Here is a 144,179-nt window from a genome sequence, read left to right on the forward strand (position 1 = left end):
CTGCCCAGCAGTCAGCAAGGGCTAGAGCCACTCTGAGCAAGATGAAGAGCCTGCCTTGGTGGATGGGCACCTATGGTTGTGTTTTGCTGCAACTGTCACACTCACAAAACCTGGGCTCTGCACAGGCTTGAGCTCTGCATCTGCCTACTCTCCAGGCAGCTCCCACTGTCAATTCAAACGTTCATGTGGGTGATGGGATCTCTTAAAGCTAGGATCCCAGAGGTCCATGGTGGGAGTGTGTCACCTGGCAGTTCCTTCACTCTCTCCTTCCTTACCACCTGTTTAGGGCCAGGATCTGGTCCTGGCACTCAGCAACTCTATAGGGTTCCAAGCTTCCTTCCTCTTCCACCTCTGGATCTGAGTCACCTCTCTATTAACTTTCAGTTTTTTCTCTTAAAAAATCTGTTCAAAGTGGGATAGTTTACTCAATATTTTGGTTTCTCTCGGTAGGAGAGGCACTTCTCCCAGCTGTGTCTGGTTGGCTGTCTTATCCCCCACTTTTGACATTTTAACAATATTAATTCTTCCAATTCATGAATGTGAAATATTTTTACATTTATTTGTGTCTCCAATTTCTTCAATGTTTTCAAAGTTTCTGTGAACAGATCTTTTATATCCTTGGTTAAATTATTTCTAAGAATTTTTTGTACCAATTGTAAATAGTTTCTCTTGATTTCTTTTTCAGATTGTTTTATTGTACTGAAATTCTGCTGATTTTTGCATATTGATTTTGTAACCTGCAACTTTACTGAATTTCTTTATTAGTTCTAACAGGTTTATTTGGTGGAATCTTTAGTGTTTTCTTTATACAAGATCATGTGTTCTGAAGCAGAGACCATTAACTTCTTCCTTTCTGATTTGGATGACCTTTCTTTCTTTCTTTTGTCTAATTGCTCTGGCTAAGACTTTCAGAACTATGTTGAAAATAAGTGGTAAGAATGAGTATTCTTGTATTATTCTTGATCTTGGAGGAAAAGCTTTCAACTTTTCACCTTTGAGTATGATATATGTGATCTTGTCATATAAAGCCTTTATTGTGTTGAGGTACATTCTATATTTATTTGTTGAGGATTTTTATCATGAAAAGATGCTGAATTTTGTTAAATGACTTTTTTGCATCTATTGAAATGATCATGTGGTTTTTGTCCTTCATTCTGTTAATGTGGTGCATTGCAGTTATTGACTTACATATGTTGAACCATCCTTGCATACCAGGGACAAGTCCCACTTGACCATAATGAATAATCTTTTTAATGTGCTGCTGAATTCAGTACACTGGTATTTTCTTGAGTATTTCTGCATTTATATTTATCAGGGATATTGGCCAGTAATTTTCTTTTCTTGTAGTATCCTTATCTGGCTTTGGTATCATGGTAATGCTGGCTTTGTAAAATGAGTTTGGAAGTATTCCCTTCTCTTCAATTTTCTGTAAGAGTTTAAGAAGAATTGATATTAGTTCTTTTTTAAGGGTCTGGGATAATCCAGTCATGAAACCATGTGATTTTCGGCCTTTCTTTGATGGTAAACTTTTTATTACTGATTCAACCTCCTTAGTTGTTATCAATCTGTTCAAGTGTTCTGTTTCTTTATGATTCTGTCTTGATGGTTGCGTGTTTCTAGGAGCTCATTCTTTTCTTCTAGGTTATCCAATTTGTTGGTGTACAATTGTTTATTGTAGCCTCTTAAGATCTTTGTATTTCCATGGTACTAGTTGTAATGTGTCCATTTCATTTCTGATTTTATTTGAGTCTTCTCTCTTTTATCTTAGTCTGGCTAAAGGTTTGTCAATTTTACTTATCTTTTTAAAAACTTTAATACTTAATTTGTTGATCTTTTCTACTGTTCTTCTAGTGTTTATTTCATTTATTTCTGTTCTGATCTTTGTTATTTCCTTCCTTCTACTAACTTTGGGCTTAGTTTGTTCTTTTTTTAGTTCCTTGATGTGTAAAGCAGGTTTGTTATTTAGATTTCTTTTTTTTTTTTGGATGAAGGAATTTGTTGGTATAAACTTTCTTCTTAAAACTGCTTTTGCTACACCCCATAAGTTTTGGTATGTTGGGTCTCTATTTTTGTGTGTCTGTGGATAGTTTTAAATTTTCTTTATAATTTATTCTATAATGCATTAGTTGTTCAGGAGAATGTTGTTTAATTTCCACATATATGTAATTTTCACAATATTTCTATAATCATTAATTTCTAGTTTCATACCAATGTGGTCAGAAAAAAATAGTTGATGTGATTTCAGTCTTCTTATTTGTTGAGACTTGTTTTGTGGCCTAACATATGACTTATGCTGGATATTGATTCATGAGCAGTTCAGAAAAACGTGTATTCTGCTGCATTTGGATCTACTGTTCTGTCTGTTAGGTCCATTTGGCCTAAAGTGTAGTTTAACTCCATTGTTCTCTTTCTGATCTTCTGCCTGGACGATCTGTTCGTTGTTGAACATGGCATATTGACGTCCCCTACTATTATTGCATTGCCATCTATTTCTCCCTTCAGATCTATGGATATTTACTTTCTGTATCTAATTGTTCTGATGTTGTATGCATAAATATTTTCAATTGGCATATGTTCTTGATAAATTGACCCCTTGTCGTTATATAACAACCTTCTTTGTATCTTTATGTAATTTGTGGCTTAATATCTATTTTATCTGTTGTAAGTATACCTACCCATGCTCTCTTTTGATGTCCATTTGCATGGAATATTTTTCCATCTCTTCACTTTCAACCTATGTGTGCCCTTCAAGGTGATGTGAGTCTCTTGTAGGAGATATATAGTTGGGTCTTTAAAAAAAATTCATTTAGCCACTCTATGTGATTTTATTGGATAATTTAATCCATTTACATTCAATGTAATTATTGATAGATTAGGACTACTGATGCATTGTTAATTGTTTTCTAGTTGTTTTGTAGATTTTTCATTCCTTTCTTGCTATTTTGCTACCTTCCTTTGTAGTTTGATGATATCCATAGGGCATAATTTAAAGCCTTTTTTTTTTTTTTTTTTGAGATGCAGTTTCACTCTTGTCGCCCAGGCTGGAGTGCAATGGCGCAATCTCAGCTCACTGCAACCTCCACCTCCTGGGTTCAAGCGATTCTCCTGCCTCAGCCTCCCAAATAGCTGGGAATACAGGCACCTGCCACCGTGCCCAGCTAATTTTTGTATTTTTTGGTAGAGACGGGGTTTCACCATGTTGGCCAGACTGGTCTTGGACTCCTGACCTCAGGTGATCCACCTGCCTTGGCCTCCCAAAGTGCTGGGATTTCAGGCATAAGCCACCACGCCTGGCCTAAAACCTTTTTTAAAAAGATCTTTTCTGTATTTGATATAGATTTTGCTTGTGGTTACTATGAGGCTTATATAAAATACACTTATAACAGGCTATTTTAAACTGATAGCAACTTAATTCTGACCACATTAAAGACTCTATACTCTTATTCCACCCCCATTTTTTATGTTTCTGATGTCACAGTTTGCATCTGTTTATATTGTGTATTCCTTAACAAATTATTGTAACTATAATTATTTTTAATAGTTTTATTTTTTAGCCTTCATACTAAGTATATGTGATTTGCATACCACCATTTTAGTATTAGAATATTTTGAATTTGGCTATGTACTTACTCTTACCAATGAGTTTTATACTTTCCTATGTTTTCATGTTAATAATTAGCATCCTGTTCTTTCAGCTTACCATTTCTTGTAAGGCAGGTCTAGTGGTGATGAACTTCCTCTGCTTTTTTTTTTCTGAGAAAATCCTTATTCTCCTTCATTTCTGAAGTATAGCTTTGCCAGGCAATGCATTCTTGATTGGTATTTTTTTTTTTCTTTCAGCACTTTGAATAAAAAAAATGCTACTTTTTCTTGGTCTGCAAGGTTTCTGCTGAGAAATCTAGTAATAACCTTATTTAAATCCCCTTATATTTGATATTTGATATGCTTCTTTCTTCTTGCTGGTTTCAGGAAACTTTTGTCTTTGATTTCTCTTCCCCCTTTGATTTTTGACCGTTTGATTATGTCAGCGTAGTTTGATTGAATCTGAATGGGGACCTTGGATCTTATTGTACCTGAATATTTATATCTTTTCACAGATTTGGAAAGTCTTCTGCTATTATTTTTTAAAATAAGTTTTCTTCTCCTTTATCTGTCTTCTCTTTCTTGAATCTTATAATTTGAGTATTTGCTGTTTTGATGCTGTCCCACAAATTCCATAAGCTTTCTTCATTCCTTTTCATTTTTCCCCTCTGTATATTTTTAATTAAACTGTAAGTTCACAGATTCTTTCTTCTGTTTAAATAAGTCTGCTGTTGATACTCTGTATTGCATTTTCCATTTCATTCATTGTACCCTTCAGCTCAAATATTTCTTCTTTTATGGCTTCAATGTCTCTGTTGAATTTCTAATTTTATTTGATTATTATTTTCCTGATTTTTATTGCATTGTTTGTATTTTCTTGAAGTCACTCGGTTTCTTTGTCATGCCGTTCATATATCTCCATTTCTTTGTGGTCAGCTACTGGTAAATTATTGTAATCTTTTGATGGTGATATGTCTCCTTGTTTTTTTATGTTTCTTGTTTCCTTATGTGATATTTGAGCATTTAATGAAATAATCACCCCTTGCAGATTTTATAGGCTGGATTTGCTTTGGAAAGTCCTTCCTTTGTGGGTGTGAGGTTACTTGCTGGGTGAGGTGCTACAATTCTGACAACAGTGATGGTGCAACTATGTCAGCTGAGTTCAATGTTGATGATAATTGCAAGTGCCCTCAGCAGTCAATACTGTGCATATCTGCGGTGGCAACAAGAGCTGTTTTGAGCCTTCAGTGGTAATGGCTGCTCCTGATCTCTTTCACTCCCACCAGGAAATTGTCCCTGAGGGGTTCTCTCATGGCATTGGTCTAGCTCATGGTAGCAGTGACATCATTGTCTAATAAGTGGTGCTTGTGGAGTAACTTCAGAGCTGAGGCTTGAAGCATGGACACACATGGAAGGGATAAGGCTCTGTATTCCAGAGAAGTAATAGCACTGATGCCTGGGGTGCTGGCATTCTGACTGCTGCACTGGTAATGATATGTGAGGTACAAGTGTTTGTAGTGAAGCCAGGGAACTGAGGATAGCAGCAGAGAATGTGTAGAGTTTCAATGGTTCCAGGGTCTGTAGTGATAGCCACAGTTTCGTTGCTGATATTGGTGAATTGAGAATTTTTCAATATCATTGATTTCTAAAGAACCAGCTTTTTATGTTTTTCTTGTTTTCTTGTTCTTCATTTTATTTGTTTCGCTCTTATATTTATTATTTTATTTCTTCTGCTTGTTTTGGGTTATTTTGCTCTTTTTTTCTAGTTTTGAGATAGGATCTTAGATTATTGGAATATTTCTTTTTTATTATAAGTGTTTAGTGCTATAAATTTTCTTCTAATTACCTCTTTAGCTGTAGCCCACATACTTTGGTAGAGTCTATTTTATTTTTTATTCGGTTCAAACGTATTTTTACTTTCTTTGAGACCTCCTGTTTGTCCCATGGATTATGTAGAAGTGTGTTTTATGATTTCCCAAGAGTTTGGAGAATTCCTGTTTATAGCGTTGTTCAGTTTTTCTGTATTCTTGCTGTGTACTACTTCTATCAACTGTTGAGAGTTGGATGTTAAAATCCTAAGTATAATTGTGGATTTTTTCTATTTCTACTTTCAATTCTGGACATTTTTATCTTGTGATTTTTGTTTTGAGATGGAGTCTTACTTTGTCACTCAGGTTGTAGTGCAGTGGTCTGATCTCAGCTCACTGCAACCTCTGCCCCACGGGTTCAAGCAATTCTCCTGCTTCAGCCTCCCGAGTAGCTGGGACTACAGGCACGTGCTACCTCGCCTGGCTAATTTTTTTGTATTTTTAGTAGAGATGGGGTTTTACCATGTTGGCCATGCTGGTCTCGAACTCCTGACCTCAGGTGATCCACCTGCCTCGGTTTCCCAAAGTGCTGGGATTATAAGCATGAGCCACCATTCCCGGCCTCAATTCTGGACATTTTTCTTCTGTGTTTTTTGCGGCTATAATTTTTGGTAATACTCATTTATGATTATTATGTCTTCCTGGTGGATTAACTTTTTAAAATCATTATGTGAGTCCTTCTGTGCCTCTAATCATGCTCTTTGCTCCAAAATTTATTTATCTTGTATTAATATAGCCACTCCTGATTTTTGTATAAAGTTTGCATGTATCTTTTTTCATCCTGTTACTTTTATTTTTTTAATCCTTTTAATTTACCTAAGTCGTTGTATTTGAAATGAGTTTTTGTAGATAATATGTTTTTGAACCATGTTTTTTTCATTTATTTCAGTGTCTTTCTTAAAATTGGTGAATTTTGGTCATACACATCTGAGGTAATTATTGTTTTTTCAGGGCTTAAACCTGCCAATTTATTATTTGTCTAGACTTAGGCTAGATTTATTTCCATTGATTTTGAGTATATCACTTTGTATAGTTTTTTTAGTGTTAGCTCTAGGTATTATAAGGTACTTATCATCGTCTACTGACATAGACATTTCAGCACTTCAAGTGAACTGTAGAACTTTTCTACAATTATGTCTCTTACCTCTCCACCTTTAAGGTACATTTATTTTAAATATTTCCTGTACACACATTGAACACCTCATTACTTGGTATTATAATTTTTGCCTCAGCCATCAAATGTTATGTAAGAAACTCATAGGAAGTATAGTATATTGTAGTAATTTTATTTTTCCCTATACTGATCTTCTGTCTGAAGGTGTAGACACCTTTGTCTTTATTATTAGCTGTCTTATGAGAGAACTTTATTTACCCATTCTTTAATGATAGATTTGTTGGCAACAAATTCTTCATTTTACTTTGTATAAGAATGTCTTTATTTTTCCTTCATTCCTGAAAGATTCTGTCACCAGATATAGAATTTACAGTTAAGCTTTTGTTTTTTTTTAAACCTTTTATTTTAAGTTCAGTGGTACAAGTGCAGGCTTGTTACATAGGTAAACTTGTGTCATGGGGGTTTGTTGTACAGATTATTTCATCACCCAGGTACTAAGCCTAGTACCCATGAGTTATTTTTCCTGATTCTCTCCCTTTTTCCACCTTCCACCCTCCGAAAGGCCCAGTGTTTGTTGTTTCCTGCTATGTGTCCAAGTTTTCTCATCACTTAGCTGCCACTTATAAATGAGAACATGCAGTATTTCGTTTTCTGTTCCTGTGTTGGCTTGGTAAGAATAATGGCTTCCGGCTCCATCCATGTCCCTGCAAAGGACATGATCTTGTTCTTTTTAATGGCTGCATAGCTTTCCATGGTGTATATGTAACACATTTTCTTTATCCAGTCTATGATTGATGAGCATTTAGATTGATTCCATGTGTTTGCTTTTGTGAATAATGCTGCAATGAACATATGCATGCATGTATCTTTACAATAGAATGATTTATATTCCTTTGGTTATATACCCAGTGATAGGATTGCTGAGTCAAATGGTATTTCTGTATTTAGGTCTTTGAGGAATCACCACACTGTCTTCCACAATGGTTGAAGGAATTTACACTCCCACCAACCAATAATAACCATTCTGACTGGTGTTAGGTGGTATCTCATTGTGGTTTTGATTTTTCATTTCTCTAATGATCAGTGATGTTGAGGTTTTTTCATATGATTGTTGGTCACGTGTATGTCTTCTTTTGAAGTGTCTGTTCATGTATTTTGCCCACTTTTTTATGGGGTTTTTTCTTGTAAATTAGTTTAAGTTCCTTATAGATGCTGAATATTAGACCTTTGTTGGATGCATAGTTTGCAAAAGTTTACTCCCATTCTATAGGTTGTCAGTTTACTCTGTTGATAGTTTCCTTTGCTGTGCAGAAGCTTTTTACTTTAGCTTAATTAGTTTAATTTAGCTTTTCAGTTTAATTAGATCCCATTTGTCCATTTTTGCTTTTGTTGCAGTTGCTTTTGGTGTTTTCATTATGAATCCTTTGCCCATGCCTATGTACTGAATGCTATTGCCTAGGTTGTCTTCCAGGGTTTTTATATTTTTTGGTTTTACATTTAAGTCTTTTAATCCATCTTGAGTTAATATTTGTATATTAAACTGGAAGGGATCCAGTTTCAATATACTGCATACGGCTGGCCAGTTATCCCAGCACCATTTATTGAATAGGGAATCTTTTCTCCATTGCTTCTTTTTGGTCACCTTCATTGAAGATTAGATAGTTGTAGGTGTGTGGTCTTATTTCTGGGTTCTCTATTCTGTTCCATTGGTCTATGCATCTGTTTTTGTACCATTACCATGCTGTTTTGGTTACTGTAGCCCTATAATATAGTTTTAAGTTGGGTAGCACAGTGCCTCCAGCATTGTTCTTTCTGCTTAGGATTGCCTTGGCTATTCGGGCTCTTTTTTGGTTCCATATGAATTTTAAAATAGTTTTTTTCTAGTTCTGTGAAGAATGTCAGTGGTAGTTTAATAGGAATAGCATTGAATCTATAAATTGCTTTGGGCAGTATGGCCATTTTAATGACATTGATTCTAGGAAGAATCAATCCATTCTAGGAAGAATTCATGAGCATGGAATGTTTTTCCATTGGTCTTTGTCATCTCTGATTTTTTTGAGCAGTGGTTTGCAGTTCTCCCTGTAGAGATCTTTCACCTCCCTAGTTAGCTGTATGCCTAGGTATTTTATTCTTTTTGTGGCAATTGTGAATGAGAATTCCTGATTTGGCTCTTGGCTTGACTGTTGGTGTATAGGAATGCTAGTGATTTTCACACTTTGATTTTGTATCCTGAGACTTTGCTGAAGTTGTTTATCAGCTTAAGAAGCTTTTGAGCTGAGACTATGGGGTTTTCTAGATATAGGATCATGTGATCTGCAAACAGGGATAGTTTGACTTCCTCTCTTCTCATTTGGATGCACTTTATTTTTTTCTCTTGTCTGGTTGCCCTGGCCAGAACTTCCAATACTATGTTGAATAAAAGTGATGAATAAGGACATCCTTTTCTTGTGCTGGTTTTCAAGGGGAATGCTTCATCTTTTGCCCATTCAGTATGATGTTGGCTGTGGGTTTGTCATATCTCTAATAACTTGATAAATGTTGTGCCACAATAGTTTTGGTCTATATGGTTTCAGAGGCAAAATCCACTGTCATTTAAATTGGCATTCCCCTATAAGTAATGTGTTGTTTCCCTCTGCTTGCTTTAAAATTTTTTTCTTTGTCTTTAGGTTTCAGTAGTTTATTAGGTTGTGTATTGGCATACATTTATTTGGATTTTCCTATTTGGATTTGATCATCTTCTTGAATCTGTAGGTTTTTGTCTTTTGCCACATTTGGGACTACTTCAGCTGACATTCTTTTCAAATACTTCTTATGCCCAACCCTCTCTATCCCCTCCCCCTGGACTGGGATAATTTCAACTTTTGATATTGTTGCATGGGGTAACAGACACAGAAGGATGCTTCCTTTCTGTTCTGCATTGGAATATTTGTAGCACCTGTCCTGGATATATGCAAGACAATAAGGAAACCCAGAGAACTGAGACCCACGGAGTTCCTTAAGTCTTGAGGACTATAAGTAGTCCACTGTATTCTTTCCACATTTCAGAGTATTCCTATGCTTGTTTATTGTATTATGTTCAGGATTTTTGAGAGGTAAAAGGGAGGACTTAGGAAAAATGCCCTATTTCATCTTAGTGGATCTGGAAGTCAATTTTATTTGCTTTGTTTTTGTTTTTCCTATCACACTCTTAGTGGACAGGTTCAATTTGATAACTCATTTTTTTATTTCTGTAAATTTTTCTTTCTTGTTTAAGGATTTCTTCCACTCCATTCTATCATTTTCCCCTCTTCACTCTCCTATTTAATTGATTTAGAAAGTTCTTGATCTGTTCCTCATACTTCTTAACATTTTTTCATACTTTCTATTCTATTTCCTCCTTTTTAATCTGCATTTTTTCCATCCAGCTTTTCCTAATAAGTTACTCTCTAGCTGGCTTTATTACAAAATTAACATACATATTAAAGTTTATACTTTAACAGTTAAGTTTTTAATCACTAATATCTCAATACTGGTCCTTTTCATGAGCACCTGGTTTATTTCATGGATGTACTATCCTCTTATCCTTTTGAATATATTAATTACATGCCTAATTAATGAGGGAGAGAGTGGGAGCTATTGTTCTCTTATATTCTGCACTATTTTTAGTAAGAGGAAGTTAGAGATAAAGGCTGCTTAGTGATGTTACTTGGGACCTGTTCTGGGCATGTCAGCCATCCAAGCTCCACCACTGCTGCTTTTTGGAGACAGACGCTACTTTCCGTTTCTCTGTTGCAGTGTCTCATGGAAAAGGCTTGATATGCTCATTTCAAACTGCAGCATTCTACTTCAGTATTCCAGTTAATTTCCTGTTGTTGGTCCCGCAGCATCTCCTCCTCCAAACATGTGTCATCTCTGTGGATAGAGCACCTTCTCCACTTCCTACAGTTGCACTCTGTCATAATCCTCCTAGGTTTCAGAATATCTTTTCAATCTGATCTCATCAATGTTATGTTTTCAAAAACATTCTCTGCTTCAATGATATTCCTATCAAATATGTTTAAGCATGGTTTTATATTAATTTACTTGTATTTATGTTTTTTTCTGTTTGTTTTTTATAAAAAGAGACAGGTTCTCGCTATGTTGGCCTGGTGGATCTTGAACTCTTGGCCTCAAGCAATCCTCCTGCCTTGGCCAACAAAAGTGCTAGGATTACAGGCATAAGCCACTGTGCCCAGCCTGTTTTTATGTTTTCATTGTCATTTCTAGAATACTCGAGTGAAAGATAAGACTTCAGTGCATGTACAGTCCACTATTACCCGCCACCTTTTCTAGATTTTTATTAAAGAAAGTGTTTAATTTTTATATTAATGTTACACCCAGAAATCTTACAAAATTATTTTATTCTAAAATCTTCTCATTTATCTTTTGGCTCTTCAACTGCTTTATTATTTACATTTAACTCTTAATCAATCTAAAATTAATTTTGGTAAAAGGATGAAGGAAATTAAAGTGCTGAAACTGAAAGCGGGTGACTATTATAATCTTCTCTTATAAGATCAATAATACATGGAATAAAGAATCACCTAATTTTTCCAGTTTCTTCTAATTTATCATTAATGATGAAGTTTCTTTTATTTATTTTATTCTGACAGAAATAAAACTCGTTCAATTTTAAAAAATACGAAAAGACAGGCAAGCTAAAAGAAATTGAGTAACTTCCCCCAAAGTATTGTTTACACCCTAATATAGAGTATTATGTGTGTGTGTGTGTAAATAATAATGATACATTCATGTTTTTATTGTTTCAACAAGTATTTATTGAGTACCTACTTCTACCTATTCTGGTCAAGGAGCTAGAGACAAAGTAGTCATAAAAACAGAAATAGTTGATGAAGTTTAACACACAAGAAAATAAAACGTCAGATCTGTTACCTCAAGAAATATGCACAAAATAGATTCTAGATATCTAATTTTTGGTTTTAGTTTGTTCTCAAAATTGAAATGATACTCTTTCTAAAGTTATTAAGTTACATTTCTTCACTTAATAATATAACCTTTCATATAAAGGTGCCCTAAAATAATTGATAACCCCTCATATTTAACTGAAGACACTAAAGAAAATGAAAACGAAGAAAGAAAACAACACTTTTATAACTTTAAGAAAAGACCATATTTCTTTTTTTAAGTTCAGGGGTACATGTACAGGTTTGTTACATAGCTAAACTTGTGTCATGGGGGTTTGTTCAGATTATCTCATCACCCAGGTATTAAGCCTAGTACCCATTGTTTATCTTTCCTGATCCTCTATGCACGCGTATGTTCATTGCAGCACTATTCCCAATATAAAAGACAGAATCAACCTAAATACCCATCAATGATAGATTGGAGAAAGGGCTATATTTCTAAATCACATTTGATCTATAACACATAATCTATTCACAAGTACAATAGGCTGAAACATAAAACATGAAAAATGTTGCCTTTTATAAATTAGGGGTTTATTATTCTTATATAACATAAAATCAAGGAATGCTATAATAGCTTCACAATGATATCAAGTATGAGGCAATTTCTAGTCTTTTTTTAAGTACATTCCTAGACTGTGCTTTTGCTGAATGTTTGCAAGATGGCTGCATTGACTCCAACATTTTGACCATGCTTCATGCAGAAGAAAGCAGAAAGGCAAAGGCTAATGGACAATGCCTCTTAACTACTTTTTTCCTTTCTTTTAAGGTTCTTACCAGGTGCCCCACCAAAAATATTATGCTTAGTATCATTGACCATAACTGCATCACATTTCACCACTGTGGATTTGCAAGGTTTGGAAAAGTGGTTTTACATGGACATACTGCTTCACCCAAACTGTCATTCTGACTCCACTGGAGTGGAGTGGAGTGGAGTGGAGTGGAGTGGAATGGAATGGAGAGGAGTGGAATGCAGTGGAGTGGGGTGTAACGGAAAGGAGTGGCATGGAATGGAAAGGAAGGGAATGGAATGGAATGGAGTGGAGAGGAATGGAATGTAGTGGAGTGGAATGGAGTGGATGGGAGCAGAATGGAGTGGAGTCGAATGGAGTGGAGTCCAGAGGAATGGAGGGGATTGGAATGGAATGAAGTGGAATGTAATGGAGTGGAGTTGAGTGGAATGGAATGGTAAGGAGTAGAGTGGAGTGGAGACGAGTGGAATGGAGTGGAGTAGAGTGGAGTGGAATGGAATGGAGTGGAGTGGAATAGAGTGGAGTTTAGTGGAATGGACTGGAATGGAATGGAGTGGAGTTTAATACAGTGGAATAGAGTGGAGTGGAGTGGAAAGGAATGGAGTGGGGTGGAATGGAATTGACTGGAAGAGGATTGGAAAGGAAAGGAGGGGAGCGGAGTGGAATGGAGAAGACAGGAGTGGTAAGGAGTGGAGTGGTATGCAATGGAGTGGAGAGGAGTGGATAGGGATGGAGTGGAGTGGAGTGGAATGGAGTGGAAAGGAGGGGAAATAAGTGGAGTGGAATTGAGTGGAATGGAATGGAGTGATATGGAATGCAATGGAGTGAAATGGAATTTCATGGAATGGAGTGCAGTGGAATGGACTGGAGTGGAATCGAGTGGAGTGGAGTGGAATGGAGTGGAGTGGAATGGATTGGATGGGAATGGAGTGGAATGGAATGGAATGGATTGGAGTGGAGTGGAATGGAGTGGAGTGGAATGGAGTGAGTGGAGTGGAATGGAGTGGAGTGGAGTAGAATGGAGTGGAGAGGAATAGAATGGAGTGGACTGGAGACGAGTGGATTGGAGTGGAATAGAGTGGAATGGCATTGAGTGGAGCGGATTGGAGTGGAGTGGAGTACAGTGGAGTAGAGTGGAATGGAGAGTAGTGGAATGGAGTGTTGGGTAATGGAATGGAATCGACTGGACTTTAATGGAATGGAATGGTGTGGAGTGGAGTGGATAGGAATGGAGTGGGGTCGAATGGAATGGAATTGAATGGAGTTGAATGGAGTGCAGTGGAATGCATTGGAGTTGAATGGAGTGAAGTGGAGTGGAATGGAATGGAATGGAATTTAATGGAATGGAGAGGAATGGAATCGAACTGAAATGTGTGGCATGGAATGGAATGGAGAGGAATGGAATGCCATGGAGAGGAATGGAATTGAGTGGAATGGAGTGGAGTACAGTGGAGAGGATTGGAATGCGGTGAACTGGAATGGAGTGGAGTGGAGTGGAATGGATTGGAGTGGCATTGAAAGGAATCGAATGGATTGTAATGGAATGAAGTGGTGTGGAATGGAATGGACTGGAGTGGAATGGAACGGAATTCAATGGAGAAGACTGGAGTGAAGTAGAGTGTAGTGGAATGGAGTGGAGGGGAGTCGAGTGGAGTGGAGTGGAATATAGTGGAGTGGAAAGGAGTGGAGTGGAGTGGAATAGAATGGAATGGAATGGAGAGGAGTGGTGTGGAGTGGAGTGGAATGGAATGGAGTGGATAGGAGTGAAGTTGAGTGGAGTGGAATGGAATGGTGAGGAATAGAGTGGAATGGAGTTTAGTGGAATGGAATGGAGTGGAATGGAATGGATTCGAATGTAGTGGAGTGGAATGGAGTGGTTTAGAAAGGAGTGCAGTGGAGTGCAGTGGAATTAAAAGGAAAGGAATGGTATGGAATAGTATGAAATGCAATGGAATAGAATGGAGTGGAATGGAATGGAGCGGAGTGGAATAGAAAGGAGTGGAGTGGAATGGAATGGAGTGGAATGGAATGGAGTGGAGTGGAGTGGAATCGAGTGGAGTGTAGTGGAAAGGAATAGAATGTTGTAGAGTGGAGAGAGGTGGAGTCGAGTGGAGTGGAGTGCAGTGGGTGGAATGGAATGGAGGGGTGTGGAGTGGAGTGGAAGGAACTGTAGTGCAATGGAGAGGACTGGAATGCAATGGAGTGGAATGGAATAGAATGGAGTGGAATTGAGTGGAGTGGAGTGAAATGGAATGGAATGGAGTGGAATGTAGTGGGAGGAGTGGAGTGGAAGGGAATGGAGTGGAGTGGAATGGAACGCAGTGGAATGGAATGGAGTGGAGTGGAATGGAATGGAGTGGAATTGAATGGAATGGAGTGGAGAGGAATGGAATGGACTGGAGTGGAAGAGAGTGGCGTGGATTGGAATGGAATGGAGTTGAGTGGAATGGAAAGGAATAGAGTGGAATGGAAGAGTGGAATGGAGAGGAGTCGAGTAGAGTGGATTGGAGTGGAGTGGAGTGGAAGTGAATGGAATGGAGTGGAGTAGATTGTTGTGGAATGGAATGGATTTGAGAGGAGTGGAATGGAATGGAATGGATTGGAATGGAGAGGAATGGAATGGAATGGAATAGAATGGAATGAAGTGGAGTGGAGTGGAGTTTAATGGAATTGAGTGGAATGGAGAGCAGGGGAATGGAACAGAGTGGATTGGAATGCAGTGGAGTGGAATGGAAGGGAATGGAATGAACTTGAGTGGAATGGAGTGGATTGGAATGGAGAGTAGTGGAGTGGAATGGAATGGAATGGAATGGAATAAAATTTAATGGAATGGAATGGAGGGGAATGGAATGGAGTCAAATGAAATGGAGTGGGCGGCAGTGGAGTGGAATAAAATGGAGTTGAGTGGAATGGAATGGACTGGAGTGGAATGGAGAGGAGTGGAGTGGAATGGAGAGGAGTGGAGTGGAATGGAATTGGGTGGAATGGAGTGGAGATGCATGGAACAGAGAGAAATGGAGTGGAATGGATTGGAGCGGAATGGAATAGAGTGGAGTGGAACACAGTGGAGTGGAGTGGTACGGAGTACAGTGGAGTGGAATGTAGTGGAGTCAAATGGAGTGGAGTGGAATGGAAAGGAGTGGAATGGAGTAGAGTAGAATGGATTGGAGAGGAATGGAATGGAGTGGAATGGAATGGAATGGAGTGGAGTGGAGTACAGTGGAGTGGAATGGAGCGGAATGAAGTGGAGAGCAGTGGCGTGGGGTGGAATAGAAAGGATTGGAGTGAAATGGAATGGATTGGAGTGGAATGGAGTGGAGTGGACTGGAGTGGAATGGAATGGAGTCAAGTGTAGTGTAGTGGAATGGAATCAATTTGAGTGGAAGGGACTGGAAAGGAATGGAGTGGACTGGACTGGAATGGAATGGTGTGGATTGGAGAAGAGTGGAGTGGAGAGGAGTGCAGAGGAAAAGAGTGTAGTGGAGTGGAATGGAGTGGAATGGAAAATAATCGAGTGGAGTGGAGTCGAATGGAGTGGAAAGGAGTGCAATCGAATGGAGTGGAGTGTAAGGGGGTGGAGTGAAGTGGAATGAATTCGAGTGGAGTGCAGTGTAATGGACTGGAATGGGATGGAATGGAGTGGAGTGGAATGGAATGGAATGGAATAGAATGGAATTAAGTGGAGTGGAGTGGAGTGAAATGGAATGGAATGGAATTCAGGGTAATGGAGAGCAGGGGAATGGAATGGAGTGGATTGGAATGGAATGGAGTTGAGCGGAATGGAATGGAATGGAATGGAATGGAATGGAGGGGAATGCAATGGAGTCGAATGGAATGTAATGGAGGGGAATGCAATGGAGTCGAATGGAATGGAATGGAGTCAAATGGAATGGAATCGGAGGCAGTGGAGTGGAATAAAATGGAGTGTATGGAATGGAATGGAATGAAGTCAATGGAATGGAGTGGAGTAGATTGGAGTGAAGTGGAATGGAGTGGAATGGAATGGACTGGAACGTAATGGAGTGGAATGGAGTGGAGTGGTGTGGAATGGAATCGAGTGGAGTGGAATGGAGTTGAATGGAAAGGAGTGGAATGGAATCGAGTGGAGTGGAATGGAGTTGAATGGAAAGGAGTGGAGTGGAATCGAATGGAGTGAAATGGAACGGAATGGATTGGAGAGGATTGGTGTGGAGTGTAGTGGAATGGAGACGAGAGGAGTGGAATGGAGTCGAATGCAATGAACTGGAGAGGAATGGAATGGAGTAGAGAGTAAAGGAGAGGAGTGGGGTGGAAGGGAGTGAAATGGAATGGAGTGGAGTGGAGTGGAATGGAATGGAGTGTAGTGGAATGGAGTGGAATGGAATGGAGTGCAGTTGGGTGGAGTCAATGAAAGGAGAGGAGTGGAGTGAAATGGAATGGAATGGAATTTAATGCAATGGATTGGAATGGAATGGAAAGGAATGGAATGTAGTGGAATGGAATGGAGTGGAGTGGAATGGAATGGAGTGGAGCGGATTGGAGTGGAATGGAATGGAGTGGAGTGGAATGGAAAGGAGTGGATAGGAGTGTAGTGGAGAGGAGAGGAGTGTAATGGAATGAAGTGCAATGGAGTGGTGTGGAGAGGAACGGAGTGGAGTGGAAAGGAATGGAGTGGAGTGGAACTTAATGGAGTAGAATAGAATGTAATAGATTGGAGTGGAGAGTAATGGAATGGAGTGGAATGGAATGGCGTGGAGTGGAGTGCAGTGGAATGGAGTGGAATGGAATGGAAATGGAATGGAGTGGAATGAAATGGAGTGGAATGGAGTAGAGTGGAATGAATGAGAGGGGAAAGTAATGGAGTGGAATGGAATGGAATGGAGTGGAGTGGAGTACAGTGGAGTGGAGTGGAATGAAGTGGAGTGCAATGGCATGGGGTGGAATAGAATGAAGTGTAGTGAAATGGAGTGGAGTGGAGTAGAATGCAGTGGAATGGAGTGGAACTGAGTGGAGTGTAGTGGAATGGAATGGAGTGGAGTGGAATGGAATTTAGTGAAGTGGAGTGTAGTGGAATGGAATGGAGTGGAGTGGAATGGACTGCAATAAAGTGGGGTGGACCGGAATGGAATGGTGTGGATTGGAGTAGAGTGGAGTGCATTGGAGAGGACTGGAGAGGAAAAAAGTGTAGTGGAGCGGAGTGGAGTGGAATGTAAAGAAATGGAGTGGAATCAAATGTAGTGGAATAGAGTGCAATGGAATGGAGTGGTGTAAAATGGAGTGGAGTGGAATGGAGTGGAGTGGAGTGGAATGGAGTGGAGTGGAGTGCAGTGCAATGGACTGGAATGGAATGGAGTGGAGTGGAATGGAATGGAATGGAATCAAATCGAGTGGAATGGAATGGAATGGAATGGAAGGGAAGGGAATGGAATGGAATGGAATGGAGTAGAATGGAATGAAGTGGAGTGGAGTCGAGTGGAGTGGAGTTGAGTGGAGGGGAATGGAATTCAGGGAAATGGAGAGCAGGGGAATGGAATGGAGTGGCTTGGAATGGAGTGGCTTGGAATGGAGTGGATTGGAGTGGAATGGAATGGAATGGAATGGAATGGAGGGGAATGGAATGGAGTCGAATGCAATGGAATCGGAGGCAGTGGAGTGGAATACAATGGAGTGTATGGAATGGAATAGAATGGAGTGGAATGGAATGGAGTGGAATGGAGCAGATTGGAGTGCAGTGGAATGGAGTGTAATGGAATGGACTGGAGAGTTATGCAGTGGAATGGAGTGGAGTGGTGTGGAATGGACAGGAAATGTTTTCTTACACCTGTTTTCCTCCTGCTTTTCCTTGGTAGGACTTAGTTCCTTGGCATAGTTCAGTATCAATGGTAGTCATAGAGAAGTGTTACAGAAACCCAGCTTATTCCAACTTGTGAATTATTTGGCACCCAGGAACCAGGTCTTACAATCTTCAGCCCACTTTTTCCTAACATGGCCCCTTTTCTGAAATGTTTATTTATATATGATGTAGGCCTGGGGAAAGGACATGGACTTTCAAAGAAAATATTCTCCAATAGATCTCTCAACTCCAGAGAACCTTCTGACTAAATCTGAAAGAATTCCACTGTGCTCTGATAACATCCTTTAATAATGAAGGAAAAGATATTTTTCCCCCAGGAGGATTTTGTAGTGGAAGAGATGGCATCATTTTTTTAAAAAATGTTGTTTATAATCTCATTTGTTTTTTCATTTGTGGGGTGTGTCTTAAATCCTAAATGGTACATCCTTTTTAAAATACTTCTAGTAATAAAATGTTTCTGAAGTTATGTTGTAAATATCATTGGACTATGTTTAATAATGTTAAGTTGATCCCACTTCCCCTGAAATTATATACATAAATGCTGAAAGTATAAATTTACATATACAACTTCATGGAACATTTTTCTTCCAAGTGTGCATTTGCTAGAATTTGCATTGAAAGGTTTTGGAAGGAGCCTGTTGGTATGAATCCTGTGTGAGCAACACTCAGATTTGTTGCATACTGAACAGCATGCTAAATCTCACTTCACAATCTTAGATTTCTCATCTACCATCTTGAGCTGAATTTAAAATGTAACTGCAGTTTATTATGTCACCTGTTCGTCAAACACTGATGCAAAGCTTAGTTTTCAGTGTGAAGAACCCATGACTAGAGAAGGGAAGAAGAAAGGGTCAAGCAGACCTCATTAAAGAGTGTATGGGCAAGAAAACACATCAGATGTCTTGATAGGTTTTTTAAAGTCCTGTTAGACTTGTCATGACTTCCAAAACACTAAATGCCATCTAGTATTTTGGACCCTCCAAAATTACAGTAGAATATTATTATGGGTCATCTTAATTGGAAATATACAGGAAAATCCTGATGATTAATGTAGACTAGTGATAGCTCTCACACATTTATATAACCTATGTTGAAAAGAAAGAAGAAAGGCAGGAAGGAAAGAAGGAAAAAGAGCGGAGAGAGAGGAACAAGAAAACACGTGGATTTGTGGAAATGAAAATTTTTAAATTACTAATTTGCAAGACTGGGTAAGAAAAATACCGAGTATGAACATAAATGCTTTCAATTCAGTTTGTCTCTTAATCCTTCTCAGTCCGTGGCCAGTTTTGAAACTTGGTGTAACTTCCTTCCTTTATTCCTCCCTCCCTTGCTCCCTCCATCCCTTCTCGCCAGCCTCCTTCCCTTCCTCTCTCCTTGAGTTTCCTTCTTCTTTCTTGTTCCCTCCCTCCCTCCCTCTCTCTTTTTTTCCCTTAGTTTCCCCGGAAGCACGTATACCAGCCATTTGAATGCTTTCTGCTCATAGGTACTGCCAAGCCCCCTCACCCAGACTGCTGACTAGATTTGGTAGAGTGGAATGAGAAACATAGACTTTGTGTCTGTGGCGGCCACCTCTGATGTTGCAGATTTTTGCCGTGATTATGCACTCCAGCCGAGGGACGCTAGAGAGGTTGAAATTTCAACTGTGGGATTTGCCATTTTGGAATTTGCAGAAATGTACTGGATATGCTAACAGCAGCCTGGCTAGCCTCCACTTCACAAGGAAGTATTTAAATATACACGTGTAATATGAAGAAAATTGCATTAGATCATAAGGGATGAATTATTTTGTAAATGACTATACCATCAAATACCATACCTGATATCAATCATCTTCATCAGACAGTATCTGTGTATGTAAGTAGATAAACAAAAAAGCAGGAGTTTATTTCTCTCTAATGTATCCTTGACTCTCTAGCGGTGACCTCTGAAATGTCTCTTCTGATCCAGACTTGTTTGAATCATGTGCAACATTTTAGATTTGTCTTTTCTCTGGAAGTTTTTTTTGTTAAGTACCATAACATATTGAACCAAATAGTTTTGCTTGCTTTCTATTGATGACACATGATTTTGGCTTTTATCTTCAGTGGAAAATCAATGTGTCACATGGCGTTCACTAAGAAAAAGGTATGGGGCCTCTTTGTAATTCTTTGTCAGATGATCGCTTTATCTTGATTTATGCCTTCAAACTTTTTCCAATTCAGCAGAAAATATTGTGTCGCTATCTGTGAGAGCAAAGCGATCTATACCAATTTATGCTCTAAGTGTAGCCTCCTTCCAGAACTGCTTATGGAACATATCAACTCACTATAGATTAGGGACATAATGGATTCTTCTTTCTTAAAAGTGGCAGATTGACAATTTTAGTTCATATACAAGCTTTTATATTAACATTAAAACAATATTTCTATGTAAAATAAAATATTGTAGTTGATTATTATTCGAGGGCCTCCCAGAATTTCAAGGTCTGAAAATAAATTCAATGTTCCTGGTGGTAACAAAATTGCCCCTACTTCCTTGTATCAGGACTGCCATTTGGAACTGCTGGGGAAGCTCTTTTCAGAAATTATTTTCAAAACAGCATTGTTCCCTTTTGCCAAACTGAAATCTGGTTGTAAACTTTTGAAAACTAGTTCCTTGGAATGGAATTCAAGTTGTCTTCTAAGCAATTTTTTTTAACTCAAACATACATTCTATCTTGCTTTATTATGTCACTATTTGTGTAGGAAACATATTTCTATTTTTACCATTTTCAATTTATTTACATTTACATTTACATTTGTGTGTATATATATACACACATACACTTTAAGTTCTGGGATACATATGCAGAACTTGCAGTTTTGTGAAATAGGTATACATGTGCTGTCGTGGTTTGCTGCACCCATCAACCCGTCATCTACATTAAGTATTTCTCCTAATGCTATCCCTCCTCTTTCCTTCCTACCCACTGACAGACCCCAGTGTGTGATGTTCCCCTCCCTGTGTCTATGTGTTCTCATTGTTCAACTCCCACTTATGAGTGAGAACATGTGGTGTTTGGTTTTCTGTTCTTGTGATAGTTTGCTGAGAATGATGGTTTCCAGCTTCATCCATGTCTCTGCAAAAGACATTAATCCATCCTTTTTTATAGCTGCATAGTATTCCATGGTGTATATGTGCCACATATTCTTTATCCAGTCTATCATTGATGGGCATTTGGGTTGGTTCCTAGTCTTTGTTATTGTGAATAGTGCTGCAATAAACATATGTGTGAATGTGTCTTTATAGTAGAATGATTTATAATCCTTTGGATGTGTACCTAGTAATGAGACTGTTAGGTCAAATGGTATTTGTAGTTCTGGATCCTTGAGGAATTGCTACACTGTCTTCCACAATGGTTGAACTAATTTACACTCCCACCAACAGTGTAAAAGCATTCCTATTTCTCCACATCCTCTCTAGCACCTGTTGTTTCCTGACATTTTAATGATTGCCATTCTAACTGGCGAGGGATGGTATCTCATAGGACCAGGAGTGATGAGCTTTTTTATTTTTTCTTCGAGACAGCCTCACTCTGTCACCCAGGGTGGAGTGCAGTGGCACAATTTCGGCTCACTGCAACCTCCACCTAATGGGTTCAAGCAATTCTCCTGCCTTAGCCTCTTGAGTAGCTGGGATTACAGATATATACCACCACGCCTGGCTAAAGTTTTTTTGTGTGTTTTTGGTAGAGACAGAGTTTCACCATAGTGGCCAGGCAAGTCTCAAACTCCCGACCTTGTGATCCACTCGCCTTGGCCTCCCAAAGTGATGGGATTACAGGCGTGAGCCACCACGCCCAGCCTATGATGAGCTTTTTTTTCATGTGTTTATTGGCCGCATAAATGTCTTCTTTTGAGAAGTGTCTGTTCATATCCTTTTCCCACTTTTTGATGGGGTTGTTTTTTTCTTGTAAATTTGTTTAAGTTCCTTGTAGATTCTGGATATTAGCCCTTTGTTAGATGGATAGATTGCAAAAATTTTCTCCCACTCTGTAGGTTGTGTGTTCACTCCGATGATAGTGTCTTTTGCTGTGCAGAAGCTATCTTTAGTTTAATTATATCCCATTTCTCAATTTTGGCTTTTGTTGCCACTGCTTTTGGTGTTTTAGTCATGAAGTCTTTGCCTATGCCTATGTTCTGAATGGTATTGGCTAGGTTTTCTTCTAGAGTTTTTATGGTTTTAGATCTTATGTTTAAGTCTTTAATCCATCTTGAGTTAATTATTTTATAAGGTGTAAGGAAGGGGTCCAGTTTCAGCTTTCTTAATATGGCTAGCCAGTTCATACAGATGGCGGTGTAGACATTTCCATGTTTATAGAGGTGGAGGTGTAAATATTTCAATGTTTATAAAGACAGTGGTGTAGATATTCCCATGTTTGTAGAGATGGTGGTGTAGATATTTCCATGTTCATACAGATGGCGGTGAAGATATTTCCATGTTTATACAGACAGCGGTGCAGATATTTCCATGTTCATACAGATGGTGGTATAGATAATTCCATGTTTATGCAGAAGGCTGTGTAGATATTTCCATGTGTATAGAGATGGCGGTGTTGATATTTCCATGTTTATAGAGATAGCGGTGCAGATATTTCGATGTTAATAGGCATAGCGGTGTAGATATTTCCATGTTTATAGAGATAGAGGTGTAGATATTTGCTTGTTTATACAGATAGCGGTGTAGATATTTCCATGTTTATAGAGATTGCAGTGTAGACATTTCTACTTTTATATAGATAGCGGTGTAGATATTTCCATGTTCATACAGATGGTGGTGTAGATATTTCCATCCTTATACAGATAGCGGTGTAGATATTTCCATGTTTATACAGATGGCGGTGTAGATATTTCCATCTTTATACAGATCGTGGTGTAGTTATTTCCATGTTCATACAGATGGCGGTGTAGATATTTCCATGTTTATAGAGATGGAGGTGTATATATTTCCATGTTTATACAGATAGCAGTTGAGATATTTCCATGTTTATACAGATGGCGGTGTAGATATTTCCATGTTCATACAGATGGCGGTGTAGATATTTCCATGCTTATACAGATAGCGGTGTAGATATTTCCATGTTTATACCTATGGCGGTGTAGATATTTCCATGTTTTTGGAGATGGCGGTGTAGATATTTCCATGTTTATAGAGATAGCGGTGTTCTTATTTCCATGTTAATAGGCATAGCGGTGTAGATATTTCCGTGTCTATAGAGACAGAGGTGTAGATATTTCCTTGTTTATACAGATAGCGGTGTAGATATTTCCATGTTTATAGACATAGTGGTGTAGACATTTCCACGTTTATACAGAGAGCGGTGTTGATATTTCCATGTTCATACAGATGGTGGTGTAGATATTTCCATCCTTATACACATAGCAGTGTAGATATTTCCATGTTTATAAAGATGGCGGTGTAGATATTTCCATCTTTATACAGATGGTGTAGATATTTCCATGTTCATACAGATGGCGGTGTAGATATTTCCATCTTTATACAGATAGCGCTGTAGATATTTCCATGTTCATACGGATGACAGTGTAGATATTTCCATCGTTGTACAGATAGCGATGTAGATATTTCCATGTTTATAGAGATGGCGGTGTAGATATTTCCATGTTACACAGAAGGTGGTGTAGATATTTCCATGTTTATAGAGATGGCGGTATAGACATTTCCACGTTTAGAGATAGCGCTGTAGATATTTCCACGCTCATACAGATGGTGGTATAGGTATTTCCATCTTTATACAGATGGCAGTGTAGATATTTCCATGTTCTTACAGATGGTGGTGTAGATGTTTACATGTTTATACAGATGGCGGTGTAGACATTTCCATGTTTATAGAGATGGCGGTGTAGATATTTCCATCTTTATACAGATGGCAGTGTAGATATTTCCATGTTTATACAGATGTCGGTGTAGGTATTTCCATCTTTATGCAGATGGCAGTGTAAATATTTCCATGTTTATACAGATGGCGGTGTAGATATTTCCTCGTTTATAGAGATGGCGGTGTAGATATTTCCATGTTTATACAGATGGCGGTGTAGATATTTCCACGTTTATAGAGATGGCGGTGTAGATATTTCCATGTTTATACAGATGGCGGTCTAGATATTTTCATGTTTATACAGATAGCTGTGTAGATATTTCCATCTTTATACGGATGGCGGTGTAGATATTTCCATGTTTATACAGATGGCGGTGTAGATAATTCCATGTTTATACAGATGGCGGTGTAGATATTTCCATGTTTATAGAGATGGTGGAGTAGATATTTCCATGTTTATAGAGATAGCGGTTTAGTTATTTCCATGTTAATCGGCATAGCGGTGTAGATATTTCCATGTTTATAGAGATAGAGGTGTAGATATTTCCAAGTTTATACAGATAGCTGAGTAGATATTTCCATCTATATACAGATGGCGGTGTAGATATTTCCATGTTTATACAGATGGCGGTGTAGATATTTCCATGTTTATAGAGATCACGGTGTAGATATTTCCATGTATATACAGATAGCCGTTTAGATATTTCCATGTTCATACAGATGGCGTTGAAGGTATTTCCACGTTCATACAGATGGCGGTGTAGTTATTTCCACGTTCATACAGATGGCGGTGTAGATATTTCCACGTTCACACAGATGGCGGTGTAGATCTTTCCATGTTCATATAGATCGCAGTGTAGATATTTCCATGTTCATACAGATGGTGGTGTAGATATTTCAATGTTTACATAGATGGGGTTGTAGATATTGCCATGTTCATACAGATACCGGTGAAGATATTGCCATGTTGATAGAGATGGCGGTGTAGATATTTCCATGTTTATATAGATAGCGGTGTAGATATTTCCATGTTCGTACAGATGGAGGTGTAGATATTTCCATCTTTATACAGATAGCGGTGGAGATATTTCCATGTTTAAACAGATGGCGGTGTGGATATTTCCATGTTCATGCAGATGGTGGTGTAGATATTTCCATGTTCATACAGATGGCGTTGTAGATATTTCCATGTTTATGGAGATGGCGGTGTAGATATTTCCATCTTTATACAGATGGCAGTGTAGATATTTCCATGTTTATTAAGATAGTGGTGTAGATATTTCAATGTTTATACAGACAGCAGTGTAGATATCTCCATGTTTATAGAGATTGCAGTGTAGATACTTCCCTCTTTTACAGATAGCAATGTAGATATTTCCATGTTTATAAAGAAAGCGGTGTAGATATTTCCATGTTCATACAGATGGCGGTGTAGATATTTCCATCTTTATACAGATAGCGGTACAGATATTTCAATGGTTATGCAGATAGTTGTGTAGATATTTAGATCTTTATAGAGATGGCGGTGTAGATATTTCCATGTTTATACAGATGGCGGTTTAGATATTTTCTTGTTTATAGAGAGGGCGGAGTAGATATTTCCATGTTTATAGGCATGGCGGTGTAGATATTTTCATGTTTATAGAGATGGCGGGGTAGATACTTCCATGTTTATACAGATGGCGGTGTAGATATTTCCACGTTTATAGAGATGGCGGTGTAGATATTTCCATGTTTATACAGATGGTGTAGATATTTCCATGTTTATACAGATGGCGGTGTAGATATTTCCATGTTTATAGAGATGGTGGAGTAGATATTTCCATGTTTATAGAGATAGCGGTTTAGTTGTTTCCATGTTAATCGGCATAGCGGTGTAGATATTTCCATGTTTATATAGAGGTGTAGTTATTTCCAAGTTTATCCTGATAGCTGTGTAGATATTTCCATCTATATACAGATGGCAGTGTAGATACTTCCATGTTTATACAGATGGCGGTGTAGATATTTCCATGTTCATACAGATGGCGATGTAGATATTTCCATGTTTATAGAGATGGCGGTGTAGATATTTCCATGTTTATAGAGATAGCGGTGTAGTTAGTTCCATGTTAATATGCATAGCGGTGTAGATATTTCCATGTTTATAGAGATAGAGGTGTAGATATTTCCTTGTTTATATAGATAGCGAAGATATTTCCATGTTTATAGAGATAGCCGTGTAGATATTTCCATGTATATACAGATAGCCATTTAGAGAATTCCATGTTCATACAGATGGCGGTGGAGATATTTCCATGTTTATAGAGATGGCGGTGTAGATATCTCCATGTTTATACAGATGGCGGTGAAGGTATTTCCATGTTGATACAGATGGCGGTGTAGATATTTCCATGTTTATAGAGATGGCGATGTAGATATTTCCATCTTTATACATATGGCGGTGTAGGTATTTCGATGTTTATACAGATGGCGATGTAGATATTTCCATGTTTATAGAGATGGCGATGTAGATATTTCCAGGTTTATAGAGATAGCGGTGTAGAAATTTCCATGTTCATACAGATGGCGGTCTAGATATTTCCATGTTCATAGAGATAGCTGTGTAGTTATTTCCATGTTTATAGAGATAGCGGTGTTAATATTTCCATGTTCTTACAGATAGCGGTGTAGATATTTCCATGTTCATGGAGATAGCGGTGTAGATATTTCCAAGGTCATACTGACAGCGGTGTAGATATTTCCATGTTCATACAGATGGCGGTGTAGATATTTCCATGTTCATACAGAAGGCGGTGTATATATTTCCATGTTCATACAGATGGCGTTGAAGATATTTCCATGTCCATACAGATGGCGGTGTAGATATTTCCACGTTCAAACAGATGGCAGTATAGATATTTTCATGTTCATATAGATGGCGGTGTAGATATTTCCATGTTCATACAGATGGTGGTGTAGATATTTCCATGTTTACATAGATGGGGTTGTAGATATTGCCATGTTCATTCAGATACCGGTGAAGATATTGCCATGTTGATAGAGATGGTGGTGTAGATATTTCCATGTTTATATAGATAGCGGTGTAGATATTTCCATGTTCCTATAGATGGAGGTGTAGATATTTCCATCTTTATACAGATAGCAGTGGAGATATTTCCATGTTTAAACAGATGGCGGTGTGGAAATTTCCATGTTCATGCAGATGGTGGTGTAGATATTTCCATGTTCAAAGAGACGGCAGTGTACATATTTCCATGTTCATATATATGGCGGTATCGATATTTCCATGTTCATACAGATGGTGGTGTAGATATTTCCATGTTTACATAGATGGGGTTGTAGATATTGCCATGTTCGTTCAGATACCGGTGAAGATATTGCCATGTTGATAGAGATGGCGGTGTAGATATTTCCATGTTTATAGAGATAGCGGTGTATATATTTCCATGTTTAAACAGAAAGCGGTGTAGATATTTCTATCTTCATACAGATGGCGGTGTAGATATTTCCATCTTTATACAGATAGCGGTACAGATATTTCAATGGTTATGCAGATAGTTGTGTAGATATTTAGATCTTTATAGAGATGGCGGTGGAGATACTTCCATCTTTATAGAGATGGCGGTGTAGATATATCCATCTTTACACAGATGGCGGTGTAGATATTTCCATGTTTATACAGATGGCGGTGTAGATATTTCCTCGTTTATAGAGATGGCGGTGTAGATATTTCCATGTTTATACAGATGGTCGTGTAGATATTTCCACGTTTATAGAGATGGCGGTGTAGATATTTCCATGTTTATACAGATTGCGGTCTAGATATTTTCATGTTTATACAGATAGCTGTGTAGATATTTCCATCTTTATACAGAGGGCGGTGTAGATATTTCCATGTTTATACAGATGGCGGTGTAGATATTTCCATGTTTATACAGATGGCGGTGTAGATATTTCCATGTTTATAGAGATGGTGGAGTAGATATTTCCATGTTTATAGAGATAGCGGCTTAGTTATTTTCATGTTAATCGGCTAAGCGGTGTAAATATTTCCATTTTTATAGAGATAGAGGTGTAGATATTTCCTTGTTTATACAAATAGCGGTGAAGATATTTCCATGATTATAGAGATAGCAGTGTACATATTTCCATGTATATACTGATAGGCATTTAGATATTTCCATGTTCATACAGATGGTGGTGTAGATATTTCCATGTTTATAGAGATGGCGGTGCAGATATTTCCATGTTTATACAGATGGCGGTGCAGATATTTCCATGTTTATAGAGATGGCGGTGTAGGTATTTCCATCTTTATACAGATGGCGGTGTAGATATTTCCATGTTTATACAGATGGCGGTGTAGGTATTTCCATGTTTATACAGATGGCGGTGTAGATATTTCCATGTTTATAGAGATGGCGGTGTAGATATTTCCCTCCTTGTATAGGCGGCGGTGTAGATATTTCCATGTTCATACAGATGGCGGTGTTGATATTTCCATGTTTATACAGATGGCGGTTTAGATATTTCCATGTTTATAGAGATGGCGGTGTAGATATTTCCATGTTTATAGGGATGGCGGTGTAGATATTTTCATGTTTATAGAGATAGCGGTGTAGATACTTGCATGTTTATAGAGATGGCGGTGTAGATATTTCCAAGTTCATAGAGATAGTGGTGTAGTTATTTCCATGTTTATAGAGATAGCGGTGTTAATATTTCCATGTTCATACGGAGAGCGGTGTAGTTATTTCCATGTTCATAGAGATAGCGGTGTTGATATTTCCATGTTTATAGAGATAGAGGTGTAGATAATTACATGTTCATACAGATGGCGGTCTAGGTTTTTCCATGTTTATAGAGATGGCGGTGTTGATATTTCCGTGTTTATACAGATAGAAGTGTAGATATTTGCATGTTTATACAGATGGCTGTGTAGATATTTCCATGTTTATAGAGATGGCGGTGTAGATATTTCCATCTTTATGCAGATGGCGGTGTAGTTATTTCCATGTTCATACAGATGGCAGTGTAGATATTTCCATGTTTATAGAGATGGCGGTGTAGATTTTTCCATGTTTATAAAGATGTTGGTGTAGATAATTCCATGCTTATAGAGATGGTGGTGTAATATTTCCATGTTTATACAGATGGCGGTGTAGATATTTCCATGTTTATACAGATAGCTGTGTAGATATTTCCATCTTTATACAGATGGCGGTGTAGATATTTCCATGTTCATACAGATGGCGGTTGAGATATTTCCATGTTCATACAGATGGCGGTGTAGATATTTCCCTGTTTATACAGATGGCGGTGTAGATATTTCCATGTTTATACAGATGGCGGTGTAGTTATTTCCATATTTAGAGATATAGCGGTGTAGTTATTTCCATGTCAATAGGCATAGCGGTGTAGATATTTCCATGTTTATACAGATAGAGGTGTAGATATTTCCTTGTTTATACAGATAGCGATGTAGATATTCACTTGCTTATAGAGATATCCGTGTAGACATTTCCACGTTTATACGGATAGCGGTGTAGATATTTCCATGTTCATACAGATGGTGGTGCAGATATTTCCATCCTTATACAGATAGCGGTGTAGACATTTCCATGTTTATACAGATGGCGGTGTAGATATTTCCTTCCTTATGCAGATGGCGGTGCAGTTATTTCCATGTTCATACAGATGGTGTAGATATTTCCATGTTTATAGAGATGGCGGTGTAGATATTTCCATGTTTATACAGATAGCAGTGTACATATTTCCATGTTTATACAGACAGCTATGTAGATATTTTAATCTTTATACAGATGGCGGTGTAGATATTTCCATGTTTATACAGATGGCGGTGTAGATATTTCCATGTTTATTGGGAGCGCGGTGTAGATATTTCCATGTTTATAGAGATAGCGGTGTTGTCATTTCCATGTTAAAAGGCATAGCAGTGTAGATATTTCCAAGTTTATTGAGATAGCAGTGTAGATATTTCCGTGTTTAAAGAAAGAGCGGTTTAGACATTTTCACGATTATACAGATAGCGGTGTAGATATTTCCATGTTCATAGAGATGGTGGTATAGATATTTCCATCCTTATACAGATAGCGGTGTAGATATTTCCATGTTTATACAGATGGCGGTGTAGATATTTCCATGTTTGTAGAGAAGGCAGTCTATAGATTTCCATGTTTATAGAGATAGCGGTGTAGATTTTCCATGTTCATAGAGATAACGATGTTGATATTACCATGTCCATACAGATAGTGGAGTAGATATTTCCATGTTCATGCAGATAGCGGTGTAGATATTTCCATGTTTATACAGATAGCGGTGTAGATATTTCCATGTTCCTACAGATGGCGGTGTAGATATTTCCATGTTCATATAGATGGCTGTGTAGATATTTCCATGTTCATACAGATGGCAGTGAAGATATTTCCATGTTCATACACATGGCAGTGTAGATATTTCCATGTTCATACAGATGGCAGTCTAGATATTTCCATGTTCATACAAATGGCAGAGTAGATATTTCCATGTTCATACAGATGGCGGTGTACTTATTTCCGTGTTCATACCAATGGCGGTGTAGATACTTCCATGTTTATAGAGAGGGCGGTGTAGATATTTCCATGTTTATACAGATGGCAGTGTGGATATTTGCATGTATGTACAGATAACGGTGTAGATATTTCCATGTTTATACAGATAGTGGTGTAGGTATTTCCATCTTTATTCTGATGGCGGTGTAGATATTTCCATGTTCATACAGATTGCGGTGTAGATACTTCCATGTTTATAGAGATGGCGGTGTATATATTTCCATGTTTATACAGATAGCAGTTGAGATATTTCCATGTTTATAGAGATGGCGGTGTAGATATTTCCATGTTCATAGAGATGGCGGTGTAGATATTTCCATGTTCATACAGATGGTTGTGTAGATATTTCCATCCTTATACAGATAGCGGTGTAGATATTTCCATGTTTATACAGATGGCGGTGTAGATATTTCCATCTTTATACAGATCGTGGTGTAGTTATTTCCATGTTCATACAGATAGCGTTGTAGATATTTCCATGTTCATGCAGATGGAGGTGTAGATATTTCCACCCTTATACAGATAGCCGTGTAAATATTTCCATGTTTATACAGATGGCGGTGTAGATATTTCCATCTTTATACAGATGGTGGTGAAGATATTTCCATCCTTATACAGATTTCAGTTTAGATATTTCCATGTTTATACCTATGGCGGTGTAGATATTTCCATGTTTGTGGAGATGGCGGTGTAGATATTTCCATGTTTATAGAGATAGCGGTGTTCTTATTTCCATGTTAATAGGCATAGCGGTGTAAATATTTCCATGTTTATAGAGACAGAGGTGTAGATATTTCCTTGTTTATACAGATAGCGGTGTAGATATTTCCATGTTTATAGACATAGTGGTGTAGACATTTCCACGTTTATACAGAGAGCAGTGTTCATATTTCCATGTTCATACAGATGGTGGTGTAGATATTTCCATGTTCATAGAGATAGCTTTGTAGATATTTCCATGTTCATAGAGATGGCGGTGTAGATATTTCCATGTTTATACAGATGGCAGTGTAAATATTTCCATGTTTATAGAGATGGCAGTGTAGATATTTCCATGTTCATACAGATGGCGGTGCAGATATTTCATGTTCATACAGATGGCGGTGTAGATATTTCCATGTTTATAGAGATAGCGGTGTAGTTATTTCCATGTGTAAAGAAATAGCTTTGTAGATATTTCCATGTATATGCCGATAGCTGTGAAGATATTTCTATTTTCATGCAGATTGCGGTTTAGATATTTCCATGTTCAAACAGATAGCGGTGTAGATATTTCCATGTTCATACAGATAGCGGTGTAGATATTTCCATGCTTATACAGATAGCGGTGAAGATGTATGCATGTTTACACAGATAGCGGTGTAGATATTTCCATGTTCATACAGATAGCGGTGTAGATATTTCCATGTACATCCAGATGGCTGTGTAGATATATCCATGTTCATACAGATAGCGGTGTAGCTATTTCCATGTTCATACAGATAGCGGTGTAGATATTTCCATGTTCAAACAGATAGCGGTGTAGATATTTCCATGTTCATACAGATAGCGGTGCTTATATTTCCATGTTTATACAGGTAGCGGTGTAGATATTTCCATGTTTATACAGATAGCGGTGTAGATATTTCCATGTTTATACAGATAGCGGTGTAGATATTTCCATGTTCATCCAGATGGCTGTGTAGATATATCCATGTTCAAACAGATGGCGGTGAAGATATTTCCATGTTCATACAGATAGCAGTGTAGATATTTCCATGTTCATACAGATAGTGGTGTAGGTATTTCCGTGTTCATACAGATAGCCGTGTAGCTAATTCCATGTTCATACAGATAGCGGTGAATATATTTCCATGTTCATCCAGTTGGCTGTGTAGACATATCTATGTTCATACAGATGGCGGTGATGATAATTCCATGTTCATACAGATAGCGGAGTAGATATTTCAATGTTCATTCAGATAGTGGTGTAGATATTTCCATGTTGATACCGATAGAGGGGCTGATATTTCCATGTTCACACAGATAGCGGTGCTGATATTTCCATGTTTATACAGGTAGCGGTGTAGATATTTCCATGTTTATACAGATAGCGGTGTAGATATTTCCATGTTTATACAGATAGTGGTGTAGATATCTCCATCTTAATACAGACGGCAGTGTAGATATTTATATGCTCATACAGATGGCCGTGCAGATATTTCCATGTTCATACAGATGGCGGTGTAGATATTTCCATGTTCATACAGATAGCAGTGTAGTTATTTCCATGTGCAAAGAGATAGCTGTGTATATATTTCCATGTATATGCAGATAGCTGTGTAGATATTTCCATTTTCATGCAGATAGCGGTTTAGATATTTCCATGTTCAAACAGATAGCGGTGTAGATATTTCCATGTTCATACAGATAGAGGTGTAGATATTTCCATGTTTATACAGATAGCGGTGAATATGTATGCATCTTTACACAGATAGCGGTGTAGATATTTCCATGTTCATACAGATAGCGGTGAAGATATTTCCATGTTCATCCAGATGGCTGTGTAGATATATCCATGTTCATACAGATAGCGGTGTACATATTTCCATGTTCATACAGATAGCGGTGTAGATATTTCCATGTTCATACAGATAGCGGTGTAGCTATTTCCATGTTCATACAGATAGCGGTGTAGATATTTCCATGTTCGTACAGATAGCGGTGTAGATATTTCCATGTTCATACAGACAGCGGTGCTGATATTTCCATGTTTATACAGGTAGCGGTGTGGATATTTCCATGTTTATACAGATAGCGGTGTGGATATTTCCATGTTTATACAGATGGCGGTGTAGATATTTCCAGGTTTATTCAGATAGCGGTGTAGATATCTCCATCTTAATACAGATGGAGGTGAAGATATTTATATGTTCATACAGATGGCGGTGCAGATATTTCCATGTTCATACAGATAGCGTTGTAGCTATTTCCATGTTCATACATATTGCGGTGTAGATATTTCCATGTTCGTACAGATAGCGGTGTGGATATTTCCATGTTCATACAGATAGCGTTGCTGATATTTCCATGTTTATAGAGGTAGCGGTGAGGATATTTCCATGTTTATGCAGATAGCGGTGTGGATATTTCCATGTTTATACAGATAGTGGTGTAGATATTTCCAGGTTTATAAGATAGCGGTGTAGATATTTCCATGTTCATCCAGATGGCTGTGTAGATATATCCATGTTCATACACATGGCGGTGAAGATATTTCCGTGTTCATACAGATAGCGGTGTAGATATTTCCATGTTCATACAGATAGCGGTGTAGCTATTTCCATGTTCATACATATAGCGGTGTAGATATTTCCATGTTCACCCAGATGGCTGTGAAGATATATCCATGTTCATAGAGATGGCGGTGAAGAGGTTTCCATGTTCATACAGATAGTGGTGTAGATATTTCCATGTTTATACAGATAGTGGTGTAGATATTTCCATGTTCATACAGATAGCGGTGCTGATATTTCCATGTTTATAGAGGTAGCGGTGTGGATATTTCCATGTTTATACAGATAGCGGTGTGGATATTTCCATGTTTATACAGATTGCGGTGAAGATGTATGCATATTTACACAGATAGCGGTGTAGATATTTCCATGTTCATACAGATAGCGGTGTAGATATTTCCGTGTTCATCCAGAAGGTAGTGTAGATATATCCATGTTCATATAGATAGCGGTGTAGATATTTCCATGTTCATAGGGATAGTGCTGTAGATATTTCCATGTTCATACAGATAGTGGTGTAGATATTTCCATGTTGAAACAGATAGCGGTGTAGATATTTCCATGTTCATACAGATAGCGGTGCTTATATTTCCATGTTTATACAGGTAGCGGTGTAGATATTTCCATGTTTATACAGGTAGCGGTGTAGATATTTCCATGTTCATCGAGATGGCTGTGTAGATATATCCATGTTCATACAGATGGCCGTGCAGATATTTCCATGTTCATACAGATGGCAGTGTAGATATTTCCATGTTGATACTGAGAGCGGTGTAGTTATTTCCATGTGCAAAGAGATTGCTGTGTATATATTTCCATGTATATGCAGATAGCGGTGTAGATATTTCCATTTTCATGCAGATAGCGGTTTAGATATTTACATGTTCAAACAGATAGCGGTGTAGATATTTCCATGTTCATACAGATAGCGGTGTAGATATTTCCATGTTTATACAGATAGCGGTGAAGATGTACGCATGTTTACACAGATAGCGGTGTAGATATTTCCATGTTCATACAGATAGCGGTGTAGATATTTCCATGTTCATCCAGATGGCTGTGTAGATATATCCATGTTCATACAGATAGCAGTGCTTATATTTCCATGTTTATACAGGTAGCGGTGTAGATATTTCCATGTTCATACAGATAGTGCTGTAGATATTTCCATGTTCATACAGATAGTGCTGTAGATATTTCCATGTTCACACAGATAGCGGTGTAGATATTTCCATGTTCCAACAGATAGCGGTGTAGATATTTCCATGTTAATACCGATAGCGGTGTAGATATTTCCATGTTTATACAGATAGCGGTGTAGATATCTCCATCTTAATACAGATGGCGGTGTAGATATTTATATGTTCATACAGATGGCGGTGCAGATATTTCCATGTTCATACAGATAGCGGTGTAGATATTTCCATGTTCATACAGATAGCGGTGTAGATATTTCCATGTTCATACAGATAGCGGTGTAGATATTTCCATGTTCATCCAGATGGCTGTGTAGATATATCCATGTTCATACAGATGGCGGTGAAGATATTTCCATGCTCATACAGATAGCGGTGTAGATATTTCCGTGTTCATCCAGATGGCTGTGTAGATATTTCCATGTTCATACAGAGAGCGGTGTAGATATTTCCATGTTCATACAGGTAGTGGTGTGGATATTTCCAAGTTCATACAGATAGCGGTGTATCTATTTCCATGTTCATACAGATAGCGGTGTAGAAATTTCCATGTTCATAGAGATAGCGGTGTAGATATTTCCATGTTCATATTGATAGCGGTGCTGATATTTCCATGTTTATAGAGGTAGCGGTGTGGATATTTCCATGTTTATAGAGATAACGGTGTGGATATTTCCATGTTTATACAGATAGTGGTGTAGATATTTCCAGGTTTATACAGATTGCGGTGTAGATATCTCCATCTTAATACAGATGGCCGTGTAGATATTTATATGTTCATACAGATGGCGGTGCAGATATTTCCATGTTCATACAGATGGCGGTGTAGCTATTTCCATGTTCATACTGATAGCGGTGTAGCTATTTCCATGTTCATACAGATAGCGGTGTAGCTATTTCCATGTTCATACTGATAGCGGTGTAGATATTTCCATGTTCATGCAGATAGCGGTGTAGATATCTCCATGTTCATACAGATAGAGGGGCTGATATTTCCATGTTCATACAGATAGCGGTGCTGATATTTCCATGTTTATACAGGTAGCGGTGTAGATATTTCCATGTTCAAACAGATAGCGGTGTAGATATTTCCATGTTCATACAGATGGCGGTGTAGATATTTCCATGTTCATACAGATAGCGGTGTAGTTATTTCCATGTGCAAAGAGATAGCTGTGTATATATTTCCATGTACATGCAGATAGCTGTGTAGATATTTCCATTTTCATGCAGATAGCGGTGTAGATATTTCCATGTTCAAACAGATAGCGGTGTAGATATTTCCATGTTCATACAGATAGCGGTGTAGATATTTCCATGTTTATACAAATAGCGGTGAAGATGTATGCATGTTTACACAGATAGCGGTGTAGATATTTCCATGTTCATACAGATAGCGGTGTAGATATTTCCATGTTCATCCAGATGGCTGTGTAGATATATCCGTGTTCATACAGATAGCGGTGTAGCTATTTCCATGTTCATACTGATAGCAGTGTAGAAATTTCCATGCTCATAGAGATAGCGGTGTAGATATTTCCATGTTCATACAGATAGCGGTGCTGATATTTCCATGTTTATAGAGGTAGCGGTGTGGATATTTCCATGTTTATACAGATAGCGGTGTGGATATTTCCATGTTTATACAGATAGCGGTGTAGATATTTCCAGGTTTATACAGATAGCGGTGTAGATATCTCCATCTTAATACAGATGGCGGTGTAGATATTTATATGTTCATACAGATGGCGGTGCAGATATTTCCATGTTCATACAGATGGCGGTGTAGCTATTTCCATGTTCATACAGATAGCGGTGTAGCTATTTCCATATTCATGCAGATAGCGGTGTAGATATTTCCATGTTCATCCATATGGCTGTGTAGATATATCCATTTTCATACAGATGGCGGTGAAGATATTTCCATGTTCATACAGATAGCGGTGTAGACATATCCATGTTCATATAGATAGTGGTGTAGATATTTCCATGTTCATACAGATAGCGGTGTAGCTATTTCCATGTTCATACAGATTGCGGTGTAGATATTTCCATGTTCATCCAGATGGCTGTGTAGATTTATCCAAGTTCATACAGATGGCGGTGAAGATATTTCCATGTTCATACAGATAGTGGTGTAGATATTTCCATGTTCATACAGATAGTGGTGTAGATATTTCCATGTTCATACAGATAGAGGTGCTGATATTTCCATGTTCTTACAGAGAGCGGTGCTGATATTTCCATGTTTATACAGGTAGTAGTGTAGATATTTCCATGTTTATACAGATAGCGGTGTAGATATTTCCATGTTTATACAGATAGCGGTGTAGATATATCCATCTTAATACAGATGGCGGTGTAGATATTTATATTTTCATACAGATGGCCGTGCAGATATTTCCATGTTCATACAGTTGGCGGTGTAGATAATTCAATGTTCATACAGATAGCCGTGTAGTTATTTCCATGTGTAAAGAGATAGCTGTGTAGATATTTCCATGTATATGCAGATAGCTGTGTAGATATTTCCATTTTCATGCAGATAGCGGTGTAGATATTTCCATGTTCAAACTGATAGCGGTGTAGATATTTCCATGTTCATCCAGATGGCTGTGTAGATATATCCATGTTCATACAGATAGCGGTGTAGATATTTCCATGTTCATACAGATAGTGGTGTAGTTATTTCCATGTTCATAGAGAGAGCGTTGTAGCTATTTCCAGGTTCATACAGATAGCGGTGTAGATATTTCCATGTTCGTACAGATAGCGGTGAAGATATTTCCATGTTCATACAGATAGCGGTGCTGATATTTCCATGTTTATACAGGTAGCGGTGTAGATATTTCCATGTTTATACAGATAGTGGTGTAGATATTTCCATGTTTATACAGATAGCGGTGTAGATATTTCCAGGTTCATACAGATAGCGGTGTAGATATCTCCATCTTAATACAGAAGGCGGTGTAGATATTTATATGTTCATACAAATGGCGGTGCAGATATTTCCATGTTCATACAGATGGCGGTGTAGATATTTCCATGTTTATAGAGATAGCGGTGCAGTTATTTCCATGTGTAAAGAGATAGCTGTGCAGATATTTCCATGTATATGCAGATAGCTGTGTAGATATTTCCATTTTCATGCAGATAGCGGTTTAGATATTTCCATGTTCAAACAGATAGCGGTGTAGATATTTCCATGTTCATACAGATAGTGGTGTAGCTATTTCCATGTTCATATAGATAGCGGTGTAGATATTTCCATGTTCGTACAGATATCGGTGTAGATATTTCCATGTTCATACCGATAGCGGTGCTGATATTTCCATGTTTATAGAGGTAGCGGTGTGGATATTTCCATGTTTATGCATATAGCGGTGTGGATATTTCCATGTTTATACAGATAGCGGTGTAGATATTTCCATGTTTATACAGATTGCGGTGAAGATGTATGCATATTTACACAGATAGCGGTGTAGATATTTCCATGTTCATACAGATAGCGGTGTAGATATTTCCGTGTTTATCCAGATGGCTGTGTAGATATATCCATGTTCATACAGATAGCGGTGTAGATATTTCCATGTTCATACAGGTAGTGGTGTAGATATTTCCATGTTCATATAGATAGCGGTGTAGCTATTTCCATGTTCATACTGATAGCAGTGTAGAAATTTCCATGCTCATAGAGATAGCGGTGTAGATATTTCCATGTTCATACAGATAGCGGTGCTGATATTTCCATGTTTATAGAGGTAGCGGTGTGGATATTTCCATGTTTATACAGATAGCGGTGTGGATATTTCCATGTTTATTCAGATAGCGGTGTAGATATTTCCAGGTTTATACAGATAACGGTGTAGATATCTCCATCTTAATACAGATGGCGGTGTAGATATTTATATGTTCATACAGATGGCGGTGCAGATATTTCCATGTTCATACAGATGGCAGTGTAGCTATTTCCATGTTCATACAGATAGCGGTGTAGCTATTTCCATGTTCATGCAGATAGCAGTGTAGATATTTCCATGTTCATCCATATGGCTGTGTAGATATATCCATTTTCATACAGATGGCGGTGAAGATATTTCCATGTTCATACAGATAGCGGTGTAGATATTTCCATGTTCATATAGATAGTGGTGTAGATATTTCCATGTTCATACAGATAGCGGTGTAGCTATTTCCATGTTCATACAGATAGCGGTGTAGATATTTCCATGTTCATCCAGATGGCTGTGTAGATTTATTCATGTTCATACAGATGGCGGTGAAGATATTTCCATGTTCATACGGATAGCGGTGTAGATATTTCCATGTTCAGATAGTGGTGTAGATATTTCCATGTTCATACAGATAGAGGTGCTGATATTTCCATGTTCATACAGAGAGCGGTGCTGATATTTCCATGTTTATACAGGTAGTGGTGTAGATATTTCCATGTTTATACAGATAGCGGTGCAGATATTTCCATGTTTATACAGATAGCGGTGTAGATATATCCATCTTAATACAGATGGCGGTGTAGATATTTATATGTTCATACAAATGGCCGTGCAGATATTTCCATGTTCATACAGTTGGCGGTGTAGATATTTCCATGTTCATACAGATAGCGGTGTAGTTATTTCCATGTCTAAAGAGATAGCTGTGTAGATATTTCCATGTATATGCAGATAGCTGTGTAGATATTTCCATGTTTATACAGGTAGTGGTGTAGATATTTCCATGTTCAAACAGATAGCGGTGTAGATATTTCCATGTTCATACAGATAGTGGTGTAGCTATTTCCATGTTCATATAGATAGCGGTGTAGATATTTCCATGTTCGTACAGATATCGTTGTAGATATTTCCATGTTCATACAGATAGCGGTGCTGATATTTCCATGTTTATAGAGGTAGCGGTGTTATTTCCAAGTTTATGCAGATAGCGGTGTGGATATTTCCATGTTCAAACAGATAGCGGTGTAGATATTTCCATGTTCATACAGATAGCGGTGTAGATATATCCATGTTTATACAGATAGCGTTGAAGATGGATGCATGTTTACACAGATAACGGTGTAGATATTTACATGTTCATACAGATAGCGGTGTAGATATTTCCATGTTCATCCAGATGGCTGTGTAGATATATCCATGCTCATACAGATAGCGGTGTAGATATTTCCATGTTCATACAGATAGTGCTGTAGATATTTCCATGTTCATACAGATAGCGGTGCAGCTATTTCCATGTTCATACAGATAGCGGTGTAGATAGTTCCATGTTCGTACAGATAGCGGTGTAGATATTTCCATGTTCATACAGATAGCGGTGCTTATATTTCCATGTTTATACAGGTAGCGGTGTAGATATTTCCATGTTCATACAGATAGCAGTGTAGATATTTCCATGTTCGTCCAGATGGCTGAGTAAACATATCCATGTTCATACAGATGGCGGTGAAGATAATTCCATGTTCATACAGATAGCGGTGTAGATATTTCCGTGTTCATACAGATAGTGCTGTAGATATTTCCATGTTCATACAGATAGCGGTGTAGATATTTCCATGTTTATACAGATAGTGGTGTAGATATTTCCATGTTCATACAGATAGCGGTGTAGCTATTTCCATGTTCATACAGATAGTGGTGTAGATATTTCCATGTTCATCCAGATGGCTGAGTAGACATATCCATGTTCATACAGATGGCGGTGAAGATAATTCCATGTTCATACAGATAGCGGTGTAGATATTTCCATGTTCATACAGATAGTGGTGTAGATATTTGCATGTTCATACAGATAGAGGGGCTGATATTTCCATGTTCATACAGATAGCTGTGCTGATATTTCCATGTTTATACAGGTAGCGGTGTAGATATTTCCATGTTTATACAGATAGCGGTGTAGATATCTCCATCTTAATACAGATGGCGGTGTAGATATTTATATGTTCATACAGATGGCCGTGCAGATATTTCCATGTTCATACAGAGGGCGGTGTAGATATTTCCATGTTCATACAGATAGCGGTGTAGTTATTTCCATCTGTAAAGAGATAGCGGTGTAGATATTTCCATGTATATGCAGATAGCTGTGTAGATATCTCCATTTTCATGCAGATAGCGGTTTAGATATTTCGATTTTCAAACAGATAGCGGTGTAGATATTTCCATGTTCATACAGATAGCAGTGTAGATATTACCATGTTTATACAGATAGCGGTGATGATGTATGCAAGTTTACACAGATAGCGGTGAAGATATTTCCATGTTCATACAGATAGCGGTGTAGATATTTAAATGTTCATCCAGATGGCTGTGTAGATATATCCATGTTCATACAGATAGCGGTGTAGATATTTCCATGTTTACACAGACAGGGGTGTAGATATTTCCATGTTCATACAGATAGCGGTGTAGCTATTTGTATGTTCATACAGATAGCGGTGTAGATATTTCCATGTTCGTACAGATAGCGGTGTAGATATTTCCATGTTCATACAGATAGCGGTGCTGATATTTCCACATTTATACAGGTAGCGGTGTGGATATTTCCATGTTTATACAGAGAGCGGTGTGGATATTTCCATGTTTATACATATAGCGGTGTAGATATTTCCAGGTTTATACAGATAGTGGTGTATATATTTCCATGTTCATACAGATAGAGGTGCTGATATTTCCATGTTCATACAGAGAGCGGTGCTGATATTTCCATGTTTATACAGGTAGTGGTGTAGATATTTCCATGTTTATACAGATAGCGGTGTAGATATTTCCATGTTTATACAGATAGCGGTGTAGATATATCCATCTTAATATAGATGGCGGTGTAGATATTTATATGTTCATACAAATGGCCGTGCAGATATTTCCATGTTCATACAGTTGGCGGTGTAGATATTTCCATGTTCATACAGATAGCCGTGTAGTTATTTCCATGTCTAAAGTGATAGCTGTGTAGATATTTCCATGTATATGCAGATAGCTGTGTAGATATTTCCATGTTTATACAGGTAGTGGTGTAGATATTTCCATGTTCAAACAGATAGCGGTGTAGATATTTCCATGTTCATACAGATAGTGGTGTAGCTATTTCCATGTTCATATAGATAGCGGTGTAGATATTTCCATGTTCGTACAGATATCGTTGTAGATATTTCCATGTTCATACAGATAGCGGTGCTGATATTTCCATGTTTATAGAGGTAGCGGTGTTGATATTTCCAAGTTTATGCAGATAGCGGTGTGGATATTTCCATGTTCAAACAGATAGCGGTGTAGATATTTCCATGTTCATACAGATAGCGGTGTAGATATATCCATGTTTATACAGATAGCGTTGAAGATGGATGCATGTTTACACAGATAACGGTGTAGATATTTACATGTTCATACAGATAGCGGTGTAGATATTTCCATGTTCATCCAGATGGCTGTGTAGATATATCCATGCTCATACAGATAGCGGTGTAGATATTTCCATGTTCATACAGATAGTGCTGTAGATATTTCCATGTTCATACAGATAGCGGTGCAGCTATTTCCATGTTCATACAGATAGCGGTGTAGATAGTTCCATGTTCGTACAGATAGCGGTGTAGATATTTCCATGTTCATACAGATAGCGGTGCTTATATTTCCATGTTTATACAGGTAGCGGTGTAGATATTTCCATGTTCATACAGATAGCAGTGTAGATATTTCCATGTTCATCCAGATGGCTGAGTAGACATATCCATGTTCATACAGATGGCGGTGAAGATAATTCCATGTTCATACAGATAGCGGTGTAGATATTTCCATGTTAATACAGATAGTGCTGTAGATATTTCCATGTTCATACAGATAGCGGTGTAGATATTTCCATGTTTATACAGATAGTGGTGTAGATATTTCCATGTTCATACAGATAGCGGTGTAGCTATTTCCATGTTCATACAGATAGTGGTGTAGATATTTCCATGTTCATCCAGATGGCTGAGTAGACATATCCATGTTCATACAGATGGCGGTGAAGATAATTCCATGTTCATACAGATAGCGGTGTAGATATTTCCATGTTCATACAGATAGTGGTGTAGATATTTGCATGTTCATACAGATAGAGGGGCTGATATTTCCATGTTCATACAGATAGCTGTGCTGATATTTCCATGTTTATACAGGTAGCGGTGTAGATATTTCCATGTTTATACAGATAGCGGTGTAGATATCTCCATCTTAATACAGATGGCGGTGTAGATATTTATATGTTCATACAGATGGCCGTGCAGATATTTCCATGTTCATTCAGAGGGCGGTGTAGATATTTCCATGTTCATACAGATAGCGGTGTAGTTATTTCCATCTGTAAAGAGATAGCGGTGTAGATATTTCCATGTATATGCAGATAGCTGTGTAGATATCTCCATTTTCATGCAGATAGCGGTTTAGATATTTCGATTTTCAAACAGATAGCGGTGTAGATATTTCCATGTTCATACAGATAGCAGTGTAGATATTACCATGTTTATACAGATAGCGGTGATGATGTATGCAAGTTTACACAGATAGCGGTGAAGATATTTCCATGTTCATACAGATAGCGGTGTAGATATTTAAATGTTCATCCAGATGGCTGTGTAGATATATCCATGTTCATACAGATAGCGGTGTAGATATTTCCATGTTTACACAGACAGGGGTGTAGATATTTCCATGTTCATACAGATAGCGGTGTAGCTATTTGTATGTTCATACAGATAGCGGTGTAGATATTTCCATGTTCGTACAGATAGCGGTGTAGATATTTCCATGTTCATACAGATAGCGGTGCTGATATTTCCACATTTATACAGGTAGCGGTGTGGATATTTCCATGTTTATACAGAGAGCGGTGTGGATATTTCCATGTTTATACATATAGCGGTGTAGATATTTCCAGGTTTATACAGATAGTGGTGTAGATATTTCCATGTTCATACAGATAGAGGTGCTGATATTTCCATGTTCATACAGAGAGCGGTGCTGATATTTCCATGTTTATACAGGTAGTGGTGTAGATATTTCCATGTTTATACAGATAGCGGTGTAGATATTTCCATGTTTATACAGATAGCGGTGTAGATATATCCATCTTAATATAGATGGCGGTGTAGATATTTATATGTTCATACAAATGGCCGTGCAGATATTTCCATGTTCATACAGTTGGCGGTGTAGATATTTCCATGTTCATACAGATAGCCGTGTAGTTATTTCCATGTCTAAAGTGATAGCTGTGTAGATATTTCCATGTATATGCAGATAGCTGTGTAGATATTTCCATGTTTATACAGGTAGTCGTGTAGATATTTCCATGTTCAAACAGATAGCGGTGTAGATATTTCCATGTTCATACAGATAGTGGTGTAGCTATTTCCATGTTCATATAGATAGCGGTGTAGATATTTCCATGTTCGTACAGATATCGTTGTAGATATTTCCATGTTCATACAGATAGCGGTGCTGATATTTCCATGTTTATAGAGGTAGCGGTGTTGATATTTCCAAGTTTATGCAGATAGCGGTGTGGATATTTCCATGTTCAAACAGATAGCGGTGTAGATATTTCCATGTTCATACAGATAGCGGTGTAGATATATCCATGTTTATACAGATAGCGTTGAAGATGGATGCATGTTTACACAGATAACGGTGTAGATATTTACATGTTCATACAGATAGCGGTGTAGATATTTCCATGTTCATCCAGATGGCTGTGTAGATATATCCATGCTCATACAGATAGCGATGTAGATATTTCCATGTTCATACAGATAGTGCTGTAGATATTTCCATGTTCATACAGATAGCGGTGCAGCTATTTCCATGTTCATACAGATAGCGGTGTAGATAGTTCCATGTTCGTACAGATAGCGGTGTAGATATTTCCATGTTCATACAGATAGCGGTGCTTATATTTCCATGTTTATACAGGTAGCGGTGTAGATATTTCCATGTTCATACAGATAGCAGTGTAGATATTTCCATGTTCATCCAGATGGCTGAGTAGACATATCCATGTTCATACAGATGGCGGTGAAGATAATTCCATGTTCATACAGATAGCGGTGTAGATATTTCCATGTTAATACAGATAGTGCTGTAGATATTTCCATGTTCATACAGATAGCGGTGTAGATATTTCCATGTTTATACAGATAGTGGTGTAGATATTTCCATGTTCATACAGATAGCGGTGTAGCTATTTCCATGTTCATACAGATAGTGGTGTAGATATTTCCATGTTCATCCAGATGGCTGAGTAGACATATCCATGTTCATACAGATGGCGGTGAAGATAATTCCATGTTCATACAGATAGCGGTGTAGATATTTCCATGTTCATACAGATAGTGGTGTAGATATTTGCATGTTCATACAGATAGAGGGGCTGATATTTCCATGTTCATACAGATAGCTGTGCTGATATTTCCATGTTTATACAGGTAGCGGTGTAGATATTTCCATGTTTATACAGATAGCGGTGTAGATATCTCCATCTTAATACAGATGGCGGTGTAGATATTTATATGTTCATACAGATGGCCGTGCAGATATTTCCATGTTCATACAGAGGGCGGTGTAGATATTTCCATGTTCATACAGATAGCGGTGTAGTTATTTCCATCTGTAAAGAGATAGCGGTGTAGATATTTCCATGTATATGCAGATAGCTGTGTAGATATCTCCATTTTCATGCAGATAGCGGTTTAGATATTTCGATTTTCAAACAGATAGCGGTGTAGATATTTCCATGTTCATACAGATAGCGGTGTAGATATTACCATGTTTATACAGATAGCGGTGAAGATGTATGCAAGTTTACACAGATAGCGGTGAAGATATTTCCATGTTCATACAGGTAGCGGTGTAGATATTTAAATGTTCATCCAGATGGCTGTGTAGATATATCCATGTTCATACAGATAGCGGTGTAGATATTTCCATGTTTACACAGACAGGGGTGTAGATATTTCCATGTTCATACAGATAGCGGTGTAGATATCTCCATCTTAATACAGATGGCGGTGTAGATATTTATATGTTCATACAGATGGCCGTGCAGATATTTCCATGTTCATACAGAGGGCGGTGTAGATATTTCCATGTTCATACAGATAGCGGTGTAGTTATTTCCATCTGTAAAGAGATAGCGGTGTAGATATTTCCATGTATATGCAGATAGCTGTGTAGATATCTCCATTTTCATGCAGATAGCGGTTTAGATATTTCGATTTTCAAACAGATAGCGGTGTAGATATTTCCATGTTCATACAGATAGCAGTGTAGATATTACCATGTTTATACAGATAGCGGTGATGATGTATGCAAGTTTACACAGATAGCGGTGAAGATATTTCCATGTTCATACAGATAGCGGTGTAGATATTTAAATGTTCATCCAGATGGCTGTGTAGATATATCCATGTTCATACAGATAGCGGTGTAGATATTTCCATGTTTACACAGACAGGGGTGTAGATATTTCCATGTTCATACAGATAGCGGTGTAGCTATTTGTATGTTCATACAGATAGCGGTGTAGATATTTCCATGTTCGTACAGATAGCGGTGTAGATATTTCCATGTTCATACAGATAGCGGTGCTGATATTTCCACGTTTATACAGGTAGCGGTGTGGATATTTCCATGTTTATACAGAGAGCGGTGTGGATATTTCCATGTTTATACATATAGCGGTGTAGATATTTCCAGGTTTATACAGATAGCGGTGTAGATATCTCGATCTTAATACAGATGGCGGTGCAGATATTTATATGTTCATACAGATGGCGGTGCAGATATTTCCATGTTCATACTGCTGGCGGTGTAGCTATTTCCATGTTCATACAGATAGCGGTGTAGATATTTCCATGTTCATCCAGATGGCTATGTAGATATATCCATGTTCATACAGATGGCAGTGAAGATATTTACATGTTCATACGGATAGCGGTGTAGATATTTCCATGTTCATACAGATAGTGGTGTATATATTTCCATGTTCATACAGATAGAGGGGCTGATATTTCCATGTTCATACAGAGAGCGGTGCTGATATTTCCATGTTTATACAGGTAGCGGTGTAGATATTTCCTTGTTTCTACAGATACTGGTGTAGATATTTCCATGTTTATACAGATAGCGGTGTAGATATCTCCATCTTAATACAGATGGCAGTGTAGATATTTATATGTTCATACAGATTGCGGTGCAGATATTTCCATGTTCATACAGATGGCGGTGTAGCTATTTCCATGTTCATACAGATAGCGGTGTAGCTATTTCCATGTTCATGTAGATTGCGGTGTAGATATTTCCATGTTCATCCATAAGGCTGTGTAGATATATCCATGTTCATACAGATGGTGGTGAAGATATTTCCATGTTCATACAGATAGCAGTGTAGATATTTCCATGTTCATACAGATAACGGTGTAGATATTTCCATGTTTATACAGATAGCTTTGAAGATGTATGCATGTTTACACAGATAGAGGTGTAGATATTTCCATGTTCATACAGATAGCGGTGTAGATATTTCCATGTTCATCCAGATGGCTGCGTAGATATATCCATGTTCATACAGATAGCGGTGTAGATATTTCCATGTTCATACAGATAGTGCTGTAGATATTTCCATGTTCATACATAGAGCGGTGTAGCTATTTCCATGTTCATACAGATAGCGGTGTAGATATTTCCATGTTCAAACAGATAGCGGTGTAGATATTTCCATGTTTATACAGATAGCGGTGTAGATATTTCAATGTTTATAGAGTTGGCGGTGTAGATACTTTCATGTTCAAACAGATGGCGGTGTAGATATTTCCATGTTTATATAGATGACGGTGAAGATATTTCCATGTTTATACAGGTAGCAGTGTAGATATTTCCATGTTTATACAGATAGCAGTGTAGATATTTCCATGTTTATACAGATAGCGGTGTAGATATTTCCATGTGTATACAGATAACTGTGTAGATATTTATATGTTCCTACAGATGGCTGCGTAGATATTTCCATGTTTGTACAGATAGCGGTGTAGATATTTACGTCTTTATACACATAATGGTGTAGATCTTTCCATGTTTTCAGAGACAGCGGTGTAGATCTTTCCATGTTTACACAGATAGCGGTGTAGGTATTTCCATGTTTATACAGATAGCAGTGTAGATATTTCCATGTTTATAGAGATAGTGGTGTAGATATTTACATGTTCCTACAGATGGCTGTGTAGATATTTCCATGTTTATACAGATAGCGTTGTAGATATTTCCATGTTTACGGAGATAGTCGTGTAGATATTTCCATGTTTCTACAGTTTGTGGTTTAGATATTTCCATGTTTACACAGACAGCGGTGTAGATATTTCCAAGTTTATGCAGATAGCGGTGTAGATATTTCCACTTTTAGGCAGATAGCGGTGTAGATATTTCAATGTTTAAACAGATAGCGTTGTAGATATTTCCATGTTCCAACCGAGGGGGGTGTAGATATTTACATGTTTATAGAGATGGCGGTTTAGACATTTCCACGTTCATACAGATGGCGGTGTAGATATTTCCATGTTTATACAGATAGCGGTGTGGGTATTTCCGTCTTTATACACATAATGGTGTAGGTCTTTCCATGTTTTTAGAGATAGCGGTGTAGATATTTCCATGTTTACACAGATAACGGTGTAGATATTTCCATGTTTATACAGATGTATACAGATGACTCTGTAGATATTTCCATGTTTACAGAGATAGCGGTGTAGATATTTCCATGTTTACACAGATAGCCGTGTAGATATTTGCATGTATATATAGATAGCGGGGTAGATATTTCCATGTTTATATAGTTGGCAGTGGAGATATTTCCATGTTCATGCAGAAGGCGGTAAAGATATGTCCATCTTTATACACATAACCGTGTAGATATTTCCAAGTTTTAAGTGATAGCGGTGTAGATATTTCCATGTTTACACAGATAGCATTGTAGATATTTCCATGTTTATACAGATAACAGTGTAGATAATTCCATGTGTACACAGATAACGGTGTAGATATCTACATATTCCTACATGTGGCTGTGTAGATATTTCCATGTTTATACAGATAGCAGTGTAGATATTTCCATGTTTACAGAGATAGCGGTGTAGATATTTCCATGTTCCTACAATTGGTGGTGTAGATATTTCCATGTTTACAGAGATAGTGGTGTAGACATTTCCATGTTTACACAGATAGCGGTGTAGATATTTCCATGTTTACACATATAGCGGTGTAGATGTTTCCATGTTTATACAGATAGTGGTGTATATATTTCCATGTTTATAGAGTTGGCGGTGTAGATATTTCCATGTTTATATAGATGGCAGCGGAGATATTTCCATGTTCATACAGATGGCGGTGAAGATATTTCCATGTTTATACACATAACGGTGTAGATATTTCCAAGATTTAAGAGATAGCGGTGTAGATATTTCCATGTGTATACAGATAGCGGTATAGATATTTACATGTGTATACAGATAATGGTGTAGATATTTACATGTTCCTACAGATGGCTGTGTAGGTATTTCCATGTTTATACAGATAGCGGAGTAGATATTCCAATGATTATGGAGATAGCGGTGTAGGTATTTCCATGTTCCTACAGTTGGTGGGGTAGATATTTCCATGTTTACACAGATAGTGGTGTAGATATTTCCAAGTTTATGCTGATACCGGTGTAGATATTTCCACTTTTATGCAGATAGCGGTGTAGATATTTCCATGTTTAAACAGAAAGCGGTGTAGATATTTCCATGTTCCTACACAAGGCGCTGCAGTTATTTCCATGTTTATAGAGTTGGCGGTTTGGGCATTTCCATGTTCATACAGATGGCGGTGTAGATATTTCCATGTTTATACAGATGGCGGTGTAGTTATTTCCAAGTTTATACAGATAGCGTTGTAGATATTTCCATGTATATAGAGACAGCAGCGTAGATATTTCCATGTTTATACAGATGGCGATGTACATATTTCCATGTTCATACAGATGGCGGTGAAGATATTTCCATGTTTATAGAGATAGCCGTGTAGATACTTCCATGTTTACACAGATAGCGGTGTAGATATTTCCATGTTTACACAGATAGCGGTGTAGATATTTCCATGTTTATACAGATAGTGGTGTAGATATTTCAATGTTTATAGAGTTGGCGGTGTAGATATTTTCATGCTCAAACAGATGGCGGTGTAGATATTTCCATGTTTATATAGATGGCAGTGTAGATATTTCCATGTTCATACAGATGACGGTGAAGATATTTCCATGTTTATTCTCATAACGGTGAAGATATTTCCAAATTTTAAGAGATGGCGGTGTAGATATTTCCATGTTTACACAGATAGCGGTGTAGCTATTTCCATGTTCATACAGATAGAGGGGCTGATATTTCCATGTTCATACAGATTGCGGTGTAGATATTTCCATGTTTATACAGATAGCGGTGAAGACGTATGCATGTTTACACAGATAGCGGTGTAGATAATTCCATGTTCATACAGATAGCGGTGTAGATATTTCCATGTTCATCCAGATTGCTGTGTAGATATATCCATGGTCATACAGATGGCGGTGAAGATATTTCCATGTTCATACAGATTGCGGTGTAGATATTTCCATGTTCATTCAGATAGCGGTGTAGATATTTCCATGTTCATACAGACAGCGGTGCTGATATTTCCTTGTTCATCCAGATGGCTGTGTAGATATATCCATGTTCATACAGATGGCGGTGAAGATATTTCCATGTTCATACAGATATCGGTGTAGATATTTTCATGTTCATAGAGATAGCAGTGTAGATATTTTCATGTTCATACAGATAGCGGTGCTGATATTTCCATGTTTATACAGGTAGCGGTGTAGATATTTCCATGTTTATACAGATAGTTGTGTAGATATTTCCATGTTCATACAGATAGCGGTGTAGATATTTCCATGTTCATACAGATAGTGGTGTAGATATTTCCATGTTCTTACAGATAGCGGTGTAGATATTTCCATGTTCATACAGATGGCTGTGTAGATATTTCCATGTTCATAGAGATAGCGGTGCTGATATTTCCATGTTTATACAGGTAGCGGTGAAAATATTTCCATGTTCATACAGATAGCGGTGTAGCTATTTCCATGTTCATACATATAGCGGTCTAGATATTTCCATGTTCATCCAGATGGCTGTGTAGATATATCCATGTTCATACAGATGGCGGTGAAGATACTTCCATGTTCATACAGATGGCGGTGTAGATATTTCCATGTTCATACAGATAGCGGTGTAGATATTTCCATGTTCATACAGATAGCGGTGTAGATATTTCCATGTTCATACAGATAGAGGTGTAGCTATTTCCATGTTCATACAGATAGCCGTGTAGATATTTCCATGTTCATCCAGATGGCTGTGTAGATATATCTATGTTCATACAGATGGCGGTGTAGATATTTCCATGTTCATACCGATATCGGTGTAGATATTTCCATGTTCATACAGATAGCGGTGTAGATATTTCCATGTTCATACAGATAGCGGTGCTGATATTTCCTTGTTTATACAGGTAGCGGTGTAGATATTTCCATGTTTATACAGATAGCGGTGCAGATATTTCCATGTTTATACAGATAGCGGTGTAGATATTTCCATGTTTATACAAATAGCGGTGTAGATATCTCCATCTTTATACAGATGGCGGTGTAGATATTTATATGTTCATACAGATGGCGGTGCAGGTATTTCCATGTTCATACAGATGGCGGTGTAGTTATTTCCATGTTTATAGAGATAGCGGTGTAGTTTTTTCCATGTGTAAAGAAATAGCATTGTAGATATTTCCATGCATATGCAGATAGCTGTGTAGATATTTCTATTTTCATGCAGATAGCGGTGTAGATATTTCCATGTTCAAACAGATAGCTGTGTAGATATTTCCATGTTCATACAGATCGCGGTGTAGATATTTCCATGTTTATACAGATAGCAGTGAAGATGTATGCATGTTAACACAGATAGTGGTGTAGATATTTCCATGTTCATACAGATAGCGGTGTAGATATTTCCATGTTCATACATATAGCGATGTAGATATTTCCATCTTTATACAGATAGCGGTGAAGATGTATGCATGTTTACACAGATAGCGGTGTAGATATTTCCATGTTCATACTGATAGCGGTGTAGATATTTCCATGTTTCCAGATGGCAGTGTAGATATATCCATGTTCATACAGATGGCGGTCAAGATATTTCCATGTTCATACAGAGAGCAGTGTAGATATTTCCATGTTCATACAGATAGCGGTGTAGATATTTCCATGTTCATACAGATAGCGGTATAGATAATTCTATGTTCATCTAGATGGCTGTGTAGCTATTTCCATGTTCATACAGATAGTGGTGTAGATATTTCCATGTTCATACAGATAGCGGTGTAGATATTTCCATGTCAATACAGATTGCGGTGCTGATATTTCCATGTTTATACAGGTAGCGGTGTAGATATTTCCATGTTTATACAGATAGCGGTGTAGATATTTCCATGTTTATACAGATAGCGGTGTAGATATTTCCATGTTTATACTGATGGCGGTGTAGATACTTCCATGTTTATAGAGATAGCGGTGTAGTTATTTCCATGTGTAAAGAGATAGCTGTATAGATATTTCCATGTATATGCAGATAGCTTTGTAGATATTTCCATTTTCATGCAGATAGCGGTGTAGATATTTCCATGTTCAAACAGATAGCGGTGTAGATATTTCCATGTTCATACAGGTAGCAGTGTAGATATTTCCATGTTTATACAGGTAGCGGTGTAGATATTTCCATGTTCATACAGATGGAGGTCAAGATATTTCCATGTTCATACAGATAGCAGTGTAGATATTTCCATGTTCATACAGATAGCGGTGTAGCTGTTTCCATGTTCATACAGATAGCGGTGTAGATATTTCCTTTTCATCCAGATGGCTGTGTTGATATTTCAATGTTCATACAGATAGCGGTGCTGATATTTCCATGTTTATACAGGTAGCGGTGTAGACATTTCCATGTTTATACAGATAGCGGTGTAGATATTTCCATGTTCATACAGATAGCGGTGAAGATGTATGCATGTTTACACAGATAGCGGTGTAGATATTTCCATGTTCATACAGATAGCGGTGTAGTTATTACCATGTTCATCCAGATGGCTGTGTAGTTATATCCATGTTCATACAGATGGCGGTGAAGATATTTCCATGTTGATACAGATAGCGGTGTAGATATTTCCATGTTCATGCAGATAGCGGTGTAGATATTTCCACGTTTATACAGACTGCGGTGCTGATATTTCCATGTTCGTCCAGATGGCTGTGTAGATATATCCATGTTCATACAGATGGCGGTGAAGATATTTCCATGTTCATACAGATATCGGTGTAGATATTTCCATGTTCATAGAGGTAGCGGTGTAGATATTTCCATGTTCATACAGATAGCGGTGCTGATATTTCCATGTTTATACAGGTAGCGGTGTAGATATCTCCATTTTAATACAGATGGCGGTGTAGATATTTATATGTTCATACAGATGGTGCAGATATTTCCAGGTTCATACAGATGGCGGTGTAGATATTACCATGTTTATAGAGACTGCGGTGTAGATATTTACATGTGTAGAGAAATAGCTTTGTAGATATTTCCATGTATATGCAGATAGCTGTGTAGATATTTCCATTTTCATGCAGATAGCGGTGTAGATATTTCCATGTTCAAACAGATAGCTGTGTAGATATTTCCATGTTCATACAGATAGCGGTGTACATATTTCCATGTTTATACAGATAGCGGTGAAGATGTATGCATGTTAACACAGATAGCGGTGTAGATAATTCCATGTTCATACAGATAGCGGTGTTGATATTTCCATGTTCATCCAGATGGCTGTGTAGATATATCCATGTTCATACAGATGGCGGTGAAGATATTTCCATGTTCATACTGATAGCGGTGTAGATATTTCCATGTTCATACAGATAGCGGTGTAGATATTTCCATGTTCATACAGATAGCGGTGTAGCTATTTCCATGTTCATTCATATAGCGGTGTAGATATTTCCATGTTAATCCAGATGGCCGTGTAGATATATCCGTGTTCATACAGATGGCGGTGAAGATATTTCCATGTTCATACAGATAGTGGTGTAGTTATTTCCATGTTCATACAGATTGTCGTGTAGATATTTCCATGTTCATACAGATAGCGGTGTAGCTATTTCCATGTTCATACAGATAGCGGTGTAGATATTTCCATGTTCATCCAGATGGCTGTGTAGATATTTCCATGTTCATACAGATAGCGGTGCTGATATTTCCATGTTTATACCGGTAGCCGTGTAGATATTTCCATGTTGAAACAGATAGCGGTGTAGATATTTCCATTTTCGTACAGATAGCGGTGTAGCTATTTCCATGTTCATACAGATAGCGGTGTAGATATTTCCATGTTCATACAGACAGCGGTGCTGATATTTCCATGTTCGTCCAGATGGCTGTGTAGATATATCCATGTTCATACAGATGGCGGTGAAGATATTTCCATGTTCATACAGATAGCGGTGTAGATATTTCCATGTTCAAAGAGATAGCGGTGTTGATATTTCCATCTTCATGCAGATAGCGGTGCTGATATTTCCATGTTTATACAGGTAGCGGTGTAGATATTTCCATGTTTATACAGATAGCGGTGTAGATATTTCCATGTTTATACAGATAGCGGTGTAGATATTTGCATGTTTATACAGATAGCGGTGTAGATATCTCTATCTTAATATAGATGGCGGTGTAGAAATTTATATGTTCCTACAGATGGCGGTGCGGATATTTCCATGTTCATACAGATGGCGGTGTAGATATTTCCATGTTTATAGAGATTGCTGTGTAGATATTTCCATGTGTAAAGAGGTAGCTTTGTAGATATTTCCATGTATATGCAGATAGCTTTGTAGACATTTCCATTTTCATGCAGATAGCGGTGTAGATATTTCCATGTTCAAACAGATAGCTGTGTAGATATTTCCATGTTCATACAGATAGCGGTGTAGATATTTCCATGTTTATACAGATAGCGGTGAAGATGTATGCATGTTAACACAGATAGCGGTGTAGATATTTCCATGTTCATTTAGATAGCGGTGTTATTTAAAAGTTCATCCAGATGCTTGTGTTGATATATCCATGTTCATATAGATGGCGGTGAAGATATTTCCATGTTCATACAGATAGCGGTGTAGCTATTTCCATGTTTATACAGATAGCGGTGTAGATATTTTCATTTTCATCCAGATGGCTGTGTAGATATATCCATGTTCATACAGATGGCGGTGAAGATATTTCCATGTTCATACAGATAGCGGTGTAGATATTTCCATGTTCATACAGTTAGTGGTGTAGATATTTCCACGTTCATACAGATAGCGGTGTAGCTATTTCCATGTTCATACAGATAGCGTTGTAGATATTTCCATGTTCATCCAGATGGCTGTGTAGATATTTCCATGTTCATACAGATAGCGGTGCTGATATTTCCATGTTTATACAATTAGCGGTGTAGATATTTCCATGTTTATACAGAGAGCGGTGTAGATATTTCCATGTTTATAGAGATAGCGGTGTAGATATTTCCAAGTTTATACAGATAGCGGTGTAGATATCTCCATCTTAATACAGATGGCGGTGTAGATATTTGTATGTTAATACAGATGGCGGTGCAGATATTTCCAGGTTCATACAGATGGTGGCATAGATATTTCCAAGTTTATAGAGATAGCGGTGTAGTTATTTCCATGTGTAAAGAGATAGCTTTGTAGATATTTCCATGTATATGCAGATAGCTGTGTAGATATTTCCATTTCCATGCAGATAGCGGTGTAGATATTTCCATGTTCAAACAGATAGCGGTGTACATATTTCCTTCTTCATACAGATAGCGGTGTAGATATTTCCATGTTTATACAGACAGCGATGAAGATGTATGCATGTTTACACAGATAGCGGTCTAGATATTTCCATGTTCATACAGATAGCTGTGTAGATATTTCCATATTCATCCAGATGGCTGTGTAGATATATCCATGTTCATACAGATGGCGGTGAAGATATTTCCATGTTCATACAGATAGCGGTGTAGATATTTCCATGTTCATACAGATAGTGGTGTAGATATTTCCATGTTAAAACAGATAGCGGTGTAGCCATCTCCATGTTCATACAGATAGCGGTGTAGATATTTCCATGTTCATCCAGATAGCTGTGTAGATATTTCCATGTTCATACAGATAGCGATGCTGATATTTCCATGTTTATACAGGTAGCAGTGTAGATATTTCCATGTTTATACAGATAGCGGTGTAGATATTTCCATGTTTATACAGATAGCGGTGAAGATGTATGCATGTTTACACAGATAGCGGTGTAGATATTTCCATGTTCAGATAGCGGTGTAGATATTTCCATGTTCATCCAGATGGCTGTGTAGGTATATCCATGTTCATACAGATGGCGGTGAAGATATTTCCATGTTCATACAGATAGCGGCGTAGATATTTCCATGTTCATACAGATAGCGGTGTAGATATTTCCATGTTCATACAGACAGCGGTGCTGATATTTCCATGTTCATCCAGATGGCTGTGAAGATATATCCATGTTCTTGCAGATGGCGGTGAAGATATTTCCATGTTCATACAGATATCGGTGTAGATATTTCCATGTTCATAGAGATAGCGGTGTAGATATTTCCATGTCCATACAGATAGCGGTGCTGATATTTCCATGTTTATACAGGTAGCGGTGTAGATATTTCCATGTTTATTCAGATAGCGGTGTAGATACATCCATGTTTATACAGACACCGGTGTAGATATCTCCATCTTAATACAGATGGCGGTGTAGATATTTATATGTTCATACAGATGGCGGTGCAGATATTTCCATGTTCATACAGATGGCGGTGTAGATATTTCCATGTTCATACAGATAGCGGTGTAGTTATTTCCATGTGTAAAGAGATAGCTGTGTAGATATTTCCATGTATATGCAGACAGCAGTGTAGATATTTCCATTTTCATGCAGATAGCGGTGAAGATATTTCCATGTTCAAACAGATACCGGTGTAGATATTTCCATGTTCATACAGATAGCGGTGTAGATATTTCCATGTTCATACAGATAGCAGTGTAGATATTTCCATGTTCATACAGACAGCGGTGAAGATGTATGCATGTTTACACAGATACCGGTGTAGATATTTAAATGTTCATCCAGATGGCTGTGTAGATATATCCATGTTCATACAGATAGAGGTGTAGGTATTTCCATGTTCATACAGATAGCGGTGTAGATATTTCCATGTTTATACAGATAGCGGTGAAGATATATGCATGATTACACAGATAGCGGAGTAGATTTTTCAATGTTCATACAGAGAGCAGTGTAGATATTTCCATGTTCATCCAGATGGCTGTGTAGATATGTCCATGTTGATACAGATAGCGGTGTAGATATTTCCATGTTCATACAGACAGTGGTGTAGATACTTCCATGTTCATACAGAGAGCGGTGTAGCTATTTCCGTGTTGATACAGATAGCGGTGTAGATATTTCCATGTTCATACAGATAGCGGTGTAGATATTTCCATGTTCATACAGATAGCCGTGCTGATATTTCCATGTTTATACAGGTAGCGGTGTAGATATTTCCATGTTTATACAGATAGCGGTGTAGATATCTCCATGTTAATACAGATTGCGGTGTAGATATTTATATGTTCATACAGATGATGGTGCAGATATTTCCATGTTCATGCAGATGGCGGTGTAGATATTTCCATGTTTATAGAGATAGCGGTGTAGTTATTTCCATGTGTAAAGAGATATCTTTGTAGATATTTCCATGTATATGCAGATAGCTGTGTAGATATTTCCATTTTCAGGCATATAGCGGTGTAGATATTTCCATGTTCAAACAGATAGCAGTGTAGATATTTCCATGTTCATACAGGTAGCGGTGTAGATATTTCCATGTTTATACAGATAGCGGTGAAGAGGTATGCATGTTTACACAGATAGCGGTGTATATATTTCCATGTTCATACAGATAGCTGTGTAGATATTTCCATGATCATCCAGATGGCTGTGTAGATATATCCATATTCATACAGATGGCGGTGAAGATATTCCCATGTTCATACAGATAGCGGTGAAGATATTTCCATGTTCATACAGATGGCGGTGTAGATATTTCCATGTTCATACAGATAGCGGTGTAGCTATTTCCATGTTCATACAGATAGCGGTGTAGATATTTCCATGTTCATCCAGATGGCTGTGTAGATATATCCATGTTCATACAGATGACGGTGAAGATAATTCCATGTTCATACAGATAGCGTTGTAGATATTTCCATGTTCATACAGATAGTGGTGTAGATATTTCCATGTTCATACAGATAGCGGTGTAGCTATTTCCATGTTCCTACAGATAGCGGTGTAGATATTTCCATGTTCATCCAGATGGCTGTGTAGATATAACCACGTTCATACAGATGGCGGTGAAGATACTTCCATGTTCATACAGATAGCGGTGTAGGTATATCCATGTTCATACAGATAGAGGTGTAGGTATTTCCATGTTCATACAGATAGAGGGGCTGATATTTCCATGTTCATACAGATAGCGGTGCTGATATTTCCATGCTTATACAGGTAGCGGTGTAGATATTTCCATGTTTATACAGATAGCGTTGTAGATATTTCCATGTTTATACAGATAGCGGTGTAGATATCTCCATCTTATTACAGATGGCCTTGTAGATATTTATATGTTCATACAGATGGCCGTGCAGATATTTCCATGTTCATACCGATGGCGGTGTAGATATTTCCATGTTCATACAGATAGCGGTGTAGTTATTTCCATGTGTAAAGAGATAGCTATGTAGATATTTCCATTTTCATGCAGATAGCGGTTTAGATATTTCCATGTTCAAACAGATAGCGGTGTAGATATTTCCATGTTCATACAGATAGCGGTGTAGATATATCCATGTTTATACAGATAGCGTTGAAGATGGATGCATGTTTACACAGATAGCGGTGTAGATATTTCCATGTTCATACAGATAGCGGTGTAGATATTTCCATGTTCATCCAGATGGCTGTGTAGATATATCCATGCTTATACAGATAGCGGTGTAGATATTTCCATGTTCATACAGATAGTGCTGTAGATATTTCCATGTTCATACAGATAGCGGTGCAGCTATTTCCATGTTCATACAGATAGCGGTGTAGATAGTTCCATGTTCGTACAGATAGCGGTGTAGATATTTCCATGTTCATACAGATAGCGGTGCTTATATTTCCATGTTTATACAGATAGTGGTGTAGATATTTCCATGTTCATACAGATAGCGGTGTAGCTATTTCCATGTTCATACAGCTAGTGGTGTAGATATTTCCATGTTCATCCAGATGGCTGAGTAGACATATCCATGTTCATACAGATGGCGGTGAAGATAATTCCATGTTCATACAGATAGCGGTGTAGATATTTCCATGTTCATTCAGATAGTGGTGTAGATATTTGCATGTTCATACAGATAGAGGGGCTGATATTTCCATGTTCATACAGATAGCTGTGCTGACATTTCCATGTTTATACATGTAGCGGTGTAGATATTTCCATGTTTATACAGATAGCGGTGTAGATATCTCCATCTTAATACAGATGGCGGTGTAGATATTTATATGTTCATACAGATGGCCGTGCAGATATTTCCATGTTCATACAGAGGGCGGTGTAGATATTTCCATGTTCATACAGATAGCGGTGTAGTTATTTCCATCTGTAAAGAGATAGCGGTGTAGATATTTCCATGTATATGCAGAGAGCTGTGTAGATATCTCCATTTTCATGCAGATAGCTGTTTAGATATTTCCATTTTCAAACAGATAGCGGTGTAGATATTTCCATGTTCATACAGATAGCGGTGTAGATATTTCCATGTTTATACAGATAGCGGTGAAGATGTATGCAAGTTTACACAGATAGCGGTGAAGATATTTCCATGTTCATACAGATAGCGGTGTAGATATTTAAATGTTCATCCAGATGGCTGTGTAGATATATCCATGTTCATACAGATAGCGGTGTAGATATTTCCATGTTTACACAGACAGGGGTGTAGATATTTCCATGTTCATACAGATAGCGGTGTAGTTATTTCTATGTTCATACAGATAGCGGTGTAGATATTTCCATGTTCGTACAGATAGCGGTGTAGATATTTCCATGTTCATACAGATAGCGGTGCTGATATTTCCACGTTTATACAGGTAGCGGTGTGGATATTTCCATGTTTATACAGAGAGCGGTGTGGATATTTCCATGTTTATATATATAGCAGTGTAGATATTTCCAGGTTTATACAGATAGCGGTTTAGATATCTGATCTTAATACAGATGGTGGTGTAGATATTTATATGTTCATACAGATGGCGGTGCAGATATTTCCATGTTCATACTGATGGCGGTGTAGCTATTTCCATGTTCATACAGATAGCGGTGTAGATATTTCCATGTTCATCCAGATGGCTGTGTAGATATATCCACGTTCATACAGATGGCAGTGAAGATATTTCCATGTTCATACGGATAGCGGTGTAGATATTTCCATGTTCATACAGATAGTGGTGTATATATTTCCATGTTCGTACAGATAGAGGGGCTGATATTTCCATGTTCATACAGAGAGCGGTGCTGATATTTCCGTGTTTATTCAGGTAGCGGTGTAGATATTTCCTTGTTTCTACAGATACTGGTGTAGATATTTCCATGTTTATACAGATAGCGGTGTAGATATCTCCATCTTAATACAGATGGCAGTGTAGATATTTATATGTTCATACAGATTGCGGTGCAGATATTTCCATGTTCATACAGATGGCGGTGTAGCTATTTCCATGTTCATACAGATAGCGGTGTAGCTATTTCCATGTTCATGTAGATTGCGGTGTAGATATTTCCATGTTCATCCATATGGCTGTGTAGATATATCCATGTTCATACAGATGGTGGTGAAGATATTTCCATGTTCATACAGATAGCAGTGTAGATATTTCCATGTTCATACAGATAGTGGTGTAGATATTTCCATGTTCATACAGATAGCGGTGTAGCTATTTCCATGTTCTTACAGATAGCCGTGTAGATATTTCCATGTTCATCCAGATGGCTGTGTAGATATATCCATGTTCATACAGATGGCGGTGAAGATATTTCCATGCTCATACAGATAGCGGTGTAGATATTTCCATGTTCATACATATAGTGGTGTAGATATTTCCATGTTCATACAGATAGAGGGGCTGATATTTCCATGTTCCTACAGATTGCGGTTTAGATATTTCCATGTTCATACAGATAACGGTGTAGATATTTCCATGTTTATACAGAAAGCTTTGAAGATGTATGCATGTTTACACAGATAGAGGTGTAGATATTTCCATGTTCATACAGATAGCGGTGTAGATATTTCCATGTTCATCCAGATGGCTGCGTAGATATATCCATGTTCATACAGATAGCGGTGTAGATATTTCCATGTTCATACAGATAGTGCTGTAGATATTTCCATGTTCATGCATAGAGCAGTGTAGCTATTTCCATGTTCATACAGATAGCGGTGTAGATATTTCCATGTTCAAACAGATAGCGGTGTAGATATTTCCATGTTCATACAGATAGCGGTGCTTATATTTCCATGTTTATACAGGTAGCGGTGTACATATTTCCATGTTTATACAGGTAGCGGTGTAGATATTTCCATGTTTATACAGATAGCGGTGTAGATATTTCCATGTTCATCCAGATGGCTGTGTAGATATATCCATGTTCATACAGATGGCTGTGTAGATATTTCCATGTTTGTGCAGATAGTGGTGTAAATATTTCCATGTTCACACAGATAGTGATGTAGATATTTCCACGTTTACACAGATAGCGGGGTAGGTATTTCCATGTTTATACAGATAGCAGTGTAGATATTTCCATGTTTATACAGATAGCAGTGTGGATATTTCCATGTTTATACAGATAGCAGTGTAGATATTTCCATTTTTATAGAGATAGCGGTGTAGATATTTCCATGTTTATACAGATAGCGGTGTAGATATTTCCATGTTTATACAGATAGTGTTGTAGTTATTTCCATGTTTATAGAGACAGCAGTGTAGATATTTCCATGTTTATACAGATGGCGGTGAAGATATTTCCATGTTTATAAAGATAGCCCTGTAGATACTTCCATGTTTACACAGATAGCGGTGTAGATATTTCCATGTTTACACAGATAGCGGTGTAGATATTTCAATGTTTATAGAGTTGGCGGTGTAGATACTTTCATGTTCAAACAGATGGCGGTGTAGATATTTCCATGTTTATATAGATGACGGTGAAGATATTTCCATGTTTATACAGGTAGCAGTGTAGATATTTCCATGTTTATACAGATAGCGGTGTAGATATTTCCATGTTTATACAGATAGCGGTGTAGATATTTCCATGTGTATACAGATAACTGTGTAGATATTTATATGTTCCTACAGATGGCTGCGTAGATATTTCCATGTTTATACAGATAGCGGTGTAGATATTTACGTCTTTATACACATAATGGTGTAGATCTTTCCATGTTTTCAGAGACAGCGGTGTAGATCTTTCCATGTTTACACAGATAGCGGTGTAGATATTTCCATGTTTATACAGATAGCAGTGTAGATATTTCCATGTTTATAGAGATAGTGGTGTAGATATTTACATGTTCCTACAGATGGCTGTGTAGATATTTCCATGTTTATACAGATAGCGGTGTAGATATTTCCATGTTTACGGAGATAGTCGTGTAGATATTTCCATGTTTCTACAGTTTGTGGTTTAGATATTTCCATGTTTACACAGACAGCGGTGTAGATATTTCCAAGTTTATGCAGATAGCGATGTAGATATTTCCACTTTTAGGCAGATAGCAGTGTAGATATTTCAATGTTTAAACAGATAGCGTTGTAGATATTTCCATGTTCCAACCGAGGGGGGTGTAGATATTTACATGTTTATAGAGATGGCGGTTTAGACATTTCCACGTTCATACAGATGGCGGTGTAGATATTTCCATGTTTATACAGATAGCGGTGTAGGTATTTCCGTCTTTATACACATAATGGTGTAGGTCTTTCCATGTTTTTAGAGATAGCGGTGTAGATATTTCCATGTTTACACAGATAATGGTGTAGATATTTCCATGTTTATACAGATGTATACAGATGACTCTGTAGATATTTCCATGTTTACAGAGATAGCGGTGTAGATATTTCCATGTTTACACAGATAGCGGTGTAGATATTTGCATGTATATATAGATAGCGGTGTAGATATTTCCATGTTTATATAGTTGGCAGTGGAGATATTTCCATGTTCATGCAGAAGGCGGTAAAGATATGTCCATCTTTATACACATAACCGTGTAGATATTTCCAAGTTTTAAGTGATAGCGGTGTAGATATTTCCATGTTTACACAGATAGCATTGTAGATATTTCCATGTTTATACAGATAACAGTGTAGATAATTCCATGTGTACACAGATAACGGTGTAGATATCTACATATTCCTACATGTGGCTGTGTAGATATTTCCATGTTTATACAGATAGCAGTGTAGATATTTCCATGTTTACAGAGATAGCGGTGTAGATATTTCCATGTTCCTACAATTGGTGGTGTAGATATTTCCATGTTTACAGAGATAGTGGTGTAGACATTTCCATGTTTACACAGATAGCGGTGTAGATATTTCCATGTTTACACATATAGCGGTGTAGATGTTTCCATGTTTATACAGATAGTGGTGTAGATATTTCCATGTTTATAGAGTTGGCTGTGTAGATATTTCCATGTTTATATAGATGGCAGCGGAGATATTTCCATGTTCTTACTGATGGCGAAGATATTTCCATGTTTATACACATAACGGTGTAGATATTTCCAAGATTTAAGAGATAGCAGTGTAGATATTTCCATGTGTATACAGATAGCGGTGTAGATATTTACATGTGTATACAGATAATGGTGTAGATATTTACATGTTCCTACAGATGGCTGTGTAGGTATTTCCATGTTTATACAGATAGCGGAGTAGATATTCCGATGATTATGGAGATAGCGGTGTAGGTATTTCCATGTTCCTACAGTTGGTGGGGTAGATATTTCCATGTTTACACAGATAGTGGTGTAGATATTTCCAAGTTTATGCTGATACCGGTGTAGATATTACCACTTTTATGCAGATAGCGGTGTAGATATTTCCATGTTTAAACAGAAAGCGGTGTAGATATTTCCATGTTCCTACACAAGGCGCTGCAGATATTTCCATGTTTATAGAGTTGGCGGTTTGGGCATTTCCATGTTCATACAGATGGCGGTGTAGATATTTCCATGTTTATACAGATGGCGGTGTAGTTATTTCCAAGTTTATACAGATAGCGTTGTAGATATTTCCATGTTTATAGAGACAGCAGCGTAGATATATCCATGTTTATACAGATGGCGATGTACATATTTCCATGTTCATACAGATGGCGGTGAAGATATTTCCATGTTTATAGAGATAGCCGTGTAGATACTTCCATGTTTACACAGATAGCGGTGTAGATATTTCCATGTTTACACAGATAGCGGTGTAGATATTTCCATGTTTATACAGATAGTGGTGTAGATATTTCAATGTTTATAGAGTTGGCGGTGTAGATATTTTCATGCTCAAACAGATGGCGGTGTAGATATTTCCATGTTTATATAGATGGCAGTGTAGATATTTCCATGTTCATACCGATGACGGTGAAGATATTTCCATGTTTATTCACATAACGGTGAAGATATTTCCAAGTTTTAAGAGATGGCGGTGTAGATATTTCCATGTTTACACAGATAGCGGTGTAGCTATTTCCATGTTCATACAGATAGAGGGGCTGATATTTCCATGTTCATACAGATTGCGGTGTAGATATTTCCATGTTTATACAGATAGCGGTGAAGACGTATGCATGTTTACACAGATAGCGGTGTAGATATTTCCATGTTCATACAGATAGCGGTGTAGATATTTCCATGTTCATACAGATTGCAGTGTAGATATATCCATGGTCATACAGATGGCGGTGAAGATATTTCCATGTTCATACAGATTGCGGTGTAGATATTTCCATGTTCATTCAGATAGCAGTGTAGATATTTCCATGTTCATACAGATATCGGTGTAGATATTTCCATGTTCATAGAGATAGCAGTGTAGATATTTCCATGTTCATACAGATAGCGGTGCTGATATTTCCATGTTCATACAGATAGCGGTGTAGATATTTCCATGTTCATACAGATAGCGGTGCTGATATTTCCTTGTTTATACAGGTAGCGGTGTAGATATTTCCATTTTCTTACAGATAGCGGTGTAGATGTTTCCATGTTCATCCAGATGGCGGTGTAGATATTTCCATGTTCATACAGATAGCGGTGTAGATATTTCCATGTTCATACAGATAGCGGTGTAGATATTTCCATGTTCATACAGTTAGAGGTGTAGCTATTTCCATGTTCATACAGATAGCGGTGTATATATTTCCATGTTCATCCAGATGGCTGTGTAGATATATCTATGTTCATACAGACGGCGGTGAAATTTCCATGTTCATACAGATATCGGTGTAGATATTTCCATGTTCATACAGATAGCGGTGTAGATATTTCCATGTTCATACAGATAGCGGTGCTGATATTTCCTTGTTTATACTGGTAGCGGTGTAGATATTTCCATGTTTATACAGATAGCGGTGCAGATATTTCCATGTTTATACAGATAGCGGTGTAGATATTTCCATGTTTATACAGATAGCGGTGTAGATATCTTCATCTTTATACAGATGGCGGTGTAGATATATGTTCATACAGATGGCGGTGCAGATATTTCCATGTTCATACAGATGGCGGTGTAGTTATTTCCATGTTTATAGAGATAGAGGTGTAGTTTTTTCCATGTGTAAAGAAATGGCATTGTAGATATTTCCATGTATATGCATATAGCTGTGTAGATATTTCCATTTTCATGCAGATAGCGGTGTAGATATTTCCATGTTCAAACAGATAGCTGTGTAGATATTTCCATGTTCATACAGATAGCGGTGTAGATATTACCATGTTTATAGAGATTGCGGTGTAGATATTTACATGTGTAGAGAAATAGCTTTGTAGATATTTCCATGTATATGTAGATAGCTGTGTAGATATTTCGATTTTCATGCAGATAGCGGTGTAGATATTTCCATGTTCAAACAGATAGCTGTGTAGATATTCCCATGTTCATCCAGATGGCTGTGTAGATATTTCCATGTTCATACAGATAGCGGTGCTGATATTTCCATGTTTATACCGGTAGCCGTGTAGATATTTCCATGTTGAAACAGATAGCGGTGTAGATATTTCCATGTTCATACAGATAGCGGTGTAGCTAATTCCATGTTAATACAGATAGCGGTGTAGATATTTCCATGTTCATACAGACAGCTTTGCTGATATTTCCATGTTCGTCCAGATGGCTGTGTAGATATATCCATGTTCATACAGATGGCGGTGAAGATATTTCCATGTTCATACAGATAGAAGTGTAGATATTTCCATGTTCATATAGATAGCGGTGTAGATATTTCCATGTTCATGCAGATAGCGGTGCTGATATTTCCATGTTTATACAGGTAGCGGTGTAGATATTTCCATGTTAATACAGATAGCGGTGTAGATATTTCCATGTTCATACAGATAGCGGTGTAGATATTTCCATGTTTATACAGATAGCGGTGAAGATGTATGCATGTTTACACAGATAGCGGTGTAGATATTTCCATGTTCATCCAGATAGCTGTGTAGATATATCCATGTTCATACAGATAGCGGTGTAGATATTTCCATGTTCATACAGATAGTGGTGTATATATTTCCGTGTTCATACAAATAGCGGTGTAGCTATTTCCATGTCCATGCAGATAGCGTTGTAGATATTTCTATGTTCATCCAGGTGGCTGTGTAGATATATCCATCTTCATACAGATGGCAGTGAAGATATTTCCATGTTCATACATATATCGGTGTAGATATTTCCATGTTCATGCAGATAGTGGTGTAGATACTTCCATGTTCATACAGATAGCGGTGTAGTTACTTCCATGTGCAAAGAGATAGCTGTGTAGATTTTTCCATGTATATTCAGATAGCTGTGTAGATATTTCCATGTATATGCAGATAGCTGTGTTGATATTTCCATTTTCATGCAGATAGCGGTGTAGATATTTCCATGTTCAAACAAATAGCGGTTTAGATATTTCCATGTTCATACATATAGCGGTGTAGATATTTTCATGTTTATACAGATAGCGGTGAAGACGTATGCATGTTTACACAGATAGCGGTGTAGATATTTCCATGTTCATACAGATAGCGGTGTAGATATTTCCATGTTCATCCAGAAAGCTGTGTAGATATATCCATGTTCATACAGATGGCGGTGAAGATATTTCCATGTTCATACGGATAGCGCTGTAGGTATTTCCATGTTCATACAGATAGCGGTGTAGCTATTTCCATGTTCATTCAGATAGCGGTGTAGATATTTCCATGTTTATACAGATAGCGGTGTAGATATTTCCAGGTTTATACAGATAGCGGTGTAGATATCTCCATCTTAATACATATGGCGGTGTAGTTATTTATATGTTCATGCAAATGGTGGTGCAGATATTTCCATGTTCATACAGATGGCTGTGTAGATATATCCATGTTCATACAGATGGCGGTGAAGATATTTCCATGTTCATACAGATAGTGGTGTACATATTTCCATGTTCATACAGATAGCGGTGTAGCTATTTCCATGTTCATAGAGATAGCGGTGTAGATATTTCTATGTTCATCCAGATGGCTCTGTAGATATATCCATGTTCATACAGATGGCGGTGAAGACATTTCCATGTTCATACAGATAGCGGTGTAGCTATTTCCATGTTCATACAGATAGCGGTGTAGATATTTCCATGTTCATCCAGATGGCTGTGTAGATATTTCCATGTTCATACAGATAGCGGTGCTGATATTTCCATGTTTATACCGGTAGCCGTGTAGATATTTCCATGTTGAAACAGATAGCGGTGTAGATATTTCCATGTTCATACAGATAGCGGTGTAGCTATTTCCATGTTAATACAGATAGCGGTGTAGATATTTCCATGTTCATACAGACAGCGGTGCTGATATTTCCATGTTCGTCCAGATGGCTGTGTAGATATTTCCATGTTCATACAGATGGCGGTGAAGATATTTCCATGTTCATACAGATAGAAGTGTAGATATTTCCATGTTCATAGAGATAGCGGTGTAGATATTTCCATGTTCATGCAGATAGCGGTGCTGATATTTCCATGTTTATACTGGTAGCGGTGTAGATATTTCCATGTTAATACAGATAGCGGTGTAGATATTTCCATGTTCATACAGATAGCGGTGTAGATATTTCCATGTTTATACAGATAGCGGTGAAGATGTATGCATGTTTACACAGATAGCGGTGTAGATATTTCCATGTTCATCCAGATGGCTTTGTAGATTTATCCATGTTCATACATATAGCGGTGTAGATATTTCCATGTTCATACAGATAGTGGTGTATATATTTCCGTGTTCATACAAATAGCGGTGTAGCTATTTCCATGTCCATGCAGATAGCGTTGTAGATATTTCTATGTTCATCCAGGTGGCTGTGTAGATATATCCATCTTCATACAGATGGCAGTGAAGATATTTCCATGTTCATACATATATCGGTGTAGATATTTCCATGTTCATGCAGATAGTGGTGTAGATATTTCCATGTTCATACAGATAGCGGTGTAGTTACTTCCATGTGCAAAGAGATAGCTGTGTAGATTTTTCCATGTATATTCAGATAGCTGTGTAGATATTTCCATGTATATGCAGATAGCTGTGTAGATATTTCCATTTTCATGCAGATAGCGGTGTAGATATTTCCATGTTCAAACAGATAGCGGTGTAGATATTTCCATGTTCATCCAGATGGCTGTGTAGATATATCCATGTTCATACAGATGGCGGTGAAGATATTTCCATGTTCATACAGATGGCGGTGTAGATATTTCCATGTTCATACAGATAGCGGTGTAGCTATTTCCATGTTCATACAGATAGCGGGGTAGCTATTTCCATGTTCATACAGTTAGCGGTATAGATATTTCCATGTTCATCCAGATGGCTGTGTAGATATATCCATGTTCATACTGATGGTGGTGAAGATATTTCCATGTTCATACAGATAGCGGTGTAGATATTTCCATGTTCATACAGATAGCGGTGCTGATATTTCCATGTTTATATAGGTAGCAGTGTAGATATTTCCATGTTCATACAGATAGCGGTGTAGATATTTCCATGTTTATACAGATAGCGCTGTAGATATTTCCATGTTTATACAGATAGCGGTGTAGATATCTCCATCTTAATACAGATGGCGTAGTAGATGTTTATATGTTCATACAGATGGCGGTGCAGATATTTCCATGTTCATACAGATGGTGGTGTAGATATTTCCATGTTCATACAGATAACGGTGTAGCTATTTCCATGTTCATACATATAGCAGTGTAGATATTTCCATGTTCATCCAGATGGCTGTGTAGATATATCCATGTTCATGCAGATGGCGTTGAAGATATTTCCATGTTCATACAGATGGCGGTGTAGATATTTCCATGTTCATACAGATAGCGGTGTAGACATTTCCATGTTCATAGAGATAGCGGTGTAGCTATTTCCATGTTCATACAGATAGCGGTGTAGATATTTCCATGTTCATCCAGATGGCTGTGTAGATATTTCCATGTTCATACTGATAGCGGTGCTGATATTTCCATGTTTATACAGGTAGCGGTGTAGATATTTCCATGTTTATACAGATAGCAGTGTAGATATTTCCATGTTTATACAGATAGCGGTGAAGATATATGCATGTTTACACAGATAACGGTGTAGATATTTCCATGTTCATACAGATAGCGGTGTAGATATTTCCATGTTCATCCAGATGGCTGTGTAGATATATCCATGTTCATACAGATGGCGGTGAAGATATTTCCATGTTCATACAGATAGCGGTGTAGATATTTCCATGTTCATACAGATAGCGGTGTAGATATTTCCATGTTCATACAGACAGCGGTGCTGATATTTCCTTGTTCATCCAGATGGCTGTGTAGATATATCCATGTTCATATAGATAGTGGTGTAGATATTTCCATGTTCATACAGATAGCGGTGTAGCTATTTCCATGTTCATACAGATAGCGGTGTAGATATTTCCATGTTCATCCAGATGTCTGTGTAGATATTTCCATGTTCATACACATAGCGGTGCTGATATTTCCATGTTTATACAGGTAGCGGTGTAAATATTTCCGTGTTCATACAGATAGCTGTTTAGATATTTTCATGTTTATACAGATAGCGGTGTAGATATTTCCATGTTTATACAGATTGCGGTGTAGATATCTCCATCTTATTACAGATGGCAGTGTAGATATATGTTCATACAGATGGCGGTGCAGTTATTTCCATGTTCATACAGATGGCGGTGTAGATATTTCCATGTTTATAGGGATAGCGGTGTAGTTATTTCCATGTGTAAAGAAATAGCTTTGTAGATATTTCCATGTATATGCAGATAGCTGTGTAGATATTTCCATTTTCATGCAGATAGCAGTGTAGATATTTCCATGTACTAACAGATAGCGGTGTAGATATTTCCATGTTCATACAGATAGCGGTGTAGATATTTCCATGTTTATACAGATAGCGGTGAAGATGTATGCATGTTTACACAGATAGTGGTGTAGATATCTCCATGTTCATACAGATAGCGGTGTAGATATTTCCATGTTCATCCAGATGGCTGTGTAGATATATCCATGTTCATACAGATGGAGGTGAAGATATTTCCATGTTCATACAGATAGAGGTGTAGCTATTTCCATGTTCATACAGATAGCGGTGTAGATATTTCCAAGTTCATCCAGATGGCTGTGTAGATATATCCATGTTCATACAGATGGCGGTGAAGATATTTCCATGTTCATACAGATAGCGGTGTAGATATTTCCATCTTCATACAGATAGTGGTGTAGATATTTCCATGTTCATACAGATAGCGGTGTTGCTATTTCAATGTTCATACAGATAGCGGTGTAGATATTTCCATGTTCATACAGATAGCGGTGCTGATATTTCCATGTTTATACAGGTAGTGGTGTAGATATTTCCATGTTCATACAGATAGCGGTGTAGATATTTCCATGTTTATACAGATAGCGGTGTAGATATTTCCATGTTTATACAGATAGCGGTGTAGATATCTCCATCTTAATACAGATGGTGTTGTAGATATTTATATGTTCATACAGATGGCGGTGCAGATATTTCCATGTTCATACAGATGGCGGTGTAGATATTTCCATGTTTATAGAGATAGCAGTGTAGTTATTACCATGTGTAAAGAAATAGCTTTGTAGATATTTCCATGTATATGCAGATAGCTGTGTAGTTATTTCCATTTTCATCCAGATAGCGGAGTAGATATTTCCATATTCAAACAGATAGCGGTGTAGATATTTCCATGTTCAAACAGATAGCGGTGTAGATATTTCAATGTTCATACAGATAGAGGTGCTGATATTTCCATGTTTACACAGGTAGCGGTGTATATATTTCCATGTTTATACAGGTAGCGGTGTAGTTATTTCCATGTGTAAAGAGATAGCTGTGTAGATATTTCCATGTATATGCAGATAGCTGTTTAGTTATTTCCATTTTCATTCTGATAGCGGTGTAGATATTTCCAAGTTCAAACAGATAGCGGTGTAGATATTTCCATGTTCATACAGATAGCGGTGTAGATATTTCCATGTTTAAACAGATAGTGGTGAAGATGTATACATGTTTACACAGATAGCGGTGTAGATATTTCCATGTTCAGATAGCGGTGTAGATATTTCCGTGTTCATCCAGATGGCTGTGTAGATATGTCCATGTTCATACAGATGGCGGTGAAGATATTTCCATCTTCATACAGATAGCGGTGTTGATATTTCCATGTTCATACAGATAGCGGTGTAGATATTTCCATGTTCATACAGACAGCGGTGCTGATATTTCCATGTTCATCCAGATGGCTGTGTAGATATATCTATGTTCATACAGATGATGGTGAAAATATTTCAATGTTCATACAGATATCGGTGTAGATATTTCCATGTTCATACAGATAGTGGTGTAGGTATTTCCATGTTCATACAGATAGCGGTGCTGATATTTCCATGTTTATACAGGTAGCGGTGTAGATATTTCCATGTTTATACAGATAGCGGTGTAGATATTTCCATGTTTATACTGATAGCGGAGTAGATATTTCCATGTTTATACAGATAGCGGTGTAGATATCTCCATCTTAATACAGATGGCGGTGCAGATATTTATATGTTCATAGAGATGGCGGTGCAGATATTTCCATGTTTATACAGATGGCGGTGTAGATATTTCCATGTTTATAGAGATAGCGGTGTAGTTATTTCCATGTGTAAAGAGATAGCTTTGTAGATATTTCCATGTATATGCAGATAGCTGTGAAGATATTTCCATTTTCATGCAGATAGCGGTGTAGATATTTCCATGTTCAGATAGCGGTGTAGATATTTCCATGTTCATACAGATAGCGGTGTAGATATTTCCATCTTTATACAGATAGCGGTGAAGATGTATGCATGTTTACACAGATAGCGGTGTAGATATTTCCATGTTCTTATAGATAGCAGTGTAGATATTTCCATGTTCATCCAGATGGCTGTGTAGATATATCCATGTTCATACAGATGGCGGTGAAGATATTTCCATGTTTATACAGATAGCGGTGAAGATGTATGCATGTTTACACAGATAGCGGTGTAGATATTTCCATGTTCTTACAGATAGCTGTGTAGATATTTCCATGTTCATCCAGATGGCTGTGTAGATATATCCATGTTCATACAGATGGCAGTGAAGATATTTCCATGTTCATACAGATAGCGGTGTGGATATTTCCATGTTCATACAGATAGCGGTGTAGATATTTCCATGTTCATTCAGATAGCGGTGTAGCTATTTCCATGTTCATACAGATAGCGGTGTAGATATTTCCATGTTCATCCAGATGGCTGTGCAGATATATCCATGTTCATACAGATGGCGGTGAAAATATTTCCATGTTCATACAGAAAGTGGTGTAGATATTTCCATGTTCATACAGATAGTGGTGTAGAAATTTCCATGTTCATACAGATAGCGGTGTAGCTATTTCCATGTTCAAACAGATAGCGGTGTAGATATTTCCATGTTCATACAGATAGCGGTGTAGATATTTCCATTTTCATACAGATAGCGGTGTAGGTATTTCCATGCTCAAACAGATAGCGGTATAGATATTTTCATGTTCATACAGATAGCGGTGTAGATATTACCAAGTTTATAAAGATAGCGGTGGAGGTTTATGCATGTTTACACAGATAGCGGTGTAGATATTTCCATGTTCATACAGATAGCGGTGTAGATATTTCCATGTTCATCCAGAAGGCAGTGTAGATATATCCATGTTCATACAGATGGCGGTGAAGATATTTCCACTTTCATACAGATAGCGGTGTAGATATTTCCATGTTCATACAGATAGCGGTGTAGATATTTCCATATTCACACCGATAGCGGTGTAGATATTTCTATGTTCATCCAGATGGCTGTGTAACTATTTCCATGTTCATACAGATAGTGGTGTAGATATTTCCATGTTCATTCAGATAGCGGTGTAGATATTTCCATGTTCATACAGATTGCGGTACTGATATTTCCATGTTTATACAGCTAGCGGTGTAGATATTTCCATGTTTATACAGATAGCGGTGTAGATATTTCCATGTTTATACAGATAGCTGTGTAGATATTTCCATGTTTATACTGATAGCGGTGTAGATATCTCCATCTTAATACAGATGGCGGTGTAGATATTTATATGTTGATACAGATGGCGGTGCAGATATTTCCATGTTCATACAGATGGCGGTGTAGATATTTCCATGTTTATAGAGATAGCGGTGTAGTTATTTCCATGTGTAAACAGATAGCTGTATACCTAATTCTATGTATATGCACATAGCTTTGTAGATATTTCCATTTTCATGCTGATAGCGGTGTAGATATTTCCATGTTCAAACAGATTGCGATGTAGACATTTGTATGTTCATACAGATAGCAGTGTAGATATTTCCATGTTTATACAGATAGTGGTGAAGATGTATGCATGTTTACACAGATAGCGCTGTAGATATTTCCATGTTTATACAGATATCGGTGTAGATATTTCCATGTTCATCCAGATGGCTGTGTAGATATATCGATGTTCATACAGATGGCGTTGAAGACATTTCCATGTTCATACAGATAGCGGTGTAGATATTTCCATGTTCATACAGATAGCGGTGTAGTTATTTCCATGTTCATACAGACAGCGGTGCTGATATTTCCATGTTCATCCAGATGGCTGTGTAGATATATCTATGTTCATACAGATGGCGGTGAAGATATTTCCATGTTCATACAGATATCGGTTTAGATATTTCCATGTTCATACAGATAGCGTTGTAGATATTTCCATGTTCATACAGATAGCGGTGCTGATATTTCCATGTTTATACAGGTAGCGGTGTAGATATTTCCATGTTTATACAGATAGCGGTGTAGACATTTCCATGTTTATACAGATAGCGGTGTAGATATTTCCATGTTTATACAGATAGCGGTGTAGATATCTCCATGTTAATACAGATGGCGGTGCAGATATTTATATGTTCATACAGATTGCGGTGCAGATATTTCCATGTTAATACAGATGGCGATGTAGATATTTCCATGTTTATAGAGATAGCCGTGTGGTTATTTCCATGTGTAAAGAGATAGCTTTGAAGATATTTCCATGTATATGCAAATAGCTGTGTAGATATTTCCATTTTCATGCAGATAGCGGTGTAGATATTTCCATGTTCAAACAGATAGCGGTGTAGATATTTCCATGTTCGTACAGATAGCGGTGTAGATATTTCCATGTTTTTATAGATAGCGGTGAAGATGTATGCATGTTTACACAGATAGCGGTGTAGATATTTCCATGTTCATACAGATGGCTGTGTAGATATATCCATGTTCATACAGATGGCGGTGAAGATATTTCCATGTTCATACAGATAGCGGTGTAGATATTTCCATGTTCATACAGATAGCGGTGTAGCAATTTCCATGTTCATACAGATAGCGGTGCTGATATTTCCATGTTTATGCAGGTAGCGGTGTAGAAATTTCCGTGTTTATACAGATAGCGGTGTAGATATTTCCATGTTTATACAGATAGTGGTGAAGATGTATGCATGTTTACACAGATAGCGGTGTAGATATATCCATGTTCATACAGATAGCGGTGTAGATATTTCCATGTTCGTCCACATATCTGTGTAGATATATCCATGTTCATACAGATGGCGGAGAAGATATTTCCATGTTCATACAGATAGCAGTGTAGATATTTCCATGTTCATACAGATAGCGGTGTAGATATTTCCATGTTCGTACGGACAGCGGTGCTGATATTTCCATGTTCATCCAGATGGCTGTGTAGACATATCCATGTTTACAGATGGCGGTGAAGATATTTCCATGTTCATTCAGATAGCGGTGCTGATATTTCCATGTTTATTCAGGTAGCAGTGTAGATATTTCCATGTTTATACAGATAGCGGTGCAGATATTTCCATGTTTATACAGATAGCAGTGTAGATATTTCCATGTTTATACAGATAGCGGTGTTGATATATCCATCTTAATACAGATGGCGGTGTAGATATTTATATGTTCATACAGATGGCGGTGCAGATATTTCATGTTCATACAGATGGCTGTGTAGATATTTCCATGTTTATAGAGATAGCGGTGTAGTTATTTCCATGTGTAAAGAAATAGCTTTGTATATATTTCCATGTATATGCAGATAGCTGTGTAGATATTTCCATTTTCATGCAGAAAGCGGTGTAGATATTTCCATGTTCAAACAGATAGCGGTGTAGATATTTCCATGTTCATACAGATAGCGGTGTAGATATTTCCATGTTTATACAGATAGCGGTGCAGAAGTATGCATGTTTACACAGATAGCGGTGTAGATATTTCCATGTTCATACAGATAGAGGTGTAGATATTTCCATGTTCATCCAGATGGCTGTGTAGATATATCCATGTTCATACAGATGGCGGTGAACATATTTCCATGTTCATACAGATGGCGGTGTAGATATTTCCATGTTCATACAGATGGCGGCGTAGATATTTCCATGTTCATACAGATAGCGGTGTAGCTATTTCCATGTTCATACAGATAGCGGTATAGATATTTCCATGTTCATCCAGATGGCTGTGTAGATATATCCATGTTCATACTGATGGTGGTGAAGATATTTCAATGTTCATACAGATAGCGGTGTAGATATTTCCATGTTCATACAGATAGCGGTGTAGATATTTCCATGTTCATCCACATAGCGGTGTAGATATTTCTATGTTCATACAGATAGCGGTGGTGATATTTCCATGTTTATACAGGTAGCAGTGTAGATATTTCCATGTTCATACCGATAGCGGTGTAGATATTTCCATGTTTATACAGATAGCGGTGTAGATATTTCCATGTTTATACAGATAGCGGTGTAGATATCTCCATGTTAATACAGATTGCGGTGTAGATATTTATATGTTCATACAGATGATGGTGCAGATATTTCCATGTTCATGCAGATGGCGGTGTAGATATTTCCATGTTTATAGAGATAGCGGTGTAGTTATTTCCATGTGTAAAGAGATATCTTTGTAGATATTTCCATGTATATGCAGATAGCTGTGTAGATATTTCCATTTTCAGGCATATAGCGGTGTAGATATTTCCATGTTCAAACAGATAGCAGTGTAGATATTTCCATGTTCATACAGGTAGCGGTGTAGATATTTCCATGTTTATACAGATAGCGGTGTAGATATCTCCATGTTAATACAGATTGCGGTGTAGATATTTATATGTTCATACAGATGATGGTGCAGATATTTCCATGTTCATGCAGATGGCGGTGTAGATATTTCCATGTTTATAGAGATAGCGGTGTAGTTATTTCCATGTGTAAAGAGATATCTTTGTAGATATTTCCATGTATATGCAGATAGCTGTGTAGATATTTCCATTTTCAGGCATATAGCGGTGTAGATATTTCCATGTTCAAACAGATAGCAGTGTAGATATTTCCATGTTCATACAGGTAGCGGTGTAGATATTTCCATGTTTATACAGATAGCGGTGAAGAGGTATGCATGTTTACACAGATAGCGGTGTATATATTTCCATGTTCATACAGATAGCTGTGTAGATATTTCCATGATCATCCAGATGGCTGTGTAGATATATCCATATTCATACAGATGGCGGTGAAGATATTCCCATGTTCATACAGATAGCGGTGAAGATATTTCCATGTTCATACAGATGGCGGTGTAGATATTTCCATGTTCATACAGATAGCGGTGTAGCTATTTCCATGTTCATACAGATAGCGGTGTAGATATTTCCATGTTCATCCAGATGGCTGTGTAGATATATCCATGTTCATACAGATGACGGTGAAGATAATTCCATGTTCATACAGATAGCGGTGTAGATATTTCCATGTTCATACAGATAGTGGTGTACATATTTCCATGTTCATACAGATAGCGGTGTAGCTATTTCCATGTTCCTACAGATAGCGGTGTAGATATTTCCATGTTCATCCAGATGGCTGTGTAGGTATAACCACGTTCATACAGATGGCGGTGAAGATACTTCCATGTTCATACAGATAGCGGTGTAGGTATATCCATGTTCATACAGATAGCGGTGTAGGTATTTCCATGTTCATACAGATAGAGGGGCTGATATTTCCATGTTCATACAGATAGCGGTGCTGATATTTCCATGCTTATACAGGTAGCGGTGTAGATATTTCCATGTTTATACAGATAGCGTTGTACATATTTCCATGTTTATACAGATAGCGGTGTAGATATCTCCATCTTATTACAGATGGCCTTGTAGATATTTATATGTTCATACAGATGGCCGTGCAGATATTTCCATGTTCATACCGATGGCGGTGTAGATATTTCCATGTTCATACAGATAGCGGTGTAGTTATTTCCATGTGTAAAGAGATAGCTGTGTAGATATTTCCATTTTCATGCAGATAGCGGTTTAGATATTTCCATGTTCAAACAGATAGCGGTGTAGATATTTCCATGTTCATACAGATAGCGGTGTAGATATATCCATGTTTATACAGATAGCGTTGAAGATGGATGCATGTTTACACAGATAGCGGTGTAGATATTTCCATGTTCATACAGATAGCGGTGTAGATATTTCCATGTTCATCCAGATGGCTGTGTAGATATATCCATGCTTATACAGATAGCGGTGTAGATATTTCTATGTTCATACAGATAGTGCTGTAGATATTTCCATGTTCATACAGATAGCGGTGCAGCTATTTCCATGTTCATACAGATAGCGGTGTAGATAGTTCCATGTTCGTACAGATAGCGGTGTAGATATTTCCATGTTCATACAGATAGCGGTGCTTATATTTCCATGTTTATACAGATAGTGGTGTAGATATTTCCATGTTCATACAGATAGCGGTGTAGCTATTTCCATGTTCATACAGCTAGTGGTGTAGATATTTCCATGTTCATCCAGATGGCTGAGTAGACATATCCATGTTCATACAGATGGCGGTGAAGATAATTCCATGTTCATACAGATAGCGGTGTAGATATTTCCATGTTCATTCAGATAGTGGTGTAGATATTTGCATGTTCATACAGATAGAGGGGCTGATATTTCCATGTTCATACAGATAGCTGTGCTGACATTTCCATGTTTATACAGGTAGCGGTGTAGATATTTCCATGTTTATACAGATAGCGGTGTAGATATCTCCATCTTAATACAGATGGCGGTGTAGATATTTATATGTTCATACAGATGGCCGTGCAGATATTTCCATGTTCATACAGAGGGCGGTGTAGATATTTCCATGTTCATACAGATAGCGGTGTAGTTATTTCCATCTGTAAAGAGATAGCGGTGTAGATATTTCCATGTATATGCAGAGAGCTGTGTAGATATCTCCATTTTCATGCAGATAGCGGTTTAGATATTTCCATTTTCAAACAGATAGCGGTGTAGATATTTCCATGTTCATATAGATAGCGGTGTAGATATTTCCATGTTTATACAGATAGCGGTGAAGATGTATGCAAGTTTACACAGATAGCGGTGAAGATATTTCCATGTTCATACAGATAGCGGTGTAGATATTTAAATGTTCATCCAGATGGCTGTGTAGATATATCCATGTTCATACAGATAGCGGTGTAGATATTTCCATGTTTACACAGACAGGGGTGTAGATATTTCCATGTTCATACAGATAGCGGTGTAGTTATTTCTATGTTCATATAGATAGCGGTGTAGATATTTCCATGTTCGTACAGATAGCGGTGTAGATATTTCCATGTTCATACAGATAGCGGTGCTGATATTTCCATGTTTATACAGGTAGCGGTGTGGATATTTCCATGTTTATACAGAGAGCGGTGTGGATATTTCCATGTTTATATATATAGCAGTGTAGATATTTCCAGGTTTATACAGATAGCGGTTTAGATATCTGATCTTAATACAGATGGTGGTGTAGATATTTATATGTTCATACAGATGGCGGTGCAGATATTTCCATGTTCATACTGATGGCGGTGTAGCTATTTCCATGTTCATACAGATAGCGGTGTAGATATTTCCATGTTCATCCAGATGGCTGTGTAGATATATCCACGTTCATACAGATGGCAGTGAAGATATTTCCATGTTCATACGGATAGCGGTGTAGATATTTCCATGTTCATACAGATAGTTGTGTATATATTTCCATGTTCATACAGATAGAGGGGCTGATATTTCCATGTTCATACAGAGAGCAGTGCTGATATTTCCGTGTTTATTCAGGTAGCGGTGTAGATATTTCCTTGTTTCTACAGATACTGGTGTAGATATTTCCATGTTTATACAGATAGCGGTGTAGATATCTCCATCTTAATACAGATGGCAGTGTAGATATTTATATGTTCATACAGATTGCGGTGCAGATATTTCCATGTTCATACAGATGGCGGTGTAGCTATTTCCATGTTCATACAGATAGCGGTGTAGCTATTTCCATGTTCATGTAGATTGCGGTGTAGATATTTCCATGTTCATCCATATGGCTGTGTAGATATATCCATGTTCATACAGATGGTGGTGAAGATATTTCCATGTTCATACAGATAGCAGTGTAGATATTTCCATGTTCATACAGATAGTGGTGTAGATATTTCCATGTTCATACAGATAGCGGTGTAGCTATTTCCATGTTCATACAGATAGCCGTGTAGATATTTCCATGTTCATCCAGATGGCTGTGTAGATATATCCATGTTCATACAGATGGCGGTGAAGATATTTCCATGCTCATACAGATAGCGGTGTAGATATTTCCATGTTCATACATATAGTGGTGTAGATATTTCCATGTTCATACAGATAGAGGGGCTGATATTTCCATGTTCCTACAGATTGCGGTTTAGATATTTCCATGTTCATACAGATAACGGTGTAGATATTTCCATGTTTATACAGAAAGCTTTGAAGATGTATGCATGTTTACACAGATAGAGGTGTAGATATTTCCATGTTCATACAGATAGCGGTGTAGATATTTCCATGTTCATCCAGATGGCTGCGTAGATATATCCATGTTCATACAGATAGCGGTGTAGATATTTCCATGTTCATACAGATAGTGCTGTAGATATTTCCATGTTCATGCATAGAGCAGTGTAGCTATTTCCATGTTCATACAGATAGCGGTGTAGATATTTCCATGTTCAAACAGATAGCGGTGTAGATATTTCCATGTTCATACAGATAGCGGTGCTTATATTTCCATGTTTATACAGGTAGCGGTGTACATATTTCCATGTTTATACAGGTAGCGGTGTAGATATTTCCATGTTTATACAGATAGCGGTGTAGATATTTCCATGTTCATCCAGATGGCTGTGTAGATATATCCATGTTCATACAGATGGCTGTGTAGATATTTCCATGTTTGTGCAGATAGTGGTGTAAATATTTCCATGTTCACACAGATAGTGATGTAGATATTTCCACGTTTACACAGATAGCGGGGTAGGTATTTCCATGTTTATACAGATAGCAGTGTAGATATTTCCATGTTTATACAGATAGCAGTGTGGATATTTCCATGTTTATACAGATAGCAGTGTAGATATTTCCATTTTTATAGAGATAGCGGTGTAGATATTTCCATGTTTATACAGATAGCGGTGTAGATATTTCCATGTTTATACAGATAGTGTTGTAGTTATTTCCATGTTTATAGAGACAGCAGTGTAGATATTTCCATGTTTATACAGATGGCGGTGAAGATATTTCCATGTTTATAAAGATAGCCCTGTAGATACTTCCATGTTTACACAGATAGCGGTGTAGATATTTCCATGTTTACACAGATAGCGGTGTAGATATTTCAATGTTTATAGAGTTGGCGGTGTAGATACTTTCATGTTCAAACAGATGGCGGTGTAGATATTTCCATGTTTATATAGATGACGGTGAAGATATTTCCATGTTTATACAGGTAGCAGTGTAGATATTTCCATGTTTATACAGATAGCGGTGTAGATATTTCCATGTTTATACAGATAGCGGTGTAGATATTTCCATGTGTATACAGATAACTGTGTAGATATTTATATGTTCCTACAGATGGCTGCGTAGATATTTCCATGTTTATACAGATAGCGGTGTAGATATTTACGTCTTTATACACATAATGGTGTAGATCTTTCCATGTTTTCAGAGACAGCGGTGTAGATCTTTCCATGTTTACACAGATAGCGGTGTAGATATTTCCATGTTTATACAGATAGCAGTGTAGATATTTCCATGTTTATAGAGATAGTGGTGTAGATATTTACATGTTCCTACAGATGGCTGTGTAGATATTCCCATGTTTATACAGATAGCGGTGTAGATATTTCCATGTTTACGGAGATAGTCGTGTAGATATTTCCATGTTTCTACAGTTTGTGGTTTAGATATTTCCATGTTTACACAGACAGCGGTGTAGATATTTCCAAGTTTATGCAGATAGCGATGTAGATATTTCCACTTTTAGGCAGATAGCGGTGTAGATATTTCAATGTTTAAACAGATAGCGTTGTAGATATTTCCATGTTCCAACCGAGGGGGGTGTAGATATTTACATGTTTATAGAGATGGCGGTTCAGACATTTCCACGTTCATACAGATGGCGGTGTAGATATTTCCATGTTTATACAGATAGCGGTGTAGGTATTTCCGTCTTTATACACATAATGGTGTAGGTCTTTCCATGTTTTTAGAGATAGCGGTGTAGATATTTCCATGTTTACACAGATAACGGTGTAGATATTTCCATGTTTATACAGATGTATACAGATGACTCTGTAGATATTTCCATGTTTACAGAGATAGCGGTGTAGATATTTCCATGTTTACACAGATAGCGGTGTAGATATTTGCATGTATATATAGATAGCGGTGTAGATATTTCCATGTTTATATAGTTGGCAGTGGAGATATTTCCATGTTCATGCAGAAGGCGGTAAAGATATGTCCATCTTTATACACATAACCGTGTAGATATTTCCAAGTTTTAAGTGATAGCGGTGTAGATATTTCCATGTTTACACAGATAGCATTGTAGATATTTCCATGTTTATACAGATAACAGTGTAGATAATTCCATGTGTACACAGATAACGGTGTAGATATCTACATATTCCTACATATGGCTGTGTAGATATTTCCATGTTTATACAGATAGCAGTGTAGATATTTCCATGTTTACAGAGATAGCGGTGTAGATATTTCCATGTTCCTACAATTGGTGGTGTAGATATTTCCATGTTTACAGAGATAGTGGTGTAGACATTTCCATGTTTACACAGATAGCGGTGTAGATATTTCCATGTTTACACATATAGCGGTGTAGATGTTTCCATGTTTATACAGATAGTGGTGTAGATATTTCCATGTTTATAGAGTTGGCTGTGTAGATATTTCCATGTTTATATAGATGGCAGCGGAGATATTTCCATGTTCTTACTGATGGCGAAGATATTTCCATGTTTATACACATAACGGTGTAGATATTTCCAAGATTTAAGAGATAGCAGTGTAGATATTTCCATGTGTATACAGATAGCGGTGTAGATATTTACATGTGTATACAGATAATGGTGTAGATATTTACATGTTCCTACAGATGGCTGTGTAGGTATTTCCATGTTTATACAGATAGCGGAGTAGATATTCCGATGATTATGGAGATAGCGGTGTAGGTATTTCCATGTTCCTACAGTTGGTGGGGTAGATATTTCCATGTTTACACAGATAGTGGTGTAGATATTTCCAAGTTTATGCTGATACCGGTGTAGATATTACCACTTTTATGCAGATAGCGGTGTAGATATTTCCATGTTTAAACAGAAAGCGGTGTAGATATTTCCATGTTCCTACACAAGGCGCTGCAGATATTTCCATGTTTATAGAGTTGGCGGTTTGGGCATTTCCATGTTCATATAGATGGCGGTGTAGATATTTCCATGTTTATACAGATGGCGGTGTAGTTATTTCCAAGTTTATACAGATAGCGTTGTAGATATTTCCATGTTTATAGAGACAGCAGCGTAGATATATCCATGTTTATACAGATGGCGATGTACATATTTCCATGTTCATACAGATGGCGGTGAAGATATTTCCATGTTTATAGCGATAGCCGTGTAGATACTTCCATGTTTACACAGATAGCGGTGTAGATATTTCCATGTTTACACAGATAGCGGTGTAGATATTTCCATGTTTATACAGATAGTGGTGTAGATATTTCAATGTTTATAGAGTTGGCGGTGTAGATATTTTCATGCTCAAACAGATGGCGGTGTAGATATTTCCATGTTTATATAGATGGCAGTGTAGATATTTCCATGTTCATACCGATGACGGTGAAGATATTTCCATGTTTATTCACATAACGGTGAAGATATTTCCAAGTTTTAAGAGATGGCGGTGTAGATATTTCCATGTTTACACAGATAGCGGTGTAGCTATTTCCATGTTCATACAGATAGAGGGGCTGATATTTCCATGTTCATACAGATTGCGGTGTAGATATTTCCATGTTTATACAGATAGCGGTGAAGACGTATGCATGTTTACACAGATAGCGGTGTAGATATTTCCATGTTCATACAGATAGCGGTGTAGATATTTCCATGTTCATCCAGATTGCAGTGTAGATATATCCATGGTCATACAGATGGCGGTGAAGATATTTCCATGTTCATACAGATTGCGGTGTAGATATTTCCATGTTCATTCAGATAGCGGTGTAGATATTTCCATGTTCATACAGATAGCGGTGTAGATATTTCCATGTTCATAGAGATAGCAGTGTAGATATTTCCATGTTCATACAGATAGCGGTGCTGATATTTCCATGTTCATACAGATAGCGGTGTAGATATTTCCATGTTCATACAGATAGCGGTGCTGATATTTCCTTGTTTATACAGGTAGCGGTGTAGATATTTCCATTTTCTTACAGATAGCGGTGTAGATGTTTCCATGTTCATCCAGATGGCTGTGTAGATATTTCCATGTTCATAGAGATAGCGGTGCTGATATTTCCATGTTTATACAGGTAGCGGTGAAAATATTTCCATGTTCATACAGATAGCGGTGTAGCTATTTCCATGTTCATACATATAGCGGTCTAGATATTTCCATGTTCATCCAGATGGCTGTGTAGATATATCCATGTTCATACAGATGGCGGTGAAGATACTTCCATGTTCATACAGATGGCGGTGTAGATATTTCCATGTTCATACAGATAGCGGTGTAGATATTTCCATGTTCATACAGATAGCGGTGTAGATATTTCCATGTTCATACAGTTAGAGGTGTAGCTATTTCCATGTTCATACAGATAGCGGTGTATATATTTCCATGTTCATCCAGATGGCTGTGTGGATATATCTATGTTCATACAGACGGCGGTGAAATTTCCATGTTCATACAGATATCGGTGTAGATATTTCCATGTTCATACAGATAGCGGTGTAGATATTTCCATGTTCATACAGATAGCGGTGCTGATATTTCCTTGTTTATACTGGTAGCGGTGTAGTTATTTCCATGTTTATACAGATAGCGGTGCAGATATTTCCATGTTTATACAGATAGCGGTGTAGATATTTCCATGTTTATACAGATAGCGGTGTAGATATCTTCATCTTTATACAGATGGCGGTGTAGATATATGTTCATACAGATGGCGGTGCAGATATTTCCATGTTCATACAGATGGCGGTGTAGTTATTTCCATGTTTATAGAGATAGCGGTGTAGTTTTTTCCATGTGTAAAGAAATAGCATTGTAGATATTTCCATGTATATGCATATAGCTGTGTAGATATTTCCATTTTCATGCAGATAGCGGTGTAGATATTTCCACGTTCAAACAGATAGCTGTGTAGATATTTCCATGTTCATACAGAGAGCGGTGTAGATATTACCATGTTTATAGAGATTGCGGTGTAGATATTTACATGTGTAGAGAAATAGCTTTGTAGATATTTCCATGTATATGTAGATAGCTGTGTAGATATTTCGATTTTCATGCAGATAGCGGTGTTGATATTTCCATGTTCAAACAGATAGCTGTGTAGATATTCCCATGTTCATCCAGATGGCTGTGTAGATATTTCCATGTTCATACAGATAGCGGTGCTGATATTTCCATGTTTATACCGGTAGCCGTGTAGATATTTCCATGTTGAAACAGATAGCGGTGTAGATATTTCCATGTTCATACAGATAGAGGTGTAGCTAATTCCATGTTAATACAGATAGCGGTGTAGATATTTCCATGTTCATACAGACAGCTTTGCTGATATTTCCATGTTCGTCCAGATGGCTGTGTAGATATATCCATGTTCATACAGATGGCGGTGAAGATATTTCCATGTTCATACAGATAGAAGTGTAGATATTTCCATGTTCATATAGATAGCGGTGTAGATATTTCCATGTTCATGCAGATAGCGGTGCTGATATTTCCATGTTTATACAGGTAGCGGTGTAGATATTTCCATGTTAATACAGATAGCGGTGTAGATATTTCCATGTTCATACAGATAGCGGTGTAGATATTTCCATGTTTATACAGATAGCGGTGAAGATGTATGCATGTTTACACAGATAGCGGTGTAGATATTTCCATGTTCATCCAGATGGCTGTGTAGATATATCCATGTTCATACAGATAGCGGTGTAGATATTTCCATGTTCATACAGATAGTGGTGTATATATTTCCGTGTTCATACAAATAGCGGTGTAGCTATTTCCATGTCCATGCAGATAGCGTTGTAGATATTTCTATGTTCATCCAGGTGGCTGTGTAGATATATCCATCTTCATACAGATGGCAGTGAAGATATTTCCATGTTCATACATATATCGGTGTAGATATTTCCATGTTCATGCAGATAGTGGTGTAGATATTTCCATGTTCATACAGATAGCGGTGTAGTTACTTCCATGTGCAAAGAGATAGCTGTGTAGATTTTTCCATGTATATTCAGATAGCTGTGTAGATACTTCCATGTATATGCAGATAGCTGTGTTGATATTTCCATTTTCATGCAGATAGCGGTGTAGATATTTCCATGTTCAAACAAATAGCGGTTTAGATATTTCCATGTTCATACATATAGCGGTGTAGATATTTTCATGTTTATACAGATAGCGGTGAAGACGTATGCATGTTTACACAGATAGCGGTGTAGATATTTCCATGTTCATACAGATAGCGGTGTAGATATTTCCATGTTCATCCAGAAAGCTGTGTAGATATATCCATGTTCATACAGATGGCGGTGTAGATATTTCCATGTTCATACGGATAGCGCTGTAGATATTTCCATGTTCATACAGATAGCGGTGTAGCTATTTCCATGTTCATTCAGATAGCGGTGTAGATATTTCCATGTTTATACAGATAGCGGTGTAGATATTTCCAGGTTTATACAGATAGCGGTGTAGATATCTCCATCTTAATACATATGGCGGTGTAGTTATTTATATGTTCATGCAAATGGTGGTGCAGATATTTCCATGTTCATACAGATGGCTGTGTAGATATATCCATGTTCATACAGATGGCGGTGAAGATATTTCCATGTTCATACAGATAGTGGTGTACATATTTCCATGTTCATACAGATAGCGGTGTAGCTATTTCCATGTTCATAGAGATAGCGGTGTAGATATTTCTATGTTCATCCAGATGGCTCTGTAGATATATCCATGTTCATACAGATGGCGGTGAAGACATTTCCATGTTCATACAGATAGCGGTGTAGCTATTTCCATGTTCATACAGATAGCGGTGTAGATATTTCCATGTTCATCCAGATGGCTGTGTAGATATTTCCATGTTCATACAGATAGCGGTGCTGATATTTCCATGTTTATACCGGTAGCCGTGTAGATATTTCCATGTTGAAACAGATAGCGGTGTAGATATTTCCATGTTCATACAGATAGCGGTGTAGCTATTTCCATGTTAATACAGATAGCGGTGTAGATATTTCCATGTTCATACAGACAGCGGTGCTGATATTTCCATGTTCGTCCAGATGGCTGTGTAGATATTTCCATGTTCATACAGATGGCGGTGAAGATATTTCCATGTTCATACAGATAGAAGTGTAGATATTTCCATGTTCATAGAGATAGCGGTGTAGATATTTCCATGTTCATGCAGATAGCGGTGCTGATATTTCCATGTTTATACTGGTAGCGGGGTAGATATTTCCATGTTAATACAGATAGCGGTGTAGATATTTCCATGTTCATACAGATAGCGGTGTAGATATTTCCATGTTTATACAGATAGCGGTGAAGATGTATGCATGTTTACACAGATAGCGGTGTAGATATTTCCATGTTCATCCAGATGGCTTTGTAGATTTATCCATGTTCATACAGATAGCGGTGTAGATATTTCCATGTTCATACAGATAGTGGTGTATATATTTCCGTGTTCATACAAATAGCGGTGTAGCTATTTCCATGTCCATGCAGATAGCGTTGTAGATATTTCTATGTTCATCCAGGTGGCTGTGTAGATATATCCATCTTCATACAGATGGCAGTGAAGATATTTCCATGTTCATACATATATCGGTGTAGATATTTCCATGTTCATGCAGATAGTGGTGTAGATATTTCCATGTTCATACAGATAGCGGTGTAGTTACTTCCATGTGCAAAGAGATAGCTGTGTAGATTTTTCCATGTATATTCAGATAGCTGTGTAGATATTTCCATGTATATGCAGATAGCTGTGTAGATATTTCCATTTTCATGCAGATAGCGGTGTAGATATTTCCATGTTCAAACAGATAGCGGTGTAGATATTTCCATGTTCATCCAGATGGCTGTGTAGATATATCCATGTTCATACAGATGGCGGTGAAGATATTTCCATGTTCATACAGATGGCGGTGTAGATATTTCCATGTTCATACAGATAGCGGTGTAGCTATTTCCATGTTCATACAGATAGCGGGGTAGATATTTCCATGTTCATACAGTTAGCGGTATAGATATTTCCATGTTCATCCTGATGGCTGTGTAGATATTTCCATGTTCATACTGATGGTGGTGAAGATATTTCCATGTTCATACAGATAGCGGTGTAGATATTTCCATGTTCATACAGATAGCGGTGCTGATATTTCCATGTTTATATAGGTAGCAGTGTAGATATTTCCATGTTCATACCGATAGCGGTGTAGATATTTCCATGTTTATACAGATAGCGCTGTAGATATTTCCATGTTTATACAGATAGCGGTGTAGATATCTCCATCTTAATACAGATGGCGTAGTAGATGTTTATATGTTCATACAGATGGCGGTGCAGATATTTCCATGTTCATACAGATGGCGGTGTAGATATTTCCATGTTCATACAGATAACGGTGTAGCTATTTCCATGTTCATACATATAGCAGTGTAGATATTTCCATGTTCATCCAGATGGCTGTGTAGATATATCCATGTTCATGCAGATGGCGTTGAAGATATTTCCATGTTCATACAGATGGCGGTGTATATATTTCAATGTTCATACAGATAGCGGTGTAGACATTTCCATGTTCATAGAGATAGCGGTGTAGCTATTTCCATGTTCATACAGATAGCGGTGTAGATATTTCCATGTTCATCCAGATGGCTGTGTAGATATTTCCATGTTCATACTGATAGCGGTGCTGATATTTCCATGTTTATACAGGTAGCGGTGTAGATATTTCCATGTTTATACAGATAGCAGTGTAGATATTTCCATGTTTATACAGATAGCGGTGAAGATATATGCATGTTTACACAGATAGCGGTGTAGATATTTCCATGTTCATACAGATAGCGGTGTAGATATTTCCATGTTCATCCAGATGGCTGTGTAGATATATCCATGTTCATACAGATGGCGGTGAAGATATTTCCATGTTCATACAGATAGCGGTGTAGATATTTCCATGTTCATACAGATAGCGGTGTAGATATTTCCATGTTCATACAGACAGCGGTGCTGATATTTCCTTGTTCATCCAGATGGCTGTGTAGATATATCCATGTTCATATAGATAGTGGTGTAGATATTTCCATGTTCATACAGATAGCGGTGTAGCTATTTCCATGTTCATACAGATAGCGGTGTAGATATTTCCATGTTCATCCAGATGTCTGTGTAGATATTTCCATGTTCATACACATAGCGGTGCTGATATTTCCATGTTTATACAGGTAGCGGTGTAAATATTTCCGTGTTCATACAGATAGCTGTTTAGATATTTTCATGTTTATACAGATAGCGGTGTAGATATTTCCATGTTTATACAGATTGCGGTGTAGATATCTCCATCTTATTACAGATGGCAGTGTAGATATATGTTCATACAGATGGCGGTGCAGTTATTTCCATGTTCATACAGATGGCGGTGTAGATATTTCCATGTTTATAGGGATAGCGGTGTAGTTATTTCCATGTGTAAAGAAATAGCTTTGTAGATATTTCCATGTATATGCAGATAGCTGTGTAGATATTTCCATTTTCATGCAGATAGCAGTGTAGATATTTCCATGTACTAACAGATAGCGGTGTAGATATTTCCATGTTCATACAGATAGCGGTGTAGATATTTCCATGTTTATACAGATAGCGGTGAAGATGTATGCATGTTTACACAGATAGTGGTGTAGATATCTCCATGTTCATACAGATAGCGGTGTAGATATTTCCATGTTCATCCAGATGGCTGTGTAGATACATCCATGTTCATACAGATGGAGGTGAAGATATTTCCATGTTCATACAGATAGAGGTGTAGCTATTTCCATGTTCATACAGATAGCGGTGTAGATATTTCCAAGTTCATCCAGATGGCTGTGTAGATATATCCATGTTCATACAGATGGCGGTGAAGATATTTCCATGTTCATACAGATAGCGGTGTAGATATTTCCATCTTCATACAGATAGTGGTGTAGATATTTCCATGTTCATACAGATAGCGGTGTTGCTATTTCAATGTTCATACAGATAGCGGTGTAGATATTTCCATGTTCATACAGATAGCGGTGCTGATATTTCCATGTTTATACAGGTAGTGGTGTAGATATTTCCATGTTCATACAGATAGCGGTGTAGATATTTCCATGTTTATACAGATAGCGGTGTAGATATTTCCATGTTTATACAGATGTATACAGATGACTCCTTAGATATTTCCATGTTTACAGAGATAGCGGTGTAGATATTTCCATGTTTACACAGATAGCGGTGTAGATATTTGCATGTATATATAGATAGCGGTGTAGATATTTCCATGTTTATATAGTTGGCAGTGGAGATATTTCCATGTTCATGCAGAAGGCGGTAAAGATATGTCCATCTTTATACACATAACCGTGTAGATATTTCCAAGTTTTAAGTGATAGCGGTGTAGATATTTCCATGTTTACACAGATAGCATTGTAGATATTTCCATGTTTATACAGATAACAGTGTAGATAATTCCATGTGTACACAGATAACGGTGTAGATATCTACATATTCCTACATGTGGCTGTGTAGATATTTCCATGTTTATACAGATAGCAGTGTAGATATTTCCATGTTTACAGAGATAGCGGTGTAGATATTTCCATGTTCCTACAATTGGTGGTGTAGATATTTCCATGTTTACAGAGATAGTGTTGTAGACATTTCCATGTTTACACAGATAGCGGTGTAGATATTTCCATGTTTACACATATAGCGGTGTAGATGTTTCCATGTTTATACAGATAGTGGTGTAGATATTTCCATGTTTATAGAGTTGGCTGTGTAGATATTTCCATGTTTATATAGATGGCAGCGGAGATATTTCCATGTTCTTACTGATGGCGAAGATATTTCCATGTTTATACACATAACGGTGTAGATATTTCCAAGATTTAAGAGATAGCAGTGTAGATATTTCCATGTGTATACAGATAGCGGTGTAGATATTTACATGTGTATACAGATAATGGTGTAGATATTTACATGTTCCTACAGATGGCTGTGTAGGTATTTCCATGTTTATACAGATAGCGGAGTAGATATTCCGATGATTATGGAGATAGCGGTGTAGGTATTTCCATGTTCCTACAGTTGGTGGGGTAGATATTTCCATGTTTACACAGATAGTGGTGTAGATATTTCCAAGTTTATGCTGATACCGGTGTAGATATTACCACTTTTATGCAGATAGCGGTGTAGATATTTCCATGTTTAAACAGAAAGCGGTGTAGATATTTCCATGTTCCTACACAAGGCGCTGCAGATATTTCCATGTTTATAGAGTTGGCGGTTTGGGCATTTCCATGTTCATACAGATGGCGGTGTAGATATTTCCATGTTTATACAGATGGCGGTGTAGTTATTTCCAAGTTTATACAGATAGCGTTGTAGATATTTCCATGTTTATAGAGACAGCAGCGTAGATATATCCATGTTTATACAGATGGCGATGTACATATTTCCATGTTTATACAGATGGCGATGTACATATTTCCATGTTCATAGAGATAGCCGTGTAGATACTTCCATGTTTACACAGATAGCCGTGTAGATACTTCCATGTTTACACAGATAGCGGTGTAGATATTTCCATGTTTATACAGATAGTGGTGTAGATATTTCAATGTTTATAGAGTTGGCGGTGTAGATATTTTCATGCTCAAACAGATGGCGGTGTAGATATTTCCATGTTTATATAGATGGCAGTGTAGATATTTCCATGTTCATACCGATGACGGTGAAGATATTTCCATGTTTATTCACATAACGGTGAAGATATTTCCAAGTTTTAAGAGATGGCGGTGTAGATATTTCCATGTTTACACAGATAGCGGTGTAGCTATTTCCATGTTCATACAGATAGAGGGGCTGATATTTCCATGTTCATACAGATTGCGGTGTAGATATTTCCATGTTTATACAGATAGCGGTGAAGACGTATGCATGTTTACACAGATAGCGGTGTAGATATTTCCATGTTCATACAGATAGCGGTGTAGATATTTCCATGTTCATCCAGATTGCAGTGTAGATATATCCATGGTCATACAGATGGCGGTGAAGATATTTCCATGTTCATACAGATTGCGGTGTAGATATTTCCATGTTCATTCAGATAGCGGTGTAGATATATCCATGTTCATACAGATGGCGGTGAAGATACTTCCATGTTCATACAGATGGCGGTGTAGATATTTCCATGTTCATACAGATAGCGGTGTAGATATTTCCATGTTCATACAGATAGCGGTGTAGATATTTCCATGTTCATACAGTTAGAGGTGTAGCTATTTCCATGTTCATACAGATAGCGGTGTATATATTTCCATGTTCATCCAGATGGCTGTGTAGATATATCTATGTTCATACAGACGGCGGTGAAATTTCCATGTTCATACAGATATCGGTGTAGATATTTCCATGTTCATACAGATAGCGGTGTAGATATTTCCATGTTCATACAGATAGCGGTGCTGATATTTCCTTGTTTATACTGGTAGCGGTGTAGATATTTCCATGTTTATACAGATAGCGGTGCAGATATTTCCATGTTTATACAGATAGCGGTGTAGATATTTCCATGTTTATACAGATAGCGGTGTAGATATCTTCATCTTTATACAGATGGCGGTGTAGATATTTATATGTTCATACAGATGGCGGTGCAGATATTTCCATGTTCATACAGATGGCGGTGTAGTTATTTCCATGTTTATAGAGATAGCGGTGTAGTTTTTTCCATGTGTAAAGAAATAGCATTGTAGATATTTCCATGTATATGCATATAGCTGTGTAGATATTTCCATTTTCATGCAGATAGCGGTGTAGATATTTCCGTGTTCAAACAGATAGCTGTGTAGATATTTCCATGTTCATACAGATAGCGGTGTAGATATTACCATGTTTATAGAGATTGCGGTGTAGATATTTACATGTGTAGAGAAATCGCTTTGTAGATATTTCCATGTATATGTAGATAGCTGTGTAGATATTTCGATTTTCATGCAGATAGCGGTGTAGATATTTCCATGTTCAAACAGATAGCTGTGTAGATATTCCCATGTTCATCCAGATGGCTGTGTAGATATTTCCATGTTCATACAGATAGCGGTGCTGATATTTCCATGTTTATACCGGTAGCCGTGTAGATATTTCCATGTTGAAACAGATAGCGGTGTAGATATTTCCATGTTCATACAGATAGCGGTGTAGCTAATTCCATGTTAATACAGATAGCGGTGTAGATATTTCCATGTTCATACAGACAGCTTTGCTGATATTTCCATGTTCGTCCAGATGGCTGTGTAGATATATCCATGTTCATACAGATGGCGGTGAAGATATTTCCATGTTCATACAGATAGAAGTGTAGATATTTCCATGTTCATATAGATAGCGGTGTAGATATTTCCATGTTCATGCAGATAGCGGTGCTGATATTTCCATGTTTATACAGGTAGCGGTGTAGATATTTCCATGTTAATACAGATAGCGGTGTAGATATTTCCATGTTCATACAGATAGCGGTGTAGATATTTCCATGTTTATACAGATAGCGGTGAAGGTGTATGCATGTTTACACAGATAGCGGTGTAGATATTTCCATGTTCATCCAGATGGCTGTGTAGATATATCCATGTTCATACAGATAGCGGTGTAGATATTTCCATGTTCATACAGATAGTGGTGTATATATTTCCGTGTTCATACAAATAGCGGTGTAGCTATTTCCATGTCCATGCAGATAGCGTTGTAGATATTTCTATGTTCATCCAGGTGGCTGTGTAGATATATCCATCTTCATACAGATGGCAGTGAAGATATTTCCATGTTCATACATATATCGGTGTAGATATTTCCATGTTCATGCAGATAGTGGTGTAGATATTTCCATGTTCATACAGATAGCGGTGTAGTTACTTCCATGTGCAAAGAGATAGCTGTGTAGATTTTTCCATGTATATTCAGATAGCTGTGTAGATATTTCCATGTATATGCAGATAGCTGTGTTGATATTTCCATTTTCATGCAGATAGCGGTGTAGATATTTCCATGTTCAAACAAATAGCGGTTTAGATATTTCCATGTTCATACATATAGCGGTGTAGATATTTTCATGTTTATACAGATAGCGGTGAAGACGTATGCATGTTTACACAGATAGCGGTGTAGATATTTCCATGTTCATACAGATAGCGGTGTAGATATTTCCATGTTCATCCAGAAAGCTGTGTAGATATATCCATGTTCATACAGATGGCGGTGAAGATATTTCCATGTTCATACGGATAGCGCTGTAGGTATTTCCATGTTCATACAGATAGCGGTGTAGCTATTTCCATGTTCATTCAGATAGCGGTGTAGATATTTCCATGTTTATACAGATAGCGGTGTAGATATTTCCAGGTTTATACAGATAGCGGTGTAGATATCTCCATCTTAATACATATGGCGGTGTAGTTATTTATATGTTCATGCAAATGGTGGTGCAGATATTTCCATGTTCATACAGATGGCTGTGTAGATATATCCATGTTCATACAGATGGCGGTGAAGATATTTCCATGTTCATACAGATAGTGGTGTACATATTTCCATGTTCATACAGATAGCGGTGTAGCTATTTCCATGTTCATAGAGATAGCGGTGTAGATATTTCTATGTTCATCCAGATGGCTCTGTAGATATATCCATGTTCATACAGATGGCGGTGAAGACATTTCCATGTTCATACAGATAGCGGTGTAGCTATTTCCATGTTCATACAGATAGCGGTGTAGATATTTCCATGTTCATCCAGATGGCTGTGTAGATATTTCCATGTTCATACAGATAGCGGTGCTGATATTTCCATGTTTATACCGGTAGCCGTGTAGATATTTCCATGTTGAAACAGATAGCGGTGTAGATATTTCCATGTTCATACAGATAGCGGTGTAGCTATTTCCATGTTAATACAGATAGCGGTGTAGATATTTCCATGTTCATACAGACAGCGGTGCTGATATTTCCATGTTCGTCCAGATGGCTGTGTAGATATTTCCATGTTCATACAGATGGCGGTGAAGATATTTCCATGTTCATACAGATAGAAGTGTAGATATTTCCATGTTCATAGAGATAGCGGTGTAGATATTTCCATGTTCATGCAGATAGCGGTGCTGATATTTCCATGTTTATACTGGTAGCGGTGTAGATATTTCCATGTTAATACAGATAGCGGTGTAGATATTTCCATGTTCATACAGATAGCGGTGTAGATATTTCCATGTTTATACAGATAGCGGTGAAGATGTATGCATGTTTACACAGATAGCGGTGTAGATATTTCCATGTTCATCCAGATGGCTTTGTAGATTTATCCATGTTCATACAGATAGCGGTGTAGATATTTCCATGTTCATACAGATAGTGGTGTATATATTTCCGTGTTCAAATAGCGGTGTAGCTATTTCCATGTCCATGCAGATAGCGTTGTAGATATTTCTATGTTCATCCAGGTGGCTGTGTAGATATATCCATCTTCATACAGATGGCAGTGAAGATATTTCCATGTTCATACATATATCGGTGTAGATATTTCCATGTTCATGCAGATAGTGGTGTAGATATTTCCATGTTCATACAGATAGCGGTGTAGTTACTTCCATGTGCAAAGAGATAGCTGTGTAGATTTTTCCATGTATATTCAGATAGCTGTGTAGATATTTCCATGTATATGCAGATAGCTGTGTAGATACTTCCATTTTCATGCAGATAGCGGTGTAGATATTTCCATGTTCAAACAGATAGCGGTGTAGATATTTCCATGTTCATCCAGATGGCTGTGTAGATATATCCATGTTCATACAGATGGCGGTGAAGATATTTCCATGTTCATACAGATGGCGGTGTAGATATTTCCATGTTCATACAGATAGCGGTGTAGCTATTTCCATGTTCATACAGATAGCGGGGTAGCTATTTCCATGTTCATACAGTTAGCGGTATAGATATTTCCATGTTCATCCAGATGGCTGTGTAGATATATCCATGTTCATACTGATGGTGGTGAAGATATTTCCATGTTCATACAGATAGCGGTGTAGATATTTCCATGTTCATACAGATAGCGGTGCTGATATTTCCATGTTTATATAGGTAGCAGTGTAGATATTTCCATGTTCATACCGATAGCGGTGTAGATATTTCCATGTTTATACAGATAGCGCTGTAGATATTTCCATGTTTATACAGATAGCGGTGTAGATATCTCCATCTTAATACAGATGGCGTAGTAGATGTTTATATGTTCATACAGATGGCGGTGCAGATATTTCCATGTTCATACAGATGGCGGTGTAGATATTTCCATGTTCATACAGATAACGGTGTAGCTATTTCCATGTTCATACATATAGCAGTGTAGATATTTCCATGTTCATCCAGATGGCTGTGTAGATATATCCATGTTCATGCAGATGGCGTTGAAGATATTTCCATGTTCATACAGATGGCGGTGTAGATATTTCCATGTTCATACAGATAGCGGTGTAGACATTTCCATGTTCATAGAGATAGCGGTGTAGCTATTTCCATGTTCATACAGATAGCGGTGTAGATATTTCCATGTTCATCCAGATGGCTGTGTAGATATTTCCATGTTCATACTGATAGCGGTGCTGATATTTCCATGTTTATACAGGTAGCGGTGTAGATATTTCCATGTTTATACAGATAGCAGTGTAGATATTTCCATGTTTATACAGATAGCGGTGAAGATATATGCATGTTTACACAGATAGCGGTGTAGATATTTCCATGTTCATACAGATAGCGGTGTAGATATTTCCATGTTCATCCAGATGGCTGTGTAGATATATCCATGTTCATACAGATGGCGGTGAAGATATTTCCATGTTCATACAGATAGCGGTGTAGATATTTCCATGTTCATACAGATAGTGGTGTAGATATTTCCATGTTCATACAGACAGCGGTGCTGATATTTCCTTGTTCATCCAGATGGCTGTGTAGATATATGCATGTTCATATAGATAGTGGTGTAGATATTTCCATGTTCATACAGATAGCGGTGTAGCTATTTCCATGTTCATACAGATAGCGGTGTAGATATTTCCATGTTCATCCAGATGTCTGTGTAGATATTTCCAAGTTCATACACATAGCGGTGCTGATATTTCCATGTTTATACAGGTAGCGGTGTAAATATTTCCGTGTTCATACAGATAGCTGTTTAGATATTTTCATGTTTATACAGATAGCGGTGTAGATATTTCCATGTTTATACAGATTGCGGTGTAGATATCTCCATCTTATTACAGATGGCAGTGTAGATATATGTTCATACAGATGGCGGTGCAGTTATTTCCATGTTCATACAGATGGCGGTGTAGATATTTCCATGTTTATAGGGATAGCGGTGTAGTTATTTCCATGTGTAAAGAAATAGCTTTGTAGATATTTCCATGTATATGCAGATAGCTGTGTAGATATTTCCATTTTCATGCAGATAGCAGTGTAGATATTTCCATGTACTAACAGATAGCGGTGTAGATATTTCCATGTTCATACAGATAGCGGTGTAGATATTTCCATGTTTATACAGATAGCGGTGAAGATGTATGCATGTTTACACAGATAGTGATGTACATATCTCCATGTTCATACAGATAGCGGTGTAGATATTTCCATGTTCATCCAGATGGCTGTGTAGATATATCCATGTTCATACAGATGGAGGTGAAGATATTTCCATGTTCATACAGATAGAGGTGTAGCTATTTCCATGTTCATACAGATAGCGGTGTAGATATTTCCAAGTTCATCCAGATGGCTGTGTAGATATATCCATGTTCATACAGATGGCGGTGAAGATATTTCCATGTTCATACAGATAGCGGTGTAGATATTTCCATCTTCATACAGATAGTGGTGTAGATATTTCCATGTTCATACAGATAGCGGTGTTGCTATTTCAATGTTCATACAGATAGCGGTGTAGATATTTCCATGTTCATACAGATAGCGGTGCTGATATTTCCATGTTTATACAGGTAGTGGTGTAGATATTTCCATGTTCATACAGATAGCGGTGTAGATATTTCCATGTTTATACAGATAGCGGTGTAGATATTTCCATGTTTATACAGATAGCGGTGTAGATATCTCCATCTTAATACAGATGGTGTTGTAGATATTTATATGTTCATACAGATGGCGGTGCAGATATTTCCATGTTCATACAGATGGCGGTGTAGATATTTCCATGTTTATAGAGATAGCAGTGTAGTTATTTCCATGTGTAAAGAAATAGCTTTGTAGATATTTCCATGTATATGCAGATAGCTGTGTAGTTATTTCCATTTTCATCCAGATAGCGGAGTAGATGTTTCCATATTCAAACAGATAGCGGTGTAGATATTTCCATGTTCAAACAGATAGCGGTGCTGATATTTCCATGTTTATACAGGTAGCGGTGTATATATTTCCATGTTTATACAGATAGTGGTGTAGATATTTCCATGTTCATACAGATAGCGGTGTAGATATATCCATGTTCATACAGATAGCGGTGTAGATATTTCCATGTTCATACAGATAGCGGTGTAGATATTTCTATGTTCATACAGACAGCGGTGTAGATATTTCCATTTTCATCCACATATCTGTGTAGATATATCCATGTTCATACAGATGGCGGAGAAGATATTTCCATGTTCATACAGATAGCAGTGTAGATATTTCCATGTTCATACAGATAGCGGTGTAGATATTTCCATGTTCATACAGACAGCGGTGCTGATATTTCCATGTTCATCCAGATGGCTGTGTAGGTATATCCATGTTCATACAGATGGCGGTGAAGATATTTCCATGTTCATACAGATAGCGGTGCTGATATTTCCATGTTTATACAGATAGCAGTGTAGATATTTCCATGTTTATACAGATAGCGGTGTTGACATCTCCATCTTAATACAGATGGCGGTGTAGATATTTATATGTTTGTACAGATGGCGGTGCAGATATTTCATGTTCATACAGACGGGTGTGTAGATCTTTCCATGTTTATAGAGATAGCGGTGTAGTCATTTCCATGTGTAAAGAAATAGCTTTGTAGATATTTCCATGTATATGCAGATAGCTGTGTAGATATTTCCATTTTCATGCAGATAGCGGTGTAGATATTTCCATGTTCAAACAGATAGCGGTGTAGATATTTCCATGTTCATAATGATAGCGGTGTAGATATTTCCATGTTTATACAGATAGCGGTGAAGAAGTATGCATGTTTACACAGATAGCGGTGAAGATATTTCCATGTTCAAACAGATAACGGTGTAGATATTTCCATGTTCATCCAGATGGCTGTGTAGATATATCCATGTTCATACAGATGGCGGTGTAGATATTTCCATGTTCATACAGATAGCGGTGTAGATATTTCCATTTTCATCCACATATCTGTGTAGATATTTCCATGTTCATACAGATAGCGGTGTAGCTATTTCCATGTTCATACAGATGGCGGTGTAGATATATCCATGTTCATACAGATAGCGGTGTAGATATTTCCATGTTCATACAGACAGCGGTGCTGATATTTCCATGTTTATACAGGTAGCAGTGTAGATATTTCCATGTTTATACAGATAGCGGTGCAGATATTTCCATGTTTATACAGATAGCAGTGTAGATATTTCCATGTTTATGCACATAGCGGTGTTGACATCTCCATCTTAATACAGATGGCGGTGTAGATGTTTATATGTTTGTACAGATGGCGGTGCAGATATTTCATGTTCATACAGATGGCGGTGTAGATATTTCCATGTTTATAGAGATAGCGGTGTAGTTATTTCCATGTGTAAAGAAATAGCTTTGTTGATATTTCCATGTATATGCAGATAGCTGTGTAGATATTTCCATTTTCATGGAGATAGCGGTGTAGATATTTCCATGTTCAAACAGATAGCGGTGTAGATATTTCCATGTTCATACAGATAGCGGTGTAGATATTTCCATGTTTATACAGATAGCGGTGAAGAAGTATGCATGTTTACACAGATAGCGGTGTAGATATTTCCATGTTCAAACAGATAACGGTGTAGATATTTCCATGTTCATCCAGATGGCTGTGTAGATATATCCATGTTCATACAGATGGTGGTGAAGATATTTCCATGTTCATACAGATGGCGGTGTAGATATTTCCATGATCATACTGATAGCGGTGTAGATATTTCCATGTTCATACAGATAGCGGTGTAGCTATTTCCGTGTTCTTACAGATAGCGGTATAGATATTTCCATGTTCATCCAGATGGCTGTGTAGATATATCCATGTTCATACTGATGGTGGTGAAGATAATTCAATGTTCATACAGATAGCGGGGTAGATATTTCCATGTTCATACAGATAGCGGTGTAGATATTTCCATGTTCATACAGATAGCGGTGCTGATATTTCCGTGTTTATACAGGTAGCAGTGTAGATATTTCCATGTTCATACCGATAGCGGTGTAGATATTTCCATGTTTATACAGATAGCGGTGTAGATATTTCCATGTTTATACAGATAGCGTTGTAGATATCTCCATCTTAATACAGATGGCGTAGTAGATGTTTATATGTTCATACAGATGGCGGTGCAGATATTTCCATGTTCATACAGATGGCGGTGTAGATATTTCCATGTTCATACAGATAACGGTGTAGCTATTTCCATGTTCATACATATAGCGGTGTAGATATTTCCATGTTCATCCAGATGGCTGTGTAGATATATCCTTGTTCATACAGATGGCGTTGAAGATATTTCCATGTTCATACAGATGGCGGTGTAGATATTTCCATGTTCATTCAGATAGCGGTGTAGACATTTCCATGTTCATAGAGATAGCGGTGTATCTATTTCCATGTTCATACAGATAGCGGTGTAGATATTTCCATGTTCATCCAGATGGCTGTGTAGATATTTCCATGTTCATACAGACAGCGGTGCTGATATTTCCATGTTTATACAGGTAGCGGTGTAGATATTTCCATGTTTATACACATAGCAGTGTAGATATTTCCATGTTTATACAGATAGCTGTGAAGATATATGCATGTTTACACAGATAGCGGTGTAGATATTTCCATGTTCATACAGATAGCGGTGTAGATATTTCCATGTTCATCCAGATGGCTGTGTAGATATATCCATGTTCATACAGATGGCGGTGAAGAGATTTCCATGTTCATACAGATAGCTGTGTAGATATTTCCATGTTCATACAGATAGTGGTGTAGATATTTCCATGTTCATACAGATAGCGGTGTTGCTATTTCAATGTTCATACAGATAGCGGTGTAGATATTTCCATGTTCATCCAGATGGCTGTGTAGATATTTCCATGTTCATACAGATAGCGGTGCTGATATTTCCATGTTTATACAGGTAGCGGTGTAGATATATCCATCTTAATACAGATGGCGTTGTAGATATTTATATGGTCATACAGAAGGTGGTGCAGATATTTCTTTGTTCATACAGATAGTGGTGTAGATATTTCCATCTTCATGCAGAGAGCGGTGTAGCTATTTCCATGTTCATACATATAGCGGTGTAGATATTTCCATGTTCATCCAGATGGCTGTGTAGATATTTCCATGTTCATACTGATAGTGGTGTAGATATTTCCATGTTCATATAGATAGCGGTGCTGATATTTCCATGTTTATACAGGTAGCGGTGTAGATATTTCCGTGTTTATACAGATAGCGGTGTAGATATTTCCATGTTTATACAGATAGCGGTGTTGATATCTCCATCTTAATGCAGATGGCAGTGTAGATATTTATATGTTCATACAGATGGCGGTGCAGTTATTTCCATGTTCATACAGATGGCGGTGTAGATATTTCCATGTTTATAGAGATAGCGGTGTAGTTATTTCCATGTGTAAAGAAATAGCTTTGTAGATATTTCCATGTATATGCAGATAGCTGTGTAGATATTTCCATTTTCATGCAGATAGCAGTGTAGATATTTCCATGTACTAACAGATAGCGGTGTAGATATTTCCATGTTCATACAGATAGCGGTGTAGATATTTCCATGTTTATACAGATAGCGGTGAAGATGTATGCATGTTTACACAGATAGTGGTGTAGATATCTCCATGTTCATACTGATAGCGGTGTAGATATTTCCATGTTCATCCAGATGGCTGTGTAGATATATCCATGTTCATACAGATGGAGGTGAAGATATTTCCATGTTCATACAGATAGAGGTGTAGCTATTTCCATGTTCATACAGATAGCGGTGTAGATATTTCCAAGTTCATCCAGACGGCTGTGTAGATACATCCATGTTCATACAGATGGCGGTGAAGATATTTCCATGTTCATACAGATAGCGGTGTAGATATTTCCATCTTCATACAGATAGTGGTGTAGGTATTTCCATGTTCATACAGATAGCGGTGTTGATATTTCAATGTTCATACAGATAGCGGTGTAGATATTTCCATGTTCATACAGATAGCGGTGCTGATATTTCCATGTTTCTACAGGTAGCGGTGTAGATATTTCCATGTTCATACAGATAGCGGTGTAGATATTTCCATGTTTATACAGATAGCGATGTAGATATTTCCATGTTTATACAGATAGCGGTGTAGATATCTCCATCTTAATACAGATGGCGTTGTAGATATTTATATGTTCATACAGATGGTGGTGCAGATATTTCCATGTTCATACAGATGGCGGTGTAGATATTTCCATGTTTATAGAGATAGCGGTGTAGTTATTTTCATGTGTAAAGAAATAGCTTTGTAGATATTTGCATGTATATGCAGATAGCTGTGTAGATATTTCCATTTTCATGCAGATAGCGGTGTAGATATTTCCATGTTCAAACAGATAGTGGTGTAGATATTTCCATGTTCATACAGATAGAGGTGCTGATATTTCCATGTTTACACAGGTAGCGGTGTATATATTTCCATGTTTATACAGGTAGCGGTGTAGTTATTTCCATGTGTAAAGAGATAGCTGTGTAGATATTTCCATGTATATGTAGATAGCTGTTTAGTTATTTCCATTTTCATGCTGATAGCGGTGTAGATATTTCCAAGTTCAAACAGATAGCGGTGTAGATATTTCCATGTTCAGACAGATAGCGGTGTAGATATTTCCATGTTTAAACAGATAGTGGTGAAGATGTATACATGTTTACACAGATAGCGGTGTAGATATTTCCATGTTCATACAGATAGCGGTGTAGATATTTCCGTGTTCATCCAGATGGCTGTGTAGATATGTCCATGTTCATACAGATGGCGGTGAAGATATTTCCATCTTCATACAGATAGCGGTGTTGATATTTCCATGTTCATACAGATAGCGGTGTAGATATTTCCATGTTCATACAGACAGCGGTGCTGATATTTCCATGTTCATCCAGATGGCTGTGTAGATATATCTATGTTCATACAGATGGTGGTGAAAATATTTCAATGTTCATACAGATATCGGTGTAGATATTTCCATGTTCATACAGATAGTGGTGTAGGTATTTCCATGTTCATACAGATAGCGGTGCTGATATTTCCATGTTTATACAGGTAGCGGTGTAGATATTTCCATGTTTATACAGATAGCGGTGTAGATATTTCCATGTTTATACTGATAGCGGTGTAGATATTTCCATGTTTATACAGATAGCGGTGTAGATATCTCCATCTTAATACAGATGGCGGTGCAGATATTTATATGTTCATAGAGATGGCGGTGCAGATATTTCCATGTTTATACAGATGGCGGTGTAGATATTTCCATGTTTATAGAGATAGCGGTGTAGTTATTTCCATGTGTAAAGAGATAGCTTTGTAGATATTTCCATGTATATGCAGATAGCTGTGAAGATATTTCCATTTTCATGCAGATAGCGGTGTAGATATTTCCATGTTCAGATAGCGGTGTAGATATTTCCATGTTCATACAGATAGCGGTGTAGATATTTCCATGTTTATACAGATAGCGGTGAAGATGTATGCATGTTTACACAGATAGTGGTGTAGATATCTCCATGTTCATACAGATAGCGGTGTAGATATTTCCATGTTCATCCAGATGGCTGTGTAGATATATCCATGTTCATACAGATGGCGGTGAAGATATTTCCATGTTTATACAGATAGCGGTGAAGATGTATGCATGTTTACACAGATAGCGGTGTAGATATTTCCATGTTCTTACATATAGCTGTGTAGATATTTCCATGTTCATCCAGATGGCTGTGTAGATATATCCATGTTCATACAGATGGCGGTGAAGATATTTCCATGTTCATACAGATAGCGGTGTGGATATTTCCATGTTCATACAGATAGCGGTGTAGATATTTCCATGTTCATTCAGATAGCGGTGTAGCTATTTCCATGTTCATACAGATGGCGGTGAAAATATTTCCATGTTCATACAGATAGTGGTGTAGATATTTCCATGTTCATACAGATAGTGGTGTAGAAATTTCCATGTTCATACAGATAGCGGTGTAGCTATTTCCATGTTCAAACAGATAGCGGTATAGATATTTCAATGTTCATCCAGATGGCTGTGTAGATATTTCCATGTTCATAAAGATAGCCCTGCTGATATTTCCATGTTTATACAGGTAGCGGTGTAGATATTTCCATGTTTATACAGATTGCGGTGTAGATATTTCCAAGTTTTTACAGATAGCGGTGTAGATATTTCCAAGTTTATACAGATAGCGGTGTAGATATCTCCATCTTAATACAGATGGCAGTGTAGATATGTGTATGTTAATACAGATGGCGGTGCAGATATTTCCATGTTCATACAGATGGCGGTATAGATATTTCCATGTTTATGGAGATACCGGAGTAGTTATTTCCATGTGTAAAGAGATAGCTTTGTAGATATTTCCATGTATATGCAGATAGCTGTGTAGATATTTCCATTTTCATACAGATAGCGGTGTAGGTATTTCCATGCTCAAACAGATAGCGGTGTAGATATTTTCATGTTCATACAGATAGCGGTGTAGATATTACCAAGTTTATAAAGATAGCGGTGGAGGTTTATGCATGTTTACACAGATAGCGGTGTAGATATTTCCATGTTCATACAGATAGCGGTGTAGATATTTCCATGTTCATCCAGAAGGCAGTGTAGATATATCCATGTTCATACAGATGGCGGTGAAGATATTTCCACTTTCATACAGATAGCGGTGTAGATATTTCCATGTTCATACAGATAGCGGTGTAGATATTTCCATATTCATACCTATAGCGGTGTAGATATTTCTGTGTTCATCCAGATGGCTGTGTAACTATTTCCATGTTCATACAGATAGTGGTGTAGATATTTCCATGTTCATTCAGATAGCGGTGTAGATATTTCCATGTTCATACAGATTGCGGTACTGATATTTCCATGTTTATACAGCTAGCGGTGTAGATATTTCCATGTTTATACAGATAGCGGTGTAGATATTTCCATGTTTCTACAGATAGCTGTGTAGATATTTCCATGTTTATACAGATAGCGGTGTAGATATCTCCATCTTATTACAGATGGCGGTGTAGATATTTATATGTTGATACAGATGGCGGTGCAGATATTTCCATGTTCATACAGATGGCGGTGTAGACATTTCTATGTTTATAGAGATAGCGGTGTAGTTATTTCCATGTGTAAAGAGATAGCTGTATACCTAATTCTATGTATATGCACATAGCTTTGTAGATATTTCCATTTTCATGCTGATAGCGGTGTAGATATTTCCATGTTCAAACAGATTGCGATGTAGACATTTGCATGTTCATACAGATAGCAGTGTAGATATTTCCATGTTTATACAGATAGTGGTGAAGATGTATGCATGTTTACACAGATAGCGCTGTAGATATTTCCATGTTTATACAGATATCGGTGTAGATATTTCCATGTTCATCCAGATGGCTGTGTAGATATATCGATGTTCATACAGATGGCGTTGAAGATATTTCCATGTTCATACAGATAGCGGTGTAGATATTTCCATGTTCATACAGATAGCGGTGTAGTTATTTCCATGTTCATACAGACAGCGGTGCTGATATTTCCATGTTCATCCAGATGGCTGTGTAGATATATCTATGTTCATACAGATGGCGGTGAAGATATTTCCATGTTCATACAGATATCGGTTTAGATATTTCCATGTTCATACAGATAGCGTTGTAGATATTTCCATGTTCATACAGATAGCGGTGCTGATATTTCCATGTTTATACAGGTAGCGGTGTAGATATTTCCATGTTTATACAGATAGCGGTGTAGACATTTCCATGTTTATACAGATAGCGGTGTAGATATTTCCATGTTTATACAGATAGCGGTGTAGATATCTCCATGTCAATACAGATGGCGGTGCAGATATTTATATGTTCATACAGATTGCGGTGCAGATATTTCCATGTTCATACAGATGGCGGTGTAGATATTTCCATGTTTATAGAGATAGCCGTGTGGTTATTTCCATGTGTAAAGAGATAGCTTTGAAGATATTTCCATGTATATGCAAATAGCTGTGTAGATATTTCCATTTTCATGCAGATAGCGGTGTAGATATTTCCATGTTCAAACAGATAGCGGTGTAGATATTTCCATGTTCGTACAGATAGCGGTGTAGATATTTCCATGTTTTTATAGATAGCGGTGAAGATGTATGCATGTTTACACAGATAGCGGTGTAGATATTTCCATGTTCATACAGATGGCTGTGTAGATATATCCATGTTCATACAGATGGCGGTGAAGATATTTCCATGTTCATACAGATAGCGGTGTAGATATTTCCATGTTCATACAGATAGCGGTGTAGCAATTTCCATGTTCATACAGATAGCGGTGCTGATATTTCCATGTTTATGCAGGTAGCGGTGTAGAAATTTCCGTGTTTATACAGATAGCGGTGTAGATATTTCCATGTTTATACAGATAGTGGTGAAGATGTATGCATGTTTACACAGATAGCGGTGTAGATATATCCATGTTCATACAGATAGCGGTGTAGATATTTCCATGTTCGTCCACATATCTGTGTAGATATATCCATGTTCATACAGATGGCGGAGAAGATATTTCCATGTTCATACAGATAGCAGTGTAGATATTTCCATGTTCATACAGATAGCGGTGTAGATATTTCCATGTTCGTACGGACAGCGGTGCTGATATTTCCATGTTCATCCAGATGGCTGTGTAGATATATCCATGTTTACAGATGGCGGTGAAGATATTTCCATGTTCATTCAGATAGCGGTGCTGATATTTCCATGTTTATTCAGGTAGCAGTGTAGATATTTCCATGTTTATACAGATAGCGGTGCAGATATTTCCATGTTTATACAGATAGCAGTGTAGATATTTCCATGTTTATACAGATAGCGGTGTTGATATATCCATCTTAATACAGATGGCGGTGTAGATATTTATATGTTCATACAGATGGCGGTGCAGATATTTCATGTTCATACAGATGGCTCTGTAGATATTTCCATGTTTATAGAGATAGCGGTGTAGTTATTTCCATGTGTAAAGAAATAGCTTTGTATATATTTCCATGTATATGCAGATAGCTGTGTAGATATTTCCATTTTCATGCAGATAGCGGTGTAGATATTTCCATGTTCAAACAGATAGCGGTGTAGATATTTCCATGTTCATACAGATAGCGGTGTAGATATTTCCATGTTTATACAGATAGCGGTGCAGAAGTATGCATGTTTACACAGATAGCGGTGTAGATATTTCCATGTTCATACAGATAGCGGTGTAGATATTTCCATGTTCATCCAGATGGCTGTGTAGATATATCCATGTTCATACAGATGGCGGTGAACATATTTCCATGTTCATACAGATGGCGGTGTAGATATTTCCATGTTCATACAGATAGCGGCGTAGATATTTCCATGTTCATACAGATAGCGGTGTAGCTATTTCCATGTTCATACAGATAGCGTTATAGATATTTCCATGTTCATCCAGATGGCTGTGTAGATATATCCATGTTCATACTGATGGTGGTGAAGATATTTCAATGTTCATACAGATAGCGGTGTAGATATTTCCATGTTCATACAGATAGCGGTGTAGATATTTCCATGTTCATCCACATAGCGGTGTAGATATTTCTATGTTCATACAGATAGCGGTGGTGATATTTCCATGTTTATACAGGTAGCAGTGTAGATATTTCCATGTTCATACCGATAGCGGTGTAGATATTTCCATGTTTATACAGATAGCGGTGTAGATATTTCCATGTTTATACAGATAGCGGTGTAGATATCTAAATCTTAATACAGATGGCGTTGTAGATGTTTATATGTTCATAAAGATGGCGGTGCAGATATTTCCATGTTCATACAGATGGCGGTGTAGATATTTCCATGTTTATAGAGATAGCGGTGTAGTTATTTCCATGTGTAAAGAAATAGCTTTGTAGATATTTCCATGTATATGCAGATAGCTGTGTAGATATTTCAATTTTCATGCAGATAGCGGTGTAGATATTTCCATGTTCAAACAGATAGCGGTGTAGATATTTCCATGTTCATAAAGATAGCGGTGTAGATATTTCCATGTTTATACAGATAGTGGTGAAGATGTATGCATGTTTACACAGATAGTGGTGTAGATATTTCCATGTTCATACAGACAGAGGTGCTGATATTTCCATGTTCATCCAGATAGCTGTGTAGATATATCTATGTTCATACAGATGGCGGTGAACATATTTCTATGTTCATACAGATATCGGTTTAGATATTTCCATGTTCATACAGATAGCGGTGTAGATATTTCCATGTTCATCCACATATCTGTGTAGATATATCCATGTTCATACAGATGGCGGAGAAGATATTTCCATGTTCATACAGATAGCAGTGTAGATATTTCCATGTTCATACTGATAGCGGTGTAGATATTTCCATGTTCATACAGACAGCGGTGCTGATATTTCCATGTTCATCCAGATGGCTGTGTAGATATATCCATGTTCATACAGATGGCGGTGAAGATATTTCCATGTTCATACAGATAGCGGTGTAGATATTTCCATGTTCTTAGAGATAGCAGTGTAGATATTTCCATGTTCATACAGATAGCGGTGCTGATATTTCCATGTTTATTCAGGTAGCAGTGTAGATATTTCCATGTTTATACAGATAGCGGTGCAGATATTTCCATGTTTATACAGATAGCAGTGTAGGTATTTCCATGTTTATACAGATAGCGGTGTTGATATCTCCATCTTAATACAGATGGCGGTGTAGATATTTATATGTTCATACAGATGGCGGTGCAGATATTTCATGTTCATACAGATGGCTTTGTAGATATTTCCATGTTTGTAGAGATAGCGGTGTAGTTATTTCCATGTGTAAAGAAATAGCTTTGTAGTTATTTCCATGTATATGCAGATAGCTGTGTAGACATTTCCATTTTCATGGAGATAGCGGTGTAGATATTTCCATGTTCAAACAGATAGCGGTGTAGATATTTCCATGTTCATACAGATAGCGGTGTAGATATTTCCATGTTTATACACATAGCGGTGAAGAAGTATGCATGTTTACACAGATAGCGGTGTAGATATTTCCATGTTCATACAGTTAGCGGTGTAGATATTTCCATGTTCATCCAGATGGCTGTGTAGATATATCCATGTTCATACAGATGGCGGTGAACATATGTCCATGTTCACACAGATGGCGGTGTAGATATTTCCATGTTCATACAGATAGTGGTGTAGTTATTTCCATGTTCATACAGATAGCGGTGTAGCTATTTCCATGTTCATACAGATAGCGGTATAGATATTTCCATGTTCATCCAGATGGCTGTGTAGATATATCCATTTTCATACTGATGGTGGTGAATATATTTTAATGTTCATACAGATAGCGGAGTAGATATTTCAATGTTCATACAGATAGCGGTGTAGATATTTCCATGTTCATCCAGATAGCGGTGTAGATATTTCTATGTTCATACAGATAGCGGTTCTGATATTTCCATGTTTATACAGGTAGCAGTGTAGATATTTCCATGTTCATACCGATAGCGATGTAGATATTTCCAAGTTTATACAGATAGTGGTGTAGATATTTCCATGTTTATTCAGATAGCGGTGTAGATATCTCCATCTTAATACAGATGGCGTTGTAGATGTTTATATGTTCATACAGATGGCCGTGCAGATATTTCCATGTTCATACAGATGGCGGTGTAGATATTTCCATGTTTATAGAGATAGCGGTGTAGTTATTTCCATGTGTAAAGAAATAGCTTTGTAGATATTTCCATGTATATGCAGATAGCTGTGTAGATATTTCCATTTTCATGCAGATAGCGGTGTAGATATTTCCATGTTCAAACAGATAGCGGTGTAGATATTTCCATGTTCATACAGATAGCGGTGTAGATATTTCCATGTTTATACAGATAGTGGTGAAGATGTATGCATGTTTACACAGATTGTGGTGTAGATATTTCCATGTTCATACAGATAGCGGTGCAGATATTTCCATGTTCATCCAGATGGCTGTGTAGATATATCCATGTTCATACAGATGGCGGTGAAGATATTTCCATGTTCTTACAGATAGCGGTGTAGATATTTCCATGTTCATACAGATGGCGGTGTAGATATTTCCATGTTCATTCAGATATCGGTGTAGCTATTTCCATGTTCATACATATAGCGGTGTAGATATTTCCATGTTCATCCAGATGGCTGTGTAGATATATCCATGTTCATACAGGTGGCGTTGAAGATATTTCCATGTTCATACAGATGGCGGTGTAGATATTTCCATGTTCATACAGGTAGCGGTGTAGACATTTCCATGTTCATAGAGATAGCGGTGTAGCTATTTCCATGTTCATACAGATAGCGGTGTAGATATTTCCATGTTCATCCAGATGGCTGTTTACATATTTCCATGTTCATACAGATAGCGGTGCTGATATTTCCATGTTTATACAGGTAGCGGTGTAGATATTTTCATGTTTATACATATAGCGGTGTAGATATTTCCATGTTTATACAGATAGCGGTGAAGATATATGCATGTTTACACAGATAGCGGTGTAGATATTTCCATGTTCATACAGATAGCGGTGTAGATATTTCCATGTTCATCCAGATGGCTGTGTAGATATATCCATGTTCATACAGATGGCGGTGAAGATATTTCCATGTTCATACAGATAGCGGTGTAGATATTTCCATGTTCATACAGATAGCGGTGTAGATATTTCCATGTTCATACAGACTGCAGTGCTGATATTTCCTTGTTCATCCAGATGGCTGTGTAGATATATCCATGTTCATACAGATGGCGGTGAAGATATTTCCATGTTCATACAGATATCGGTGTAGATATTTCCATGTTCATACAGATAGCGGTGTAGATATTTCCATGTTCATACAGATAGTGGTGGTGATATTTCCATGTTTATACAGGTAGCGGTGTAGATATTTCCATGTTTATACAGATAGTGGTGTAGATATTTCCATGTTCATACAGATAGCGGTGTAGATATTTCCATGTTCATACAGATAGTGGTGCTGATATTTCCATGTTTATACAGGTAGCGGTGTAGATATTTCCATGTTTATACAGATAGTGGTGTAGATATTTCCATGTTTATACAGATAGTGGTGTAGATATTTCCATGTTCATTCAGATATCGGTGTAGCTATTTCCATGTTCATACAGATAGCGGTGAAGATATTTCCACGTTCATCCAGATGGCTGTGTACATATTTCCATGTTCGTACAGATAGCGGTGCTGATATTTCCATGTTTATACAGGTAGCGGTGTAGATATTTCCATGTTTATACATATAGCGGTGTAGATATTTCCATGCTTATACAGATAGCGGTGAAGATATATGCATGTTTACACAGATAGCGGTGTAGATATATCCATGTTCATACAGATGGCGGTGTAGATATTTCCATGTTAATAGAGATAGCGGTGTAGTTATTTCCATGTGTAAAGAAATAGGTTTGTAGATATTTCCGTGTATATGCAAATAGGTGTGAAGTTATTTACATTTTCATGCAGATAGCAGTGTAGATATTTCCATTTACTAACAGATAGCGGTGTAGATATTTCCATGTTCATACAGATAGCGGTGTAGATATTTCCATGTTTATACAGATAGCGGTGAAGATGTATGCATGTTTACACAGATAGTGGTGTAGATATCTCCATGTTCATACAGATAGCGGTGTAGATATTTCCAAGTTCATCCAGATTGCTGTGTAGATATATCCATCATACAGATGGTGGTGAAGATATTTCCATGTTCATACAGATAGCGGTGTAGCTATTTCCATGTTCATACAGATAGTGGTGTAGATATTTCCATGTTCATACAGACAGCGGTGTTGCTATTTCAAAGTTCATACAGATAGCGGTGTAGATATTTCCATGTTCATCCAGATGGCTGTGTAGATATTTCCATGTTCATACAGATAGCGGTGCTGATATTTCCATGTTTATACAGGTAGCGGTGTAGATACTTCCATGTTCATACAGATAGCGGTGTAGCTATTTCCATGTTCATACAGATAGCGGTGCTGATATTTCCATGTTTATACAGGTAGCGGTGTAGAAATTTCCGTGTTTATACAGATAGTGGTGTAGATATTTCCATGTTTATACAGATAGCGGTGAAGATGTATGCATGTTTACACAGATAGCGGTGTAGATATTTCCATGTTCATACAGATAGCGATGTAGATATTTCCATGTTCATCCACATATCTGTGTAGATATATCCATGTTCATACAGATGGCGGAGAAGATATTTCCATGTTCATACAGATAGCAGTGTAGATATTTCCATGTTCATACTGATAGCGTTGTAGATATTTCCATGTTCATACAGACAGCGGTGCTGATATTTCCATGTTCATCCAGATGGCTGTGTAGATATATCCATGTTCATACAGATGGCGGTGAAGATATTTCCATGTTCATACAGATAGCGGTGTAGATATTTCCATGTTCTTAGAGATAGCGGTGTAGATATTTCCATGTTCATACAGATAGCGGTGCTGATATTTCCATGTTTATTCAGGTAGCAGTGTAGATATTTCCATGTTTATACAGATAGCGGTGCAGATATTTCCATGTTTATACAGATAGCAGTGTAGGTATTTCCATGTTTATACAGATAGCGGTGTTGATATCTCCATCTTAATACAGATGGCGGTGTAGATATTTATATGTTCATACAGATGGCGGTGCAGATATTTCATGTTCATACAGATGGCTGTGTAGATATTTCCATGTTTATAGAGATAGCGGTGTAGTTATTTCCATGTGTAAAGAAATAGCTTTGTAGTTATTTCCATGTATATGCAGATAGCTGTGTAGACATTTCCATTTTCATGGAGATAGCGGTGTAGATATTTCCATGTTCAAACAGATAGCGGTGTAGATATTTCCATGTTCATACAGATAGCGGTGTAGATATTTCCATGTTTATACACATAGCGGTGAAGAAGTATGCATGTTTACACAGATAGCGGTGTAGATATTTCCATGTTCATACAGATAGCGGTGTAGATATTTCCATGTTCATCCAGATGGCTGTGTAGATATATCCATGTTCATACAGATGGCGGTGAACATACTTCCATGTTCATACAGATGGCGGTGTAGATATTTCCATGTTCATACAGATAGCGGTGTAGATATTTCCATGTTCATACAGATAGCGGTGTAGCTATTTCCATGTTCATACAGATAGCGGTATAGATATTTCCATGTTCATCCAGATGGCTGTGTAGATATATCCATTTTCATACTGATGGTGGTGAAGATATTTCAATGTTCATACAGATAGCGGAGTAGATATTTCCATGTTCATACAGATAGCGGTGTAGATATTTCCATGTTCATCCAGATAGCGATGTAGATATTTTTATGTTCATACAGATAGCGGTTCTGATATTTCCATGTTTATACAGGTAGCAGTGCAGATATTTCCATGTTCATACCGATAGCGGTGTAGATATTTCCAAGTTTATATAGATAGCGGTGTAGAAATTTCCATGTTTATTCAGATAGCGGTGTAGATATCTCTATCATAATACAGATGGCGTTGTAGATGTTTATATGTTCATACAGATTGCCGTGCAGATATTTCCATGTTCATACAGATGGCGGTGTAGATATTTCCAAGTTTATAGAGATAGCGGTGTAGTTATTTCCATGTGTAAAGAAATAGCTTTGTAGATATTTCCATGTATATGCAGATAGCTGTGTAGATATTTCCATTTTCATGCAGATAGCGGTGTAGATATTTCCATGTTCAAACAGATAGCGGTGTAGATATTTCCATGTTCATACAGATAGCGGTGTAGGTATTTCCATGTTTATACAGATAGTGGTGAAGATGTATGCATGTTTACACAGATTGTAGTGTAGATATTTCCATGTTCATACAGATAGCGGTGTAGATATTTCCATGTTCATGTAGATGGCTGTGTAGATATATCCATGTTCATACAGATGGCGGTGAAGATATTTCCATGTTCATACAGATAGCGGTGTAGATATTTCCATGTTCATACAGATGGCGGTGTAGATATTTCCATGTTCATTCAGATATCGGTGTAGCTATTTCCATGTTCATACATATAGCGGTGTAGATATTTCCATGTTCATCCAGATGGCTGTGTAGATATATCCATGTTCATACAGGTGGCGTTGAAGATATTTCCATGTTCATACAGATGGCGGTGTAGATATTTCCATGTTCATACAGATAGCGGTGTAGACATTTCCATGTTCATAGAGATAGCGGTGTAGCTATTTCCATGTTCATACAGATAGCGGTGTAGATATTTCCATGTTCATCCAGATGGCTGTGTACATATTTCCATGTTCGTACAGATAGCGGTGCTGATATTTCCATGTTTATACAGGTAGCTGTGTAGATATTTCCATGTTTATACATATAGCGGTGTAGATATTTCCATGTTTATACAGATAGCGGTGAAGATATATGCATGTTTACACAGATAGCGGTGTAGATATTTCCATGTTCATACAGATAGCGGTGTAGATATTTCCATGTTCATCCAGATGGCTGTGTAGATATATCCATGTTCATACAGATGGCGGTGAAGATATTTCCATGTTCATTCAGATAGCGGTGTAGATATTTCCATGTTCATACAGATAGCTGTGTAGATATTTCCATGTTCATACAGACAGCGGTGCTGATATTTCCTTGTTCATCCAGATGGCTGTGTATATATATCCATGTTCATACAGATGGCGGTGAAGATATTTCCATGTTCATACAGATATCGGTGTAGATATTTCCATGTTCATAGAGATAGCGGTGTAGATATTTCCATGTTCATACAGATAGTGGTGCTGATATTTCCATGTTTATACAGGTAGCACTGTAGATAATTCCATGTTTATACAGATAGTGGTGTAGATATTTCCATGTTCATACAGATAGCGGTGTAGATATTTCCATGTTCATACAAATAGTGGTGTAGCTATTTCCATGTTCATACAGATAGCGGTGTAGCTATTTCCATGTTCATACAGATAGCGGTGTAGATATTTCCATGTTCATCCAGATGGCTGTGTAGATATTTCCATGTTCATACAGATGGCGGTGCTGATATTTCCATGTTTATACAGGTAGCGGTGTAAATATTTCCGTGTTAATACAGATGGCGGGGTAGATATTTCCTTTTTTATACAGATCGCGGTGTAGATATTTCCATGTTTATACAGATAGCGGTGCAGATATCTACATCTTAATACAGATGGCAGTGTAGATATTTATATGTTCATACAGATGGCAGTGCAGTTATTTCCATGTTCATACAGATGGCGGTGTAGATATTTCCGTGTTTATAGAGATAGCGGTGTAGTTATTTCCATGTGTAAAGAAATAGCTTTGTAGATATTTCCATGTATATGCAAATAGGTGTGAAGATATTTACATTTTCATGCAGATAGCAGTGTAGATATTTCCATGTACTAACAGATAGCGGTGTAGATATTTCCATGTTCATACAGATAGCGGTGTAGATATTTCCATGTTTATACAGATAGCGGTGAAGATGTATGCATGTTTACACAGATAGTGGTGTAGATATCTCCATGTTCATACAGATAGCGGTGTAGATATTTCCAAGTTCATCTAGATGGCTGTGTAGATATATCCATGTTCATACAGATGGTGGTGAAGATATTTCCATGTTCATACAGATAGCGGTGTAGCTATTTCCATGTTCATACAGATAGTGGTGTAGATATTTCCATGTTCATACAGACAGCGGTTTTGCTATTTCAAAGTTCATACAGATAGCGGTGTAGATATTTCCATGTTCATCCAGATGGCTGTGTAGATATTTCCATGTTCATACAGATAGCGGTGCTGATATTTCCATGTTTATACAGGTAGCGGTGTAGATATTTCCATGTTTATACAGATAGCGGTGTAGATATTTCCATGTTTATACAGATAGCCTTGTAGATATATCCATCTTAATACAGATGGCGGTGTAGATATTTATATGTTCATACAGAAGGCGGTGCAGATATTTCCTTGTTCATACAGATGGCGGTGTAGATATTTCCATGTTAATAGAGATAGCGGTGTAGTTATTTCCATGTGTAAAGAAATAGCTTTGTAGATATTTCCATGTATATGCAGATAGCTGTGTAGATATTTCCATTTTCATGCAGATAGCTGAGTAGATGTTTCCATGTTCAAACAGATAGTGGTTTAGATATTTCCATGTTCATACAGATAGCGGTGTAGATATTTCCATATTTATACAGATAGCTGTGAAGAGGTATGCATGTTTACACAGATAGTGGTGTAGATATTTCCATGTTCATACAGATAGCTGTGTACATATTTCCATGTTCATCCAGATGGCTGTGTAGATATATCCATGTTCATACAGTTGGTGGTGAAGATATTTCCATGTTCATACAGACAGCGGTATAGATATTTCCATGTTCATACAGATAGCGGTGTAGATATTTCCATGTTCATGCAGAGAGCGGTGTAGCTATTTCCATGTTCATACATATAGCGGTGTAGATATTTCCATGTTCATACAGATAGCGGTGTAGATATTTCCTTGTTCATACAGATAGCGGTGTAGATATTTTTATGTTCGTCCAGATGGCTGTGTAGCTATTTCCATGTTCATACAGATAGTGGTGTAGATATTTCCATGTTCATACAGATAGCGGTGTAGATATTTCCATGTTCATACAGACTGCGGTGCTGATATTTCCATGTTTAAACAGATAGCGGTGTAGATATCTCCATCTTAATACAGATGGCGGTGTAGATATTTATATGTTCATACAGATGGCCGTGCAGATATTTCCATGTTCATACAGATGGCGGTGTAGACATTTCCATGTTTATAGAGATAGCGGTGTAGTTATTTCCATGTGTAAAGAGATAGCTGTATAGATATTTCCATGTATATGCAGATAGCTTTGTAGATATTTCCATTTTCATGCAGATAGCGGTGTAGATATTTCCATGTTCAAACAGATAGCGGTGTAGATATTTCCATGTTCATACAGATAGCGGTGTAGATATTTCCACGTTTATACAGATAGTGGTGAAGATGTATGCATGTTTACACAGATAGCGGTGAAGATGTATGCATGTTTACACAGATAGCGGTGTAGATATTTCCATGTTAATACAGATAGCGGTGTAGATATTTCCATGTTCATACAGATAGTGGTGTAGATATTTCCATGTTCATACAGATAGAGGTGTAGCTATTTCCATGTTCATACAGATAGCGGTGTAGATATTTCCAAGTTCATCCAGATGGCTGTGTAGATATATCCATGTTCATACAGATGGCGGTGAAGATATTTCCATGTTCATACAGATAGCGGTGTAGATATTTCCATTTTCATACAGATAGTGGTGTAGATATTTCCATGTTCATACAGATAGCGGTGTTGCTATTTCAATGTTCATACAGATAGCGGTGTAGATATTTCCATGTTCATCCAGATGGCTGTGTGGATATTTCCATGTTCATACAGATAGCGGTGCTGATATTTCCATGTTTATACAGGTAGCGGTGTAGATATTTCCATGTTTATACAGATAGCGGTGTAGATATTTCCATGTTTATACAGATAGCGGTGTAGATATCTCCATCTTAATACAGATGTCGGTGTAGATATTCATATGTTCATACAGAAGGCGGTGCAGATATTTGCATGTTCATGCAGATGGCGGTGTAGATATTTCCATGTTTATACAGATAGCGGTGTAGATATTTCCATGTTTATACAGATAGCGGTGTAGATATCTCCATCGTAATACAGATGGCAGTGTAGATATTTATATGTTCATACAGATGGCGGTGCAGATATTTCCATGTTCATACAGATGGCGGTGTAGATATTTCCATGTTTATAGAGATAGCGGTGTGGTTATTTCCATGTGTAAAGAAATAGCTTTGTAGATATTTCCATGTATATGCAGATAGCTGTGTAGATATTTCCAGTTTCATGCAGATAGCGGTGTAGATATTTTCATGTTCATACAGATAGCGGTGTAGATGTTTCCATGTTTATACAGATAGCGGTGAAGATGTATGCATGTTTACACAGATAGCGGTGTAGATATTTCCATGTTCATACAGATAGCGGTGTAGATATATCCATGTTCATCCAGATGGCTGTGTATATATATCCATGTTCATACAGATGGAGGTGAAGATATTTCCATGTTCATACACATAGCGGTGTAGATCTTTCCATGTTCATGCAGATAGCGGTGTAGATATTTCCATGTTCATACAGATAGAGGTGTAGCTATTTCCATGTTCATACAGATAGCGGTGTAGATATTTCCAAGTTCATCCAGATGGCTGTGTAGATATATCCATGTTCATACAGATGGCGGTGAAGATATTTTCATGTTCATACAGATAGCGGTGTAGATATTTCCATGTTCATACAGATAGTGGTGTAGATATTTCCATGTTCATACAGATAGCGGTGTTGCTATTTCAATGTTCATACAGATAGCGGTGTAGATATTTCCATGTTCATCCAGATGGCTGTGTAGATATTTCCATGTTCATACAGAGAGCGGTGCTGATATTTCCATGTTTATACAGGTAGCGGTGTAGATATTTCCATGTTTATACAGATAGCGGTGTAGATATTTCCGTGTTTATACAGATAGCCGTGTAGATATCTCCATCTTAATACAGACGTCGGTGTAGATATTCATATGTTCATACAGAAGGCGGTGCAGATATTTGCTTGTTCATACAGATGGCGGTGTAGATATTTCCATGTTTATACAGATAGCGGTGTAGATATTTCCATGTTTATACAGATAGCGGTGTAGATATCTCCATCTTAATACAGATGGCAGTGTAGATATTTATATGTTCATACAGATGGCGGTGCAGATATTTCCATGTTCATACAGATGGCGGTGTAGATATTTCCATGTTTATAGAGATAGCGGTGTAGTTATTTCCATGTGTAAAGAAATAGCTTTGTAGATATTTCCATGTATATGCAGATAGCTGTGTAGATATTTCCATTTTCATGCAGATAGCGGTGTAGGTATTTCCATGTTCTAACAGATAGCGGTGTAGATATTTCCATGTTCATACAGATAGCGGTGGAGATATTTCCATGTTTATACAGATAGCGGTGAAGATGTATGCATGTTTACACAGATAGCGGTGTAGATATTTCCATGTTCATACAGATAGCGGTGTAGATATTTCCATGTTCATCCAGATGGCTGTGTAGATATATCCATGTTTTCTACAGATGGCGGTGAAGATATTTCCATGTTCATACAGATAGCGGTGTAGATATTTCCATGTTCATACAGATAGTGGTGTTGATATTTCCATGTTCATACAGATAGCGGTGTTGCTATTTCAATGTTCACACAGATAGCGGTGTAGATGTTTCCATGTTCATCCAGATGGCTGTGTAGATATTTCCATGTTCATACAGATAGCGGTGCTGATATTTCCATGTTTATACAGGTAGTGGTGTAGATATTTCCATGTTTATACAGATAGCGGTGTAGATATTTCCATGTTTATACAGATAGCGGTGTAGATATCTCCATCTTAATACAGATGTCGGTGTAGATATTCATATGTTTATACAGAAGGCGGTGCAGATATTTCCATGTTCATACAGATGGCGGTGTAGATATTTCCATGTTAATAGAGATAGCGGTGTAGTTATTTCCATGTGTAAAGAAATAGCTTTGTAGGTATTTCCATGTATATGCAGATAGCTGTGTAGATATTTCCATTTTCATGCAGATAGCAGAGTAGATATTTCCATGTTCAGATAGCGGTTTAGATATTTCCATGTTCATACAGATAGCAGTGTAGATATTTCCATATTTATACTGATAGCTGTGAAGGTGTATGCATGTTTACACAGATAGTGGTGTAGATATTTCCATGTTCATACAGATAGCGGTGTAGATATTTCCATGTTCATCCAGATGGCTGTGTAGACATATCCATGTTCATAGAGATGGCGGTGAAGATATTTCCATGTTCATACAGAGAGCAGTGTAGATATTTCCATGTTCATACAGATAGCGGTGTAGATATTTCCATGTTCATGCAGATAGCGGTGTAGCTATTTCCATGTTCATACATATAGCGGTGTAGATATTTCCATGTTCATCCAGATGGCTGTGTAGATATATCCATGTTCATACAGATGGCGGTGAAGATATTTCCATGTTCATACAGATGGCGGTGTAGATATTTCCATGTTCATAAAGATAGCGGTGTAGATATTTCCATGTTCATACAGATAGCGGTGTAGATATTTCCATGTTCATACATATAGCGGTGTAGATATTTCCATGTTCATACAGATAGCGGTGTAGATATTTCCATGTTTATACAGATAGCGGTGAAGATATATGCATGTTTCCACAGATAGCGGTGTAGATATTTCCAAGTTCATACTGATAGCGGTGTAGATATTTCCATGTTTATACAGATAGCGGTGAAGATGTATGCATGTTTCCACAGATAGCGGTGTAGATATTTCCAAGTTCATACTGATAGCGGTGTAGATATTTCCATGTTTCACCAGATGGCAGTGTAGATATATCCATGTTCATACAGATGGAGGTGAAGATATTTCCATTTTCATACAGATAGCGGTGTAGATATTTCCATGTTCATACAGATAGCGGTGTAGATATTTCCATGTTGATACAGATAGCGGTGTCGATATTTTTATGTTCGTCCAGATGGCTGTGTAGCTATTTCCATGTTCATAAACATAGCGGTGTAGATATTTCCATGTTCATACAGACTGCGGTGCTGATATTTCCATGTTTAAACAGATAGCGGTGTAGATATCTCCATCTTAATACAGATGGCGGTGTAGATATTTATATGTTCATACAGATGGCCGTGCAGATATTTCCATGTTCATACAGATGGCGGTGTAGACATTTCCATGTTTATAGAGATAGCGGTGTAGTTATTTCCATGTGTAAAGAGATAGCTGTATAGATATTTCCATGTATATGAAGATAGCTTTGTAGATATTTCCATTTTCATGCAGATAGCGGTGTAGATATTTCCATGTTCAAACAGATAGCGGTGTAGATATTTCCATGTTCATACAGATAGCAGTGTAGATATTTCCACGTTTATACAGATAGTGGTGAAGATGTATGCATGTTTACACAGATAGCGGTGAAGATGTATGCATGTTTACACAGATAGCGGTGTAGATATTTCCATGTTCATACAGATAGCGGTGTAGATATTTCCATGTTCATACAGATAGTGGTGTAGATATTTCCATGTTCATACAGATAGAGGTGTAGCTATTTCCATGTTCATACAGATAGCGGTGTAGCTATTTCCATGTTCATACATATAGCGGTGTAGATATTTCCATGTTCATCCAGATGGCTGTGTAGATATATCCATGTTCATACAGATGGCGGTGAAGATATTTCCATGTTCATACAGATGGCGGTGTAGATATTTCCATGTTCATACAGATAGCGGTGTAGATATTTCCATGTTCATACAGATAGCGGTGTAGATATTTCCATGTTCATACATATAGCGGTGTAGATATTTCCATGTTCATACAGATAGCGGTGTAGATATTTCCATGTTTATACAGATAGCGGTGAAGATATATGCATGTTTCCACAGATAGCGGTGTAGCTATTTCCAAGTTCATACTGATAGCGGTGTAGATATTTCCATGTTTATACAGATAGCGGTGAAGATGTATGCATGTTTCCACAGATAGCGGTGTAGATATTTCTAAGTTCATATTGATAGCGGTGTAGATATTTCCATGTTTAACCAGATGGCAGTGTAGATATATCCATGTTCATACAGATGGAGGTGAAGATATTTCCATTTTCATACAGATAGCGGTGTAGATATTTCCATGTTCATACAGATAGCGGTGTAGATATTTCCATGTTGATACAGATAGCGGTGTAGATATTTTTATGTTCGTCCAGATGGCTTTGTAGCTATTTCCATGTTCATACAGATAGCGGTGTAGATATTTCCATGTTCATACAGACTGCAGTGCTGATATTTCCATGTTTAAACAGATAGCGGTGTAGATATCTCCATCTTAATACAGATGGCGGTGTAGATATTTATATGTTCATACAGATGGCCGTGCAGATATTTCCATGTTCATACAGATGGCGGTGTAGACATTTCCATGTTTATAGAGATAGCGGTGTAGTTATTTCCATGTGTAAAGAGATAGCTGTATAGATATTTCCATGTATATGCAGGTAGCTTTGTAGATATTTCCATTTTCATGCAGATAGCGGTGTAGATATTTCCATGTTCAAACAGATAGCGGTGTAGATATTTCCATGGTCATACAGATAGCAGTGTAGATATTTCCACGTTTATACAGATAGTGGTGAAGATGTATGCATGTTTACACAGATAGCGGTGAAGATATATGCATGTTTACACAGATAGCGGTGTAGATATTTCCATGTTCATACAGATAGCGGTGTAGATATTTCCATGTTCATACAGATAGTGGTGTAGATGTTTCCATGTTCATACAGATAGAGGTGTAGCTATTTCCATGTTCATACAGATAGCGGTGTAGATATTTCCAAGTTCATCCAGATGGCTGTGTAGATATATCCATGTTCATACAGATGGCGGTGAAGATATTTCCATGTTCATACAGATAGCGGTGTAGATATTTCCATGTTCATACAGATAGTGGTGTAGATATTTCCATGTTCATACAGATAGCGGTGTTGCTATTTCAATGTTCATACAGATAGCGGTGTAGATATTTCCATGTTCATCCAGATGGCTGTGTAGATATTTCCATGTTCATACAGATAGCGGTGCTGATATTTCCATGTTTATACAGGTAGCGGTGTAGATATTTCCATGTTTATACAGATAGCGGTGTAGATATTTCCATGTTTATACAGATAGCCGTGTAGATATCTCCATCTTAATACAGATGTCGGTGTAGATATTCATATGTTCATACAGAAGGCGGTGCAGATATTTGCATGTTCATACAGATGGCGGTGTAGATATTTCGATGTTTATACAGATAGCGGTGTAGATATTTCCATGTTTATACAGATAGCGGTGTAGGTATCTCCATCGTAATACAGATGGCAGTGTAGATATTTATATGTTCATACAGATGGCGGTGCAGATATTTCCATGTTCATACAGATGGCGGTGTAGATATTTCCATGTTTATAGAGATAGCGGTGTGGTTATTTCCATGTCTAAAGAAATAGCTTTGTAGATATTTCCATGTATATGCAGATAGCTGTGTAGATATTTCCATTTTCATGCAGATAGCGGTGTAGATATTTTCATGTTCATACAGATAGCGGTGTAGATGTTTCCATGTTTATACAGATAGCGGTGAAGATGTATGCATGTTTACACAGATAGCGGTGTAGATATTTCCATGTTCATACAGATAGCGGTGTAGATATTTCCATGTTCATCCAGATGGCTGTGTAGATATATCCATGTTCATACAGATGGAGGTGAAGATATTTCCATGTTCATACACATAGCGGTGTAGATCTTTCCATGTTCATACAGATAGCGGTGTAGATATTTCCATGTTCATACAGATAGAGGTGTAGCTATTTCCATGTTCATACAGATAGCGGTGTAGATATTTCCAAGTTCATCCAGATGGCTGTGTAGATATATCCATGTTCATACAGATGGCGGTGAAGATATTTCCATGTTCATACAGATAGCGGTGTAGATATTTCCATGTTCATACAGATAGTGGTGTAGATATTTCCATGTTCATACAGATAGCGGTGTTGCTATTTCAATGTTCATACAGATAGCGGTGTAGATATTTCCATGTTCATCCAGATGGCTGTGTAGATATTTCCATGTTCATACAGATAGCGGTGCTGATATTTCCATGTTTATACAGGTAGCGGTGTAGATATTTCCATGTTTATACAGATAGCGGTGTAGATATTTCCATGTTTATACAGATAGCCGTGTAGATATCTCCATCTTAATACAGATGTCGGTGTAGATATTCATATGTTCATACAGAAGGCGGTGCAGATATTTGCATGTTCATACAGATGGCGGTGTAGATATTTCCATGTTTAAACAGATAGCGGTGTAGATATTTCCATGTTTATACAGATAGCGGTGTAGATATCTCCATCTTAATACAGATGGCAGTGTAGATATTTATATGTTCATACAGATGGTGGTGCAGATATTTCCATGTTCATACAGATGGCGGTGTAGATATTTCCATGTTTATAGAGATAGCGGTGTAGTTATTTCCATGTGTAAAGAAATAGCTTTGTAGATATTTCCATGTATATGCAGATAGCTGTGTAGATATTTCCATTTTCATGCATATAGCGGTGTAGATATTTCCATGTTCTAACAGATAGCGGTGTAGATATTTCCATGTTCATACAGATAGCGGTGTAGATATTTCCATGTTTATACAGATAGCGGTGAAGATGTATGCATGTATACACAGATAGCGGTGTAGATATATCCATGTTCATACAGATAGCGGTGTAGATATTTCCATGTTCATCCAGATGGCTGTGTAGATATATCCATGTTTTCTACAGGTGGCGGTGAAGATATTTCCATGTTCATACAGATAGCGGTGTAGATATTTCCATGTTCATACAGATAGTGGTGTAGATATTTCCATGTTCATACAGATAGCGGTGTTGCTATTTCAATGTTCACACAGATAGCGGTGTAGATGTTTCCATGTTCATCCAGATGGCTGTGTAGATATTTCCATGTTCATACAGATAGCGGTGCTGATATTTCCATGTTTATACAGGTAGTGGTGTAGATATTTCCATGTTTATACAGATAGCGGTGTAGATATTTCCATGTTTATACAGATAGCGGTGTAGATATCTCCATCTTAATACAGATGTCGGTGTAGATATTCATATGTTCATACAGAAGGCGGTGCAGATATTTCCATGTTCATACAGATGGCGGTGTAGATATTTCCATGTTAATAGAGATAGCGGTGTAGTTATTTCCATGTGTAAAGAAATAGCTTTGTAGGTATTTCCATGTATATGCAGATAGCTGTGTAGATATTTCCATTTTCATGCAGATAGCGGAGTAGATATTTCCATGTTCAGATAGCGGTTTAGATATTTCCATGTTCATACAGATAGCAGTGTAGATATTTCCATATTTATACTGATAGCTGTGAAGATGTATGCATGTTTACACAGATAGTGGTGTAGATATTTCCATGTTCATTCAGATAGCGGTGTAGATATTTCCATGTTCATCCAGATGGCTGTGTAGACGTATCCATGTTCATAGAGATGGCGGTGAAGATATTTCCATGTTCATACAGAGAGCAGTGTAGATATTTCCATGTTCATACAGATAGCGGTGTAGATATTTCCATGTTCATGCAGATAGCGGTTGTTCTATTTCCATGTTCATACATATAGCGGTGTAGATATTTCCATGTTCATCCAGATGGCTGTGTAGATATATCCATGTTCATACAGATGGCGGTGAAGATATTTCCATGTTCATACAGATAGCGGTGTAGATATTTCCATGTTCATACAGATAGCGGTGTAGATATTTCCATGTTCGTACAGATAGCGGTGTAGATATTTCCATGTTCATACATATAGCGGTGTAGATATTTCCATGTTCATACATATAGCGGTGTAGATATTTCCATGTTCATACAGATAGCGGTGTAGATATTTCCATGTTTATACAGATAGCGGTGAAGGTGTATGCATGTTTCCACAGATAGCGGTGTAGATATTTCCATGTTCATACTGATAGCGGTGTAGATATTTCCATGTTCATCCAGATGGCAGTGTAGATATATCCATGTTCATACAGATGGAGGTGAAGATATTTCCATTTTCATACAGATAGCTGTGTAGATATTTCCATGTTCATACAGATAGCGGTGTAGATATTTCCATGTTCATACAGATAGCGGTGTAGATATTTTTATGTTCATCCAGATGGCTGTGTAGCTATTTCCATGTTCATACAGATAGTGGTGTAGATATTTCCATGTTCATACAGATAGCGGTGTAGATATTTCCATGTTCATACAGATTTCGGTGCTGATATTTCCATGTTTAAACAGATAGCGGTGTAGATATCTCCATCTTAATACAGATGGCGGTGTAGATATTTATATGTTCATACAGATGGCCGTGCAGATATTTCCATGTTCATACAGATGGCGGTGTAGACCTTTCCATGTTTATAGAGATAGCGGTGTAGTTATTTCCATGTGTAAAGAGATAGCTGTATAGTTATTTCCATGTATATGCAGATAGCTGTGTAGATATTTCCATTTTCATGCAGATAGCGGTGTAGAAATTTCCATGTTCAAACAGATAGCGGTGTAGATATTTCCATGTTCATACAGATAGCAGTGTAGATATTTCCACGTTTATACAGATAGTGGTGAAGATGTATGCATGTTTACACAGATAGCGGTGTAGATATTTTCATGTTCATACAGATAGCGGTGTAGATATTTCCATGTTCATCCAGATGGCTGTGTAGATATATCCATGTTGATACAGATGGCGGTGAATGTATTTCCATGTTCATACAGATAGAGGTGTAGATATTTCCATGTTCATACAGATAGCAGTGTAGATATTTCCATGTTCATAGAGACAGCGGTGCTTATATTTCCATGTTCATCCAGATGGCTGTGTAGATATATCCATGTTCATACAGATGGCGGTGAAGATATTTCCATGTTCATACAGATGGCGGTGTAGATATTTCCATGTTTATACAGATCGCGGTGTAGGTATCTCCATCTTAATGCAGATGGCGATTCAGATATTTTTATGTTCATACAGATGTCGGTACAGATATCTCCATGTTCATACAGATGGCGGTGTAGATATTTCCATGTTTATAGAGATAGCGGTGTAGTTATTTCCATGTGTAAAGAGATAGCTTTGTAGATATTTCCATGTATATGCAGATAGCTGTGTAGATATTTCCAGTTTCATGCAGATAGCGGTATAGATATTTCCATGTTCAACCAGATAGCGGAGTAGAGATTTCCATGTTCATACAGATAGCGGTGTAGATATTTCCATGTTTATACAGATAGCGGTGAAGATGTATGCATGTTTACACAGATAGCGGTGTAGATATTTCCATGTTTATACAGATAGCGGTGTAGATATTTCCATGTTTATACAGATAGCGGTGAAGATGTATGCATGTTTACACAGATAGTGGTGTAGATATTTCCAGGTTCATACAGATAGCGGTGTAGATATTTCCATGTTCATCCAGATGGCTGTGTAGATATATCCATGTTCATACAGATGGCGGTGAAGATATTTCCATGTTCATACAGATGGCGGTGTAGATATTTCCATGTTCATACAGATAGCGGTGCAGATATTTCCATGTTCATACAGATGGCGGTGAAGTTATTTCCATGTTCATGCAGATAGCGGTGTAGATATTTCCGTGTTCATACATATAGCGGTGTAGATATTTCCATGTTCATACAGATAGTGGTGTAGATATTTCCATGTTTATACAGATAGCGGTGAAGATGTATGCATGTTTCAACAGATAGCGGTGTAGATATTTCCATGTTCATACTGATAGCAGTGTAGATATTTCCATGTTCATCCAGATGGCAGTGTAGATATATCCATGTTCATACAGATAGCGGTGTAGATATTTCCATGTTCATACTGATAGCGGTGTAGATATTTTTATGTTCATCCAGATGGCTGTGTAGCTATTTCCATGTTCATACAGATAGTGGTGTAGATATTTCCATGTTCATACAGATAGCGGTGCTGATATTTCCATGTTTATACAGGTAGCGGTGTAGATATTTCCATGTTTATACAGATAGTGGTGTAGATACTTCCATGTTCATACAGATAGCGGTGTAGATATTTCCATGTTCATACAGATAGTGGTTTAGATATTTCCATGTTCATACAGATAGAGGTGTAGTTATTTCCATGTTCATACAGATAGCGGTGTAGATATTTCCATGTTCATCCAGATGGCTGTGTAGATATTTCCATGTTCCTACATATAGCGGTGCTGATATTTCCATGTTTATACAGGTTGCGGTGTAAATATTTCCGTGTACATTCAGATAGCGGTATAGATATTTCCATGTTTATACAGATAGCGGTGTATATATTTCCATGTTTATACAGATAGCGGTGTAGATATCTCCATCTTAATACAGATGGCAGTGTAGATATTTATAGGTTCATACAGTTGGCGGTGCAGATATTTCCATGTTCATACAGATGGCGGTGTAGATATTTCCATGTTTATAGAGATAGCGGTGGAGTTATTTCCATGTGTAAAGAAATAGCTTTGTAGGTATTTCCATGTATATGCAGATAGCTGTGTAGATATTTCCATTTTCATGCAGATAGTGTTGTAGATATTTCCATGTTCAAACAGATAGCGGTGTAGATATTTCCATGTTCATACAGATAGCGGTGTAGATATTTCCATGTTTATAGAGATAGCGGTGAAGATGTATGTATGTTTACACAGATAGCGGTGTAGATATTTCCATGTTCATACAGATGGCGGTGTAGATATTTCCATGTTCATCCAGATGGCTGTGTAGATATTTCCATGTTCATACAGATGGAGGTGAAGATATTTCCATGTTCATACAGATAGCGGTGTAGATCTTTCCATGTTCATACAGATAGCGGTGTAGATATTTCCATGTTCATACAGATAGAGGTGTAGCTATTTCCATGTTCATACAGATAGCGGTGTAGATAATTCCAAGTTCATCCAGATGGCTGTGTAGATGTATCCATGTTCATACAGATGGCGGTGAAGATATTTCCATGTTCATACAGATAGCGGTGTAGATATTTCCATGTTCATACAGATAGTGGTGTAGATATTTCCATGTTCATACAGATAGCGATGTTGCTATTTCAATGTTCATACAGATAGCGGTGTAGATATTTCCATGTTCATCCAGATGACTGTGTAGATATTTCCATGTTCATACAGATGGCGGTGCTGATATTTCCATGTTTATACAGGTAGCGGTGTAGATATTTCCATGTTTATACAGATAGCGGTGTAGATATTTCCATGTTTATACAGGTAGCGGTGTAGATATTTCCAGGTTTATACAGATAGCGGTGTAGATATCTCCATCTTAATACAGATGGCGGTGTAGATATTTATATGTTCATACAGATGGCGGTGCAGATATTTCCATGTTCATACAGATAGCGGTGTAGATATTTCCATGTTTATAGATACAGTGGTGTAGTTATTTCCATGTGTAAAGAGATAGCTTTGTAGATATTTCTATGTATATGCAGACAGCTGTGTAGATATTTCCATTTTCATGCAGATAGCGGTGTAGATATTTCCATGTTGAAACAGATAGCGGTGTAGATATTTCCATGTTCATACAGATAGCGGTGTAGATATTTCCATGTTTATACAGATAGCGGTGAAGATGTATGCATATTTACACAGATAGAAGTGTAGATATTTCCATGTCCATACAGGTAGCGGTGTACATATTTCCATGTTCTTCCAGATGGCAGTGTAGATATATCCATGTTCATACAGATGGCGGTGAAGATATTTCCATGTTTGTACAGATATTGGTGTAGATATTTCCATGTTCATACAGATAGCGGTGTAGCTATTTCCATGTTCATGCAGATAGCTGTGTAGATATTTCCATGTTCATCCAGATGGCTGTGTAGAAATATCCATGTTCATACAGATGGCAGTGAAGATATTTCCATATTCATACAGATTGCGGTGTAGATATTTCCATGTTCATACAGATAGTGGTGTAGATATTTCCATGTTCATACAGATAGTGGTGTAGCTATTTCAATGTTCATACAGATAGCGATGTAGATATTTCCATGTTCATCCAGATGGCGGAGCAGACATATCCATGTTCATACAGATGGCGGTGAAGATAATTCCATGTTCATACAGATAGCGGTGTAGATATTTCCTTGTTCATACAGATAGTGGTGTAGATATTTCCATGTTCATACAGATAGTGGGGCTGATATTTCCATGTTCATACAGATAGCAGTGCTGATATTTCCATGTTTATACAGGTAGCGGTGTAGATATTTCCATGCTTATATAGATAGCGGTGTAGATATTTCCATGTTTATACAGATGATGGTGTAGATATCTCCCTCTTAATACAGGTGGCCGTGTAGATATTCATATGTTCATACAGATGGCGGTGCAGATATTTCCATGTTTATACAGATGGCGGTGTAGATATTTCCATGTTCATACAGATAGCGGTGTAGTTATTTCCAAGTGTAAAGAGATAGCTGTGTAGATATTTCAATGTATATGCAGATAGCTCTGTAGATATTTCCATTTTCATGCAGATAGCGGTGCAGATATTTCCATGTTCAAACAGATAGCAGTGTAGATATTTCCATGTTCATACAGATAGCGGTGTAGATATTTCCATGTTTATACAGATGGCGGTGAAGATGTATGCATGTTTACACAGATAGCGGTGTAGATATTTCCATGTTCATACAGATATCGGTGTAGATATTTCCATGTTCATACAGATAGAGGGGCTGATATTTCCATGTTCATACAGATAGCGGTGCTGATATTTCCATGTTTATACAGGTAGCAGTGTAGATATTTCCATGTTTATACAGATAGTGGTGTAGATATTTCCATGTTTATACAGATAGCGGTGTAGATATTTCCATGTTCATCCAGATGGCTGTGTAGATATATCCATGTTCATACAGATAGCGGTGTAGATATTTCCATGTTCATACAGGTAGCTGTGTAGTTATTTCCATGTTCATACAGATAGCGGTGTAGCTATTTCCATGTTCATACAGATAACGATGTAGATATTCCCATGTTCATACATATTGCGGTGTAGATATTTCCATGTTCATCCAGATGGCTGTGCAGATATATCCATGTTCATACTGATAGAGGTGTAGATATTTCCATGTTCATACAGATAGCGGTGTAGCTATTTCCATGTTCATACAGATAGTGGTGTAGATATTTCCATGTTCGTACAGATAGCGGTGTGGATATTACCACGTTCATACAGATAGCGGTGCTGATATTTCCATGTTTATACAGGTAGCGGTGTAGATATTTCCATGTTTATACAGATAGCGGTGTAGATATTTCCAGGTTTATACAGAGAGCTGTGTAGATATCTCCATCTTAATACAGATGGGGGTGTAGATATTTATATGTTCATCCAGACGGCGGTGTAGATATTTCCATGTTTATAGAGATAGCGGTGTAGTTATTTCCATGTGTAAAGAGATAGCTTTGTAGACAATTCCATGTACATGCAGATAGCTGTGTAGATATTTCCATTTTCATGCAGATAGCGCTGCATATATTTCCATGTTCAAACAAATAGCGGTGTAGATATTTCCATGTTCATCCAGATGGCTGTGTAGATATATCCATGTTCATACAGATAGCGGTGTAGATATTTCCATGTTCATACAGATAGCGGTGTAGATATTTCCATGTTTATACAGATGGCGGTGAAGATGTATGCATGTTTACACAGATAGTGGTGTAGATATTTCCATGTTCATACAGATAGCGGTGTAGATATTTCCATGTTCATCCAGATGGCTGTGTAGATATATCCATGTTCATACAGATAGCGGTGTAGATATTTCCATGTTCATACAGATAGCGGTGTAGATATTTCCATGTTCATACAGATAGTGGTGTACTTATTTCCATGTTCATACAGATAGCGGTTTAGCTATTTCCATGTTCATACAGATAGCGGTGTAGATATTTCCATGTTCATCCAAATGGCTGTGTAGATATATCCAAGTTCATACAGATGGCCGTGAAGATATTTCCATGTTCATACGGATAGCGGTGTAGATATTTCCATGTTCATACAGATAGCGTTTTAGATATTTCCATGTTCATACAGATAGAGGGGCTGATATTTCCATGTTCATACAGATAGCGGTGCTGATATTTCCATGTTTATACAGGTAGCAGTGTAGATATTTCCATGTTTATACAGATAGCGGTGTAGATATTTCCATGTTTATACAGATAGCGGTGTAGATATTTCCATGTTCATCCAGATGGCTGTGAAGATATATCTATGTTCGTACAGATAGCGGTGTAGATATTTCCATGTTCATACAGGTAGTTGTGTAGTTATTTCCATGTTCATACAGATAGCGGTGTAGCTATTTCCATGTTCATACAGATAACGGTGTAGATATTCCCATGTTCATACATATCGCGGTGTAGATATTTCCATGTTCATCCAGATGGCTGTGCAGATATATCCATGTTCATACAGATAGCGGTGTAGATATTTCCATGTTCATACAGATAGCGGTGTAGCTATTTCCTTGTTCATACAGATAGCGGTGTAGATATTTCCATGTTCGTACAGATAGCGATGTGGATATTACCACGTTCATACAGATAGCGGTGCTGATATTTCCATGTTTATACAGGTAGCGGTGTAGATATTTCCATGTTTATACAGATAGCGGTGTAGATATTTCCAGGTTTATACAGAGAGCGGTGTAGATATCTCCATCTTAATACAGATGGTGGTGTAGATATTTATATGTTCATCCAGACGGCGGTGTAGATATTTCCATGTTTATAGAGATAGCGGTGTAGTTATTTCCATGTGTAAAGAGATAGCTTTGTAGACAATTCCATGTACATGCAGATAGCTGTGTAGATATTTCCATTTTCATGCAGATAGCGCTGCAGATATTTCCATGTTCAAACAAATAGCGGTGTAGATATTTCCATGTTCATCCAGATGGCTGTGTAGATATATCCATGTTCATACAGATAGCGGTGTAGATATTTCCATGTTCATACAGATAGCGGTGTAGATATTTCCATGTTTATACAGATGGCGGTGAAGATGTATGCATGTTTACACAGATAGCGGTGTAGATATTTCCATGTTCATACAGATAGCGGTGTGGATATTTCCATGTTCATCCAGATGGCTGTGTAGATATATCCATGTTCATACAGAGAGCGGTGTAGATATTTCCATGTTCATACAGATAGCGGTGTAGATATTTCCATGTTCATACAGATAGTGGTGTAGTTATTTCCATGTTCATACAGATAGCGGTGTAGCTATTTCCGTGTTCATACAGATAGCGGTGTAGATATTTCCATATTCATCCAGATGGCTGTGTAGATATATCCAAGTTCATACAGATGGCGGTGAAGATATTTCCATGTTCATACGGATAGTGGTGTAGATATTTCCATGTTCATACAGATAGCGTTTTAGATATTTCCATGTTCATACAGATAGAGGGGCTGATATTTCCATGTTCATACAGATAGCGGTGATGATATTTCCATGTTTATACAGGTAGCAGTGTAGATATTTCCCTGTTTATACAGATAGCGGTGTAGATATTTCCATGTTTATACAGATAGCGGTGTAGATATTTCCATGTTCATCCAGATGGCTCTGTAGATATATCCATGTTCATACAGATAGCGGTGTAGATATTTCCATGTTCATACAGGTAGTTGTGTAGTTATTTCCATGTTAATACAGATAGCGGTGTAGCTATTTCCATGTTCATACAGATAACGGTGTAGATATTCCCATATTCATACATATCGCGGTGTAGATATTTCCATGTTCATCCAGATGGCTGTTCAGATATATCCATGTTCATACAGATAGCGGTGTAGATATTTCCATGTTCATACAGATAGCGGTGTAGGTATTTCCATGTTCATACAGATAGCGGTGTAGATATTTCCATGTTCGTACAGATAGCGGTGTAGATATTTCCATGTTCGTACAGATAGCGGTGTAGATATTTCCGTGTTCATACAGATAGCGGTGCTGATATTTCCATGTTTATACAGGTAGTGGTGTAGATATTTCCATGTTTATACAGATAGCGGTGTAGATGTTTCCAGGTTTATACAGAGAGCGGTGGAGATATTTCCATGTTTATACAGATAGCGGTGAAGATGTATGCATGTTTATAGAGATAGCGGTGTAGATATTTCCAGGTTTATACAGAGAGCGGTGTAGATATTTCCATGTTTATACAGATAGCGGTGTAGACATTTCCATGTTTATAGAGATAGCGGTGTAGATATTTCCATGTTTATACAGATAGCGGTGTAGATATCTCCATCTTAATACAGATGGCCTTGTCGATATTTATATGTTCATACAGATGGCGGTGCAGATATTTCCATGTTCATACAGATGGTGGTGTAGATATTTCCATGTTCATACAGACAGCGGTGTAGTTATTTCCATGTGTAAAGAGATAGCTGTGTAAATATTTCCATGTATATGAAGATAGCTGTGTAGATATTTCCATTCTCTTGCAGATAGCAGTGTAGATATTTCCATGTTTATACAGATAGCGGTGTCGATATTTCCATCTTCTTCCAAATGGCTGTGTAGATATATCCATGTTCATACTGATAGCGGTGTAGATATTTCCATGTTCATACAGATAGCGGTGCAGATATTTCCATGTTCATCCAGATGGCTGTGTAGATATATCCATGTTCATACAGATAGCGGTGTAGATATTTCCATGTTTATACAGATAGCCGTGTAGATATTTCCATGTTTATACAGATAGCGGTGTAGATATTTCCAAGTTTATACAGATAGCGGTGTAGATATTTCCATGTTCATCTAGATGGCTGTGTAGGTATATCCATGTTCATACAGATAGCGGTGTAGATATTTCCATGTTCATACAGGTAGCTGTGTAGTTATTTCCATGTTCATACAGATAGCGGTGTAGCTATTTCCATGTTCATACAGATAACGGTGTAGATATTCCCATGTTCATACATATAGCGGTGTAGATATTTCCATGTTCATCCAGATGGCTGTGCAGATATATCCATGTTCATACAGATAGCGGTGTAGATATTTCCATGTTCATACAGATAGCGGTGTAGCTATTTCCATGTTCATACAGATAGCGGTGTAGCTATTTCCATGTTCGTACAGATAGCGGTGTAGATATTTCCATGTTCATACAGATAGCGGTGCTGATATTTCCATGTTTATACAGGTAGCGGTGTAGATATTTCCTTGTTTATACAGATATCGGTGTAGATATTTCCAGGTTTATACAGAGAGCGGTGTAGATATCTCCATCTTTAAACAGATGGCGGTGTAGATATTTATATGTTCGTACAGATGGCGGTGCAGATATTTCCATCTTCATCCAGATGGCGGTGTAGATATTTCCATGTTTATACAGATAGCGGTGAAGTTATTTCCATGTGTAAAGAGATAGCTTTGTAGACAATTCCATGTACATGCAGATAGCTGTGTAGATATTACCATTTTCATGCAGATAGCGCTGTAGATATTTCCATGTTCAAATAGCGGTGTAGATATTTCCATGTTCATACAGATAGCGGTGTAGATATTTCCATGTTTATACAGGTAGCGGTGTAGATATCTCCATCTTAATACAGATGGCCGTGTAGATATTTATATGTTCATACAGATGGCGGTGCAGATATTTCCATGTTCATCCAGATGGCTGTGTAGATATATCCATGTTCATACAGATGGCGGTGTAGATATTTCCATGTTCATACAGATAGCGGTGCTTATGTTTCCATGTTTATACAGGTAGCGGTGTAGATATTTCCATGTTTATACAGATAGCGGTGTAGATATTTCCATGTTTATACAGATAGCGGTGTAGATATTTCCATGTTCATCCAGATGGCTGTGTAGATATATCCATGTTCATACAGATAGCGGTGTAGATATTTCCATGTTCATACAGGTAGCTGTGTAGTTATTTCCATGTTCATACAGATAGCGGTGTAGCTATTTCCATGTTCATACAGATAACGATGTAGATATTCCCATGTTCATACATATCGCGGTGTAGATATTTCCATGTTCATCCAGATGGCTGTGCAGATATATCCATATTCATACTGATAGCGGTGTAGATATTTCCATGTTCATACAGATAGCGGTGTAGCTATTTCCATGTTCATACAGATAGTGGTGTAGATATTTCCATGTTCGTACAGATAGCGGTGTGGATATTACCACGTTCATACAGATAGCGGTGCTGATATTTCCATGTTTATACAGGTAGCGGTGTAGATATTTCCATGTTTATACAGATAGCGGTGTAGATATTTCCAGGTTTATACAGAGAGCGGTGTAGATATCTCCATCTTAATACAGATGGGGGTGTAGATATTTATATGTTCATCCAGACGGCGGTGTAGATATTTCCATGTTTATAGAGATAGCGGTGTAGTTATTTCCATGTGTAAAGAGATAGCTTTGTAGACAATTCCATGTACATGCAGATAGCTGTGTAGATATTTCCATTTTCATGCAGATAGCGCTGCATATATTTCCATGTTCAAACAAATAGCGGTGTAGATATTTCCATGTTCATCCAGATGGCTGTGTAGATATATCCATGTTCATACAGATAGCGGTGTAGATATTTCCATGTTCATACAGATAGCGGTGTAGATATTTCCATGTTTATACAGATGGCGGTGAAGATGTATGCATGTTTACACAGATAGCGGTGTAGATATTTCCATGTTCATACAGATAGCGGTGTAGATATTTCCATGTTCATCCAGATGGCTGTGTAGATATATCCATGTTCATACAGATAGCGGTGTAGATATTTCCATGTTCATACAGATAGCGGTGTAGATATTTCCATGTTCATACAGATAGTGGTGTACTTATTTCCATGTTCATACAGATAGCGGTTTAGCTATTTCCATGTTCATACAGATAGCGGTGTAGATATTTCCATGTTCATCCAAATGGCTGTGTAGATATATCCAAGTTCATACAGATGGCCGTGAAGATATTTCCATGTTCATACGGATAGCGGTGTAGATATTTCCATGTTCATACAGATAGCGTTTTAGATATTTCCATGTTCATACAGATAGAGGGGCTGATATTTCCATGTTCATACAGATAGCGGTGCTGATATTTCCATGTTTATACAGGTAGCAGTGTAGATATTTCCATGTTTATACAGATAGCGGTGTAGATATTTCCATGTTTATACAGATAGCGGTGTAGATATTTCCATGTTCATCCAGATGGCTGTGAAGATATATCCATGTTCGTACAGATAGCGGTGTAGATATTTCCATGTTCATACAGGTAGTTGTGTAGTTATTTCCATGTTCATACAGATAGCGGTGTAGCTATTTCCATGTTCATACAGATAACGGTGTAGATATTCCCATGTTCATACATATCGCGGTGTAGATATTTCCATGTTCATCCAGATGGCTGTGCAGATATATCCATGTTCATACAGATAGCGGTGTAGATATTTCCATGTTCATACAGATAGCGGTGTAGCTATTTCCTTGTTCATACAGATAGCGGTGTAGATATTTCCATGTTCGTACAGATAGCGATGTGGATATTACCACGTTCATACAGATAGCGGTGCTGATATTTCCATGTTTATACAGGTAGCGGTGTAGATATTTCCATGTTTATACAGATAGCGGTGTAGATATTTCCAGGTTTATACAGAGAGCGGTGTAGATATCTCCATCTTAATACAGATGGTGGTGTAGATATTTATATGTTCATCCAGACGGCGGTGTAGATATTTCCATGTTTATAGAGATAGCGGTGTAGTTATTTCCATGTGTAAAGAGATAGCTTTGTAGACAATTCCATGTACATGCAGATAGCTGTGTAGATATTTCCATTTTCATGCAGATAGCGCTGCAGATATTTCCATGTTCAAACAAATAGCGGTGTAGATATTTCCATGTTCATCCAGATGGCTGTGTAGATATATCCATGTTCATGCAGATAGCGGTGTAGATATTTCCATGTTCATACAGATAGCGGTGTAGATATTTCCATGTTTATACAGATGGCGGTGAAGATGTATGCATGTTTACACAGATAGCGGTGTAGATATTTCCATGTTCATACAGATAGCGGTGTAGATATTTCCATGTTCATCCAGATGGCTGTGTAGATATATCCATGTTCATACAGAGAGCGGTGTAGATATTTCCATGTTCATACAGATAGCGGTGTAGATATTTCCATGTTCATACAGATAGTGGTGTAGTTATTTCCATGTTCATACAGATAGCGGTGTAGCTATTTCCGTGTTCATACAGATAGCGGTGTAGATATTTCCATGTTCATCCAGATGGCTGTGTAGATATATCCAAGTTCATACAGATGGCGGTGAAGATATTTCCATGTTCATACGGATAGTGGTGTAGATATTTCCATGTTCATACAGATAGCGTTTTAGATATTTCCATGTTCATACAGATAGAGGGGCTGATATTTCCATGTTCATACAGATAGCGGTGATGATATTTCCATGTTTATACAGGTAGCAGTGTAGATATTTCCCTGTTTATACAGATAGCGGTGTAGATATTTCCATGTTTATACAGATAGCGGTGTAGATATTTCCATGTTCATCCAGATGGCTCTGTAGATATATCCATGTTCATACAGATAGCGGTGTAGATATTTCCATGTTCATACAGGTAGTTGTGTAGTTATTTCCATGTTAATACAGATAGCGGTGTAGCTATTTCCATGTTCATACAGATAACGGTGTAGATATTCCCATATTCATACATATCGCGGTGTAGATATTTCCATGTTCATCCAGATGGCTGTTCAGATATATCCATGTTCATACAGATAGCGGTGTAGATATTTCCATGTTCATACAGATGGCGGTGTAGGTATTTCCATGTTCATACAGATGGCGGTGTAGATATTTCCATGTTCGTACAGATAGCGGTGTAGATATTTCCATGTTCGTACAGATAGCGGTGTAGATATTTCCACGTTCATACAGATAGCGGTGCTGATATTTCCATGTTTATACAGGTAGCGGTGTAGATATTTCCATGTTTATACAGATAGCGGTGTAGATGTTTCCAGGTTTATACAGAGAGCGGTGGAGATATTTCCATGTTTATACAGATAGCGGTGAAGATGTATGCATGTTTATAGAGATAGCAGTGTAGATATTTCCAGGTTTATACAGAGAGCGGTGGAGATATTTCCATGTTTATACAGATAGCGGTGTAGACATTTCCATGTTTATAGAGATAGCGGTGTAGATATTTCCAGGTTTATACAGAGAGCGGTGTAGATATCTCCATCTTAATACAGATGGTGGTGTAGATATTTATATGTTCATCCAGACGGCGGTGTAGATATTTCCATGTTTATAGAGATAGCGGTGTAGTTATTTCCATGTGTAAAGAGATAGCTTTGTAGACAATTCCATGTACATGCAGATAGCTGTGTAGATATTTCCATTTTCATGCAGATAGCGCTGCAGATATTTCCATGTTCAAACAAATAGCGGTGTAGATATTTCCATGTTCATCAAGATGGCTGTGTAGATATTTCCATGTTCATACAGATAGAGGGGCTGATATTTCCATGTTCATACAGATAGCGGTGATGATATTTCCATGTTTATACAGGTAGCAGTGTAGATATTTCCCTGTTTATACAGATAGCGGTGTAGATATCTCCATCTTAATACAGATGGCCTTGTCGATATTTATATGTTCATACAGATGGCGGTGCAGATATTTCCATGTTCATACAGATGGTGGTGTAGATATTTCCATGTTCATACAGACAGCGGTGTAGTTATTTCCATGTGTAAAGAGATAGCTGTGTAAATATTTCCATGTATATGAAGATAGCTGTGTAGATATTTCCATTCTCTTGCAGATAGCAGTGTAGATATTTCCATGTTTATACAGATAGCGGTGTAGATATTTCCATCTTCTTCCAAATGGCTGTGTAGATATATCCATGTTCATACTGATAGCGGTGTAGATATTTCCATGTTCATACAGATAGCGGTGCAGATATTTCCATGTTCATCCAGATGGCTGTGTAGATATATCCATGTTCATACAGATAGCGGTGTAGATATTTCCATGTTTATACAGATAGCCGTGTAGATATTTCCATGTTTATACAGATAGCGGTGTAGATATTTCCAAGTTTATACAGATAGCGGTGTAGATATTTCCATGTTCATCTAGATGGCTGTGTAGGTATATCCATGTTCATACAGATAGCGGTGTAGATATTTCCATGTTCATACAGGTAGCTGTGTAGTTATTTCCATGTTCATACAGATAGCGGTGTAGCTATTTCCATGTTCATACAGATAACGGTGTAGATATTCCCATGTTCATACATATAGCGGTGTAGATATTTCCATGTTCATCCAGATGGCTGTGCAGATATATCCATGTTCATACAGATAGCGGTGTAGATATTTCCATGTTCATACAGATAGCGGTGTAGCTATTTCCATGTTCATACAGATAGCGGTGTAGCTATTTCCATGTTCGTACAGATAGCGGTGTAGATATTTCCATGTTCATACAGATAGCGGTGCTGATATTTCCATGTTTATACAGGTAGCGGTGTAGATATTTCCTTGTTTATACAGATATCGGTGTAGATATTTCCAGGTTTATACAGAGAGCGGTGTAGATATCTCCATCTTTAAATAGATGGCGGTGTAGATATTTATATGTTCGTACAGATGGCGGTGCAGATATTTCCATGTTCATCCAGATGGCGGTGTAGATATTTCCATGTTTATACAGATAGCGGTGAAGTTATTTCCATGTGTAAAGAGATAGCTTTGTAGACAATTCCATGTACATGCAGATAGCTGTGTAGATATTACCATTTTCATGCAGATAGCGCTGTAGATATTTCCATGTTCAAATAGCGGTGTAGATATTTCCATGTTCATACAGATAGCGGTGTAGATATTTCCATGTTTATACAGGTAGCGGTGTAGATATCTCCATCTTAATACAGATGGCCGTGTAGATATTTATATGTTCATACAGATGGCGGTGCAGATATTTCCATGTTCATCCAGATGGCTGTGTAGATATATCCATGTTCATACAGATGGCGGTGTAGATATTTCCATGTTCATACAGATAGCGGTGCTTATGTTTCCATGTTTATACAGGTAGCGGTGTAGATATTTCCATGTTTATACAGATAGCGGTGTAGATATTTCCATGTTTATACAGATAGCGGTGTAGATATTTCCATGTTTATAGAGATAGCGGTGTAGATATTTCCATGTTTATACAGATAGCGGTGTAGATATTTCCATCTTAATACAGATGGCCTTGTCGATATTTATATGTTCATACAGATGGCGGTGCAGATATTTCCATGTTCATACAGATGGTGGTGTAGATATTTCCATGTTCATACAGATAGCGGTGTAGTTATTTCCATGTGTAAAGAGATAGCTGTGTAAATATTTCCATGTATATGCAGATAGCTGTGTAGATATTTCCATTCTCTTGCAGATAGCAGTGTAGATATTTCCATGTTTATACAGATAGCAGTGTAGATATTTCCATCTTCATCCAAATGGCTGTGTAGATATATCCATGTTCATACTGATAGCGGTGTAGATATTTCCATGTTCATACAGATAGCGGTGCAGATATTTCCATGTTCATCCAGATGGCTGTGTAGATATATCCATGTTCATACAGATAGCGGTGTAGATATTTCCATGTTTATACAGATAGCCGTGTAGATATTTCCATGTTTATACAGATAGCGGTGTAGATATTTCCAAGTTTATACAGATAGCGGTGTAGATATTTCCATGTTCATCTAGATGGCTGTGTAGGTATATCCATGTTCATACAGATAGCGGTGTAGATATTTCCATGTTCATAGAGGTAGTTGTGTAGTTATTTCCATGTTCATACAGATAGCGGTGTAGCTATTTCCATGTTCATACAGATAACGGTGTAGATATTCCGATGTTCATACATATAGCGGTGTAGATATTTCCATGTTCATCCAGGTGGCTGTGCAGATATATCCATGTTCATACAGATAGCGGTGTAGATATTTCCATGTTCATACAGATAGCGGTGTAGCTATTTCCATGTTCATACAGATAGCGGTGTAGATATTTCCATGTTCAAATAGCTGTGTAGATATTTCCATGTTCATACAGATAGCGGTGTAGATATTTCCATGTTTATACAGATAGCGGTGTAGATATCTCCATCTTAATACAGATGGCCGTGTAGATATTTATGTGTTCATACAGATGGCGGTGCAGATATTTCCATGTTCATCCAGATGGCTGTGTAGAT

The sequence above is a fragment of the Gorilla gorilla genome, chromosome 12, assembly GCF_029281585.2.
Source record: "Gorilla gorilla gorilla isolate KB3781 chromosome 12, NHGRI_mGorGor1-v2.1_pri, whole genome shotgun sequence".
NCBI lineage: Eukaryota > Metazoa > Chordata > Mammalia > Primates > Hominidae > Gorilla > Gorilla gorilla.